The following is a 139,103-nucleotide window of genomic DNA, read 5'->3' as shown; positions in this document are numbered from 1 at the left end:
TGTGGAATAATTCATATTTTTTATTGTATTTTTTCATAATTTTATGATAAAGAAATAAAAAATCTATTTATTTTTTATTTTAAGTTTTCATTTGAAAGTCTGTTATTTAAGATTTGTTTGGTCCATCTCCCTGAAGAAAGTTTTATTCTGATCTCACTAGGTGCCAGTAAAACAGGGGAAACGATTTTTTTGTATCTTTTTTTTTTTTTTTTTTAAGTTATTGAATTTTATTTGAAAGGGAGACAATATGTACACTAGGGTCTCCCATTCTGAGAGTTCAAGGGATACCTGAATCTTGTCATGTGATATGTTTGTTTTTTTTTTTTTTTGAATGAATGTGTGTGTGTTCTGTATACTAGTATATACTTCAGCTTGTGGAAAAGATTCTTATGATGACCTTCATTATTCTTCAAGTGCCTTTCTGTTTTATCTCCTGCATTCTTATGGTGGCTGTCAGTATATGTTCAAATTAGAAAACACATTTTACTAGCAGTGTGCATTGTTGAACTTACTGATTTAAAGGGAAATTAAAATGAATTCATTTTTAAAATTAATGTAACATTTTTAATGTCTTTTTTCTTTTTTTTACAGAATTATTCTTTTAAAACAAGGGGATTTTTTTTACAGTGTACATATACAGTACATAATAAACTATATCATAATTGACAGTGATTAGAAACATGACAGAAAATCTTTGCTACTACTACAGTTTTCTATTGGATATGTAAATAGAAAATATGTATTTCTATTAAAATAATTTCTATATGAATATGTAGGCAGTTATTGTACATACAGTCCATATGACTTTACTTAGATTTCTGTGCTGTTGTTGTGTCTCTAGTTTCATAAAAATAAATTCTATACTCACTCATCTGTGATCTGATGTTGTCTTTTTGTTTTTTCATCCTCTTCATTCGTTCTTTTTTCTCTCTCTTCCTCTGCTCTTCTTCTCTCTTTCATCTTCTGTAAAATCTTTCTCGTGTCTATTTTCAAAATGACAGCCGTTGTTTTGTGCCACTGTCTCATCAATCTTCTCCAGCAGCTCCTTGATCTGAGTGTGGTCGCTCCTGTTCTGATGTTGAGAACATGATATCTGTTTCCACATTATCCACCAACCACTGTAGATTCTGCCCTTCACTCTCAATGTACTGCTCTATAGATGTGTTCTGACAGAGAGTCTCCACGAAGTGAACAGCACTATAGTGTTACTCCAGACTCTCTCACCGAGAAGATCCATATGCCCCTGCAGTAACTGCCGCTTCTCTCTCAGTCTCTTTAAATCTAGTGTCCACACGTATGATCAGTAGTACAGCGTGTGGTCCTGGAGGACACAGAGACACACTGAGCAAAATCTCCTGTTTCAGTAACTCAGGACTCTTCTCTACAGTGTAATTTATCATCCATCCTGGAGCTTCAATGACAGTGATGTGTCTGTCTGCTACTTCTCCATGTCTCCTCACACACTGAGCAGATGTCTTCAAGTCAAACTCCTCTCTGCCCAGGATGCTGTTTCCTGCTGAACTCTTACCAGCTCTTCTATACCCCATTAACACAATCCCTCAGCTCTGAGAGATGTTGAGCATCACCTGCAACAAATACGGAACAAACACATTTAATCAACATGATACTGTACTGAGTATCAGTAAATATCTGCTCTATATAGCTTTCACAAAAACCCTAAGCAATAAATGAAGTAAGTAATCATGTGCAGTCATTATCACAAACCTGGGTGATCTGGACCCTGATATGATGCTGAGCATTTAGGTTTTTATTATAAATGATGTACATGAAATAAGTGCAGATTTTAAGCATTAAGCATAAGTGTAGGAGGCTGCTGTTGGCTGCTGGAGTCTGTTAAACAGTGTGAACTGATGTACATGAAATAAGTGCAGATTTTAAGCATTAAGCATAAGTGTAGGAGGCTGCTCTGTTATTTAAGATTTGTTTGGTCCATCTCCCTGAAGAAAGTTTATTTCGATCTCACTAGGTGCCAGTAAACAGGGGAAACGATTATTATTATTATTTTTTGTATCTTTTTTTTAAGTTATTGAGATTTATTTGAAAGGATACATTATGTACACTAGGGGTCTCCATTCTGCGAGTTCAGGCATACCTGAATTTAATGAAAATACTCTGCCTAAAATATTGCAAAAATTCTACAGAGGGGAAAAAACTTAAGTTAACAGTAAGTTCCCTTTCTATATACACAAGGAAAAACTGTAAAAGATCTAACCAGACATTTCATGTAATTTTACAGTAAAATTCTGTCGATTGTACAGATTTTGGAAAGTAAAAAACAGAACAAATGAACGTATAATTGACAGCCAAAAACTGTAAACTGACATTCCCAGAATTCCCTTCATTACATTTCACAATTTTAGATATTTTGTTTAAATAATCATGTTTTTAATAGTTTTTGTTATCAGTTCTGCACATTTGGGTTTTATGTTCTTCTGTTGTTTAAAGTTTATTGCATTATTAAATTGTCATGTGAGCTACTATGATGCTGTTTTGTTTTGCATGAATGACTCTGTGTACAGTCTGTATACTAGTATATACTTCAGCTTGTGGAAAAGATTCTTATGATGACCTTCATTATGCTTCATGTGCCTTTCTGTTTTATCTCCTGCATTATTATGGTGGCTGTCAGTATATGTTCAAATAAGAAAACATACATATTTTACTAGCAGTGTGCATTGTTGAATTTACTGATTTAAAGGGAAATTAATTTTAATGTATTTATAATTTTTTAACAAAATTATTCTTTTAAAACAAGGGGATTTTTTTACAGTGTACATATACAGTACATAATAAACTATATCATAATTGACAGTGATTAGAAACATGACAGAAAATATTTGCTACTACTACAGTTTTCTGTTGGATATGTAGACAAGAAATGTGTATTTCTATTAAAATAATTTCTATATAATTATGTAGGCAGTTATTGTACATACAGTCCATATGACTTTACTTATACGTCTGTGCTGTTGCTGTGTCTCTAGTTTCATAAAAATAAATTTTATACTCACTCATCTGTGATCTGATGTTGTCTTTTTGTTTTTTCATCCTCTTCATTCGTTCTTTTGCTCTCTCTTCCTCTGCTCTTCTTCTTTCTTTCATCTTCTGTAAAATCTTTCTGTCTATTTCAAAATGGCAGCGGTTGTTTTGTGCCACTGTCTCCTCAATCTTCTCCAGCAGCTGCTTGATCTGAGTGTGGTCGCTCCTGTTCTGATTGTTGAGAACATGATATCTGTTCCCACATTTGTCCAGCAGCCGCTGTAGATTCTGTCCTTCACTCTCAATGTACTGCTCTATAGATGTGTCTGACAGAGAGTCTCCACGAGTGAACAGCACTATAGTGTGACTCCAGACTCTCTCACCGAGAAGATCCAGATGCTCCTGCACTGCTTTTCTCTCAGTCTCTTGAAATCTAGTGTCCACACGTATGATCAGTAGTACAGCGTGTGGTCCTGGAGGACACAGAGACACACTGAGCACAATCTCCTGTTTCAGTAACTCAGAGCTCTCCTCTACAGGTTCATTCCTCCACCATCCTGGAGCTTCAATGACAGTGATGTGTCTGTCTGCTACTTCTCCATGTCTCCTCACACACTGAGCAGATGTCTTCAACTCAAACTCCTCTCTGCCCAGGATGCTGTTTCCTACTGAACTCTTACCACCAAGTTTATACCCCATTAACACAATCCTCAGCTCTGAGAGATGTCGAGCATCACCTGCAACAAATAAGGAACAAACACATTTAATCAACATGATATTGTACTGAGTATCAGTAAATATCTGCTCTATATAGCTTTCACAAAATCCCTAAGTAATAAATGAAGTAAGTAATCATGTACAGTCATTATCACAAACCCGTCAGGGTGATCTGGACCCTGATATGATGCTGAGAATTTAGGTTTTAATTATAAATGATGTACATAAAATAAGTGTAGATTTAAAGGGTTAGTTCACCCAAATATTAAAATTATGTCATTAATTACTCATCCTCATGACGTTCCAAACCCGTAAGACCTCCGTTCATCTTCGGAACACAGTTTAAGATATTTTAGATTTAGTCCGAGAGCTTTCTGTCCCTCCATTGAAAATGTATGTACGGTATACTGTCCACGTCCAGAAAGGTAATAAAAACATCTTCAAAGTAGTCCATGTGACATCAGAAGGTCCGTTAGAATTTGTTGAAGCATCAAAAATACATTTTGGTCCAAAAATAACAAAAATTACAACTTTATTCAGCATTTTCTTCTCTTCCGGGTCTGTTGTGAGTGCGTTCACAACACTGCAGTGACGCTGCTGACGTACGACGCTGCTGACATGTTTTCTTTGTTATTGGGCGCACCAGAAAACACGTCAGCAGCGTCGTACGTCAACAGTCACAGGAGTCGCGTTCACAACAGACCCGGAAGAGAAGACAATCCTGAATAAAGTCGTAATTTTTGTTATTTTTGGACCAAAATGTATTTTCGATGCTTCAACAAATTCTAACTGACCCTCTGATGTCACATGGACTACTTTGAAGATGTTTTTATTACCTTTCTGGACGTGGACAGTATACCGTACATACATTGTCAATGGAGGGACAGAAAGCTCTCGGACTGAATCTAAAATATCTTAAACTGTGTTCCGAAGATGAACGGAGGTCTTACGGGTTTGGAACGTCATGAGGGTGAGTCATTAATGACATAATTTTAATATTTGGGTGAACTAACCCTTTAAGCATTAAGCATAAGTGTAGGAGGCTGCTGTTTTTTTTTATTTATTTTTTTTTTGGAGTTTGTTAAACAGTGTGGTGGGGGTTCAAAAAAATGCTTTGATGTGTTTAGTTTTTTGTAATGTTTTGTATTTTTATGTGTTTTTTTTGGCATACCTGAATTTAAAACAGTGCCCTAACTCACATACACTGGAGTAAATTGATAAAAAATTGTCTAATTTTACAGAAAATACCCTAAGTTTTAACACACGTGTGGAATAATTCATATTTTTTATTGTATTTTTTCATAATTTTATGATAAAGAAATAAAAAATCTATTTATTTTTTATTTTAAGTTTTCATTTGAAAGTCTGTTATTTAAGATTTGTTTGGTCCATCTCCCTGAAGAAAGTTTATTTCGATCTCACTAGGTGCCAGTAAACAGGGGAAACGATTTTTTTATTTTTTGTATCATTTTTTTAAGTTATTGAGATTTATTTGAAAGGAGACAATATGTACACTAGGGGTCTCCATTCTGCGAGTTCAGGCATACCTGAATTTAATGTAAATACTCTGCCTGAAATGAGTGTAATTTTAACTGTAAAATATTGCAAAAATTCTACAGAGGGGGAAAAAAACTTAAGTTAACAGTAAGTTCCCTTTCTATATACAAGGAAAAACTGTAAAAGATCTAACCACACATTTCATGTAATTTTACAGTAAAATGCTGTCGATTGTACAGATTTTGGAAGTAAAAACAGAACAAATGAACGTATAATTGACAGCCAAAAACTGTAAACTGACATTCCCAGAATTCCCTTCATTACATTTCAAATTTTAGATATTTTGTTTAAATAATCATGTTTTAATAGTTTTTGTTATCAGTTCTGCACATTTGGGTTTTATGTTCTTCTGTTGTTTAATGTTTATTGCATTATTTAATTGTCATGTGAGCTACTGTGATGCTGTTTTGTTTTGCATGAATGACTCTGTGCACAGTCTGTATACTAGTATATACTTCAGCTTGTGGAAAAGCTTCTTATGATGACCTTCATTATTCTTCATGTGCCTTTCTGTTTTATCTCCTGCATTATTATGGTGGCTGTCAGTATATGTTCAAATAAGAAAACATATTTTACTAGCAGTGTGCATTGTTGAATTTACTGATTTAAAGGGAAATTATAAGAAAACATATTTTACTAGCAGTGTCTTTTTTTTTTTTTTTACAAATTATTCTTTTAAAACAAGGGGATTTTTTTTACAGTGTACATATACAGTACATAATAAACTATATCATAATTGACAGTGATTAGAAACATGACAGAAAATCTTTGCTACTACTACAGTTTTCTATTGGATATGTAGACAGGAAATATGTATTTCTATTAAAATAATTTCTATATAAATATGTAGGCAGTTATTGTACATACAGTCCATATGACCTTACTTAGATTTCTGTGCTGTTGTTGTGTCTCTAGTTTCATAAAAATACATTTTATACTCACTCATCTGTGATCTGATGTTGTCTTTTTGTTTTTTCATCCTCTTCATTGGTTCTCTTGCTCTCTCTTCCTCAGCTCTTCTTCTTTCTTTCATCTCTAGTAAAATCTTTCTGTCTATTTCAAAATGGCAGTCGTTGTTTTGTGCCACTGTCTCCTCAATCTTCTCCAGCAGCTCCTTGATTTGAGTGTGGTCACTCCTGTTCTGATTGTTGAGAACATGATATCTGTTCCCACATTTCTCCACCAACCACTGTAGATTCTGTCCTTCACTCTCAATGTGCTGCTCTATAGATGTGTCTGACAGAGAGTCTCCACAAGTGAACAGCACTATAGTGTGACTCCAGACTCTCTCACCGAGAAGATCCAGATGCCCCTGCAGTACTTCTCTCTCAGTCTCTTTAAATCTAGTGTCCACACGTTATGATCAGTAGTACAGCGTGTGGTCCTGGAGGACACAGAGACACACTGAGCACAATCTCCTGTTTCAGTAACTCAGGACTGTCCTCTACAGTGTAATTCCTCCACCATCCTGGAGCTTCAATGACAGTGATGTGTCTGTCTGCTACTTCTCCATGTCTCCTCACACACTGAGCAGATGTCTTCAAGTCAAACTCCTCTCTGCCCAGGATGCTGTTTCCTGCTGAACTCTTACCAGCATCTCTATAACCCATTAACACAATCCTCAGCTCTGAGAGATGTTGAGCATCACCTGCAACAAATAAGGAACAAACACATTTAATCAACATGATATTATATTGAATATCTGTAAATATCTGCTCTATATACATTTGAAGGCTTCATATTTCAATTTTTCCTTTCTCTTTTGAGTGTTACAAGCTCTTGGTGAATAAAGAAGATCTGTAACGTTGCAAAGACTAAAGTCTCAAATCAAAAGAGATATTCTTTATCAAAGTTAAGACTCTGCCACACCCCCTAAAACGGCTCATTCAAACACGCCCCCACATATCTATGTCACTATGTGGAAATATTTGCGTAATGCCGCTCAAATGTTCACTCAAAGAAAGAAGGCATGGTTTCAGTAACCGCAGTTAGTGTTAAAGCAGTCATGCTGTGTATCTAGGAGAAAGCACAGCACTTTATTTGGCCTTTTGATTCACTCAAAGAAAGAAGGCATGGTTTCAGTAACCGCAGTTAGTGTTAAAGCAGTTATGGATGACTATTTTGTGAACCTATGAGAGGAGGTCATTCTGACTTTGCTAAGACAATCTGGTGCTTCTGAATCAGCTACTGTAAGTATGTTCTGTTATTAGTTCAAGTATTTGCTATTGAATGTTCAAAAGTGGAGTTTTGCGCAAACTGTGTGTGTGTGTGCGTGTGTGTGTGAGATAGAGAGAGAGAGAGAGAGAGATGGTGTCAAAGTGGTGTAGTCTGTTGTTTTCTGTGTGTGTGTTTTGTGATGTGAAAACATATAAGAGCTCCATTCACTGTGTCTGTCACACGACTCTGTTCCTCTTGAACTGATGGTAAAACTAAGGATATTATTAACTGTTTTTACATATATTTTGAAAGATGATGCTCGCGATTTTGGAAAGGGGCGTTACATTTCCAATGAGTGCTTGCGGTGATCAGCCAATCACAATGCACTGGGTCAATTGGCCAATCAGAGCAGACTGCGCTTGTCGAAGGAGGGACTTTGTAAGAAACTACAAGTTTGAGAGAAGTGGGGCATAGAGGACCTACAATAATGTACAGCACTTGAAAAAATAATGTGTTTTTTGAACATTAAAGCATGTCAACATATTCTGTTACATCAAATACACAAAATAATGATCTTTAAAAAAGCATCAATGACCCCTTTAATAAGTAATATGAAGTAAGTAATCATGTGCAGTCATTATCACAAATCCGTCAGGGTGATCTGGACCCTGATATGATGCTAAGCATTTAGCTTTTCATTTTAAATGATGTACATGAAATGAGTTTGGGGGGGGGGGGGGTGGGTTACTGAAGTGTTTAAATGGGTGTAATGTTTAGAAAAGAAATGTCTTTTCATGAGAATGCTTTCTTTTATATGTTACAATGATAACAAGAAGGCTTATGAACTATATGATTTCCTTTATATTCTTTATAAGACAAACCTATCCTTAGAGATCTCTGAGTTGCAGCTATAACCAACTCCAGCAGAGAGACGAGTGACACGCAGCAACAAGTCACTGGCAGTGAGAATGTGGTTTAACAGGTATTTAATAGACATATTACGGAAATTGGTTGTGGTGTCCCAACGTTGATTGGATGACTCACACATCGACTGTGCAGCTCGTATTGCTACTATGCTGAAAATCATGGCTTCCTTCCTTAACCTTCAAGGACATCTTTGCTGATCAGCAGGTTCAATGTGGTTAAAGTTAAGGGTGGACTTTAGGAATAGGGACACAAAAGATCCCAATGAGACAGCATTCATTTATGATTTGAATAAATAAACTTTTAGATTGTAATACAAACTGTACTTTGAGGTGCAAATTCTATCTGCCACTTTTTCCCTAAGTATAAATAATATCAAACTACTATTTATTCAATGCAAAGAAAAAAAAAATTATATATATAGGTATATATATATTATATATATATCGATATATATATATATATATATATATAATATATATATAATATATATTATATATATAGACCCCTACCCAACAACCCCCCCCACCCCACCCCTAAGGCCACCCGTAACGCACACAAGTAGATTAAATTATATATAAAAAAAAAAAAAATAATAATAATAATAATAAAAATAAAAAAATAAACAGTAATAAAACAGTAAACAAAAGAAGAAAAAGAAAAGTCTCCCCCCTCCCCACAGAAGACTAATCAGGAGGTCTTGAACATCCCGATAAGGCCTTCAATAGTAGTCAGTACAGGCTCCAGGTTTTTATGAAATAATCTCAGCGAACCTTTAAGAGAATGTCCTAATTTTTTCAAGGTGGATGCATTTCTAATACCTCTCTTATCCAGTCGTCATGTGATGGAGGAGAAGCATTCTTCCATTTAAGGAGGATGGCACGCCTGGCCAGCAAAGTAGTAAAGGCAATGACGCAGTGCGCTGTAGCGGTGTATACATGAGATTGGGGAAGGCCCCGAACAGGACAGTCAAGGAATTAGGGACAATAGTGTAATTGAGGGCCTGTGAGAGAGTTCTGAAAATGTCAGACCAATAATCTGATAGCACCGGGCATGACCAGAACATGTGAAGATGATCGGCTGGGGACAGTCTGCAACTTTTACAGGCGTCACTTCTGTTAGGGTCTGCATTTAGCCAGTCTGGCATTAGTGAAATGAACTCTGTGAAGCACTTTACTTTGTGTTAGGGCATGTCTAGCACAAATAGATGAGGAGTGAACTAAACTGAGAATGTTGTTCCACTGGGGGGGGTCATGTGGAAATGTCAATGCCCAAAATCAGCTTCCAGGTTAGCTTAAGAGACTCAATCGGGAGAAGGTTTTAAGGAGATTATTTTTTACCGTAAATGGTCGAAATCATCATCCTTGACCAGAGTTTGGAAGGTGAGAATTGAATCAATTTCTGATTCGAGGGACGATTGGGAAAATGGGGAAATAGCTTTTGAATAAAGTGCCTCACTTGAAAAAAACGAAAAAGATGACTATTAGGAATGTTAAATTTAGCTGATAAGGAAGAGAAAGAGGAGAAGACTCGTCGGACTTCGTTTTCATACAGGTCGTTTAGAGTAGAGAGACCCTTAGCTGCCCAAATATCATCTGAAAGAGATGGGGAAAATAAGTGATTATTTGAAAATTGGCTTATGAATCGATGCTCTATGTAGACCAAATTATTTTCTGAATTGATGCCAAATCTTAATGGTATTAATAAACTATTGTGATTACTCGAGTTTTTATGTACACAGGGGGAAAGCTGGGAAGGCGATATTTAGAAGTAAATAAACAGAAAAATATATCTCTAACAGGCACCCAGGTGCAGATTCGGGCCGATAGCAGTAACTTTAAAGGCCAACCCAATATGTATTTAGGATGTTACATCCCAATAGTAGTATCGAAAATTTGGCAGTGCTCAACCCCCTCAGATGTTGGAAGCTGAAGAACGGACGTCATGATGCGAGCTGGTTTGGTTATTCCAAAGGAATCCATTCAATGCTGATCCTAATAAGAGAAAAGGATTTATTAATTGTTAGACTGGTAAGATGCTGGAAAAGATACAAAACTTTGGCAGAATACCATGTTAATAAGGTTTGCATGACCTAGCAGTGAGAAAGGGAAAGGGAACTCCACCTAGCACTATCTGCGTTCATTGTTTCCAAAAGTGGTGTGAAGTTTCTTAAAAAACAAGTTCCTTTAAATGAACCGGTGATAAATATCCCCAGATATTTAAACCCATCCAAGGCTAATTTAAATGAGTGTAATTTTAACTGTAAAATATTGTAAAAATGCTATGGAAAAAAACTCTCTACCCAGAATAGTGTTTTTTGATAAACTCTTCCAAATGTTTCTGTTACCCATTAACACAATCCTCAGCTCTGAGAGATGTTGAGTTTCACCTGCAACAAATATAGAATAAAGCACACTAATCATCGTGTTCCTGTGCACTTAATAATAACAAGAATGCTATGATAAATCTATGCTATTTATAGGTGCCATAGAAAGCCAAAAATCACTTTTATAAGGTTTTTCTGAACACAGTTGCTGTGGGCCGCAGTGTGTTGAAAACCACCAGCCTAGTAATTGAACAATCCACTCACTGAGCATTGTTTTAATATCCCAAAGACTCAATCATAACCCCAGGAGGTCTCTCCACAACGTAAGAGCAGTTCCCCAGGTTTCTCAGTACTATACCTACATATGCGGTCGTGAAGTCCCACACATTTGGTTACGTTTTGGTACTATTATGTGATATTTGGTGATATTCACAGCTATTTGTGTGACACATCTATGCGCTATTTGCATCTACACAGCTCTGAGTGTGACACAGCGATCCGCCATTACTGTTTACTTGCTGTAGCTGCTGGTGCACCAATGAAAACATTATGAGTAAGGGAACTCCATAAACAACCATGAGGCAACTATCGGTGGTCAAACTTCTTCATTTTGCTTGCTGGGTAGATGTGTATCTCAATCTGCCCATGGGCTGTAACATTTCTGTACTGAATCGCTGGGTGAGGAATCGGCCAATCACAACCCACTTCAGACGCACACTGTTTCGTTATCAGAGGTTTGTGCACACAGTGAAACTGGTGCTTTGTGTGTGAGACCAGAGCAGATGCATCTACATGGAATCAGTCTTAAAATATCATCACTGTCAGTGGCTTGTGAACTCCAATAATGGACATACAAGCTCCATTCCACGCCTGTCAAGCCTTATAAGATCAGGCCAGGTATTTGACGCCACTGCCCAGATGGGGCCATAACCATCAGCTCTGAGCGACATCTGAAAATAACGTCCACACCAAAACTATTTACATTGCTGTCACTGCTGGAGAACAATTTGTGGGCCATTCGTGCATCAGCAAGATCTGGTCTCCCATAGTGGGAATCAGTGACCACACTGTAATTTTTTTTCACTTAATGCTTGCATAGAACCATGTGTAAATAATTCATAGACAGTACAAGAAAAATGTGACACATCAACTGCCGTTGTGAGTTCACGGTAGTTAGTGAAGTGTATTACAACACCCACTTCCACGAGCTGTTCTCTAGTACGTGTGGGTTTTTTTTACCCAGAGCTACCAGCTTCATGACACTGTTTAATAGAGAAAGTAGCAACCTTTGTTTGGCCTTTCCAACAAAATTTGTCCACGTTTTATATCATTTTTATAATGGTGCCCAGATATAATTTATGGAGAATTCCAGAGATCTACACCAAAGCTTGTCAAGAGAGGGACACAGTTGAATCACAAGAGTCTAAATATGCGATTCGGCCAATCCTAACACTGGATACTGGTCCTATAGCTTCTTGACGGCGCTTGTTTTTCAATATGATGCCACCGTATGAAAATCATCCGGAACCGCCCCACTTCTACAGAAGCCAGAAGAATGACTATAACTCTCTCAATTTGTGTTAAGCCGCTTGCAATTAGTGACTAAAAGTTCCTGCATCCCATATCTGACGTCCCCATGCGCTGAACTGCAAAAGGGTTAGTCCAAGCAGAACAAACCCACCCATTTCAAAGCCTGGAAAAAAAAAAAAAATTATTTTAGTCTAGATAGCTAATTTTGCCCTTCATGACAACTTTGTAGGGGGGTGAATTTTTTAGAACTCAAATAATAAATTATACAAGCCTTAAAGTTCTGCCATAATAAAGGCGTGGCCACTTGAGTGACAGGTGGATTGCCGCTGCTGAAACAATGGAGATGCTATAGGTGGTGCGTGGCTTAGAGAAACCATGTCCTGGCCTTTTTGCCCATTTTTTACGATTATCCTGGAAGAGTCGCACATGGCTTAGGTGCTTCAAAGATGGTTTGACGGCACACTCTGCCCCCCTGTGAGCGTCAAAACCAGCTCTTCACCGGACCCTATGGGTGGCCTCACGGATACCCTCTCATGTTTTTTACTAGTACAGTCTAATACAGAAGTTGTACAAAGACCTGATTCTCACAAGGCTGGCAACATAATCTACTGCTTGAGGAAAATAATGGTGTTTCAAGGGAAACAGTACTGCATAACACACCAATGATACAGCCTAATAAACCAAAATAATGATCTTTGTAGTGCATAATATGACCAACTTTGTGCACGCTTAACAACCAGTACTGCTGTATAAGTATGTGAATTTATAGCTCATCACTGATTAAATAATACGGAGCCGCCCCGTCAATACATGCTAAAGTCACTGTATAACAGGAATGACGGCGTACAATCCTACTTGATCGTGACAGGTCAATTGAGTAAAACGTGTAACGTTAACCATTCGCGTTCGATCTAGGTGGCGTGCTAAAGTTAACCAGTTTCGAGCAGTTTTCATTGAACCCATTAGTCGATGGTGCTCACGCAATTGCACGGGTCGAGTGAAGGGTCTGGTGCACCGGCATCGAGGGAACGCAATAGACGGCGATGGCGGTGCTCTGGGTGCACACTTGAGGGAAACCACTCTTCGTAAATCTATGGGTCAACATTTAGGACTAGTCACTCCATGATCATGTGAAATACAGCAGTAAACAATCGGAAGCTAGAGCCGCAGCTCATTTTTACTGTGAAGGCTGGGCAAATTGCACTACCCTTTTATGGAGTTTAAACATAATGTGTTTTGATTACCTTAAAGAATAAACAGTGGGTAAATAATAACACAAGCCACAAAAAATGGGTTCATTGTACAGCATCATAATACCCCTTTGAAGGTAAGGTGATTCTGCTAAGAAACTCGATTCGATTTTAGCCTGTTCTTCAATACTCTTCTAAGTGACCAATCTTCTGATTTAGCCCTATAAACATTATCTGTGGTGTATTTTGAGATAAAAACTTCACACACACCACTGCCTGGGACATCAAGCACCATTTAAAATATTGATTCAATGCAGTTTCTGGCACCTTTAATTAACATTGTTTATAATATTCGTTCATGGAATGGATTTAGCTGTCAATCAAAAAAATGGGCTGTACAGGTTAATATTTAATTGTTTGTACTTATTATTTTAGAGTTATTTGAATGGTACACACAAAAGATAAGATTACAGAAACAACTAAGTGAAGCTGAACTGCACACAGTTTTTATTATTATATGTCTTAAATATTGGAAATTTAACTACATGCATTCACTAAAACTTGAACAGGTTCCATAAAAAAAATCAGATGATAAGTTTGCTGAAAGCGGTAAGGGACAGCGGAATAAACAAAAATATAATTATTATTTACTACAAAAATCTTGACCTCTCCTTTGAACTGTTATATACATTCCTATGTCCACTAATGCCTGCCAGTGACACATATCCTAAAATTCATATATTCTTTTAAATCCCAGATGCACCCCAGCCGACCAAAAACAAGGAGGGTATGGTTTCTGCCAAGTGTTGCTTAAATCATATTCCCCCATCCTTATGTCAGTTTTGCATGGTCAGAGACACATGGAAAACTCATGCTGGTGCTATATCAGGGAGGAAATCTTGGCCTAATGGTTAGAGATTTATTGCACGTATTATTGAACTGCGTATAGTAGTAGGCTAAATAAACCTGCACAATAGGAATAAATGTACTTATATTTAAATAAATTAAAGAAATCTAAAATTTTAAACTATTTTTTAAATAAAAATTTAATTTAAAACTAATAAATAAGATATTTTTACATATACTTTAATCTAAGCTTATTCCACCAACAAGCAGTGCACTTTAACAAATATACTTATATTGCCTAAACTGTCGATTCCTGCCGTGAACTACGGCTTTACGAAAAACTATTTATAACCTATTATTTCATTTATCTCTGTAAAAACGAAACGAAAAAACAAAACAGCCGCCACACCCACACTTACCGAATGACGTCACGCGTGTGCACGTGCTCCTGGAGTGCCGCTGTCCTGCAGAGTTTAGCTCTAACCCTAATCAAACACATCTGACCAAGCTAATCAAGGTCTTCAGGATTACTAAGGCTACAGAGAAGTGAGTTTTTTTTTTTTTTTTTTAGGGGTGGAGCTAAACTCTGCAGGACATCGGCACTCCATGACCGACGTTGTCTACCCCTGCACTACGGTCTCATTGACCTTAACGGACACGCGCACGCGGCGGTCATTGGAAGTCCGCAAAACCGAAAGTGCACATGAAGTGTTCCATTTTAGAAACGAATAATGGAGGCCTAGCCTATTAACAAACTCATCTGTAACTCAACTATGTAAATACTAACACACACATCTTTTGTGTGGTGTGTGTGTGTGTTGTGTGTGTGTGTGTGTGTGGGTTAGTATTTACAAAGATCTACAACTGATTTAATAATGTGTATTTTGCCCTACACAATTAACGCCCCTGAGAAAAAAAAAAATATTTTGTTTTTATTTTAAAAAAGTCGATTCATTTTTTTACTAAAGAATAAATGCTTACCGAAGTCGATCTTTGTTGCCATAATCTCAGTCGCAGTTTGAGAAAAAGTAGTTCTGCCAGCTTTTTAACTTTCGTTTTTTTGTTGTGGTGTTGTTGTGATAAGGGTTGTTGGAATTATTGGGGATAATGTTTTATTAATATTTTTTTGATTCGTCGTGGTGTTTTTTAAGTCTATTTTTGTCCGGTTGTGATAAGACCGGTTTCTTGTGGCAACCCTAAACTTCCATCTTAATACTCATAATAAAGAGCCATCATATACAATTATTGTGGAATTCCTTATTTTTACTCATAAGAAGTATTTCCTGCAGAATTTCAGTCTTTCCTTGATGTTTATTTTGGAGAGAAAGTGGCTTCTTTGCTGCCCTTCTTGACACCAGGCTGTTGTCCAAAAGTCTTGTCCTCACTGTGCGTGCAGATGCTCTCACACCAACCTGCTGCAATTTCCTGAACAAGCTGAGGGAGGTGGTGGTGCTGAGGGTGCTGCAGCATCCCCTGTTTTGTTCTGTGGGCAAATGTTTAACTGTTGGGAAAAAAATCAGAATGTCTGTTTACAGTAAGTGCAAATAGGTCACCTTGTTGGCAGAGACACTAGCTTTCACCCACCAACGTGTGCTTGGCCTAATCAATATTTCAAAAGAGGATCATATTTTCTAGATTCAGAGGCGTAGATGGGTGTCATATTACTTTTGATGCGGTTCGAATCTGCCTATGGCGAACTTTTTTTTTCTCCCTTTTCAAATTTCATATCACATCAGAAAATAATTTATTTGTTTAATAAAAATTAGGGAAATAATCAAAAAGTTGAAAAAATAAAGTATCGAGTAGGTCTAAGGCTTTTGTCCCAATAAGGTGGCATCCATTAATAATTTAAATTAAATCAATATATTTATTTGAATCAATCAATTTTTATAGTATATTTAATGTATTATTTATTTAATTAATAAAATTAATAAAATAATAAATTAATAGGCAATCACGATTGAATCTTTAATTTGTCTGGTTCAGGCCTCATACGCTACACAATAAATGAGAATTTTCACAATTTGTTGAGTAAATTTCATAAATAGACTCTACTGGCCAACATTGCTGAAAACAGTCTCTTGTAATCACACATGATCTCTGTCACACAACTCAATAAGAAATAAGAATAGGAAATATTCGTTTGGAATTGATTCTTGGATTCCAAAATTTCTGGAAGTAAGGAGAGGATGTGGTGGTTGATTTTATTTGCAAAAAGTTATTTGAAAAAAAAAAGAAATTGCTGAAAACTGTTATTTAAATTGCTGTTAAATTATTATTTTAGTTCGGTTAATTTTTTAAGGTAGTTAGGTTGATTGTAGAAAAAATTGCTGCCAACACTCGTCAGCAGGCCAGCTATGAGCTCGTCTAAGTATTGCATTAGCGAGTTCAGCTAGCTAAATATATTTTCATTTTATTTGTTCCCATCTCTGCATACCAATATGATGTCTTTTAAGTAATCTAGTTATTCATAAATATATATTTATATATATTATAATATATATAACATTTAAACAGGCTAAAAAAAAAAATCCCTGGAAATGGAAACAGTTGCAATACACATCACTGCACTGCACTGAAAATTCAAAGAATACATTGAATGCATTACTACAATCTAAAATCTGAAATCCATCTGATCAAATTTCAGTCAATAAAATACCTTCAGATACAACTGACCTAGAACTCAAAATTTACTTACTGAACTTGATAAAATAGGCTCAAATAAACTCTTTATACACTTTGGACCAAAGACTGTAGGGTCTCATTTAGAAATAAGAAGCCTATTATACAGTACGTGCATATTATATGTAAATATCATTTTAACGAAAAATGTTTATAAGAACATATCTATTTATAGACAGCTCTTTAACAACTGGAAGTGGACAGATGTTATTTTCATTATTTAATCTACAAAGTACCTATACTGTTACAAAAAACAAGTTTAAGATGCAAAGGTCATAGTACAACATGGTCACTTCCTGAAAATTATAGTTTCTTACATTTAGTGTTTTGCAATTTTCAGATACAATGTTTTTTAAATTACAGGATTTTTAGATTAAAAACTATTAAATCTGAAGAAAGAAATACATATTAAAAAAAATCGATATTAATAAATAATATATTTACAGATATGTAGTGTGTTAAAAATGGAAAAGATTGGATGACCAATAATTTTCTCCTATTAAATTCAGATAAGACAGAGATATTACTCATCGGACCAAAAAAACAGTACACAGAATCTAGTAGACTACAGTTTGCAACTAGACAGATGTACTGTTACTTCCTCTACAGTCAAAAATCTGGGTGTTATATTAGACAGTGACTTGTCTTTTGAAAATCATATTTCCCATGTTACAAAAACAGCATTCTTCCATCTTAGAAACATTGCCAAGCCTACGAAACATGTTACCTGTTCCTGATGCAGAAAAGCTAGTTCATGCATTCATGACCTCTAGACTGGACTATTGTAATGCACTGCTAGGTGGCTTTCCTGCATCTTCAATACACAAGCTACAGGTAGTCCAAAATGCAGCGGCTAGAGTCCTTACCAGGTCAAGAAAATATGATCATATTACCCCAATACTACAGTCTCTGCACTGGCTACCTATTAAGTTCCGTATCAGTTACAAATTATTATTACTTAAGTATGGGGCACTACATGGATTAACTCCTGCGTACCTAACTAGTCTTCTACCACGCTACAATCCATCACGCTCTCTAAGGTCACTAAATGCTGGAATTTTGATAGTACCTAGGATAGCAAAGTCCACTAAAGGAGGTAGAGCTTTTTCTCATTTGGCTCCCAAACTCTGGAATAGCCTTCCTGATAATGTTCGGGGTTCAGACACACTTCCTCTGTTTAAATCTAGATTAAAAACACACCTCTTTGGCCAAGCATTCAAATAATGCATCTCATAATTTGTGACTGCAGTTGTATCTGATCAAATGTGCATTATTATTCTTTAGCTTGGGTTAAACTAATTAATTTTACTTTGTTGGAACAGCAGCTACGCTAATTATGTCTCTATTTGTTTCTCTGTTTGGCACGGGATGTGTGTTTACACAAGCTAGATTCTGTATGGATAAAGAATGAGTGGGGATGGATGATGCCAACCCCTCAGAGGACCTCAGATGATGCTAACCCAGAGACAACATACAGAACTAACAAATATTGCTACAAGTGTGATTGCATCATATAATAATTGTTGTTAATAGTGTTCATCGTCTGGTTGACTATGTCTTGTATTCATTTTTCTGAACATTTCTGCCGTATGCACATAAACTGACAGTCACCACTGATAAGCTACTACTAAATATTGTAGAAACTTAATTTTCTGTAAAGTTGCTTTGCAATGATTTGTATTGTAAAAAGCGCTATAGAAATAAACTTGAACTTAATTCTAAATGTCACAGTTTTTTGATACATTTCAGTTTAAACAAAAAAAGTTTAAATGTATTAAATGCATTGCTATATTTACAGAAATATTATCAGTTTAATTGTTATTTATAAGTCACTCAGATTTATGTCGTCTGCTGTTGTTCAGGATGTTCAGAGCTCTTCTGAATGATTGAGATCCCGTCCATATCCAGCTCCACTGAATGAACACTGAAGAAACCAATGCCCTGCAAAACATCAGCAAGACCAACAATATTCATAACATACCTTTTACTTTCACCATTTGTTTTTTTCTGTTTTTGATGTTTAATTTAAAAGTTAAAAGCTAAAAAGTATAAGTCATTACAATCCGTAATTATGTCCCCACTGGATGCAACAAATGGCTCGTTTCTAATTGGTTTTATTGTTTTTGTGTTGTAGCGCCGGTGTGTTCTGACCCGGGACACGCATCACAATATGTTAAGGGGCGTAACATTTCCGTCACAAGCTTGAGATATTCGGCCAATCACAACGCACTGGATAGATGGCCAATCAGCGTAGACCGATGAGCTTTTTCAGAAAGGCGGGTCATAGAGGAGAAACAATAATTTACAGTATGTGGAAAATAATGTGTCTTCTAACTTTAAACCACATGAACACATTGCATTACACCAAATGATTTTCTTTTTAGCAGCATCATATGATCTCTTTAATCTCCATCACGTGTTTTCAGATACACAGAGGCGTAGATCACTGACAAGCTATGCAATATCACGTTCATAATTGCAGATGAGTCGCATGTAATATTGCGTCAGTCTAAGTGTTTTTATTAATGCCATTAATGGTTTTGTTAATACAGCACATCGCACTAGTCAACTAAATGAATGTAACATGGCAAAGATGAATGCTCTTCTGGAATTTGAATGTAAGGGAAATGTCATTTAGGAATTTCTGTGGTCTAATGAGATATTGTTTTTCATGATTACATTTTATTTTATTACTGTAATTTATAGCATTGACAAGATGACCCGTTGAATTCATGTTGGGAGCGCTGACTGATGAATGTATTTTTAGTCCAGTGCCTGTATATAAGATTATTGAGTTCAGAGGGAGTTAACCATGCTGTGTGTTTTCAACAGTTTCAATATGAAAAATAACTTTTATATTGATTTAATGTTTTTTTTGCATTTTGGGGAAAAAAAGAATAATACAATTTTATAATAAATCTTTGAAAATCAAAATCTGGATTTGAATGTTTAATGTTATTATTACCTAAAGATGCTGTGTGAAAGTTTGAAACATAAAATAGTGGTTTTCACCTTGCCACTTTCTTGGGAAAAATGGATTTATAGAATTTTGGAACCAAGCTCTTTATATATATCATGCTATCAGTTTAGAAAGGGTTTTAAACACACTTCTTAACATCACATTTTCTCATGCTGTAGTGGCTGAACTAGTTTCTGACTCACCTGTATGTTTGTGAGAATCTCCCTCACTGCTTCCTTCTGCTGCGGCTCACGGGTGAGTAAGAACAGGAATCCTCCTCCTCCTGCTCCTGCCAGACTCTGTCCTAAACTCAGCGGCTGAAGTGCGTTCATCATGGATCTCACTGCTGCCGGCTCACAGCCTGGAGCCATCAGCTTCTTCTGCTGCCAGTATGTGTTCATACACTCCCCCAATCTGACCAGAGATAATGAGAGAAACAAAACCAAATAAAATCATGGATCTCACTGCTGCCGGCTCAATGTGTGTGTGTGTGTGTGTGTCTCACCCTCTCTGCAGGCTTCAGCACACTCCTCTGCATTGGTCACCAGCTGCTCTGTGTTCTGTACGATGGAGGGTAAACGTGCATACCAGCTCCTCACCACGTCCTGCACACACACAGTGATCCAGTGAAAACACAACACTGCATTCATGAAGCCTGACCGTCACCATCAGCCGCTCGTACCTGCAGCAGGTTCCGTGCTAAACGCGTCTTTCCAGTGTAAACCAGAAGAAGATGCTGCTGCAGAGCAGACAGGAAGTCTGGAGTCAGGAGCTCTTCTACTTCCACTCTCAGCGGTAACTGAGCTGCAGATCGAGCCAGTTTCACTCCTCCAAACAGCCCACCGACCTGGTCCTGCCATCCTCCACCTGAAACACAGCAACAACAATAGAAAATCCCTTCAAATTCAGTTTGTTATAAAACATGATAAGCTTGGTAGAGTTTCCAGCCCAGTAAAACTCTATATTTATGTAGAAAGGAAGCGATTCAACCCATTATGAGAATAAAATAATCTCTCGTACCGGTGGTGAGTATCTGCTCCAGGTACAGAACATCATGAATGAGAGAGATTGTGTCGAAGCTCCGTCCCGTGCATCTGTACACTGCTGCAAGAGCTGCACCTGCCAGAATACTGCTGGTGCCTGAAACACACACACATACACTTTAATTACATTTTATTTTAAAACTGAATGTAAAAATATATAATTTATTTGTGTGATTAACATGCTTAAACTTTTAATGAATTTATTCATCTGGCATAATCTATTAAAATGAAAAAATATATACAAAGTAAAATAAAGTAAAATGGATTATTATACATTTGTTATAAATAATTATTAGTCAAATAAAATATCAATATATATTACATTAAAATAATTATATTATATATATATATATATATATATATATAATATATATATATATATATATATATATATATATTATACTAATGAATACACATTTGCATAATAAAAAATAAATTATTTATGTTATGTAGATTAATATACGTTTATATCATGTTTAATAAATTTTATTATATATATTAATATTTTGATTTTATTTTATAATAATCATAAAATAATTTTAATATAATACTTTTTATTATTCTTATTAAACACAAATATTAATATAAAATAAAGTCAAATAGATTATTACACATTTGTTATACAAATAATTAACATATATTTCCATAATAACAATAACAATAATTATTAAAATCATATACATGTTACACTAATTATAATTAGTATAAATTTACATTAACTATTAATAGTAATTGTATGTAAATACATATTATTTGTATAACCATTGTAAACCATTTTATATCTTAATATGTTTTTTTTTTTTTTTTAATGATTATTAGTATTAGTATAATTACATGTAAATATATAATTAATAATAAATTATCTAGATGTCATTATACATTACTATTACTTAATTGTTTTAATTTTCTTACTATTTGCACAGGAGATATTTTATGTTAATCCAAACAACTATTACTTCACATTTACACAGTTCAATGATGAACTGCCTTTAACTGTCATTTTGTATTATTGACACACTGTTTTCCTAATTAATGTTGTTCAGTTGCTTTGACGCAATCTTTTTTGTTTAAAGCGCTATATAAATAAAGGTGACTTGACTTGACACAGAGCTGGTTTAATCATGTATCAGATTCAGTCATATTCAATCAAAAGTAATTTGCTTACCAAGACCAGAACCATGTGGCAAAGAAGACCAGCTGTGGATCTCCAGTCCGCCGCCCCAGTGCTTTAACAACTGCTCTTTCAGAGAGACAGGAGATGATACACACACCAGCTCACTGCACACACACACGGCTTTTAGCAAGGCACCTACAACACAAACACACAACTTCATACTTACACATAATTGTACATTTATGTTCTACATAGAAACATTAGCTAAAACAAACACTGAACGTCAGTTGTGTGCTTCACAGTATGCTCTCTCACCTGGAGCGTGAGGCTGGCAGTAGTCTTCCAGGTCAGTAAGATCCTCACAGAGTGTTTCTGTGGAGATGCTGCAGGCCGGTTCACCGCTGGTACTGACCAACAGCAGATGAGGCTCTGGAACACGTCGAACTCGAGCTCCAATCGGCCGTTTTCCATCCACTTTGATGGCCACATTGATTACCAGTCCACCATGTTCAAACGCTATAGGAGGAGTGTCACTCCAGCCTCCTGATGATGTATCCAAACATACACTTTCAGCACACATTGAGGAAGACCCAAGGAAATCTAAACAGTTTTGTGTTAAAGCTTTGGTTTTTTGCAATTGCAATTCTGAAAATGAACAATGTGTCAATTCTAGTTCATAAAAGATCATTTTAGAAGCTAAATACATCTGGGGTTTGGGGTCAGGAAGATTTTTAAAATGTTTCTGAAAGAAGTCTCTTATGTCACTGAGACTACATTTATTTGATCAAAAATAAAGTAAACAGTAATATTATAAAATATAATTACAATTTTAAATAACTTTTCTATTTGAATATATTTTAAAACAATTTATTCCTGTGATGCAAAGCTGAATTTTCAGCATCATTACTCCAGTTTTTAACGTGAAATCATTCTGATGTCAATTGATTGATGATCAAGAAACATTTATTGTTTATTAATGCTGAAAACAGTTGTGATGCTTAATGTTTTTGTAAAAACCGTGATACTTTTTCTTTTCAGAATTGTGATTAATTGAAAGCTTTAAAGAACAGCATTTATTTGAAATTGAAATTTTTTGTTATAAATGTCTTTACTGTCACTTTTGAGGAACTCTGAATTGCTGTCACTTTTAAATTGCAATTCTAAATTTTGTTTCAATTCAAGAACTGAAGAGGAATTTATTTCAGTTAAACTCTGAATGCCACACAGAACCGTCAAACATAAACACAGAACTCTGATCAGCTGAAATGAAGAATGCTGTTCTCACCCGACAGATCCAGTCGAGCAGGACACTCCACTTCCTGCCACTCACCCATGGGCGGCATCTCTCCTTGACCAATGAACACAAACTCACGTGCTGACATCACTGCCTTCCGCAGCAGTATCTGTCCCGCCCCCTCATAATGCCTGGCAGCTCTCACCAACAAATCTGGCCTTTATACAACAATGACAAATCAGAAATTCTCACTTTGCAGCTCTCAGATTTATGCAGTTTTTAAGTTCTGACCTGCAGAGCCAGTGCTTTCTTTGATTGGCCAGTTCTTGGACACCTGCAGGTAAGTTTCCATCCTCTAGGAGCTTAAAAGCAGGGGCCCATGATGGATTCGCCGCTGGTCCACTGCGCAAACCACCTTTACCCTCACCAGCTAGACAGCCAAGCACATCAGCGATGCAGGCGAGAGAACGTGCAGCTACTCCCAGATCCCCACTGCTTCCTGCAGCCACTGAGACAACAGCCAAACATCAGTATCCTCAAAAGTCAACATATGCCAACCATTCCTCATCTTTTGCTCCTCACCTGAGTCCAGCACCTGCAGTAGCTCCTCCTGCTGGCCGGCCAGCGCCGCTGCTCTGAAGAACGGCAGTAGACTGAGATCTGTGTGGCCTTGTAGAGCGTCCACGGCTCTTCTTCGGCCCACACTGAAGAACAGCTCTTCTCTCCAGCGCAGCTCCGTCTGCTGGTCCGTCAGGACGAGAATATCCCTGAGCGAGAGTCTCCAGGCTTCCCTCCAGCTGTCCAGCCCACCAGCGCCACCCAGGAGCCAACAAACACCCTCTAGTCCAACGGGTCCTGAACGTGGCATGAACACTGGGAACAATCGGGCGTCCAGCAGACAGCATGACTCAGTCCTCTCAGGTCCCCAAAGGTACTGAGGCCTTTAACACACACATATATATGTTAGACAAACTGCATGAAACCATGACAGTCTCAATCTGAGCAAAACATGCAAAAAATTAACCGTGAAGTCACTTAGGCAGCCTCTTTCTGTAAAAGCAGTTGGCTTTTGGATACAATAAATTTTTTTATTCAAAAGTCTGATTATGTGACGTATGAACGTAGAAGTGTCTTACTGTATTCCAGTCTGACTATAAAAAACGCTCCATTTTTGATTAAGGAATGATGCATTGACATCATCAGTGTAGGCCTGGGTGGAAAATAGCATATAAAAAAACAAATTTAGCATACATTTTCTTATTTATATTGTTCTTCATAAAAATATAAGGGAATTTACTCTTTCATAAGTTCCTTTAGATAAAAAGGTCTGCTAAATGAATAAATAAAAATGCAAATGTGAGGAACGGGCTCTAAACTCACCTCTAAATTGTCATGGGCTCCAAAAGCTGTGTACACTGTTAACTTTAACTCTCCCAGCATCACTCGATGACCCTGAATGATGATGTCACTAGACAGGGGTAGACGCTGGATGCAGGATGATGAGGTCAAATCAAGCCCTGACAGCAGGCACCCAGAATGCACCTGGACTGGACCCTGCAATTGACACAAATATATTACTATTGCAATAATACTACTGCACTGTAAAATAAAAACACTACTTAGATATTAATAATAATTTTATTTTACAATACAACAGTAAATGTGGTAAATACATTTCAGGTTGGAAAATATGAAAATCTGTATAAATACAAAAAGATTACATCCTTGATTATTACTTATAAGATTTATTTAAAGTGAACATGACTATTCACAACCAATTTCACTTCAGTAATGTGACATTTCATAGTGAAAAAAATTGCGGTGAAAAAGAAAATAGGGTCCGTTTTGATTTCATATTGTATCGTTATAGTTAAGTCTCCACACCTGTAGGTGGCAGTGCTGCACAACAGCTCCTGTTGATACATGAACTTCTCCTTCCAGCACGCTATTAATCACTCTACTGCCTTCTGCCACAGACTTCACATCCTTTAAAACAGAAATTATATTGCATAAGAAAAGTTAAAATAACAGACTTTAATTAAAAAAAAAAATCCCACCTGAATATGAATTTCCTACCTGAATACGAGAGAGAATCATTGTCTGTGTTCCGGTTTCTGTCAGACGAATGACATGTTCTCGCCCTGACTGAGTCAAATAATCATAGCGACCATCCTGAACATACGCTGGAAATAGACAAAGGTTATTTTCAGAATTACATACTACTCTATGCCTACTACTTCTGCAATATACAGTATGCATTCTTCAGGAAGTATACAGATTTTCAGTATGCATGGAAACCCAGGTAGCCTACACTTAACCAAATACTGCATATAGTATATAAAGAATACAAAAGTGCATGTAGTATTTAAAAAGTATAAAAGCGTACATTGCATTTAAACTGTATTCATAACTGTATGCATAGTTTCACAATTATTATTTTTTTAAATAGTATGCAATATCCAATATATACCATTCAGTATTCTGTAGACTAGTATTCCATTCCCAAACGGACTTATGGTGTGTGCACACAATTTATTTATTTAATTGAATTTAATTATTTGCACGAACAGATTACATACGAAATCAATGCATAAACGCGAATTCGCACTGGGCATCGTTTATAAAATAGAGGCAAATAATAGTGTAAGTGTACACATGGTGATGGAGGGTCCCCTGAGGGTCCTCCACAGTACAGCGCGGCCACTCCTCACTACTGCCCCCTGAGGTCCGGAGGGTGAAGTGCAGCCTGTTCTCTCTCCATTGATGAATTCCTGCTCTGTCAGGTCAGAGCAAAGGCACACCAGAATATCCAGAAAGAGAGATATCTGCAAGAGAGACAAAGAAAAATGAGAGGGAGAGACCAGTCAGAGAAATAAATCTATGTTGAGTGTGATTTTACCTCAATCGGTGGAGCTCCCGAATCCATGCCAAGATATGTACAGCCATCCAACGGTGAGGAAACATGAGTCTGTAGGAGTTTCTCTGCAACAGTCCTAGAGAAAAACACCGGGCCGGACACCTGAACACCACAGAGACACTTTTAGGAAGCATCCCAAAAACAATTCAACATTTAATCAAGACATCCAATGCATCTTTAAACAAAGTAAATATATACTTTGTTGGTATATACGTATATTTCAACAAACATTACCAAACAAATTCTTACCAGGGGTACTTTCCCATCAGGCAGTGCAGCACAGCTGATTTTCTCCTTTGAGCCCTTATAGATAATGTTACACACTCTGGACTGTTAAAGCAAGAATTAAAAATTCTAAGAAAGTGATATGCAAATGCATAATTGAAAAAAAATCCCCCTAATGTTAAATAACGCACCTCTGCATCAGTGAGATAGATGCCATGATTAACAGCAAAACTAGTGTCACCTGGCAACGCCACAACCAGAACCCCAGAGAACCCGTCCCATGAAATCGCTGTAAAGAAAAAATCAATAAGATAAAAAAAGTGTTTTTGAAGCGGCAAACTGCTGATTTGTCTGTACATAAAAAAACAATGTGATGATGTTTTGTTTGTGCATTAGATGTGTGAATGTATGAATATTAGCTCACGTTGTCTTGTTGGAATATTCAGGATCATATCAGTGCCACAAACCCAAACGCCAGGCGGAGAACCTGCACAAATCTGAAACAACGGGATGTTTCACTAAATGTGCATTTGGATAATAATGCTCTCACCTCATTGTATTACATATATATAAAGCGTAGTATGAATTCATGTACATTCATGTGTGCATAACTGTGTGTTCTGCTCACCTTTGCAGACAGACAGTCCAACAGCAGGTCTAAACAGCAAACAGCTCCTTCTACATCATCTGATCTCTGCACGGGCACCCAGCAGAAAGCCCTGCTGCAGGCGTCCCATGGGAAATCTCTGCCCTGAAAACACACATACACTACACTTATTAGCACATGTTTGAGAAACATTTTCATCTAAAATGCTTCTTTTTATTACAGACCGTGTGAAGGATGAGAATATGAGCTTCATCCAGAACATCTGCGTTCACCACCTAAACACAAACACACACATTTAAGCTCAAGTATGTTTTAGAGGAAGATCCTTATGTACTCAAGTAAAGAGAAAACTGTATTCTGGTCATTTATCATGAACACAGAAATATAACAGTGCTTAATAAGCGATATTCATTTTATATTTATTTCCTAGTATAAACTCCTAAAGGATGTACACAGTATTGCTAATTGAAAACGATAATCTGGAAACAATCTTCTTAACTATATTAAAGGGACAATACAAATTAAGATTTTTTAAATAAGTCTCTTATACTCACCAGGGCTGCATTAAATTATAGCAAAAACAGTAATATTGTAAAATTTTATTATAATTCAAAATAGCCGTTTTTTTATTTTAACATCTTTTGACAGTCATTTATTTCTTTGATGGCAAAGCTGAATTTTCAGTAGCCATTATTCCAGTATTTAGTGTCACATGATCCCTCAGAAATCATAAAAAAGTAATAATACTTTTATTCAGAAAGTATGACTATAAAGACATTTATAAGGTTACAAAAGTTTTCTTCTTTTTTTTTTTGTTCATTGAACTTACTACTCATCAAAGAACCCTTAAAAGAGTATCACCGTTTCCACAAATTACTAATATTAATAAATATAATAACATTAATAAAAACATTAAACAGTACAATATTTTAAACTGAGCAGCAAATCAGCATATTAGAATGATTTCTGAAGGATCATGTGACACTGAAGACTGAAGTAATGATGCAGAAAATTGAACTTTTTCATCACAGGAATAAATTACACTTTTAAAAATATTAACATAGAAAACATATATAATATTTCACAACATTAATGATTTATTTATTGTATTTTTGACCAAATAAATGCAGCCTTGGTGAGCATAAGATACTTCTTTCAAAAATATATATTTTTAAATTATTCCAAACTTTGGACCAGTAGTATACATTTTTAAGGAACCCATTTGGGTCTTTTACGCTCGAGAAATTCCTTTGGCAATCCTGAACACATCCTTTAGGATTCCTCTCCAAACCTTCAACCATCTGCACACACACGGAGCCCTCTATTGTCATGTGAAGCTCACGCTGTATCCGGCTCTGGCGCTCAGGTGCTCTGCAGCCACCAGCAGGGCGTTCAGTGTGGCCCCGCCGCTGCCCAGCCGGGCGTGAGGGTCAGGAACGGTCAACAGCAGGGCATCCGCCGGGAGAACACCACGCTTCTGACGCACCTCCAGCTCTGAAACACACACACACACACCTCCATGAGATTTACCTGCACCTGGTCTGGAGATCTGTTATTGTAAGGTAGACCCTTATACAATGAAGTACTGTGCTGGTTCCGTGGTATTTTGATGGCATCAGATGGAAACACCTTGGTTCTTTATGGCACTTAAATTCATGTACCCTTGACACTTAATACAGAAAGATACTTTCAACAGGGTAGAACCACGATACAATGTCGAAAACAACCCTGAGTAATTCCACAGTACTTTTATGTAATACTCTGTATATTTATTAAACATTATTTTCATGTTTCAAGCAAGGCAGCCCAAATGGATTCAATAAAAACTCAAAGAAAACAACATTTAAAGAACGATAACGTAGATAAACGCTCTAATAAATCAGCACAGACAGATGATGTGAATAAATCAATGACTCACCTCTCTGGAAGGCATAAACACTGTCTTTATGTTGACACGTGAGCACGATAACGGTCCACTTCTGCAATCCTTCATCTGCCATCCTGGCGTGCTTTATTTCTTATTATGAGACCATCAAACGTGCGCGCAAAGAGCAGAAGCGAACAGCGACCGGATCCGATTTATTCGCCATCTGGCAATGGATTAGAACTCAAGCTAAACGTTAAATACCCCTTTCGTCTTCTACAACCCCAAAACAGTGAATGCAACACTTCCGGACTACAAAGCAGCTTCTGTACTACGGTCTGACTGCAGGCACGGTGCGCCGGGAACTGTAGTTCGGCGCTACATAAAACGTTTTGACCAGTTTTAATATGTATACGAATATGGTTATAGACAGCAACGAATAAAAGCTGAACAAATGTATTTTTTTTAATAATATGGTGACTTAGGGTATCTAAAACTAAATTTAAAAAAAAAGAAAGAAAAAAACGATTTCAGAAAGAAACAGAACTAGAGATTTCTTACCTGAATCTTGCATTTTTCTTGCGAACTATGAAACAATCGAAAACTAAAATTATAATAATAATAATAATAAATGTAATTCTTAATGACTAAAGAATCAAAATAAATCAATTTGAACTTGAAATAAATAAAATTAATGTTAATTAAATTGATTATATATTATTTAATAAATCAAAATAAATCAGTTTGAAATTGTTTACAACAACGCTTTACTTTTAATATACTTCAGCTTACATACTGATTTTCTCAGAAACAGTGAGTATGAATGAAACATTTATGGAATAAAAAAATAAATACAAAAAGACCGTTAAAGAGGAAGAACTCCTTTTTATTTACTGAAAACATTATTATAAAATATGTACTCAGTTGTTCATTTCTACTTAACGTTTACATGAACCACTATAAGCAGAGGCAGACAGATCATCAAATGGTCCCACAAAGACTTCAGAAAGACATAATCCTGATCATTTGGATGAGAACATTTAGTGCGATTTTAACTTTCCCCTTACAGTTAAATCAAAACTAATCCCTAAACACCTTCAGTAACATAATACTAAGCAGTAACAGCTCAGGCATTGGCGCTTAAGTCGAACTAGTGCTAGATCTTAACATTCACAGTAAGATTATAATGGCGTTTGATACATCAGACCAGGCCTTATTTGGATGCACTACCACAACACAACAGCAAACAACCCACTCACTGTGACCAGATACACGAACAGACCAATACACTTACAGCATACACTTTGGATGATTTCCTGATTTTTTTTTTTATTATTATTATTATTATTATTATTATTATTTATCAAACCCAAAACACTAAGTTTCAGTATGTGATTTCCCTGCAGAAATAAAAACAGCATCAGCATGATGAATGATTTGGCCGTTATGCTCTCACGCACACATTCACGCATGCAAACGGAAAGTAAAGTTCTTCGATTTTGGTCCAGTCACGGCACTGACCTGCATTAAACAGGTCCGAAGAAATGTCCGTGTGTGAGGTGCTTGTGTAACAGGCACGTTTGTTTCATTTAGGATAATTTCATTTAGCATCATAAGATTATTTAATTATTTTATTATTGTTTTTTTTTTATTGTGTTGTTATAGTTCATGCAGGATGTTTGGGAACTATTTCCTGTGCTCCTACCTGCTAAATGTAACTTAAAAATAACGGTTTTATTCATAAATGGCTGTATGTGCACTTCCTCTGTTAGTTCACTGCATAGTGTTCTGCATCGAAATGTTTTTTCCTGCATAGCACCGATCACTAAATCCAAAACCAGAGGGAAAGTGGACCCCCAAAACCTAAACGCCTCACCTATGTAACAGCTACAAAGACACATTTTTCCTAAAATATACAACAACCCTCTCTGTGAGTAGAGAAAATGATGACATCACCTGTCTGGATGCTGCTAGACAGACACCATGAGCGTTGGCATGATCTGTACAAGATTATAAACACAAACGTGTGTCCAGCTGCGATGTGCAGCGCATGGCTATTTGTGTGTGGAAGGATGGATTCATGACTTCCTGTGTCGGACCGTGTCCATACTGCCGTTTAGTTTACTACGGCCTGATGTGGCCAAATTGCTGCCGTCGGCGTGTCCAGGGACTCTGTCCTGCTCCGAAGACCCTTCCTGTCTGCGCTGGTGTGTTTCTTTGTATCGGAGTGTGATGTCACTGTCAATGCAGAAGACTTGGTCAATTAACATGTTAGTCAGGACATCTGAGGTAGGTAGGTAGGTAGGTAGATAGATAGATAGACAGATAGATAGACAGATAGACAGATAGATAGATAGATAGACAGATAGACAGATAGATAGATAGACAGATAGACAGATAGACAGATAGATAGATAGACAGATAGACAGATAGATATGGGTGTGTGTGCACAGTGTAAATGCAATAAAATAAAATAAAATGTAATAAAATATTCATTATAAAAATGAATATTTAGGCTTACTGAAAAATTGGATACTGTGTGCAGTATAGATCCAGTATTATGTGCTCCAGATTATATATACTGTAGCTTGTATATAATGTATCTGTACTGTAGTCAGTTTTTTAACACTATATTGTCAAATCATTTTAAGAGAAAAAGTCAAAGACTGATAACTAGATGCCAATCATGCAAAGTGATGAGGTTGATTGACAAGAAGAATACTGGCCACTTTTACACACACTATTCTTAAAAATAGTAAAAGCGAAATAGTATATACTGGGCAAGTCTACAAGTGAATAGTATGCTAGTGTTCCTTTCTGAACAGAACCTTCATTTTGATGATCCATTTTTACTATTTATCTTCTGATAAAAGGTCAAATTATATTTTGTGTAACACATCCCTTTATTAACAATAATTTACCAAATCAGCAGTTTATATTGTTATCTGTAATTATGTTGACAGAGCTGATTTGCAGGTTACCGGATGAAGAACCGCCACAAGGTCCAAAAGAAGATGAGGACGATTCCGAGTGTCCAGCACTGTGTGACGAAGAAGGGAATTGGCAGCATAATGGTGTTCGGATCGTATTTGACCACGATCAGAAACTCCGTAACAGTAATGGTCGCCACAATCCATGCTTGCTGGCCCAGCTTTTTATAGAATTTCCTAAAATTCAAATGATTCATTAAATTTACTTACTACATACACAGAAAAGAAGGCAAGGCAGCACAGGGGAAAAAACCCTGTTGCAAGTGAGTTGCTTAGCTAGGTCATATTTTAGGCATCATAAGCATATCCCAGCATGTTTGTACTCTCATTCTGACGGTACCCATTCACTGCAAAGGATCCACTGGTTAGTAAAGCCTGATTTGGACTGTAATTGTTTCTCTTGGGGATGTAAACTATATTCAACATTTACAGGGGTTAGTCGTTAATGCAGAATGTCTTAGTTTTTCTCCTACCATGTGCATAAAAATCCCTGGTTGCTTTACCTACTGTTTTTGACAAACACCAAGGTCGTGGGGTAATTTAACTGCTGTCTGAATTCACATGTGAGTTTACAAGAAATCAATTCAAAATTCATTGTTTAAATTGTTTTTCTCCACTGCCGAACACCGTACGGTAACTCGGTAACTGTTGCACTACGCTGTAATTTGCATGCATATACTCAGATGATGGAAAGTATACAAGAACAATATTTCATAACTGCTTCACCACAGAACAAAAAGAAGAAAGAGAAGAAAAGCACGTAAACATTTGAAATGGGTCATTATTATGGGAGCATCAGGTCTGCAATACAATTTTAAAATATGTATTATACTGTATACGGTTATATACATAAAAATATAAACCAAGCAGCTTTGTGTTTACCTTATGTAAATAAGAGGTTGCATTAACTTATTCCTGCTAATCTCCACATTAATGACATCCATAAATTTTGAGAGATAAAACACAAGAGCAAAAACAATTTTAACTGTGGTGTGTATATTTTCTAATTTTAAAACAGATTTAAATAATAGAATATTATTAAATATTAATTCATTCTCATTATTCCAAGCATATGACATTTTATTTACAGCAGACAACCATGTGACTGACTCGCTTCTCCACTGTGAATAAACTGCAATCTGAATCCATGAGTTTTATTGCTAAAGTGACATGTAAATGTATTTTTTTTACAGACATCCACATGAGAAACAGTAACCGTCTGAATAGAGCTTAAGTGATGTAACGCTAAGATTTCTCCAAATCTGTTCAGATGTAGCAACATACTCATCTACATCTTGGATCACCTGACAGTGAATACATTTTCATTTTTTGGATGAACTATTCCTTTAAGCTAGGACGCTGCCTTCGAACAGTGGTTCTCAACCTGTCCACCCCTCCATCCATTATCCAGGTCCCTTTGTGCAGAGTCGCCAATAGCTAACACAAGTAATACATGGATGCCCCGTTTTATTTCTGTTCCGCCGCACTGAGAAATGCTGCCTTAGAAGGTAGCAGCCTACACATACAACAGTTGAGACAGCTCATTAGGATTTGGCAAAGCACTAGTAGATTGTACTTACGGATCATCCATGAAGTCGTAGATCTCTCGCATTGCCACTCCACCCACGTTCACAAAGAAGATGAGCCGCACAAGCACCAGATAATGTTCAGGAGGCATCCACAACACAAACTTCAGATAAAATGTATTCAGCTCTGCCAACAAGAACTGCAAAAAAGCGAGAGAAAAAGACATAATTTTTCATTCCAAATTCATTATGCAGTCATTACATAAGCTGGTCATGTGACTCACCATGAAAATAATACCAAGCACCGCCAGCCATCTTCGCAGATTAGATGCGGGACGCCATTCAAACTTCACCCAGCTGTACGGGGTAAACTGGAAGGCAATACGCTTAATTTTCCCCCTGAAACACAAAATTACATGAACGTCATGACAGTTTAGTGAGTCTGACCTGCAGACACATCATTTCAGAGGTTTACTGTGCTTTTACTTGTATGTTGGGATGTTCCACAATCCCTGCCACTGATAGGGTTTCATGGAAAGCCAACCGAGAGTCTTCATGCCACAGTAAATGCCCAAACTGTTACACATCAACACATCCATGATCCACTACAGCAGGAGAGAGTCATTTCATGAGGACACGTTCTATCTGATCTCTTTAAAGCAGGATGATGCATGCTTCACAGGGAGTATTTGGTGTGTTTTACTCACATGGTCCCACCAGCACTCGGAGAAGTTGGGCAGCTGGTGTTCAAGACTGTACTCCAGGAACTCAAACATCACGCTGATGATCATACACATCCACCAGTCCCTGATCATCAGTGTCTGACACACACAGACACAAACACATGACTAATAGTTTCTAATTCATTTTTTGATGCTGTCTGCTGCTTTTAGACGTGTGGAAGTGCATTCATTTTCCAAACCCAATCATGCGCTTGGGCAGAACAAATCAAACGCTTGCTGATAGATTCAGTTACATCAGATGTTGACTAACCTTAATGTACCAGCCAAGAAAATGGGCAGGAACAAATCCATCCATTTTGTCCTGTTGGGAAAATAATCAAATAATAATAATAATAAAAACTATTATTTCCTGCTGCAAAATCAAACTCAGGTATTTAAAAACTGCATCAAATTCAAAAGTATCCTATTTATTTCAATAAATTTCCCTGGTCTTATCAATTAATCAGTGCATGTCATTTTAAATAAGAACAGTTTTCTTAATAAAAAAATTAAATATTCTGTTTGTTTTGGAAATGCACCAGATTAAAGAAGGTAAATGCTATTTCATGTTGTTCTTACACAGCTGTTTTATGTCTCATATCACACCACACCCTTTTCTCACATTATAATATTTCAATTTAAATCATTATTTCATGTCTATTTATTCATTTATCAAGTAACCACATAAGAGCAGGATGATTTATAGTCAGATGGACATTATCATTACAGAATTTATTCAGGGAAATACAAATGACTGCACATTATCTTTAACATACAGTTATTTGCATAATAGATATTTGACTAGCAACCTTCTATAACACATACATCGGTATTAGTGTCAATAGTGTTTATTAATATTGATTTTAATGCATACCCAGATATTGTGGAAGGGGTCAGCAGGGTGACCAGGGTCATAAATGAGACAGTTTCCACCATAATCTCTTTCAGGAAGAGGGACACCCAGTTTAGGGTCAATGTACTTCATAAACTGCCTGCCGTCATGCACTGTCTGAAAGAAAAGTCAAAATTTTTAATATGACACAATATGGACAAAACATATGTGAAGTTGTGTCGTTGTGGCTGATAACAAACCTGAAACAGGATGAAGATGAGGAAGAGTTCATACACAACAGAAACGCACAGCCAGAAACGCCAGTACGCTGCAAAGACAAACACATATCCATAAACATGATCTGTCATACAAAAACACAAAAGCACTAAAAATACTAATGCACTAATATACAAATAACTCAAATTATAAATCTTATACAGGAGGATTTTTGGGGTTTATGTTGGATGATTGAAATGTTTGTTGTCTGTATCACACCTGAACATTTACAATTCATCTGCATTTGGGTTATTGGGGTGTAGTGAATGAAGTATTTATTGAAGCTTATATGATTATTTTGCCATATTATCAGAAATATTATTTTCCTGGCAAACTCAAAATAGTACAAATAATAAATAAATCTAATAAATAAATACAATTATAGACAATGTATTTTAGAACTATTTTAAAATTACAGAAAATATTTTTCTTTTAACAACATAAAAAATATAGCAATTATTAGGGCCTAATGGTTAGAAAGTTTGACTCCTAACCCTAAGGTTGTGGGTTCGAGTCTCGGGCCGGCAATACCATGACTGAGGTGCCCTTGAGCAAGGCACTGAACCCCCAACTGCTCCCCGGGTGCCGCAGCATAAATGGCTGCCCACTGCTCCGGGTGTGTGTTCACGGGGTGTGTGTGTGTGTGTGTGCACTTTGGATGGGTTAAATGCAGAGCACAAATTCTGAGTATGGGTCACCATACTTGGCTGTATGTCACGTCACTTCAAGCTATTTTAGTGTTTCTGAAAACCATCAGATTGTGACGCCCTTTTGACTATGACTGCAACCATTTGTTTGCATCTACTTCTTTCTTTGATGGAGTCCACAGGCGCTCTTTTCTTTGGGGAAGTTGTGGCCTAGTGGTTAGAGAGTTTGACTCCTAACCCTAAGGTTGTGGGTCGAGTCTCGGGTCGGCAATACCACGACTGAGGTGCCCTTGAGCAAGGCACCGAACCCCCATCTGCTCCCCGGGCGCCGCAGCATAAACACACCGTGTGTGTTCACGGTGTGTGTGTGTTCACTGTGTGTGTGTGCACTTTGGATGGGTTAAATGCAGAGCACGAATTCTGAGTATGGGTCACCATACTTGGCTGTATGTCACATCACTTCACTCACTAAAACAACCTTGCATACTTAACTGGGATTGAAATTTAACACCATTCACTGTGACAGGTAGCCCAATTTATAATCTGTGCCTACATTCGTAGGTTATCGCGTGCCTTTGAGAGGCCTGAATGACCGGAGGAGGAGTCCTTCAATCATCTTTCAGGTTTCAGTGAGTGATGTGTTGAAAGGCCCTGAACAGCTCATCCAGCAAAGCAAGTCGGCCCTCATAACAGCGAGCACAACAGAGAGTGTTTGAAGGAGATGTGAGTCACTGCTGCTATAACAGTATACTGACTGTTACTCAGTGCTGAAACTGTTTTAAACTGTCTCTCAGAAAGCTACTTCAATCAACTCATAATCACCTTTGAATAGTTAGTTTCATTACAAATTTATAAGTAGCAGCTAACTACAAAAGCTATATTTCTCAGGCACACAAGCAATTAAGATTTGCAGTGAAAGCATCAAACTTGAACACAAATTTACAGTAGGGCTGCAAAATGCACATGACCATTCTTCCCAATAAAAACTGTGACTGCAATATTAAATATGACAGCACAACTTGCCCAAAAAGTGTCAATATTTTGATTTGATTATTTATTTTTATTGCCATGTCAGCATCTAAAGCTATCTTCATGGTAAAAACAGAGTTGGAATAAAACACGAGTTACAAAAACAAAAATAAAAACCAAGCAAACAAAAATACAACAGTTAAAATTATAAAAGATTTTTTAAATTAACATGATAAAAAAAAAATCTTTAATATTTTCTGGTAAAATCTTACTAAACATGCCCCTGTGTAAATAAAATAAAAATAAAATAATTGTATTAAACAGAAAGGCTGTAAAATGACAGTAATAATATTTAAGATTTATTTATTGTTTTAATTTCTTTATGTTCAATAAAATGTGCAGCCATAAATATAACTTTTAAAAACTCCTAATCTACATAATCAATTCTAAAATAGGGATAAAATGCAGTTTAATTATAGAACTTTATACTGAAACACAAAAAGAAAACATAAAATGCCATGTACAGACTTCTGGGAACACTAGTGAGTGACTCAAATGACTTGGCGAATCATTTTTATGAACTGATTCATTGAGATAAAGACAAATGAATCAGTCTTCTCAACATGACTTGCAAGGTCCTTGCTGTGTGATGATTGCATCAGCTCACTCAATTGTAATGCAATGTAAAGAACAATAATGTATTTGTTTAGTTACATTACACTGCTAGTTGTTGCAAAGCATGTTACTGGAAAAGCTACGCTATTCTTAGAACAGCTGAGTGACTGTCACACTAAAACCTTGAAACCTGTGGTTAGTCACTACTTTTGACCTCACAATTATAGCATCTCAAAGTCGACATGAAGATGATGTGAAACCTGAGTTAAGCTCAAATCATCTCTGAATAAAGGCTACTGTTCTGACTTCAGTTAGGGTGAGATCATGTAAAGGTTACTGACCTGGGTGAGGACGTGTGAAGGGACCATCTTTAGCTTGCGTTACTCCGAAACAAAGGAACACCAGAATACTGGCCACAATTCCTCTGAAAAAGACAATTTACATAAATTAAAAACAAACACTGGAGAAAATGTGAATGGTTCTTTATGTGCAAAATTCACTGTCAAGATGCCAAGGTGTTTCTAGGACGTTGCTCAGCCTCAAGTTCTTCCACAAGGGAAAAAATATCTATATTATTGAGGTCAATGGCTACCGGCAACTTGGTTACCCACATTCTTTAAAATATCTTCTTTTGTCCTCAAAAGAACAAAAAAATCTTGTACAGGTTTGAAACAACTTGAGGATGAGTAAACGACAGCATTTTAATTTTTGGGTAAACTTTCCCTTTAATAATATACTGTATATATAGAGAGAGAGGAGAGAGAGAGAGACAATACAATTAACACTAATTGCAAAATATGCATATTACACACAAAAAAAAAAGTGTAATTTAAATACTTTTTTTTAATTTAAGTAGAATGAGAGTGTAGGAAAACAACACTATGTCATTTGCAGTGTTTCAAGGGAGTGGGTGAGTGATATCATTATGAGGAGTCATTATGAGGCTATTTGTTTGCTACAGTTCTCTGATTGGTTGGGAGTCACTGCTGAATCATGGGTAATGTAGTTTTTCCACCTCTTCTCTGAGTTCTTGTTTTATAGGTTGCTATTTAGTTGCTGTAAGTGGTTGTCTAGTTTAAATACTTAGGGGTTGGTTCAAAACTTGCAGGCACTACTAATAAAACTACACATTGCATTCATACTGAAATACTTGCTGCTCTTCCTTCTGATAAAGTTCATATGCTTTTGAGCACAGTGGGTTAGTCTGTGACCTGGACTTTGTGATCAGCAGCAGATGTCACACATAATCCTGTTAGTCAATATAAAGCATGACACTTGGGCCAAGGCCCTCCCAGCTATAGCCATGTGTCATTTCTGTCCACATCAGACCACTTTAGCTTCTGCTCAGGAGGTAACAATGGGCCTTATTCTCTGGCACTGTGAACTGTATTCTGGTCTCAATGCTAAAGCTAAAGCACAGGACACACTGACTGCTTGCAGGCTTACCTTTTAGTGTTGTACGCAGTGTCATGTGGTGTTTCCTCCAATAGTGTCACATAAACTAGAGCACATGTCAGGATGAACAGCACTGTCAGAGTATGTGCCCTCCTGCAGAGAGAAAGATGAAACAAGAGTACAAAGCTTGCATTCAAACGTTACTGGCAGAAGGTTTTTTTTCACATTCAAAAGCTGCTGAGCTGGTATACAGGTTGATCATAAACACAATCACACCTCAACACACACACACACACACACACACACACACGGGGAGGGAGGAGACATCAGTGCTGTTTACTACAACAAATCCAGTTCTTGGAACTGATTTTCAAGGGGCATTTTGACCATTAAGAGGTCAAGTATTAAATCTCAAATATTATGTCGGTTACCTATTTAAAAAAAAAAAAAAAGAAGAAGAAGATAGTTTTAAATAATTACAGATATATTTTTAAAGCCTTTTAATTGAGAAAAGCATAGCATTCAAAGGTATATTTCACCCAAAAATTTAAGTCAAGACAAAATATATATATTATATATATATATACAATTTATTTGCTTTTTGTGTGATCTATCCCTATAGGCTTTACACTTAGACAGCCTAAACCAAAGAAAAACAATTTAAGCAAACAATTCACAATAGGTATTATTGGATTATTACAATTATTATTCATATTAATATAATTAATTTATTTATATTTGTACTCTGATTTAGTTATTGCATTAAAAATCAGAAATAAAACAAAATTGTTCCTGAATATTGGTTATAACATCCCAAAACAAAGTAAAAAAAAAAATCAATTTTTGCGTCAAAAAACAGAAAATTGGTTCTAAATGTGCTATAATAGAAAAATGTTGCATTAGTACTATTGGATTTCTATTATTATCATTATCAACGACAATAATAATTTGTTTTATAATTGTAATCTGATTCTAATTACTGCATTAAAATAAAAAATAATAAAAAAATAAGTTCGGAATATTGGCTGAAACAGTCCAAAACAAGACATTTCATGCAAACAATTAGTATAAATGTTACTAGATTATTATTAGTAATAATATTATAATAGAGATGAACAAAAACATTATTATTATTATTATTATTATTATTATTATTATTATTATTATTAAAGTAATTTGGGATTCTTTTGTATATTAGAAATCTATCAAACGTCATACTTTGGCCAGTTTTTGACTCTATACAGTTTGTGCATATTATAACTAACCTAGAGAGAAGAGTCCAGATTTAAACTAATGTGATAATTAACATATAAAAACTATACACTGATCTGTCATGGTTTTCTTCCCTATAGCTCTGTGTATAAAAGCCTAGGAGTGAAAGAGTCTCATCCACAGCACCATCTTAAAGCCTTTAATTGATCGAGTATCATTCTGCTGAGGTCGCAGAAGAGAGAAAAGCCGAGCAAAGCTGTAATACTACAGAACAGTCCCTAGACATCACACAGCAGTTCAAACGTTTGGGATCAGTAAGATTTGTAATGATTTTTAAAGACATCTCTTCTGCTCATTATGGCTGCATTTATTTGATCAGAAATACAGAATTAGAAAAAAACAAGAATATTGTGAAATATTTTAGCAAATTAAAATGGTTTTCTATTTAAACATACTTTAAAATATCATTTATTTCTGTGATTTTTCAGCATCATTACTCCAGTCTTAAGTGTCACATGATCCTTCAGAAATCATTCTAATATGCTAATTTATTATCAGTATTGGAAACGGTTTTGCTGCTTAATTTTTTTTAATTCTTTGATTAATAAAAATGTAAAAAGAACAGCATTTATTCCAAATAGAAATCTATTTGTAACAATATACACTACTGTTTAAAAGTTTGGGGTCAGTGATTTTTTTTTCATCTTTTTGAAGAAAATAATGCTTTTATTCAGCAAGGATGTTAAATTGATAAAAATTGCTAAAGAAAGACAATTAAATCCAAAGGCACAGTCAGCTGATAAACATAATAATCCATTAACGTAACATAAGAGATGTGAGCTCACCAGAAGAATGTATTGGTTCCATCATCGAACACTTCACACTCGGACCGGTCGGTTAACGGGAGATCATCAGCACCCGACCTCTTCCACTCGCCTTTAGCCATCACGGCAGAGCTTAACTAAACCTGACCTAAACCTGTGATTTCACTGACAACTATCTAAACACAACACACGCGAACCAAACTTGCCTTAAAACAACACATATATGACTTCCAACCTAAATTTGACCAAACACCTGTGATATCAAACTGAACTAAACCTAGCTGACAGATGAACTATCTGTAACTCAACACACCTGTCAAATCAAACTGAACCAAACCCAACAGACCTGTGCTGAACTGGCTCAACCCGACCCCTAACCCAACATACCCATACCAAACTAAACCTGACCAACATTAAAACTCAATCCTCACTAACCCAAACCCAACTCACGTGCGCTGAGATTTAAACCTGAACTAACTAATCCTGAATAACTCACTAACCTAACCCAGCATAAACTCACCTGAACTAATTAAAACAGCGCATCTGCGCGGAGACTTAAACCGTGAATAAAACATAAAAGAACTCAAATCACGGTGAGCCACAGGAGCTCGTGCGCGTCCCGCCGGTAACGGAGCGCGAGCGCAGAAACCGGGTCAGCAGTCGCTCATGGACGCGAGGTTTTAAAAACCGGCAGGGAAACGACCTCTACGAGCTTCATGTATGAACGCAACGCGACAGCACCATCCTCTGAGGACCAATAAAACGATTTTACAGACTGCGGCGGATGCGCGCACCCACCTCTAGTGCACTTCAGAACAATATAATCATCCTAAGGTCGCGCGGCATGGCGTCATTTCCGCTCATCCCACAGGCGGCGTCACAAATTTGTGTTTGTGGTCATCAAACCATGTGCACTGTATGCCTCTCTGTTCTGCATCCACAATCAGTTACACATAATTATATGTATTTATTATTTATTCTTTATGTATATGCATTTGATTATGTAACGTGATACGATATAGTTGTAGGTGTAGAAAAGCTTTGCTAATATCAGCTCATGCACAGTGTTGGAGAATAACTAATTACATGTAACTAAATTTATTACGTAATTTAATTACAAAATAAAATTTAAATGTAATCTGTTACAGTTGCTGAGAAGAAAAAGGTGTAATTAAATTACAGTTATGAAAATGTTAATGATTACAAAGGGGTTTACATCTGAATATTTTCACACACATACAAATTTGATTGATTTCTTTCCCAAATTGTATTGATTGCTCTAAAATATGAGACACCAGTGTTTCAAGAGTCGAGGACACAGAATATGACACATGCTTATTTGATAACTGTTTATTTCCTCTTTTGGTTTATGTATGCTTTATTTATTTTTTTAAGATTAACTGTTTTTTTCCCAAAGCATTATTAGATGGCAGTGTTTTTTGTCATAGCTATGCAAAGATTTGATTTCAAAAACAGTATCATAGTACTATTAAACTATATCTTATGCTTTTAAATCTTTATTTAACCTCAAAAAGATCTCAAAGTAGAAAGAGGTGCTAAAGTCGTATTCTGTTGTGGCTGTGTTTTCAGATTAAATTATTATAATCTTAATTCAAGCGATGAAGGATTCTGAAAGTCTAACAGTAAGTTGTTGAGAACTACTGCAATGTTAACCCTGCCTGCTATAAATGTTTGATAATGATTAACAGTTGAAAAATGTAGATAAGTAATCAAATGTAATCGGTTACATTAGTTTAATAAAGTAATTGAAATAGTTACACTACTTATTACATTTTAATAACTTGTAATCTGTTACTGTACCTATTACATTTCCAAAGAAACCTTCCCAACACTGCTCACACTAATTATACTAGCCTATTCTACTTTTATATATAGGCTACAATATATGTTATACACATAAGTTGAGTGCACAAACAGTCTTTTAAATAAAGACTAACAAACGTTTCTTTACAGGTTTGCATATAGGATGACGGATTATGCGGTGTGATGTAAATGTTTATAAAATCATAAGAAATTTCCATCACATGATCACAGGAAACATTCTGAGACACCAGTGCCTTCCACAGTATGAGGAAAGTACATTAAACCAGGAACTAATAGACAAGACTATCATTATTATCCATACATTATGTAAGCAGTCTGTTTATGCAAAACACATTATCTCCTGCTAAGTGTATTAATGGTGTTTACAACTCTAAAAGCCTTCACAGAAAGCAGTCAGCACTAATACAGCACTTAGTATTTGTTTAAACTTAGTATTTGTGCTTAGCACACAGTGTAAACATGTCAGTGGTTCTCAGTAGGGCACAGTTCCCTTATTTATAATTGTAAGTGTTAAGATGTACTACTAAGCCTTAACTCTCTCTCTCTCTCGCTAATAACTTCCTGAGAACCAGAGGGGGAAAAAAAGTTTTGTGAAGTGTTTCATTGGTTGGAGCATAAGAAACAACTGGAGAAGAAAAAGTTTTGAAAAATGATATTTTATTCTATGTCCTTTGTAGTAGAAGTTATAAAAAAACAGACTTGAAAAAGCATGTATAGGCAAAAATACATTTCATTCACCAGTCAGTTTTTAAGTTTCAGCCAAACTTTGTACAAGGATGATTCTCAATGTTATGATATAACAGAATGATTTGATATACTACTGTACTTTATGGAATATGTGTGTAAAATGTCCATAAAAAATGCTATTTCCACTCTATACAATGTATCTACACATTGCATTTGTATATTGTTCTTGGGGCAAACCATAATGAAAAAGAAGTGTTTTCATTTTCATATGAATATCTCATATTTCATAGGAATATTGATCTATAATTTCTTTCCCTGTTGACTTATTGCGTTTCCCCAAAATTATCATATTTCCAGAAGAGGGCTAATTTTGATCATTCTGTCAATATCAGTCATTTTTAAAGACCAAGGAGAGGAAGTGTTTATGATGAAGCTTCCAAACTTTATATATCTCTAAAAAGCCCTGAATGTGCTCTGTACAGAACATCCAGACTCAAATATAATGTCCTCTACAGTGTACAGAGGACAGAAGTCCTGGGTCCCAGGAGGATGTTTGCTTGTTGAAGAGTAAGATTGCACCGAAAAATTCAAGGTATTTGTATGTATTTGTTAGACTCCAATTAAGACTCATTTGTCCACTAGACACACAGGTTACAGATTATAAATATGATGACTGAAGCCAACTATTAACAAGGTCGTTAACTTCCTATCTGATCTCATTTAGATTTGCCTCAAAGTTTGTTTAAAGTACTACTAAACTGTGGTCAAAAGGGGGAGCTGTTGCACTATTCACAAACACAAAGTGTAACTACTGAACGGTTTGTTTTTTTAAACTACGGACTCAAGATTCATGAGTTAATTTTTATACAAGATTTTCAGCCCTTGTATGGGGAAACTGGTTTACATTTTTATAATTTTAAGTTTCTGATTTCATAATAATATAAATTAATAAAGGTCACATTAACACTGAACTGGAAGGTTTATACCGGAAAGTTATTTTATAAATTATTAGTTTCTAATTTCATACTAAAAGTTTAGTTTTACCTTATTGTTTTTTTTCCCTTGTCCAATATTTTAATATTAAAATATAAATGATTATGTCTTTAAAAACGTGAAATAAACACGTTGTTTCAAAATGTAAATAATTTATACGAATATCATCATAAAATAATTTATAGTGAAGTTACTTGTTGAACAAAGACAAAACAGTGTCAGTGAAGAACGTGTTAGAAATAAATATGAGACAATTTTATGAAAACGTTTTAAAAATCGAATTAAAAGCTACTTGAATATATTTTTTATTGTTTTATTCCAATCAGACTGTCAAATTAATTTTGTAGCCTATATGACTTTGTATATGACAGACAAACTACAAATATTCTTTAGAAATAGCATCTAATTTAACACTTTTTGTTAACTATTTGATGTATTGGATTATAAATATTGTTTAATTAGATTGTTGTAGTTATTTTTAATGTAGGCCTATTTCACTTCAAGTGGTGCAATGTGAGCGGCGGGAGAAAAGGCGCTGAAATTATACATTTAAACGAAGCGTGTGGCAACGAGGCACAACCAATCACAGCTGACTACACGCGCGTCTAGCCAATCATAGGCGAGTAGAGGCGGGTCTAGCAACAAGACCAAAAGAGTTGGAGATGTTGACCAATAGGAGCGGAGCATGCGGTTGTACACCGCAGAAGCGCAGGACTTTAAATCTGACGAGATTAAATCACGGCCAGACCTGGAGCTTTACGGTTTATAACGACGTGTGTTGTAATTCACACTGACCTTTTTTTGCCTATAGGAATTTTCACACTAAATTTGGGCACTATCGACGATGTCTGCCGTCCTGCTTTCCACCATCGCCGGGGAAAGACTGACCCGAAGGAAAGCCGCTCCTCAGAGAAGCGCGGACATTCTCCCGCTGCTGAAGCACACACAAACGTGCCGAAATCTGTTCGGACCGGTGGATCACGACGAGCTGAAGCGAGAATTGTCTTCCAAACTTCGCGAAATATCTGAACGAGATCAGCTGAGGTGGAACTTCAATTTCGGCGAAGGGCAGCCGCTGGATGGGGATTTAAAATGGGAGGAAAGTCGAGCGGAGGACTGTCCGGAGTTTTACAGAGAAAGCTCTGCCCTGTCAAAGAGGCCTTTGATGGACTTTCCCACGACAGAAAATATCACACGAGTTCTCCCAAAATCTGGGGGTCCTTCACTGATAGTTTTGAACCAAAAGAACCAGCCAAACAAGTGTAAACGGAGAAAATTATCTCGCAAAACAGTCGCTCGCGCCCAGACGAAGAGACTCGCGGACACGCGCATTACAGGTAAACATTTATTCTACGTTAGTCATTTAACAGAACAATTTCAATATACAGTGTTCATGTTTTTAATGTTGTGAATCTTTTCTTCTAGATTTTTATGGAAAGAGAAAGAAAAGGGACCGCGTCCGTAAGGAAAGCAGAAACATGGAGTAAAACACGTCTTCTGAAGAAGAAGCAGTCACAGAGTGGTGGCGGGAAAACGCCGGAAGTAATGACGTCTCACAGTCTGACTCACGTTCTTAAGTGATAATGTGATTCTGTAATAGTGTTTATTCACTGCTGTTTGTGTGATTTAACCGTATAGGAGCAGCTCTGGTTGCTCTTTACAGTGTACAACTGATAAGTAACTTTAAATTAAAGTCAGGACAAGTAAACCTATTTATTGTTGTCTAATATATATATATATCAGCATGTGTATATTTTGTAATGACCAATGTTATTTATTCATTGTTTTTTCACTTTTACATGTCAAGTGTACTTTGTGGTCGAAAATGTAGCTTCTTTTTTTTTTTTCTTCTTCAGCAAAATCACAATCCCGAGCCATATTTGTCATTGTTGTAAAGAAGTTCCTTTAATAAATGTGTACATATAAACTTATGTTGTGTCTCATCCAATTTGTTTTTCCAGCCTGGTAACGATATAATAGTTAAAATAACAGGTTATTGTTCTCAAAACCTTTATAAACATGCATACACTATGTAGACTGGGGTTTTGTGAAACTGAAAACCACAACTATTACCAAGCATCTTGTAGCTTTACAGTAAGAGCACACATCCAGCATAACAGTATTATTTGGGCCATTCTTAAGTAATAATATTTGAGCTTTGTAATTAAAAATGAATATTTTCTGGTTAACCTCAGGAACAGAAACTTTAACTTGATAACACAATAGTATGCAAATTATGTAAAAGCACACTGAAAAAAAAATAGGTGTAGAAATAGATTTTACATAGAAATTGCTAGGAAATTTCACAATTATAAAGAAATGGCAAGTAATACATTGAATTTGACTTGTATTATCTTGTAAAACACATTCCAAAAAATTAAAAATATACAGTGCAAAAGTTGGTCATTGCTTAAGGGTCTCAACTAATTTTACATAATAGGAATAAATGAGACAAATATATTTATTATAATTATTATATTCTATTATAACTGTTAATTTAGTATTGAGGTATAATTATAGTTTTTATTAATATTTTGGATTATAATTATATTTTGTTTTTATTTGAAGTTTAGTAATTTTAATGTGTTTTGTCATTTTTAGTAGTTCTTTTTATGTCTCTATAGTTTTTATCAAGTTTTATTTCTGTTTTATTTTTACTTAATTTTGTACCTCATGTTAAACTAAATTAAAATGAGAAATGTTGTCTTGGCAACTAGATTCTTTTCTTTTTTTTCAGTTAACGTTTATTTTTATTTCAATATTTTTTTCTTTTTTTGTTGTTATTTTGATTGAATATGTGATGCACATATTTTTATGAGTTTTTCCCACCGAAATGATGTCACTTCTCCAAGGACAGTGCCACTGAGGAACTGGATTTGTGTGTGTGTGTGTGTGTATGTGTGTGTGTGTGTTTAAAGACTAAAAGAATGGAAAGAGAAATTGAGCAAACCGATAATCAATTAAAACAATTTTTACAAAAAAAAAATTGCAAAAGTTTCAATTATAAAAAAAAAAAAGAAAGAATAATAATTCTTAATATATTGACTATTTTTCACGTTTGAACTTAATGGCAACATTTTACACTTTAAACCAAGTTAATTAACCAAGGCAACAGCACAAAGCACACGATTTAAGGTATCATTACCGTCTGTCAGCAGCCAAACCTCTTCAGCATCAGCCTAATGCCAGGATTAGAGGTTTGTTCAAGCACAGCTAAAAGAAAGAAAATGCAGTCGGGGAGGGGAAGGGGACTGAATGTTTTCAAGACCACATAGACAGAACAAAAGCAACTGGAAAACGAGCGGGAGAGATGAAAAGAAAGGATGAGAGCGTGCCATCTCGCTTTGACCTGCAAATGAGGCTGAATTTAAGCTCTGTGACCCGCGCGCTCCTCCCACACCTCCGCTAATTCCACTCAGCGCGCGCGGCCCCCCGCGAAACACCTGCTGGAGCGCGTGCTGCATACAAACACAGAGACCCGCCGGTGATCAGCTGAATATTCATGCGTGTTTAACATCTGTATGACAGAGAGCCCATCTGCACTCTCATCAGACAGCAAACAGCTGCGTTCAAGATGCGCCCACTGTGGATTTACACTGGTATTATTTGTACAAATATCGTTTTTTTCTCAGAGTTCCTACCAGTTTCTTCAAACTCAAGATTTCAAAGCTCGCCTAAAATTGACAAAGTACTGAAACTACAAAAGACTTACCTGTACAAACAAGATAAAAGAAACACCAGATAAAAGAACCAGTGTAGTTGAATGCAACAGGAAGGACTCCAATTATAACTGATGTGGTTTTCTAGGCACTTACAGGGATATAAGTCACGATTTGGGGACCATCAATCATGCACCATTGAAAATGTGAGAGAAACGCACATCAAATGGCATTGTATTTTAACAAATTAAATACATTTTATAAGATAAAATTAAATAAAAGTGCCCTGAATGAATGACAAGATTGCAAGTTTGCAAATTTAACCTATATTAAGCTACTTTGGGGCACAATATGGGTTTGTAGTTGTTAATAATTGCCATAAATTTAAGAAATTTATTTGTTTTCTTTTCTTGTGGCAAAGCATCATTGATGTTTATTATCTCACGAATGAGCTTGTCCAATGAGGTCAGTACTACAATATTTGTAAAACTGAGAAAATGAAATGAAATTATTTACTTATTTTCACACTATGCTGTACCGATAATATTATCTCCAGGGTATAACAATTTAAAGAATTACATCACAATAATCCACAAGAAATCCACACGACTCCAGTCCATGCTGTGAAGAGAAAAACTGCATTTTTGTAAGAAACAAATCCATTATGTTATTTTAACTGTAAACCGTCCCTTCTGGCCAAAATATGAGTCCATAATAATGCTTCTTCCAGTGAAAAAGTCTATCCCCTGTTGTCCCCATGCATTAAAATGCACCGACATATTTGTTTTGAACTGTTTTAGACTGTTTTCACTTGTAAATAGTGCTTGATCTGTGCATATTTCTCTCCTGATTCAGAAGAAAGCAATATTATGGATAGTAGACTCTATATTAGCCGAAAGCAATTAGAAATGAAAAATGTCTTGATTGATTCTTACAAACGCGCATCTTTTGGCTTCACAAGACATTAAGTGATGGACTATGTGGATTATTTGTGGATTATTGTGATGTTTTTATCTGATCACATTCTGACGGCACACATTCACTGCAGAGGATCCATTGGTGAGCAAGTGAGGGAATGCTACATTTCTCCAAATCTGATAAAGGAACAAACTCATGGACATCTCGGATGGCCTGAGGGTGAGTAAATATTGAGCAAATTTTTATCTTTGGGTGAACTATTCCTTTAGATTGTTAGATAATGCCGAGAAGGACTTCTGTTGTGGGACTGGCCAAAATTAACATTTTACAAAGGGATACAGGCACTTTTTTCTTGTTTAATCTAATCAGTCTCACAAACAAAAGCATGAAAATTCTGCATTAAAACATGAAACATCATATGACACCAAAATGTACTGTACTCATGAAAAGTGCTTGTGTATATGAACCATACCTAGATCTGAGGACAGAGTGAAATCACAGGGCAGATGTCGTCCCTCATGAGTGCTGGGGTCTCCAGTCTTTCTCAGCCACTCCACAGCTGCGTCTCCATGGACACCAGCTGGCCAACCACATCCAGGAGAGGAGGAGTCAGCCGGGGGTGTACATCACCAGCTGACACACTCACTCAAGCACATCAAATCCAGCCATCAGTGATGCCAGAATGTTGACACACGTGATCAAGCAGCAGTTATGAATTAGTAACTCACCAGCTGACCAAATGTCCCTTCCTTGGGAAAACTCTCGTCTGTGTTATTAATGATTTTTACTTTAGTATCACTGACATACCAATATAGTTTCTGGTTAAAATTATGAATTTGATTTTTATATTTTTTGTTCTCACTTCAATCTTAAAGTTTCAGTAATTTTGTTGTTTTTGTCATTTTATTAATCTTAGTTTTTTTTAAATGTCTATATAGGTTTTTTTTAAATAGATTTTTGTTTATTAGTTTTAGTTATTTTAGTACTTAAGTTTTAGTTAACATTTACTTTATTTCAAGTATCAAGTTTTAGTTAAATTTTATTTTATTTCAATGGTTCACCTGCATGATTAAATAAAATTGAACAGAAGAATTAAATGAAGTTGTACACACATTATGTACAGAAATGTTTTCTGTGTAGTAGCCCAGTTACGGTGTTCACAAACGGCAAAAAGTCTCTAATTTATTCAGGCTTAAATAGAGAATATCTATTATATTTAAGGTTTTAAGAAGGTCAATTGTTTTGACACACATTTCATTTCATAAAAAGTAAAAAAAAAAAAAATCACATTATTATTTATAGTATCTGAGGAGACCTGCTGGAAATGACCCTATAGCGCCATCTGCTGATGCTTACAACATACTATACATACTGCTGCATGGTGGTATTTATATTGTATTACAATTTAGAATACTACATGTCCATTCCCTGACACATGCCTAGGGGAAAAACATACTTTCTGATACCTTTTTTAATTTTTTAATAAGAGGACACTAAAGATCCATTTATTCGCACATTTAGTTGATATTATATTTATATTGTATTCACATATTAATTTGGGAAGTGTTTTCTTTTGGATGTAATATGCATATTTTGTGCATGAACATAAAATATTCCAGTACCATTAATATTACCTGATATGAACTTTTCTAATGAAGGATAACTTTACCTATCCAGTATAGGCTATAACTTCAAGTAGCAGAGAGCTGCTGTTTAGTGTGAATTAAGTCCTTGATCTGTACTAACTGATAACAAATATACCAAGTCCGATGTGTTACCTGTTATTAAAACTGGGTGGGAGCTGAAAGCCACCCAGAAACTACCGAGCATCATTATAGAGCCTCAAACCAGGCAGAAGGGCAAGATTATCCCTCAGTTCTCTCAGATCGGCTGCATATAGACGTCTGCTGCTGCTGCAGCGGGTAATTTCAGTTTGTGGGTGTTTATGTGTGTGATCCTCCCTAATGTGGTTGTGCTCAAACCACGGGAGCTAAAACCCTCCTGCTTCCTCCTGTAAGCAGAAGAATCCTACTGAAACTCTAATGAAGAAAAAGCAGACAGCAGCAGAAAACAGAAGCTGTAATCACTCAATACAATAAAATCTGTTTCTCGAGTTTCCCACAAGAGGTTATCACTGCTGTCCTCGAGTAAAATAACAAACCCCGGGCTGCTGCATGGGGCCTGTCCCTGTAATAAGTGCACTGTAAATAGCCTCAGATGAAAGTGTCTAAATGAATGCTTATGTACTGCGAAATGACTGCTCACAAGCAGCAAATCGTTCATTTTTGGATTTGGACATATTAGCATGCATGTTGCGTAACAAAACTGCTAGAAACACTGAAGTCGCGGAGGTTCAGATGCCAGAGAATTAGACTTTTGCTGGAGACAACAAAGCCGAGAACCTCGCAGAAGATCTGACTCTTAATTTATACTTTTGTGACTTATTGCACATGTTCTCCTCTTTTTCTCTCCCTGGAAAGACTGACAACTAGTCTAAGTTAAAACATATTTAACTTGAGTCACATTGTGATTATTCAGTGTATTTGCCTAGTTTTTTATCAAAAGAACATGTTGAAGGCCATGTGAACCAAAAGAGCAACTTAGTATCAATGCAGGTGCAAGTTCAGCGGATGTGAGAGACAGAGTAAATCACAGAGGCCTACAATCATGGTTTCATCCAGGGCAGGCAATTCTACAAACATATCTTAAAAGTCTGATAAAAATGCCTACTATACTATAATGCTAACGCGGTGCAAAATCAACAAACATGCTCACATCATATTGCATACTTTTCAAAATTAAAACATGAAAAAACATGATATTATGAATATTGTGAAAAAAAGTTTTGATTATATAAAATTTTTTACTTTGCATATAGTTTTCTTTTATGCACATATATATATTCATTATAAAATCTAATTTATTTTGCATATATAAACCTTTCTTTTGCCCATGAGTTTCTTAGAAGCATATAGTATTACATATACATGATATACAAATATTAGGCATATGTAATTTTTAGGAATATTGATAGCACTATAATAATATTATTAATATTACATTTTCCTCTAAACTCTCATTATCAAAAAAAAACGGCATCAATTAATCAGCATAAATTTAAATTAATTACAGCACTACTAATACTATCATGTGTAGATTCTCAAATATGAAATACTTTATTAATTTATTTATTTATTTTTACTTTACACCAGTGACAGTGACATTTTCTACATTATGGCAATGAGAATTGAGAGGACAAATTTGTTTAATTTTCATAAATTTAATATTTTGATTTTCTTTTAAATTTGGCATTAAATTACCCAGACATGTTCTTGACATGTTTCATGAGATTCACCCCAAAATGCCTGTTTATTAATTAAAAGAATTATAGCATGACAAAGCCATATCTTTACATTTGTAATATTAAATCTGCATGTGAACATCAAATACCTCTGAGATTTAATTGAATTGAATTGATAGGACAAATGAAGAATCAGCAAGAATCCACACACATGAGAAATAGTCTCCGACTCACAGGCAGAATGTCTATGTGTGTGTGTGTGTGTGTGTGTGTTAACTGCTCTTTAATCGAGTCCCTCCACATCTGTGTCCACTCTGTATACTGACTGAAATAGAAGGGCAGTGAAGGCTGGCAAACAGCTCTGTCATTTAAATGATAAAAATACCAGTAGAGCTGGGAGGGTCCACCGCTGTAAGCACAGGCGGCACAGCCAAACATTACAGAGACACATGAGAACTAAACCACAGCATCGCTTCAGTCTCTCTAAACAGGAGAAACAAGCTCTCAGAAAGCCTCACAGCACAGAAGTCATGTTAACCCACTCCTCATAACCAACTAACTTCCCTGCTAAAAAGAGAAGGAGAAAAAAAAATCCAGCTTAAACCAGGTTTACATGATTCAGGCTGGTCTGCTACCCAGGCCAAGGTGGTTTAAGATTTTGTTCCAGCTGAAAAGGGGCCAAAACTGGCAAAAAGATTAGCCTGACAAGACTGGGAGACCAGTAAAATGATTTCTCAGCTGAGAAAAGAAGGTTAAAGCCTTTTTCATGCGAGCTATCCTTCCCTATGGGTTACTATTAATAATGGACTTTTGTGCCTGTGAAATTCCACGGCAACATTGCTAACGTGACCGCTGTAATTATTTTATCCCACTGGTGACAAATCTGTTCAAAGAGACTCATGTGGAAAAATATTGAGGACATTAAATATTTTATTAAATACAGTTGAGCCAATTTACTTCACATAATAGAACTGGGTAGATATGAGTTGATATACAGTACATTGATATATTATGATAAGAAAAAACAAATCTAAATAATAATAAATTCATCACACAGTTGAAGAAATGGTGCTGGTAAAGTGAAGAGAGGGGGAACAGTCCAGAAGGTTTGCAGGATCTTTTGTTGGTGGGATTGTTCGAGTCGCTCTGTCTACCTGCTGAAGAGCTTCATGAAGCTCTGGAATCCGTCTTCACCGAAGAAATCAAACGTGCCCTCTGAGCTGCCCAGATGAACCACGAGCAGGACCAGCAGACCCAACACCAGCAGAGGAATCAAGAGATTCCAGCCCGATGCCAGAATGTTGTACCACTTGGCTTTGTCTGAGCATTCCTGTGCTGCACGCAGGTCACCCAAGGTCTTCTGATCCCGAGCCTGAAAACAGACAGACGAAAAATGGAAATGTCGTGTTTTTACAATCAAGGTTCTTCAATGGTTCCTTTCATTAGGTCCAGCAAAGATCCTTTTTGCCTTCTCTACTGAACTGCTCTTTTAAAAATTAAGGTTCTTTATTAACATCAATGGTTTTGTGAAGAACCTTTAACATTCATGGAACCATAAAAGTTTCTTTATAGTGGAAAAAGTTTCTTTAGATTACAAAAATGTTCTTCACACTATCAGAAATATGGTTCCTTTAAGAACTGCTCACTGAAAGATGCTTTGGTAAACCAAAGATGGTTTAAGGCTGTGCATCTCATCTCTGTAGGGTTCTTGAGCTGCTTTATGGCTCTTTGGAGATCAAAAAGTTCTTAATGTTGTATTGTTAGCTCTTTAGGTGGTGTTTTTGGTTTCTAGACTCTTTAAAGCATCAAATAGATAACTCCTTGATGTTCTATTGGACTGTAAAACCCGTTTTGGGACCTTGACGGTCCATCATGTGACATCCAGGAATATTTCTGAAGAGGTTTGAAAGCCACAAAAAGGCGAAAATATTCAAAAGAGAGAAAAACTACAAGACATTGGTGTTTGAGCTCACCTTGATGGAGTAGATCAGAGCCATGAATCCCAGGCAGCAGAAGTTGACGTAAAGAGTGTTACAGAGTGACCAGATCAGGTAGTCGTTTGGTGGCTTCTTGCCCGCTTGGCTCATGTTGACCACCGTGGAGCCGCCAGCCTTACGGCCGGACTTACAGTTAGTGAGCGGAGTGCAGTCATTCATGTAGCCGTATGTGGCGTTATCCATCCTTGGAGGTCAGGGGTCGAAACTCCTGGGAGAATCTGAAGAGGAATTACTGAGGAGAAAGATCAGGACACTACTTATACAACACTGCAGATAGGTGGAGTCAGAGACAGAGAGAGGTCATTCATTATGTGGTTGTTGCTAGAGATCAGGGCAGGGTGCTGCTTCTATACATGGACCCATTTCAACAAAATCTCTAGGTTTGTCAAAAAAAACCCCGCATAATTATAATTTTAACAGACTGCTATTAAAGAATTCTAAATAAATATAAATGCCTAAAAATTCATTAATAAAACTTTAAACTTCTTAGTGGGTTAAAAATGTTACATTACTAGATGTCTGACTATTTTTTTTTTTTTTTTTTAGGGGTAAGTAGGAGCTTTTCACCCTTTTCTTTAGAAGAGGATAGAAATGTGGATGGGTCGCAAGCTGTACTAGAACCCGCATCCTTATCGGAGCACCAGAGCTCAAATGTTTAGGAAGCATGTGCGCTACAGCTGAACATTAAATTTTTTTTTTATTTAAGTTACATACATTTTGTTACAAAATATTAGGCTCTGGGGTTCCTATGTTAGAAAATGGCGCCCCCTACTGTACTGCTCTTACAAAAAAAAAAAAAAAAAAAAAAAAATTACAGAAGTTCATAATTTTTTTTTTCAAAACATGTAATGTTTCTTTCTTTAAACAGATTGTTCCGAAATCCCAAATAAATAAATAAGAATATGAAACATGCAATATATTTAGTCTTCCGAAGCCATGCAGTTCGTCCCTCTTGTGGGAGGAACACACTAAAATTTAGAATATACTAATTTATATTAAAACCTTTGACCTCCATCGTAGCTTTCAAATCTCACACTTACAACAAGTCAAATTTAAAAGGGATGGCAATGTGAATTTAGTGAATTTCCTGAAAATTCAGACTTTTAAAAAGTGACCAAAACAAAGAGGACACATTTTTTTAAAGAAAAAGACAAAAATGAAAGAGGGAGCAAAAAGGATTTCTAAAATGAATCCACAACTCAGTCACTGAGATCAAATATTCAGATTTATTCATTACAAAATGTCAAAAGATGTTACATTCGCAATATCAGAACTCAATTATATTCAGTTAAGGCAAAAGGGACGGAAAAGGTTAATTACTCTTATTTAAAATTAAGTGGCATTAGTAGCCAAGATATAAAGGAAAAAAACAATCAAAAGGCTCACATATTATTAATGTTAAACACATATGTTGTTCATTCTCAAATGATTATTTGCTACATTTTGCACACAATCAAAATGCAGAAATATACTGAAACATGCTGATAGTTTAGAATTGGCTCAAACTTGCATATGCATCAAAGGCCTCGATTTGGTTTGACGGCATTAATCATGATTAAGGAATCAGTGCTGCATTTGCTTATACCACTTGTGTTGTGAATTGGCCATATTAGATATGATATCTGTATTTCTACAGTACACAAGGAATGAATTAAACAACATATGACTCTATATCACACTCTATAAGAGAATGAATGTGTTTGTGTGTGTGTGCGCAGAGGTGCGGCACTTTGAAATCACATCTTAGAAGCTGCAGCCACGGCGGACGGTCCACCACGAGAATAAACATGAATAGTGTTCTGGAGAGATAAAGAAGACAGAGAAATAATGATCAAATAAAGCTTATTTCCACCACAGAATAAAAGAAATTAATTCTGACTGTTTATCTTGCAATTCTGACTTTTTTTTCCTCAAAATTCTGCATGACTACAGGTCAGGTGTCTAAACCATGCAGGGGGGAAAAACAGAATTGCAAGATAAACTAAGAATTCAGAGAGAAAAAAAAAAGACATTAATAGCGTGAGAAAAAAAGTCAGAATTGTGAAGGGGGGAAAAAAACCCTTTTTCCCAAAATAAGCTTTCATATATTTTAGTACCATTGAAATACTATAATTTTTGTAATATTTTGAATTTGTATTTTATTCTTATATTATTCATTTACTTTTTCATTTTAGTTTAATTTTGTTGTGTGTGTTTTTGGAAATATATACAGTATTTTTTTTAAACATATATTATTATAATGTTTTATTTCATCTTTTTATTTTTCATTGAGTTAACTATTTCAAATAATTTTTTTAAATGGTTTTAATCATAGCTATAATAATTAAACTTACTAATTAACTATAACCATTTTGATACACACTAAAATAACAAGCTGTAAAAAATCTTCAAAAATGTAAATAATAGATTATTGAAAATTCTATTTTAGTCTTTGTCTATTTATTGTACTTGCCATTTTTTTGTAATTAATTGTACAATTTACAAGCAACTTCTAAGCAAAATTTTTCTACAATTTTTTCAGTGCACATGAATGTGTGTGACACTGACAGAATGTTTTCTACCTTTTTCCCTTCAGCGTTGTATTTATCCAGGAGACTTTGAACGCGATTGCCGTAATCGGGGTGAACAGCCATCAGGTTTTGCACCTGCAAAAATCACAAAAATCCATCTGAAACATTCAAAGTCACATGATTTTTTTTTTTCTAGGCATGTTCGTATATTCATGAAAAACTGCTAATGAGACGTTTGACTACTTTTCATGAGATTTACAAGAGCAAAACATCTCACAAGACCAAAACCAAAACATCATACCATGCGTTTCTGAATAAACAGTTGAGCTCCTTTCAGATGGCCGGCCATGTTCTGACACAGACGCTCTCGCTCGGCTTCGTTCAACACCTCCATGAAGAACGTGCGCACCTGCAGAATGCATCAGTGCATCAGAACTCACCATACTCGTGATTATTCATACACAGACGCACACACGTTCACCAACAAACCTGGGACACATTGTCATCGTCTGCGCTGTTATATCGGGCCACATCAGGAGACACTTTACACTTGGACTCGATGCAGTGCGGCTGGGTCTCCGGAGCACTGAAGCTGTTGGGGAAGTAGTTGGGAGCCCCCCCTGCAGGACAGGAGAGGAACTAGTGTTGTTTTGCCACAACAAGAGGTTTATAAAAAAAACATCAACGCCCGATGAAATGCAAGTTTGTGTCACATGTCCAGATCAGGCATTCCAGACAGATGTTGCATTGTTCATCTGACTCACTTTTAAGAGACTAATACCATCTCTAACTCAAAACCAAACACAGACATCCCATGTTTTGTTCTGCCGTGTTTGGAGTGTGTCACTCACCCTGGTTGTCGTACATGCACATGGGACCGTCTCTCTGGTAGTTTGCCACACGGGTGCGGTAGGGGCAGTTGACAGGCAGTTGGAGGTAATTCGCTCCGAGCCGATGCCTATGTGTGTCCGGATAAGAGAAAAGACGCCCCTGTGGCGACAAAATTGAGTAATTGCAGTATTTAGTCAGTCTAGTCATTCTTGCAATTAGTTATTAGTCACTGATGGTTTAATCCAAAGGATGCTTATTACAAGTACGCAGAGCTTAAGCGACTTGCTCAAGGACAGAAAAGTGAACAAGCATCCTTTTGTGCATTTTAAGCTTGTGCAACGAACCTATGAAATGTGTCTGGGTAGGTTGCTTAATAGGTTTTGTGACACATTAGTACAAACATACTTGCAGCATCTTGTCCGGGCTGGGCTCAATGCCGGGCGGCATGTTACTGGGATCAAACGCCAGCTGCTCGACCTCAGCGAAATAGTTGACAGGGTTTCGGTTCAACACAAGGCGTCCCACAGGAATCAGAGGGAAGTCTTTATGGGGCCACACCTGAAAGATACAGAGCCGGTTATTCAGATGGACACACCTACATCTCATTCTGTATTATGAAGAACGAGTTATTTCATCAAAACTATAAAAGAGCACAAATGGAAGTATAGGAATTGTGTAGTGACCAGGAGGCATCATTAAGACATAAACATTATTTAAATATTTTTTAATACTTATACGTTACATATAATTTATTTAAAATGAATGTTGTAGTAACCCTAAAATGCAAAAAAAAAAAATTAAATTGCCATTTTTTAGTTTGTTTGTTTTTTTTTATTAAATGAGAAATAGATTCGTATATTTGAGTTACTATTATATTTTTATATTTTTCATTTTATTATAGTTTTTTTTTTTTTAATAGGTTTTAATCATTTTGAGTGTTTTTGCCATTGTTTTAGTTGTTTTTGTGTGTATTAGAGGTAAATATAAGCCTAAATAGGAGGGCATTTAAATATTGTTTTGGACAAAGGGAGCCTTGAAGTCAAAGAGGTTGAGAACCACTAGTGTAGCGTCTTGAGGTGCATTCTGGGATGCGGATACCTTAGTCAAATCAAACGGATTCCACTTCCAGTTCTCCGCCTGCTCAAAGGTCATGACTTGGATGTAGAAAGTCCAGGATGGGAAGTTGCCGATGGAGATTGCATTGTAGAGATCTCTGATGGAGTAATCGGGGTCAGAGGAAGCCAGACGGTCGGCCTCTTCAACTGTCAGATTCTTAATGCCCTGATCAGTCTGAAAGACGAGAATGAGTGATAATACTATTAATTAAAACTTGACATTGACTATTATTATTACCACTATTTTTATTATTACTAAAGAATATAATACCTATCAACCCAGACACTTCACATCCATGCTTTAATTCATACAGTATAAAAGTTCTGTTGTGCATTGTTTTTTTTTGTTGTTGTAAATTAATTGCAATACTTTAAATTGATTACATTTTAAATTCTTGATTAAATTGTTTTATGAATTCATTTCAATAGATGATTTTTGATTAAACATTTGTATTAAATCATAAAACAGAATACCAATTTTTTTTTATAATAAATAAAAAAAACACAGAATTTGGGATAAACTGAAATGGATTTAATGGGGGCCTAAATTAATAAAAGGTAAAGTCTTGGAAACAAAAAGTTGTGTTTACATTGAGGTCTAACAAACATTTGGAATACATTTCTTTCTCCATTAATGATAGGACATGAATATCATGGTAATATTTTTTGCCCTAATTAAACATCAAATCTGTTCTGTTTGGCTGTGATTTTGTCACTTTGAGCTGTTGATTTTGTACACAAACAAGAGTAAGTACCTTGTAGTGGAACTTGCAGTACACCGACTGGCCCTGAGCGTCGACCAGTTTGAAGGTGTGCGATCCATATCCGTTCATATGACGGTGGCCGTCCGGAATTCCCCGATCGCTGAACAGAAAAGACACCTGCACATACACATACACCGACATGAGCGAGACATTCAACAGTAATGAGAAACGCAAAAGTGAGCAACTTCTGCAGCTGTACCTGGTGCAACGATTCAGGACGCAAACTCCAGAAATCCCAAACCATATCCGGATCCTTCAGGTGAGTCTGCGGATTCCGCTTCTGAGAGTGGATGAAGGACGGAAACTACAAACACAGTCCACACATATATATACTGTTAATACTGGGACTAGGCTCGTGATGACAAACCACGGACTGCGTACAGACTGTCTCTCTCACCAGAAGCGCATCCCTGATAAAAAAGATGGGGGTGTTGTTTCCTGTAAGGTCCCAGTTGCCCTCATCGGTGTAAAACTTCACTGCAAAACCTCGAGGATCCCGGACAGTATCTGCTGACCCAGCCTCACCAGCTATAAACAAACAAATACACATTTATGAAGGTGCAAAGGTGGTGCTTTATACTTTTTTCTAGGTATGTAAGCGAGAGCATGCAACAACAAAACAATCGATCCATACAGAGTACAGACTCCACTAGAAATGTTATAATATCTAAACAGAAACCTACCCACAGTTGAAAACCGAACAGCGATGGGTGTCGTCTTTCCCACGTGTTCGAACACTTTGGCTTTGCAATAGCGTGTGATGTCATGGGTCACTTCGAAGTAGCCAAAAGCTCCTGTGAAGAGACAGAGAAGAGATTTAGTTTGAAGTTCATGCCCTCCTTCCAATCAAATACAAGCTCTAAAGCGTCCCACTATTGTTTATCCAATCAGAACACAGCTCTCATGTGCACTAATACTGTCACTGACACGTTAGTCAAAATGACAGCAAAACATTTATGTTTACAAAATATTTCTATTTCATATAACGCTGTTCTTTTGTATTTTCTATTCATCAAAAAATCTTGAAAAAACATCAGTTTCCACAAAAATATGAAGCAGCACAACTGTTTTCAACATTGATTTAATAATAATAAACAGCATATCAGAATGATTTGTGAAGGTCATGTGACAGTGAAGACTGGAGTAATGATGCTGAAAATTCAGCTGCGCATCACAGGAATAAAATGCATGTTAAAATATATAACAACAGTAAACATCTATTTTAAATTAAAATAATATTTCACAATATTACTGCTTTTTTATCAAATAAATGCAGCTTTGGTGGACATAAGAGACTTTCAAAAACATTTTTAAAAACTCAAACCTGCTCCTTTTGCGTGCACGACTCTCTCTGGTATCCGTTCTCGGTCAAAGTGGGCCATTTCATCAGTAAAAACCACATCCTGGACCAGCAGTGGCCCACGTGGACCCGCCGTCATTGAGTTTAACTTGTCCCCTACCGGGACTCCAGCTCCAGTGGTCAGGACATCTGGCCGCTGGGAAAATAAAACAAAATGAGACAGAGTAGCAACACTAAATCTATTTAAAATAACAAATAAACAAACCAAATCATTTTATTCAATGAACTCACCATAATATGGATTTTAAATTATTATTCAACAGGAAACCCTTTGAAATCATGTCATAATATTAGTTATATTTTAATTAAAATATTTAATCTATTTTTTGTATTGCACGACTGCATTAAATTCAACATTATAATAAAAGAAATTGTATTGAACTTGAATTGATTTAAAACTAATTTGACATCTCTAAGGTGTGACACTGGAGTAAACTAATTTTATTAAACTATACTGGCAAAACAAATATTGTTCTTAAGGCATCTAGCCTAAAAAAATATGGATTAAATAACTATAATAGTTATTTCTCTATTTATCTTGTTAAAGTTTAACTGTAGCAGAAGTAATTGAGGTTATCTGTCGGGTCTTCGCTAAATAAACAAAGGGAGAGGGGCCTATGTGGCTTCTCACAACATATCAGGTATTGTAAAAATTGGATTCGAAATTTTGATTTGATGAGCGAGGTGTCAATCATGTTATTGACCAATCACGTTAAAGAGGAGTGGGACGGGGCGGGGGCTCGACCGTCTTCCGTGGTTTAAGCATGTCGTTGACCCATTTCAACTACGAATACATTTCACTTGGAATTATGTAATAAACCTTATCTGTTTTGTGCTTAATTGTGTACATTTCGACTCGCGAACCATTACAGATTCGAAACAACCAACCATGCATATAAATAAGACCGTAGAGGATTCAGTTTTCACTTCGCGATCCAGCATCTGATAAAGTGTTTTGTGCAATTATATATAAATATATTGGACGCTATATATTCCTTCGTAACAAGTATTAACTATCACAAATATATGATAAATGTTTACTTGCAGTGCGATTATGCAGTGTTTTTTGTCACTGCAGTCATAACAAATATCCCTTTCAGATCTGAATTTCAGGGGGGAAAAAGCCATTTTTTAAAGCGACACAACACTTCAGTGTAATTTAGAGACGTTTTGCACATTAAAACACGAAGATATCAGCAGATATTTTCGTGTTGGTGCGTTACAATCCTGCGACCTTTGGCACAATTTCTCAGTTAACCATTAAAATAAACGGTTAAAACTATTTAAAGCACACAAACTCATATTAAGAATATACGATATATGAATTCTGCAGCAGACCTGAGAGCCGCGACCGTCCTTCCACAGTTTCATCTGATCCGTCGCCTTATCTCTGTCTGCCATTATTCAGCTCTTCAATCACACCCTAAACACGATACAACACTGCTGCGGACCTAAACCACGGAGCTCGGGGTCTGCCTAAATGGGTGTTATTTGTTAAGTTTGGTAACAGTCTGCTCTTTGCACTTGAACCCTACGTGCTCACCACCCAACTGTTATTATCCACCAACCTGCTGACGTCAGGGTTGCCAGGTGTTCACAATAAAACCCGCCCAATTGCTACTCAAAATTAGCCCAAATCTAGTCCAAATGGGTTCCGTCCTCCGGGGGGTAAATTCACTTTTTGGGCAGTGTTCCCCTGGTAAAATTTGCATTCCAGTGTCTAAATACCACGCTAATGGGGTCGCTTCAACCTGCGGCAACAGTGTTAAAGTTTCAGAATTCCGCTGGAAAAACGCGGTCTTGGCAACACATTGAGATGTAAATGGGCGGGCTTGTGTGAACCAATTGTATCTTATTGGTCGGGCATGTTTGGCCCCTTGTCTCTTATTTTTTATGCAGTATGTGTTTTTATATTAGTTGTTTTTATTTTTTGTTCAATTGCTAAATGTTCTGTTAATATTCAAATGTAAAGTATTCTCTAGATCGCTGTTGTTCACGTGATGCATGTTACATTTCTCAGCGCTGTACTCGATAGGCCAGTCACAATTGTTGGGAATGTCATCGTTACCTCATTGACAGATTTGTTTGTTCTTTTAGGGGACTGTTGACTCGTAGACAGATGATTCCCTGCAGATCCATCAACCAGTATTGTATTAACATAAAGTGACTATATATATAATATAAATAGTGTGTCTTTCATTTCTTTCTGCATTTTTTTATTGCATAAATATAATTCAATACAAAAGAAACAAATAATACAGAACAAAAACATAGAACATATGGGGGAATACAGAGGAGAGAGGTAAAAAATTACAATTTACTTAAAAAATACTCTATAATACGAGATGTCTTCAGAGCTTTTTATTAGAGGATAATTTTTGAAGTGATTATAATAATAAATGTAGATAAGAATAATAACAGAAATAGAATAAATGTGAAATAGATTCTTTTTCCTCTTGGCCGAAAGATCAGAGTGGAGAAATATTATGGTTAAATGGACTTATATACTTATTACAAGGGTAATAATGCTGATTTTAAAATTCTTTTACTTTATTATTAAACAAAAAAATATGTGGCACAGTCCATACGGTAAAAAAGTAATGTTTGGTTATAGTACTGAACATTTTGCCTTAGCTTTAATAACAAAATTGTTGCTAGTAATGAGAAAGTTTCTCAAAAAATGATTAGTACATTTAGCATCCAAAATATTAACACCATTTATAAAAAGCTGAGGTATTTTTAAACTGAAATGAGTGTAATTTGTAAGATTTCACCAAAAACATTGCCTGAATGTTTTGTCAAATACTTTAATTGAGGTATTATATATATATATATATATATATATATATATATATATATATATATATAAATTGTGCTGGCCAATGTTATACTGATGATGGGAAACATCAAATTCTCCAAAACTGTTCACCAAGCTTACGATTAAATTTCATATTTGAAATCACTAATGTACTTTTCTCTCACATCTTACACACGAAAACAACAATTGACTTCATATGAAACCACATAAAGCATTTTTATTTAAACAATTTATTTGATTGCAATATGTCCTACATTACATGTGCATGCATTGTAAAGTTATGTTTTATCATTCTTTAAATCTTTTAAAGTTCACCAACATTAGATGTACACTGCAAATGGGAATATTGCTTCTATTAGGGTGAATTTGGCACAGAATGACGTTTAATGGTGACAAGCTTAAAATATTGTTAGTAGTAAAAACGAATCACGGCGTTTGCAGCACTTCATCAAATCAACTGACTGCAAAAAGCTCAAATCTGATATTCATTCTACAAAACATTTGAGGTGTTTAGGATGTGATTCATATATTTTGGTATTTAGTTTTTCCATTCTGTCATTAAAATATTTAATTATTGCGGCAGTTGAAACATTTTTAGATTTTCTTTCGTGCCGAAGAAAACTGTGAAAGGAAATATATATTAATTTATACATATTCCAGTTTGATATGAATGCATGTATTCTATGCAATGTTGGGATAATGCATAACAAAGTACAAAACTACAAAGTCCATCTTCCTGTGATTAAATAAAGTAAGGGATTACGCTTCATTTTTCAGAAATCCAGTAACAGTTACTGTTTTAAAGTTACTTTTATGATACATATATGATTTTAATGTACTAAGGCTAATTTAACAACTATATTTAAGATCCAGCAACAAATATACTATTGATCAAAAACCTCTTTCTTTCATTTTGACATGCTAACCAAGTGTGAAAATGGCAGAAAAGAGTGGTTCTCTTGTAAAATGAGAAATACATTGTACATATGCATGTTATAAATCCAAAGTAATTCAAATTTATGGCCTGGCTAAATAAATAACGTGCAGAACTGCAATCTAAACTTGAGAAATTGGCCACATGAAATGTATCTGTTAAAGTTTGGATTTTAAAAATGGATGATTGAATTAATTAATGCGAGATGTTATTACTGTTCAGAGTAACTAGCAATCACATTGCTATACAAAACAAAAGAGGTAATGTTTTTAGCAACTTCCCCATCACTGATTTTATAAAGTACTTGCACGCCCCCTAGTGGTAAAATGCATTAGCCAAAATAAATAAATAAATAAATGTGGTACTTTGATTAAATTTACACAAATTTCTTCAAATAACCTGGACAACTAAATAAAAAACAAACATGTGATGTGGCTCAAAGGCGCCACTATTAGGCTAATAAGTGTCCTTGCACTTGCCTGAGAAAAAGGACAGAAAGTCCCAAGGTTGTTGTTATGCCTTATATTTCTTATTTAAATATTTAAGCAGAGAAAAAATAAGAAAAAATATGATTATTAAAACTTCCAATAATAATAATAATAATAATAAATATTTATGACCAAAAAATAAATTTTTTTTTTTCATACTTTCCTTTTTAGTAAAACAGAATGTGGCTACAATTTCTGTCACATGTTATACTCCACCCGAGTGCTGCAGCACACAACCAGCCACCCTGTTGTCATATGTAGAAATGAAGTTAACCTGGATAAGAAAACCTGGATTTCAAAGACCTTACAGATGAGACATCCTGAGCCGCCTTTCTCTCATTACAGTTCCATCCATCCTCAGGGCAGCTGAGAAACAATGCTTTTCTCTTCATATTTAATGTCTTTACTGTTAGGACAGTCAGACAGTAGGCACCATGCAGACAGGAGTCAGAGGTCAGGGGTCAGGACTCAAGGACTTAGGTCCTCCGGAGCGGGTGCCACATTGAAACCGGTTTCCGCAGAGTCGCCAGCATCTGGTTCCAGTGAGTTATCCCCATTCCACTGGCCTCAGGTCCGATGATCACATGACCCACGTTTTCACCACGGCCGTCTTCTGTGCTCTCAGCAACCGTCACTCTCAGAGAGAGATCCTGAAAAAAACACCAATTAACCTTACAAACACTGAAGATAGATAGATAGATAGATAGATAGATAGATAGATAGACAGACAGACAGACAGACAGACAGACAGACAGATAGACAGATAGATAGATAGATAGATAGATAGATAGACAGAAAGATAGATGATAGATAGATAGATGATAGATAGACAGACAGACAGACAGACAGACAGACAGACAGATGATAGATAGATAGATAGATAGATAGATAGATAGATAGATAGATAGACAGACAGACAGACAGACAAGGACGGACGGACGGACGGACGGACAGAGAGATAGATGATAGATAGATAGATAGATAGACAGAAAGACAGACAGACATACATATAGATAGATAGATAGATAGACAGACAGACAGACAGACAGACAGACTGTATATATATATAGATAGATAGACAGACAGACAGACAGACAGACAGACTGTATATTCTGATTTATCTGCATTTAAATCATTGTTTGTTTATTGAGTGCGACAGACAGACAGACAGATGGAAAGACAGACAGACAGACAGGACAGACAGATAGATAGATAGATAGATAGACAGACAGACAGACAGACAGACAGACAGACAGACAGAGACAGAGATAGATAGATTGACAGACAGACAGACAGACAGACAGACAGACAGACAGATAGATAGATAGATAGACAGACAGACTGATAGACGGATAGACGGATAGATGGATAGATGGATGGATGAGTGTTGTCACCTGCAGGACGATGGCTGGCACTGAGAAGATCATAGCCTCATTGAAGATTGGATTAGTATCATCTCTTTTTACAGATGTCTTCTTTTTACTGATCTTCCTGCCGTCCTGGAGCAGGTACACCTTCACAAACGGATCTGTTCACATGGAAACAGACAAAATTCAGTATATGGTTTTCGCACATTATATTTTCCCAAGTAGGAGATGTTCCTGGATTCCATTTCTGGAACAACATTCCAATTCCACTTGTTTTATCCCTAATCCTAACTCTAACCGATAATCGGTGGATACAAATATTGTTTCAGGAGCATCTAGCTCAGCTTCACACCTGCTGTGGTCTTTCCGTTAGTCCAGGCCAGGTTCTTGGCTTTGGCAATGACCACGGTGAGACGTTCCGCAGTCGGCAAATAACTCAGAGACAACAGGATCTCGCCGACAGCATCCACAGCCTGAGGAGAAACATAAAACCAGCTTCATCAAGTGAATCCATTTTTTTAACAGCTTCTGGGAACTGAACAATATGATTCATCAAGAATTGGACGTCCTTTTGCTACATATAGAAAGAAAGATTCTGGCATTAAATATCTAACCATATATATACCACCCCGGGTACCCTAGCAACCACATAACAACACCTCAGCAATTACCCGAGTACCCTAGCAACCACAGAACAACACCTTAGCAACCACCCAGGTACCCTAGCAACCGCATAGCAACACCCTAGTAACCACCCCAGTTACCCTAGCAACGGCATAGCAACACCTTAGCAACCACCTTGGGTACCCTAACAACCGCATAGCAACATCCTAGCAACCACCCCAATTACCCTAGCAACTGCATAGCAACACCTTAGCAACCACCCCGGGTACCCTAACAACCGCATAGCAACATCCTAGCAACCACCCCAAGCATTAGAGAAGACAGATTTCACATAGTGAGGACACTGTAGAAGAGATCACACTTTTTTATTGACTTTTCAATTTTTTTCTCAGAATGGAGCGTTGAGGTTTGATGTACCTTGTTGATGTCCTGCAGGTAGAGCCAGGTGTTAAACGGCCGGAACGCCAGGTCCAGATCCGACAGTTTGAGTTCTGCCACTCCAGCACTGATGCTCCGTTCATCTGAATCCACACCGAAGGTGGAAAATCGCAGACTGTTCTCCTCCAGATTTACTGAATCCAATGGAATAGAGAAGCGCTCGTCAAACACCACGGTGAAGGCATTTCTCTGGACCTGCCGAAGAGAATGACAGACAGAGATGTTCATTATTACTGATGATATTAATCAACCTCAATGAGGCCAGGTCCATGGCCGTGAACCCCCAGGGATGGAAACATCTTGTAAATGAAATCCGGCAACCATTAGCACCCACAGCAGCGTACGGTCTGAGCAAACGATCCGAACCAAGCACCAGCTGGGGATCAAAGAAGAAAAGATGTGTTTATACGGCCATTTCATTTTGTTTTAATTTGTTACACCATTTTAAAGATCCTTAGAATTTTTGTAAATTAAAAAAATGATATATTTATATGAGCTCTGTTCTGATTGGCTGACCTCTATTCATATAAGACAGCATTGTTAACTAAAACTAAAACCATTAAAAATCATTTTTGTTAATTTAAATAAATTAGAAATAAAATAAAATATAAATATTAGATGAAAAACTTAAACTTAAAAAAAAAAAACTTACATTTAAATATGTTACATTAAAATTAGAAATGTTGCCTTGGTAACTAACTGAAAGAAAATAAGTTTAAGTTAAAGTACTAAAATTATTAAGCCTACATAAAAATAAAAATATACACAAATATCAAACAAAACAAAAACGAATCAAAACGACAAAAGTACATAAAAATACTAAAACTGAAACTAATTACGATTAAAACAGAAAATATAAAATAAAAGTAAATTCAAAATATGAATAAGTACTATAATAGTACTATAATAGGATAGGACTGATATTGTTGCTAAACACTGAATACACTTTGATATATTAATGTATTCATGGTTTTGACATCAATATTAAGATTAAAACTAAACATATGAAAATAAAATCTAATTCATAATATTAATAAATACTGTAAGCGTATATATATATTGAAAATAAAATCTAATTCATAATATTAATAAATATTGTAAGCTTGTTAAGTGTTGTTGATGAATAATAAGAATTTTTTTTATTATTGTGGTCAATATGTTAAATATGTTAAAACTATTAAACATCTATTAAACTTTATATATGGGGGGGGGAAAGAAATATATTTTTTTTTAATACATTAGTTCTATGGTTTAATACCTGTGTGGCCCCCAGGCTGATCTGCTGAGGGACCAGTGTGACGGTGATGTAGCAGCCCAGGAAGTTCTCCTCTTCCTTCTCCAGCAGGTCTTTACCCTGGTGCAGTGAGACGAGCAGAAGCGACGCTCGAGTGTCCAGCTCCAGCGTGACCTCCAGCTGTCCCACCGTGAAGTCGTGCCCGAAGGTTTGAGCCACAGAAGAGATGGAACACAGCGATTCAGAGGACATGGAGCGGTTCAGGGTGCCTCCGCTCGGATCCAGCTCTCGGCTCATCAACTCCAGCGTTCCCAGATCCCGAAGACCATCTGGGGTGTCCAACAGCTGGAGGCTCGGCTTTCGGCTCGCAGAGGAAGCCCTCCGCTGGTTGGAAGATGCAACCCTCTGCACGAAATCCAGTAAGCGTCATATAATAAACACAATAATTTGTTTCCAAAATTAAAAGATTAGCTTTTTTTTGTCATTGTATAAAAAAAATTTATTTAATACTTTATATTGTAAATTTATATTTTATTAAATAAATTTTTTAATATATTAAATAAGAATCTATTTTATTTATTTGTCATGTATATTTAAATAATATATGAGTGTATGCATATATATATATCGTTTATATATATATATATATATATATATATATATAGATATTTATTTTAACTAACTGTTAAAATTTTATGTGCCAAAACTTGCACCAGTTCGAAAACCCCAGCTCAACTTTACAAAAAGTGGTTTAATTAACATTAATATGATTTTAATAATAATAAATTAATATATATAATGTCTATATATTATTACTATCTATTATATATATGCAGTTATATATTATATGTTTATAGTTAATATAATTCATATAATTAAGATTTATATATATATATATATTCCACAAAACTCTATCCATATATTTTATTTTTATTTTATTATTTAAAATATTTTTAAAGTAAATTAATTATTTTAAATTTATAATTATGTATTTTTTTATGTTTTTATGTTTTTCTGTTTTTCTGTTGTAGATTTATGTTTGCCAGTTTGAAAACCCCTGCCTAACTTAATTACAGAACTGTGGTTTGTTTGATTTCTGTGTGGGAGGAGCCATATTTCTCCTGAAGGTAGCGGTAGTGGAAGTTTGGGTACGGAGATGGAGTCGGGAAGGAGCCAGATTTACATAGTTTCCACAGATTCACTATAACCACAGCAAACAGGACCAGGAACCCTAACACAAACAAACACACCTCCCAGCCAGGTGGGTTCAACACCACTGACACACACACACACACACACACAGTCAGAAACTCTCTTAGAGGGATGCATATGAAATCAAAAGGTATATGAATGATGACTGCTCACCGCTCAGATGATATTCAGAAATATCCTGGCCCTGCACAGACATAATGCCACCTGAAACACACAGCACAACACACTCTTAAACACTTCCTCAGAAATCTACCACACTAACCATTGTTACAACCGTTACTGTTAATACAAACCACGATAAATGTATATGACCTACTTCAAACAGCCCCTTATAAATAATATACTGTGGTTGCACCACGGTAAAGTAATGGGCTTTAATGATGAGACCATGATACTATGGTACTTCTGAATTATAAACATATTCATGGTACGCTATTCTTCAAGGTTTTTAAAAGAATACCATGGTATTACCATTGCACAAATCATAAAATACCACAGTTAAAACATGGTAGAGTCATAGTACATGCAAAAAAAGACCAGAAAACATGGTGCTTTCATGGCATAATGTCCAAATAACAAAAAAATACAATAGTATTACCATAGAGATTTATAGTAATTTGTCTGATTATTGTTATAGTATTACTTTGGTACTTTTATGCAAGTGGCATAATAAGCTTTCATAATCTTTATCATTTCTTTTTTGATGACAGTGGTGACTGACTACAAGTCACCATATTTTTATTATAGGAAGTGAACTGCAGTTGGTATTTTTGGCAGAATCTATGGTCACTATAGTAAACTGTTATAAGTTATAAACAATCCGATTTTTCAAATCTGAGAAAGATACTTGAGACAGGAAAAAAAAAAGTGTAGTTAGGTCTAAAGAGAGAGAAAGTGAGAGGCGTGTATGCTGTGAGTCACACTGAGACGTGTGTAATCAGATGAAGGAAGCAGCGGGAGCAGAGAGAAGATTATGACAACAGGCCAATTAAAGCTTCTGAGATGCACTCACAGATGCACCCGCAGGGTTACGAGCGCTGGTTCAGGGCATTATGGGTTTCACATGTCTGCTGTGAAATGAATATGTGTTGAAAGCGCTGTCAGGAATATCAGCAGCAGCTCTGTGTAACGACCCACGCTGGTGTAAAGACTACAGGAGCACAGATGGACACACACACACTTGGATCAGTGATACTGTCTGGACGCTGAAGCCAGTATCCCAAAATAATTTCCCAAATGGCCCAATGACTTGTGAGCTGTAAACCATCTTCTTGATAAACAATGAATCACGGAGCAGAAATCCCAAGCTTGCTTTCTTCAGGTCATTTTGTTTTTTTTCCTTTAAGGTTATGTAGAAAAGCAATGATGGATTCTCTTGCCGTTTATGATGCCATTAGTGAAATAAGATTGAAGTGGTTGCTTAGAAGTTAAAGTCTTTATCTGGCAGACATTAAGGTCTAGTTTTAAAGGGATTGTTCAGCCAAAAATGAAAGTTCCGTCATTATTTTTCTCACCCTCATGCAGTTATTTTAGTATTTTTTTTATATATATTGTTAGTTTTATTGATTAGCTTTATTTATTATTTTTATATTTTCAGTTTTCATTTTAATTTTAGATTTAGTTATTTTGTTAAGTGCCATTTTTAAGTGTCATTTTTGTTATTTTTTTAATTAATTTTTATTTAGCCTATTTTCATTTTTAGATTTAGTAGTTTTTATCCTTCAACTAAATCTAATTTCAATTAGTTGCCAAGATGCATATATATATATATATATATATATATATATATATATATATATATATATATATATATATATATATATATATATATATATATATATAAATATGTGTGTGTGTGTGTCTGAAGATTTTTTTAAAAACTTCAAAATATGTTTTAAAGGGGTGGTTCAGCCAAAAATATCAAGGTCTGTCATTATTTACTCACACTCATGCAGTTATTTTAATGTTTATACTATTATAGCATTTATTTATTTATTTATTTTTTTGATTTTCACTCTTCATTGTCATTCATTTTTCAGCCTTCAATTATTTAAAAACACACCAATATATTTATATATTATTACTTAATAATACTATTATTAAATATGACTAAGTGTTATTTATATTATTCATACTATATTTATATTATTATTTAATGCTATTTATTATATAATAATATATGTGTGTGCATGTATAGCCTGATTTTTAGCCTAATTAAAGAAAATAATTTTTTTCAATAAGTATATAATAAACAGAATTAATAGGTAAATAATAATTACTAGTGACAACCAAAGACCAATTGAAAATAAGCATTCAGTTTTTTATAGAAAAAAAGAGGACATTTTGCATAAAATCTCATTTTGTGTACTATGGAAGAAAAGAAATTCACAGAAAATAATGGTAATTTTATTTTTGGTGAAATATCCCTTTGAAGATCTGTATCTTCTATGAAACCCTAAACTCAAAGTTAATACACTGGAAAAAGCATCTAAGCTGATTCTAAAAACCAAATCGATTTTCTTCTAAAAGCCTCTCCGCCAACAAGCGCCGGAATCCCACGAGTCCCAAACCTTGCGTCCGCGGCCGCGTGACAGCGAAACTAAATCACGAGAGCTAATCAAGACGCTTTAAAGCGGTCCTGCGGCGCTGATCACTCAGACAGGATTGTTTTCCAGCGGACAGCGCTGCATTCAGAGCGGATGAAATAGTGACCGTGATCAGAAGCGGATGGAGGGGCTCAGGTCTGCACTGTCAGCTGCTCTCACGCAGCACTGAAGGAGCGAGCGCTAATAAATCAAGCGCGCTTTTAATCTCCAGAATTACTCGATAACACTTTCACTGAAACACAAGCGAAGACAGATGCTGCCTGCAGGAGGGAACCTCTCTGGAGAAAGACCCACCGCACACACACACACACACGGGAGGGTTTTTGGGTTACAACCATACCGACCAAAACACACAGAACCCATCAGACACACAAAACCGACTCGCAACATGCATAACACACGAAAAAAAGTGCACACAAACTCCCAAAATACACATAAAACTAACCCAACCCCCCAGCTGTTGTACGGGGAGGCATAGTGTTTTATGTGACCTTTGGGTTTTAAATGAATGCCCCCCATCAGAAGAGGGTCCATCACAATCACCATGACAACTACCCGAGCCGCGGGCGCGCGCACTGCATCAGCACGTGAACGGGCCTGAACTTCCAGTTCCACATCGAACCAAAACCAACAGGCAGAAAACGCATGACAATAATTCTGCAGCGCATGTGTCTGAAATATATAAAATACTAATACATTACTGTATGGGATCATCAGAGTATATAGTAATGTGTATACACAGGATAGACTCGCGACACTTGCAGCACATGCACTTGAAATATGAGGGCTCATAAACACGAGATTATGAGTGCTCGCGTATGCTCTTACCTTCTTCAGCAGTTCTGTTTCTCCCTCTCCTGCTCGCGCACACTTGCATCCATCAATTAACGCGCATTACAGCGTCAGATGCACGTGCATCGCTTCTGACGCGCGCGCGTGTTTAGTTTAGATGGGAGTCTGGGTTTTCCTCTGCGTATGATGAAGATCTAAATGCAGGAGTCCCACCCCTGCAATGCAACTTAAGCACCAACACTCACTCACACACACACACACACACACACGAATAAGGGAGTAGAGGCTAGTTGTCACACTAAATATTTCTCATGGCTGATTTAGACACACGAAGTCGTGGCTACAACATGCTATTGAACATTTCCACGGTTATTACCCATTAAAAAAATAATAATAATACAATTTATTGAAACAACAGTTTAATAAAAGCTTTGTTCTTTTGTGACAACCAGTTTGCAACATCAAGCACTATAAAAGACAGTTTTGGCACTGGAAGTCTCGCACATTCACGTTAAAAATAAAGTGGTAGCGTTTTATAAGTTACAATAATAATAATTATGTTCATTTTATATAGCTCCTTACAAACTCAGCTCATTTGTGTTAGATTTGTAGTGTTAGAGTTGTCAAAAACCTTTTTTTTATTTTTTGTAGTTTATTTCCAACTCCTATTTTAATTTTTGCCGTGTATCTTCAGCTCAGCTGTTTAAATGTATTGTTTAGGTACACATTTTGAATAATAATATATATAAAAAGAAATACATTTAGTATTCATCCAGTGTTCATTCTCATCCATCCTAATAAATAAATCACTTCCAAAGTACAAAATGTCCCCATGAAAACAAACATTTATTTACAGGATGTCAACCACAACAGTAGCAGCAATTTCAGAGGAGTGATGCTAAATAAACTTAGTGTGCTGTGAAACTAGAGAAAAAGTCTGAATACATCTAAATGCCATCGTGATTTTAGAGTTTAAAGATAAAATACATCTGAGGCCTAAGATTAGTGTAAAACGGAGTTTTCATAAAAACTGCAGGTGAAGTCCAGCTCAAAGACAGAGAATCACTTGTTTAAAACTCGTAAAAGGAAAAATTAAATAAGAAAAAAAAAGTCAAGAAAAAAAAAGAAAAGAAAAAAAAAAGCAGTGCTAAAATATTTACAATTCTTCAACAAAGTCAAAATGATTTACATTCATTATCTCCATAAAAGCTTTTTTTGTCTTCATTGGATGCCCATCAGTCCATCTCTGATCCACGGAGCTCAGTGTGTGACGGTAGAGTTCAGAACTCCAGCCTTGACGTTGGATTTAGAAGCATTTGAGAGCTCCCGCTGTAGGCAAAACACACAAATATGAAGTCATATTACCATTAGACAGCCACAAACCCTTCATGTTTACGCATCTTTTACCTGTCTTAAAGGGACAGTTCACCCAAAAATGAACAATATAGATATTTACAGATACTTTGAAGAACCAAAAAAAATGAACAATATAGATATTTATGTATGCTTTGAAGAAAAAAACTGTTCAGTTTGGAACACCTTTTCATTTTTGCGTGAAATAAACCCCTCTGCGAGGTTCATCTTTTCTCAAAGCTTAAATGGTCGAAGGAACATCAATAACACTTTGTTTACTGTAGATAAATAATTCAAATCTGTGGATCCAGGAGACCAATACTGACAGAAAAACTCATTTCATATCATTAAAGCCCCAGTTAAATAATGTGACAACCGCCATATCACCACTTTTTAATGTCACACACCTCCGATTATGATTTCATAGGGTCCTTAAAAACAGCAGATTGTATTTTAGTTGTTGTGTTTCTGTCCAAATGCTCATTTCACTGTTAGAAGGTGAAAGCACACACAAACACAGACCCTCCTCCGTTAGTCGGGTTAGATGAGAAGAGTGTGTGTTAGCGTGAGGGACAGTGAACGTTTTTAGATATACAGACCTGGACGCTGCAGTGGAATCAGAGTCCTTCTATAACAGAAGGCAGAATTATCACACGGGGGTCACTTGATTACATCCGCTGCCTGTGTGTCTAGACTGCTAACTGCAGGATAATGAACGTACCGCGAACTCGGAGTAGGAGGAGGCCACAGATGTAATGGAGTAATTTCTCTGAGGGCTGGCGGCCATCGTGCGCAAAGCTCCGCTCAGATGGGAGATGTTCTCCTTGTTCCTCTCCAGACCACGAGGGGTTCGGCCACGGGCAGGTGTCCGTGCACCCAACTAGCGGAGAAGCCGTTTACAGTTTTAATGATTAGAATAGAAATTAAAATATAATAGCAGGTTTAAACAGCATAACTCACCTTGTTGGAAGAAAGGGGCGGTCTAAAAGAAGGGGAGGAGCATATGGAACGGAGAGTTGTGTTTGGGGTGGAGCTATACAAGCTAGAAGTGGAAGTCAGCTAAAAAAAATAATAAATACAATTTTTTAATATATATAATAATATTTGTTTAATATATATGTTTTTGTGTTTTTAATATATATAATTTTGTTTAATATATGTTTGTGTAATATTTTGGAAAAGTATTAATTTTATATGTAATTGTTGTTATTTTTTCTTTTGTATAATATATCTTTTTTGAGTTATTGGGTTTCGTGATTTTCCGGGTGTCGGCGTTCCGGCGGCGAGTCTTCTCTTGGTTGGGGTTCTGATGATGGTGCCGTACAGCAGATCTTCCTCCGTCTGCTTCATTTTCTTCATTTGCTGCACAGTACAAACCTCATGTCAAAAACTAATATTTGAAATAAAACGTAGTAATAAAAAAAAAAAAAAAAAAAAAAATCGGGTGTTCATACCCGTTCCTGTTTTTCTCTCTCTTTCTCCATATGGTGTCGATTCCACTGGTCTTCCACGTACTGCAGGAACGGCTGCCCGTTCACACGAAACTCTTTACAGTGCGTCGCTTCCCACTGGTCAATCTGAGCCTTCAGACTCTTCTCCAGCTGGCCAATCAGACAAAACAAACATGAGCGTACAAGCCATCCCAGTCAAACAAACTTCAGCGTTCGCTTAAAGAGCGGCTCAAACCTTCGGCAAACTCTTCTGCAGGTCGACTCTCTGTTTCTCCTCCTTCAGCAGGTTTCCTCCTCTGTTGTTAAAGCGAGAGGGGTCTGTGGCTTTTTTCTGGAGAAAGACGACCAACCATAATTAGACTGAATTTGATAAACATCTTTACAGTTTTTTAAAAATGCTTACACGCAGGTTTTGAAACCATGGCTCCATTTCACAAAACATGCAAAACATCACAAATCTCTTCCAAACGCAAACACTTAATTCAAAACTATTTGAACTTTTCTAAAAATGGTATTTTAGAATAGAAACTCTACACACAAACAAAATAATAAGACATACAGATAGCCACATGACTGTAAAATGTAAAACGCTACTCTCGTCTCTTTTGCTTGATCAGAGAGCAGTGGAGCGCTCAGGAGTTTGTCAATAGCAAATTGAGTTTAAAGCAAGTAATGTGCTTGTAGTTTTGCAGACTTGGACTAAAGATTAGGTTTATGAGTGATGGTTTCACTGACTGAGTGGGCCTCAAGTACCACTTTTAGTGTCTAAGCAATAAAAAAAAAAAAAAAAAAAAAAAAAAATTTGTTATGAATCTTTTCAGCTGATCTCTTATGATTCATCACCTCCAGTTCCTGATAGAGAGTCCAGTTGCTGCTCCAGGTGATAACGGCGTCATACAGCTCGCTGTGCTCGGCATAATCCTGCTTCAGTCGCTCCAACTCCAGCTCATGTTCACGCAACACCTCCTCATCCAGATCATCTGACAGCACAAAATAACAAAACCAAATGTCAGCAAATCTTTGTGTCCCCAACACATTTTAAATACTATTGCTCAATTCCAAGTTGCAAAAAATTTGTACTAATTTAATCAAAATGCTAGATTAAGATTAGCTCTCATTGTCTAGGTGCATAAACTGCATTCTATTTCTGGATTTTTGAAGTACGCATCCATGTTTCTCGGGCTGATATTATCCACAAACCATAAATACAATGCAGTATCAATTTTAAAGGAATAGTTTATCTAATATGAAAAATTGCTTAAAATGTATTCACACATAGGCCATTCAAGATTTGTTTTTTTGTCAGATTCGGAGGAATGTAGCATTATATCACTTGCTCACCAGTGGATCCTCTGCAGTGAATGGGTGCCGTCAGAATGAGAGTCCAAACAGCTAATAAAAACATTACAATAATCCACACCACTCCAGTCCATCAGTTAACATCTTGTGAAGCGAAAACAAATCCATCAAGACATTTTACCTTCAAACTGTTGCTTCTGGCTAAAATACAAGTCCTCTATTTATAATATTGCTTTCTCCAGTGAAAAAGCCATCTCGTCTAAATCAGAGGAGAAATACGCAAAGATCATGCTAAGTATTCATGTGAAAGGGTCCAAAACAGCTCTAAAAGGTTTTTGATGTGAGAGGACCACAGCTATAAGCTGTCTGGACTCTCATTCTGACGGCACCCATTCACTGCAAAGGATCCATTGGTGAGCAAGTGATGTAATGTTAAATTTCTGCCAGCTACCAACTACCAGCACAGTTGGTACTTTTTGTACTCTGAAGTATGCAAATTGGGATTTAGCCAAGAAACTAGCTTTTATCATACCACTGTGGTAGGGAGTGAAGGCTTGTCTCTGCTCTGGGCTGTAATAACATTTCTCCCAAAACTTGACAATCTCCGATCGGATTGTGTGAATAACACGCTCAATGTTTTTCTTTTTCAGCTCCTCCAATCGCTGAAGCTCCGCCTGCAGCTGTGACACAGTGAGAGAGACGGCATGAGGTATGGTTTATAATTCCAGCAGGATCTGGAGACGAAACAGCATGACCTACTTTAGTGACAGGTGAGTGTACTTACTGCGTTCAATCTGCTCTTTGTGCTAGCGTAGGTGTTCTGCATGAGACTCTCTCCCTCTCTTTCCTCCTCAGGAACCTGCAACATCTCGCACAGCTCCGCAATACGACCACGGATGGACACACACAGCGCTTCACTTTCAGCTTTACGGCTCTCCAGCTGAAATACAACACACACACCATTAGTCAGTGACATTTAAGAAACATTTCTTATTATCATCAATTTTTAAAACAACTGCGCACTTATTATTTTTGGAAATCATGATACATTATTTCAGGATTGAACAGAATTTGAAAAAGCTGCATTTATTTTAATTAGAGTTTTTTTTTTTTTGGAACAATATAAATGGCTTTGCTACTTTTAATTAATTTAATGCATCCTTGCTTAATAAATATGTAAGTAAATAAATCATACTGTGAGAGGGTTCATCATTTCAATTTAATGGTTTAAGTTGGACAAGATTCTCCAGCTTCATTTCTCATTTATGCTGACAGCATTCGGGTCACAACCAACAGCTAAAAAGAACTGTGTGAAGTGTGTGTACCTGGTGCAGTAACACTTTCAGTGAGCTGAGGTTTTCCACAGAAAGGCAGAAAGCGTCTTCATCTTCACACACGGCGTCTTTCTCAAAGGAGGTGTCAGGATGCTGTTCCAAATCCTCCATCAATACTGTGATCTGACGCTTCATTTCCACAAACTCAGCATGACGACGCTCCTGTGAACACACACAAGCACACTTCCTGTAACCAATCTGGATTTACTTTCATATGAAGGGAAGCAAACTACCACTCTATTCATTTAAGAATGCAGGTTATACCAGCTGTCAATTTATTAATGTTTTTGGAAAAAAAAAAAGTCTCATGCTCAGCAAGGCTGCATTTATTTGATCAAAAATACAACAGAACAGTAATACTGTGAAAATTGTTAATTTAAAATAAGTTTTTTTTAAGTATATATTTTAAAAAGTAATTCATTCCTGTGATGCAATGCTGAATTTTACGCATCATTACTCCAGTTTTCAGCGTCACATGACCCTTCAGAAATCATTCTAATATGCTGCTCAATTTTTGGTGCTTGGTTATTATTTTTAGTTTTTATTGTAAACTGATATTTTTTTCATTATTCTTTGATGAATAGAAAGCTTAATAAACAGCATTTATTTGAAACCTTTGTAACATCATAAAGGTCTTTACTGTCACTTTTGATCAATTTAATGCACCCTTGCTGAATAAAAGTATTTCTTCTTTTTTTGTTTTTTAAATCTTAATTTACCCAAACATTTGAATTGTGGTGTATCATGGTTACAACAAAAATATTAGGCAGCACATCTGTTTTCAACATCGGGAATAAGAAAAAATGTTTCTTGAGCAGCAAATCAGCATGTTAGAATGATTTCTGAAGGATCGTGTGACACTGAAGACTGGAGCAATGACATAATTACAACAGAAAACTGTAAGAGACCTCTTTCAAAAACATTTAAAAAAATATATATATCCCAGACTTTTGACTGGTAATGTATATATAAACTGACTTTTATATGAATTGATTATTGAATTATTGGAAATGTAAAAACCACATACATTTCCAATATATTCAACTTCGTATACTAAAAGACAAAAAGCCAGACAGCTGTGAAAGTGTGTTAGTGTGTGTTTTACCTTCTCCTGGTTGCGTGCGTTGATGTGTTGTCTGTAGTTCTGCAGCTGCTGTTGTGACGGCACTCGTTCGGGATGGATGGGGAAGAGGTCATCACACAGGATGTCACACAGATCTTGATCCTGCTGAATCAGAGATTTCAGCTCGCTCTGACGAGCACTTTTCTCTTTTAGCATCATCTTGGCCTGTGTACGGAGATCCTTCTCCAACTGCAGCATCGTCAGACCGTCTTCCTCCTGCCAAGCACACAAAATCTCCAATCTGATTGGCCGGCTTTACAAAACATCCAGAAGTTAGAGGGCACTGGCTGTTACTATGCCGTTATCAAAAAACCTTGGATCAGAGCGACTCACCTGACACTCCTGCACCTGAAGTTCATTACACAGGCTGGTCACCTCTTTTCTGCAGGTTTCGATGCTGTTCTGCAAGCGCTTCTTCAAGCCCTCCTCCTCGGCGATCATCATGTCCAGCAGGTTCTGCAAACGTAAAGACTTCTCATTGAATCGGTGTCTCCATTCTCCAGTCGATGAGAAACGCAGATGACCTGAACTGACCTTGATGTGCATGTGTACGGCGTCGGTGCGCTGCAGCCTCTGGTCCTCCGGGATCCCGATCTCCTCCCAGATGTCCTTCAGCTCGTTGAGAGCCTTGTTCAGACACGAGACAGACTCTGCAGCGTGGATCTCACTGAAATTACACACATTCATATTTAATGAATACGTGCTCATGTTCTGGTATCTTAGATGTCATTTAAAGATTCAGATGTCAGACAGTGTTGTATATTAAACAGTATAGTAAAATGAGCTAGCCTTTTTTAGTATGTCTTATGAATTAATAATCAAATCAACAGCATTATTGACAATCATATTTCTAAATGCATCCATAACAAATAAGTCATAAGTTTATTACTAAATGATCAATAAATGTGCAGCATTACTGATTGCTGTCTGTATTGTTGAATAACAATAACACTATAGTTTTCATTAATATTAGAATTATTGATTATCATTATAATGGCTTGTTGAAAACGGCGATGTTTATTAAATAGCAGTATTTTTATAACTTACGTGCTAATGCTAAATCCATCTTAAAAAATAAACAAATTACGAAAACATAGACCATTTTTAACCTAAAAACTATTTTATACTAAAACATCAGTATCGAAAAAGTGAAGCTAACACTAGCACAATACATGCACTAATCTATACATAAACAAATCTTTACACTTCTAAACTCGCTCTCACCTCTTCCTCATCCTGTCCTTCCGCCGCAGATCTCCGATGAGATTTACACAATCGTTAAGTGCTACTTCTGAACTTTATTTTTCGCTTTATTTCACGATCGCTACACGCTGGCTTTAAAACTTCTGGCTAAAAATTCAAACGCCGCACTAAAACGCCTCTGGTCTCTGATTGGCCGAAACCAAGCTAGGCATCCACATCCTGCTCGCTGATAGGCTGACGGACATAAAAGGCACAATTCAAGCGCACTGATTGGCTGACAACTCAAGCCAGCTGATTGACCAGTTTAACCGGCTGTGCTGATGAATGGAATGAGCCATGACGTTTAGTTCGGGAACATTAATCAGCAGAAAAGAATGTAATCACATCGTGATTGATTTGTTTACATATATATATATATATATATATATATAATATATATATATATATATATATATATATATATAATGTAAATTTATCAAGGCTCAAGGCAAATAGTTCCTTTTAAACATAGTATTCTGTATGATGAAGGCACTTTTCACTAGCATGTGATGAGTTTCTTTTTGGTTTAAGAATTTGAGATTATTTTTTTATAAAAAAAAAAAAGATAAAAATGTATTGTAGATAAAAATAAAAAAAATAAAGAAATATAGCAATCAGATCAGAGGTTTATTAATTGTTCTGTTATTGTGAGTTTAATAATTGGTGAGAGGCTACTGTTTGACAATGTTTATGCAAAATCAACACCTCTTATTATATTCCAAACATTAGGAAAACAGTCCTGAAACTAAACAACTGATGCATAACAAATATCACAACAGTGTTTAATTAAAGTCATTAAAACGGTCTGCAGCTCTTTTCAATTAATCTTTTTTTTTTTACTAGATGATTAATCATCGTCATGATGAATTCTACAGTTCTGTCATCAACTATTAATGTTTGTCATAAAGAAGTCAGAGCTACAGTTAATCACCTGACAATGAAATGAATCAACAAACAAGACCTCTTCTCCGTGAGAGACTGAAGTATTAAAAGCTCCAAAGGATTCATTCATTCTGAAAGATTTTTTTATTCTTTTATGGAGCTGAAGATAGAGATTCATTAATGCATTAATAGAGATGAAGACTGATTCATATGCTCATATAGCTGATTCATTTATTCATGAAGTTGAGGATCATTTCACTCATGGAGGTTGGGATTCATTTGTTCACATAGCTGAGGATCTTTCTGTGTGTTCTTAGTCGCTGCGGGTCATGAGCTCCTCCAGGGCTTTCTCTTTATGGTTCTCATGAACCAGTAAAACTTCTTTAATGGTGCTCTGCGGGAAACCCATCTCACAGAACTGAACCAGCAGAAACTCTGAAGCCTGAGAGAAACACAAAAACATCAATACAGTTACAATAGATCAGGTTAGTGTATTTGATGTGCTAAATGTTGACTGAATGCGTGTTTTTAGTGTTCAATTCTAAATGGATGGTTTGTTTTGTACAGAGACGTGTGTTTGGTGAGGGATGTTTAGTGCTAAATGCTTATTTGGGGGGCGTGTTTTTAGTGTTCAATTCTAAATGGATGGTTTGTTTTGTACAGAGACGTGTGTTTGGTGAGGGATGTTTAGTGCTAAATGCTTATTTGGGGGAGTTTTTTGCACTGAATGCTGTTTGTTTTGTTGTCTTAAATGCCAACTGGTTGCTGATTTGAAAGGTGTTTTTTTTGCACTGGATGCTGATTGGTTGAGTGTTTCATGTGCTAAAAGCTGATTTGAGGGGGGTTTAATGCACTGGATACCGATTGGTTGAGGCTGATGGGCGAGGGGTGGAGCCTCGCTGGGTGTGATGTGCAGAAATCCATGGGCACTGTGGACCAGAACTCTTCGGTCTTTCTTTTCTACGAACAGCATCATCCTCAGACGAGCTCTCGTTGTCTTCGCTGTAGCCGCCCTCGTAGTCCATGTCGGCGATGAGGAACTGGACCGCCCGTAGTAGGCGGAGCTTATGTGAGTCAGCAGCACTGAGGCTTAAACTGCGGGGGCGTGGGCCCAGTTCCCATAATTCTGCACTTCTGAGGTGCATTTGAGGGGGGTTTAATGCACTGGATACCGATTGGTTGAGTGCTTGGAGCACTAAATGCTCATTTGGTGGGTGTTTTGTGCACTGAATGCTGATTGGTTGAGTGTTTGCAGCGTTTGGGTGAATGGTTGTGGCCTAATGGTTAGAGAATTGGACTTGTAACCAGAAGGTCGCAGGTTCGAGTCTCGGTGCTGGCAGGAGTTGTAGGTGGGAGGGAGTGAATGTACAGCGCTCTCTTCCACCCTCATCACCCATGGCTGATGTGCCCTTGAGCAAGGCACTGAACCCCCAGTTGCTCCCCGGGCGCTGGATATAGCTGCCCACTGCTCCGGGTGTGTGTTCACGGTGTGTTCACTTCTCACTGCTGTGTGTGTGCACTTGGATGGGTTAAATGCAGAGCACCAATTTCGAGTATGGGTTACCATACTTGACAAATGTTACGACTTTCACTTTTCACTTAAATGCTAATCTGAATGCTGATTGGTTGAGTGTTTGCAGCATTAAATGCTGATTTTGGTAGGGTGTCTCACCTTGGCCTCACAGTTTTGGAACATCTCCAAAGCTTCTTCCACCTGAGTCTTCTCATAACCCAGCCGACACAGACGGTCACATGACATAAGGTTACTCAAAACCTGGAGAAGATCCAGGAGGAATGAGAGAGAATGTGTATATTTATATGTGTGTTTGCATGTAGCGTGTGTGTGTTACCTGATCTGGACTCTTGGGTCCTGTCCTCTGCAGTGCTAGTATGGCAGTGTGCAGTGTGTATCCATGTAGTGTAACAGCTTCGAGAAGATCCCTTTCTTCCTGACTCAAAGCGCACAGAAGGTCTGCTGAAGCATCCTGTAGTCCTGCGGACGTCCGCGGACGTACACCCTGAAACACAAGATCAGCTTATCAATAATCCTAAATAAGACCTATAAATAAGATCTATGGATCTACGGTGTGTGTGTTACATTTGAAGAGTGTTTCTGAGTCCTGGCGGAGGGCAGCGGTCCTGCGGATGAGGGTCTCGGCTGTAGGAGGGTGTGTGAGTTCCGTCGCCCGCTGGTTCTTGTTATGCTGGGCTTCTTGCGGGGGGCTCTGGAGCCGTGAGGGCTGCCCTGCGGTGTCTGGCTGAGGGCAGGGGGGACAGGCTTATGTATGTCTTTAACAGAGGAGGCGGAGCTTGGTCGGGCCTTGTGGAGAGTGCCGGAAGGGACTGGGCGAGGGGTGGAGCCTCGCTGGGTGTGATGTGCAGAAATCCATGGGCACTGTGGACCAGAACTCTTCGGTCTTTCTTTTCTACAAACAGCATCATCCTCAGACGAGCTCTCGTTGTCTTCGCTGTAGCCGCCCTCGTAGTCCATGTCGGCGATGAGGAACTGGACCGCCCGTAGTGGGCGGAGCTTATGTGAGTCAGCAGCACTGAGGCTTAAACTGCGGGGGCGTGGGCCCAGTTCCCATAATTCTGCACTTCTGAGGTGCACCCTGCGGCTCTGCTGTGGGTTACTGAACATCAGCCAATATGGCGGGCAGGTGGGACACACACTCCGTGGTGTCTTTTTGGCTTTCCTGTTCTTCCACTGCTGTTCTTCCCATGCAGCCATGATCTTTTTCTCCAGAGTGAATGAATACTGCAGCACAGGACAACATGTGAACATTGTTATATATACAGGTACATATACATACAATTTCAAATGTATATGATAAATATAAGCAAACACATAATAATATATATTAGATGAGTTTAATGTTATATTCTGACCTTTGTATCACGCAGTATTTGAACACAGTCTGGGATCTTAAGTTCAGGAGCTGTGACCGGCTCTTTCTGACCCAACAGAGAGATATTAAATGGAACCTCATCCAGGCTACACATTCTGCTGACATGCACAAACAATTTAAGTCAGTCAATACTGTTTCTGTAAATCAGTATCCGAGTAGCTCTGTAGTTCCGCACTTTGCGGTATTGAATGGAAAATTTAAGTCAGTCAATACTGTTTCTGTAAATCAGTATCCGACAGTGTCACATGACAAGTTTTTAAAGCATAAAACGTTATTTTAGTACATAAATGAGTTTTTCTATAATTTGAATGAGCTTTGTTATGGTTTAAGTTTTTCGTTTTAATCCGTAAATTTTTTTTTATTAATTTAGTTTTGTGCCTTTGTAATTTTTTTTTTTGTAATCTTAGTTTTCTGCTTAAACTAATTCGTTTGGATTAAGTTTTCATCTGATATTTATAATTTATTTAATTTGAGTATTATTTCAATTAACAAACATGCACAAACAATTTAAGTCAGTCAATACTGTTTCTGTAAATCAGTATCCGAGTAGCTCTGTAGTTTTAATAGTTTTGCTTATAGTATGGAATCAAAATTGACCAAGCATGAAAAGATGTTAGCTTTGAACATAGTAAACGAATGCATCTCAAAGGCCTTGACTTTCTTGAATGTACAATTTAAATGGAATGAAAATTGACCAAGCATGAAAAGATGTTAGCTTTGAAGAAATATATATATATATATATATATATGAATGTACAATTTAAATCATATATATATATATATATCTGTATATATAATCATGTAATATGTAATTTAATCACATTTCCAATAACATTTAAATATTTTGCTGTGCATGAGCATATTGCATGCATTTAAGTATAACGTTAAATGTATTTTTCTATAGATTAGTATAGATTACAGGTCATTAAGGTTTCTTACCTGTAGTTTCTGGTAGTGTCTCTGCGCTGATCTGAACTATATACGTATTGTTCCTCGGTTGCACAGTGACAGTGTGTACTAATCAGCTTCACGTGTGCATAATAACAAGTCCCCATGTGAATCAACACAGGCTTACACACACACACACACAAACAAGCGCTATCAGGCTTATACACTGACTCACACAATAATCCTTTCATATCCTGTTGAAACAAACACACAATCATTTCCTTTCCATTTTTCACATGAGAGTAAAGGGCTGAAGATACTAAGAGGTTTTAAACTCCTATAGATACCATGAACAGCGATGCTGCCTGTGTAATAATATGTTATCAGATGCATGAACATTCTCACTGCGTTATTGCTATTAGTTTGAAGGCGTGGTGTCTGTTTACTCGCTGTGAATCTGAAAAAGGCTGAGACATCAGGAAATGGCACAGCAGGCACTATCAGACATAACACAGTTAGGCCATATTGCATAAGCAGTGAAGATGTGTGTGGTTTATGGCGCCCTCTAGAGGCCCTAAACTAAAACAGCAGGATTTTTGGTTGTCTCCAGTGCTTTAAAACACACAACAAACAAGTCTTGTTTAAAAACATATTCATAATTTTATTATGAGCAGTTTACTCAGTAATGTAGAGCTTAACACCTTGGGATATGCAGTTGTAGGTAAAAGCAGTTTTGTGAAATCATCACTGGCAATAAACATTTAGCAAATAACAGTAAATACATGATTTCAGTGAAATGATGTGAAAGAAACTGATCAGTTGATGGTGGATGAGCAAAAACACACACAATCTCCAGATTACAGACATCTGCTGACACTTTCAATCTCTCAAGTTCTTTCTGTGACACAGAATCGTTCCCGTAATGCTTAAATGAATTTAAACCTCACTCAAATTATTATATACAAATACAATTCAATACAACATATTGCTACGGTGTGATCCGCAAACATTCAGCGTGACACGCACCGCAATTTTTCCTCTCACACACACAATATTCCTGTTTCTCTCTAATAGAACTGATGAAACTGTAACTGCTGTTTTGGAAATGGAAGATGTGAGCAAACCAGTGGTCCCGCCCTAGTTTGTGATTGACAGAGACTCTATGACCTCACACGAACCCTTTCTCAGCACTAACAATCATTTAATCCTTTTCTTTTACCTGAATATGTAAGTGAAGTAAAAATAGAAACAGGGAAGGATGACAATATCTGCATCCCAATTTGCATACTATCCATACTATACAGTATGCAAATCATAGTATGTCAAAAAATATTATATCTAAATGTGGATGGTATGTTCTTTCTGTGGATGCCTTTTGAGCCAATATTACCCACAATCCCCTTGCGCTACAGAAGAGGCGGAGCTTGTAACAGTTCATCTTTTTTTGTCGTAATAGTGAATAAATTTATCTACAAGTCAACGTTTACATACAATGTGTAATTTTATTACATTATGTACTGTAATACTAGCATACTCAAAATTATGCAATTTTCCCCATCACCACTGATGTAAATAGCTGTAGTATGCATGAGTAAGCAAACTGGGATGCAGCTTGTATCCATCTCTATATTACCTTTGCCTGAAACACACACACACACACACTTGTATTCATATATATATTAACTTTTACAGAAACACACACAAAAAGACTCGTATAAGAAGAATACTACAAGGAGGAAATGATGATTAATGTTGTGTCGTTGGTCCAAACTAATGCTTCACATACACAATCAAATATCTGGGAGTCTGATCTCAAAGCTTGCATTCTCATCAGTTATGTGCCGAACAGGAACGGGAAGATAAAGAATAATCGCATGCTTAGAATATCAAGTGCATTAAATATATTTAAAATACTGTAACAAATGTTTTTTAATGATTGCACTTATATCCACGTAGTGATATCCGGGTAAGGTCAGGGTTATATTCATCCTGATATGTCTCAAAAGCAGTTCAGAGCCTTTACTGCAAGTGTAAACGCTACGATCAGAATCTGGAGTGACTCTAGTTTGATTAGACCGCGTTTGGTGCCAATCCCTCTGATTGGAAATGCTCCTGTGTACTTTGAAGAGCCAAAGTACTGCTGAAGAACCAAACTGCATTTGTTTTAGGTACATAAGGACACTTTCTCTAAGAGGGAGAGTATTAATATCTTCTCTTCGACTATGCAAAATGTAAAAATATGTTTTGTTCTTTGTGGTTCAGAGTGTTTAGTCTTTGGTAAAACTTTACAGTGCTCTTGTTGTGGTAGAAAAATATCCAATCTGTACTCTCGAACTAATCTGAACGATATATCAGGATCTGATAAAAACATTTGAGTGAAATGACTGATGAAAGATGATGTTTTTGCCTCTTTCCATAAATCTCTCTCTCTCTCTCTGTATATATACACATACAGACACTTATAAAGTAAGGCATGTTAGAAGTTTCAGTGACTTAACGTAACCAATGGAGAACCCTTAATTTTATGCCTCTTACACAAACTCTAATATGTGATGATTATATAATAGTTATCCCATTGTTTCATGAGTTACTGGAATCATAAATGATGATGCAGCTGATGTTGGATCAGTGGTTTCCTGCTGATATACATGAGTCCCTACAGCAGAATAAAAAGCGTAACTAAACACACCGGCAGAAAACCTACAACACACTCACACATACACATACACACACGTCATGCAGTTTCACTTGTTTATAAAAGCAGCTCTATAAATGTGCCATCATCTCTGGAGTTAAATATGACTTCACTTTGTCACTTTTCATCCTGTAAACGGTTTGTTCGGACTCACTGCATGGTATTAAAAGTAAACCAAAAAAAAAAATAATCACACGTCTGTACAGCGCATATGTCTAGACGTCCCAGCTTCATTGCCGTGATTGGCTGGCATCAGATAAGCACTCCCTGTGGCTGCTGCAAGATCTTGATCACTCTGCTGAGAGATTCGGTGGTGGCAAAGGCCAGATACTGACAGCACAACCAGTCCTCCAGACTCACGCCGCAGGCAGTGTCCAAAGAACGCTCTGCGAACTTGATCATCATAAGCGTTCGCTTCAGGTCCAGCCAGTTCTGCAGGATGGTGTGGCGTTGGACTGTCCCGGAGTGGGGGTTCAGCGAATTGAACAGATCCTCTCGGGGGCCCCACAGCAAACACTGCAAACACGCCCGGGCATCCGCCATCTGGATGCGCTCGGAAGGGTTGGGATTGAGTAGCAACGTGGCAAGCTGTTGAAGGCCGTTGGAGTACAGGGATCGCAGGGGTAGCTGGGGCAAGTCAGAGCTGCAGTATTCCCTCTCCTTTAGCTCTGGACTTTCCTCGAATGGGTTCGGTCGATGCAGCATCTCATAGATCAGTATGCCGGTCTGGAATTCGTCACACTTGCGGTATTGAGTGGCAGTGAGGAGCTCAGGTGCCAGACGGGACTGGTCTCGAAGCGAAGAGGGTTCCAGCACCACATTCTTGAGTTTGGCCTGAGAGAAGTTGCTGATGATGAGGCGGGCAGGGCAAGCGGAAGCTGTGGCGGAGGTAGGTCCGGATGCAGCATTGTTGTTCGGTTCCAGCAGCTCCAGGTTCCAAGGGTTCCCGGAGTGACAGTGCACCAGGAGGAGGTTCTCGAGCCGCAGGTCACAGTGCGTGACGTGGTAGGGTTTCATGTGCTCTAGTCCCGCACACAGCTGCAGCAGCAGCAGACACACCTGGCGTTCGTACAGCTCAGGGTTTCGCACGTGCCTCTCCACACCCTCCCGTACGAAATCCGCCACCGTCTGGAACGGCACCTCTCGAGTGATCACTACTACACGGCTGCAGAGTTTCCCGCCCGGACCAGCCGCATCTCTCTCATCCTCCTTTCCTTTTCCCTCTTCTCCTCCTTCCGTACCGCCTTGCTTGTCTTCTCCATCCTCCTCTCGCTCCCAGGGCAGCAGGCGGGCCGGAACATCTGCCAGGAAGTGCCCACAGTCCTGCTGGATGTTGAAGTGAACAGCGATACTCTGCCGAACTGCTAGGCTGTGAAAAAACTGCTGCTGAGTCTCCTTCACCACCCCCCGACAGATCTGAGATCAGACAGAAAGAGTATGTTATTCTCTGCAAATACGTGCAAGTCTGAGCTGACTACCTAGGCAACATTCTGAAGTATCATAGGAACGCTGCCAACAAAAAGGGTTGGAAAATATGAGTAATGCTTGCCCTTCTTAGTCAGAGGGTTACTTTAAAGTTGATAAGGGGTTAAATCCTAATTGATATGAGCAACGATAATAGGAATTATCGATAAAAGCCTTGAAGGCAGCATAATTAGTAGAGCTTGGAAAGATAGATAACTAAGTATGGGCAAGAAAGCACAGAATGTAGCCTTTGGGGATAATTTCATAATGCACTAAGACAATCTCTGTCTGTACTAAGTCAAGGCATTAGCTTAGCAAAATGCTGCTATCACACTCTATTGGAAACTGTTAGTCCAACTACTCTTGCTGTTCTTGCAAGAATCAATGATTGTGAGTTCCACTACTTGACTTACGTAGACAGCTAATCAGCTTGTCAATATACATGCATCAATAAATATGTGTAAGACTGAACTTTCACCTTAACGGCGTAGTTCGTCAGAGGTTCTTTAGCGAAAGACGCTGTGTAGTACACAGCATCTCCTGCCTCACAGCAGGGTTTTCCTGCAGTCAGCCGGAAATGAGACCAGCTGTCTGTACCAAAGCGTAGATGATCTTTTTGTCCGGCCATAAATCGATCTTCACATCTGGCTGCCAACTTGCGAAGGGTATCCGTGTGCAGGCCTCGGATCCTCCCGACCACTTCCTCCCAGCTCTCCATGCCTCTGTAAGGCACTTGTTTCTGGGCTTTAGCGGGTCTCCCAGCCCCTCGCGTCCGGGCTGTCAGACTCTCTGTACTTCGGTAGCCTCGGCGGTCGCATGCCTGCATGGAGCTGCTATTGGTTAGACAAGACAGGCTCTGCCCACCCACGGGACGCTCCAGGGAGTCTCCAGATTCATCATGATGTCGTGCCTCTGAGCTGAGTGAGGAGCTCTGACTGGCCGTGTCCCATGTGGATTCGAGATCGTAGAGTGGATTGGCGACACTCAGACTGGTCCCGCCTGGTCTGACCTCTCCTTTGGGTTGAGGGACAGAGAGTTCTCTACCTAGAGCGGCTGGCTCTGTTTGGGCACGTGGGACTGACTTTTTAGGCAGGGGTGGAGGGGTGGATTTAGTCGTGGGTTCGATGGCCTCTGGATCAGAGGTTAAAGTGTCATCAGATGCTTTAGGATGTCTGGGATGTTTTACAGGGATCATGTTGGCCCTGGACCAACCTGTAGAGTGAGAGATGAGGAATTTCAGTGAGGATTAAGGCTCTGAAACAGATCAAGGGAGCACATGAAATTTTGACCAGAATATTACTGATAACATAACTGGTGCATTATTGGATTTCCATTACATGTTCCCCTTTACTTGATCTCTAATTGCAGGATGAACAGTATTAGAGCAAATCACTCATGGTCCATCTGCAGGGACGTGGGATATAAAATCAAAGAAATATTTAACAGTGTGAAACCTCATCTAACATTCCTCACTAATCTGCTTTAATCTCCCAATAATCTCAGACTGGGGCTTCTTCTGAGCCCCTTTCACCAGGACAGGGATTTTTGTAGGTCACGTCTATAAAACGATCAAAGAGTCAGCGTGACAAAATTAGAGGCAGCACATTAACCCCTTGGAGACCCAAGCTGCAACGCAGTTCAGAGGTTCATCAGCCTTAGTCATCACCGTTGCAAAGCTATATGGTTAGATATCAGAGGCAGGGCTTGAAAACGAAAAAAAAAAAAATTCAATCGGTTCACTCCGAACAGAATCGATATTTTAACGTTTCTGTTCCTGCGTTCCTCTGATATTATTAACATTCTGAAACCGGTTCAGGTGGAAGAAATACCGGTTAATAACGTTATTTTTTAAAAACAAATTTCTTTGCCTAAAATTTGCCTAATAATAATAATAATAATAATAATAAAGTACAATGTTTTCTTTACTCAAAAAGAAAAGGAAAAAAGAGAGATCTGGTAATGTTAGCCAATAACCCGCTGCGCTTAGTCACAGCCAATGCAGCATCATCTTTTCTAGATTTTGGCCAAGTGTAGGCTACTTAAAAAATAAATAAATAAATAAATAAATAAAAATCTATCAACACTTTAAAGATGTCAAAGTATTTTTAAGATATTTAAAAATGTTTGCTGTATTGTAAAAAAAAAAAAAAAAATCACTTGTATAAGATTGCGTTTTGAGAGTGAAAAAAAAAAACTTAAGTCACGGCTCACGTCGCATTTTATTAGCCCTATTACTTTCCGAAAACACTATCCTCAGATAAACTCTAAGGGCGGTGCATTGCCATTGTGACTTACCTATGATGAGTTCACAGCTGAGCGGACATTTGACTCGTTGGCTTCAGCGTCACATTTGCATAGTACTACTGGAATTCGTGATTGGTTGACAGCAAATTTCAAATATTAAATGGAAACTTAAAATAACATAACGTTATTAACCGGTTAATGGCCATTTCTAATGTGGAACTATACAATTTGATTTGGTTTCTGTTTCTGGTTCTGTTCCTGTCAAAATTTCGTTCGTTTCCGGTTTTCGTTTTCGTTCCTTGAACCGGTTCAGAGCCGTAATCAGAGGTCAACTCTGCAACATAATAAGGAGGGAAGGATGTAGCCATCAGAACCACACTCTCTTGGTTCATTCTTTTTTCTCATATCCTGTGTGATGCCACACAGCTCAATATAGACGGACTAAGTCTGATAATCTGTCAGTCTCTCAGAACTGTGGCCATTAAAGTCCCCAACAAACTGAATCCCTGATTTCCACACAGCGACTACTGCCAGCAATTTTAATGCAATTTGTCATCTATTTCATTAAACCTCATATGTGGAAAAACATTACATAGTTTAGGAAACAACCACTGTTTGAAATCTTATTTGACGTTATTCGCAGGGTATTTGCCAATATTATTAGTTTTGAATCAACATTAGAAGGAGATTATTTGTGGATTTATCTTTTTCAGTTTACTATAACAGTATATTTTATCTTTATGCTTCAAGTTGCAAACATGAATATTTTATGTAGATTGTAATGTTTTAATGTCTGAAGCATTTTAAATTCTAGATCTTTTAGGAGCTTTACAGTGAACGCTTAAAAATACACACACAATATATAAAGATATATATCATATCAGTTATCAGCCATAACATAAATAATTTATGTTGACCTGAGAATTTTATCATGCCATCCAAAAGTGAGATCACATAAAAAATTTGAGATTTAAACTAATTCAAAATCATAAACAAACAAATGTTTTAGAATTTTTAATCATTTTAAAACAAATAAACATTTCTATGATATTAAAGGAATTAATGTAAATAAATTTATTTATAATAATTACAAATAATTAACTAATTTATATTAAGCTTAAACAAAAATAATAATTAGTGGTCACTAGTCATCTAAGATTTTTGGACCCCACTGTAAAATAAATATAATGTGTGGTGCTGCAATTTACATTTCCTGCTAGCTAATCTACTTAAACTACACTGTGCTACAATTCATGCAAATAAAACCAAAAACCTTAACAAAAAAAAGAGCAAAGCAAAACGAAGAAAGAGACATATCCATACCTCCTTTCACTGCATAAACTTCATAGAGACTCAATCAGCTAAATGGCTTCAAATTGAGAGATTGAGAGAAGTGATCTTATTTATTGGTCTAGAAATGCTCTTGCACACGCTGCTGCCATGACAACCTAAAGATATCATCATGAGCCTGACAAATCAGGTCAGAACCTCACACCACTGGCCCAAAGAAAATGGACCAAACAAAAGCACAAAGTGACCCATCAAACGTGTGTGTTTTACTTACCCAGGTTGGTGTACGTGGCCCTGCAGCTGCTGGATGTAGGAGATTGTGAGATGGTGTAAGTGATTCCCTCTTCCTCTCGCTCTGCCTGCCTGCTGCTGTTTGAGGTGGGCGATGCTGGGGGCGGACAGGAGGCAGGCGGCTCCCGCAGGGGCGACAGCTCCAGCTTAGCAGGAAGAGAGGTGGCTGAGGAGATCTCAGTATCCTGAACTGGAAGCTGACTGCATCAAAGAGAGACAAACAAGGGTTGAGAAGTATTTCCGCCCAAAGTTTTCTAACCTAAACTGCAAGGATTTAGAAACTGAGGATGCAGATTATTTTACAAAGCTACATTTAAGAGCTTAATTCTCTCTTTTTTAAAGGGACAGTTCACTGAAAAATTAAAATTCTGTCATCTTCTCACCCTCATTTTGTTCCAAACCCGTACGACTTACATTTTTTTTTTATGTGGAACACAACAGAAGTTTTTTTCAAATAGTGCTGGTCACTCTTTTACATGCAACCGCAATGAATGAGAACTTTCAAGCTTAAAAATGGATGCAAAAGTGCAATAAAAGTATCAAAAGAAATCCATATGACTCATGTGGTATATTACAATATTACAACAAGCCATATAATAACTTTATGTGATAAACAGGCCAAAACGATAACCTAGTTGTTATTCTGAATTAGAGATCTTTCTAACAAAATAATTGATCTAGCTCACAAAAACTCTTTTGCCTCCAAGATTAGTTTGCAGCAGTTCTTGAGTTAAGATAATCAGTAAATATCAGTCAAAAAAAAATTTGGGAGTTAGCTTTAAATTTAGCTTTGTAAAATAACCCATACCCTCAATTTTTTAATTCTTGCTTTTTGGGTTAGAAATAAGTGAATAATAATTTTCTCACCCAGAGCTATATTACTGTCCACTTCTATAATACTTTCATGATGCCTTTTTTGAAGCCTGAAAGCTTACATCACACTTCAAAATGTCCACTTCTGTGAGAATGCATGATGTCATATGAGTTTAGAAGGACATCAGGTTGAGTAAATAATGAGATGAATAATGATTAATAATGAATAACTGTGCGATAGTGCTTTAGTTCAATTTAAAATTTTAATTAGCATGCTGGGGTCCGACGATACTTGACTAATCAAACAGAAAATACTGTTCTTTGATTAGATTCCAAACCTTCCCTATATCCCAGCGCCAACTTTACTCTCCTAAATAACCCATCCAGGAACGCTAAATGGGAGGAATCTTCTGCAGGTAGAGCATGTCTGGACATATAAAAACATTCTGTTCCATTAAGTTATGACACACTCAAAAATCTATAACACGGAAGGTGTTTTTAAAAATAAAGATAAGATTCCTAATGCTTCCAGTGAAATACCAGTGCAAAATTGTTTTGTAAACACACATGGTAAGATATCACCACAAAAAGGTGTTTTTTTTCAAATGAAAGAGTATCTGGATATTTCAGTTTTTGAACTTGTTGAAAGAACCTGAAGCAACGTGTCTCAAGTATCTCTTTCTCTTATCTAGCAGATAACACTCTGCAAACACACTCGTGCACACACACACACACACACACACACACACGCACACCAGCTGGAACGAATATTTACCTGAGCGCTTAGGTAAAGTGTTGGTCTGTTTAAAGGAATTTGAGGAAGTAATGCTTACCCACCATACTGGCTCACACAGTCACCCATTCCATAAGGTCAAAGACAGTAAACGTTCAAATCAGAAATAGGAATTCCTTGCTTTCATAGATTTAATAGACAAATCTCTCTTGGATTCTGTCTTTTTCTTACTCCTCCTCTCTCTGTTGTAACATTTGGTATGAATGTTTCTTCCTCCACATGATTAACCCTTTATTAGACCTCTACCCATGGTTGTTCATCAGCTTTCAACTGAGACATATTAGGATCAAAGGTCCTTTTCATTGGCAAATCACACACACGTATGACTAACTAAATAGGAAGTGGTTTATTGTAGTTAGGAAATCACCTAGTTAAAAAATAACTAATACTGATTCTTCTTTTTATACTACTACTACCATTGCTACTAAAAATTATAATTAAATGACTTGTATGCAGCATAAATTATGAATTTAAACATAACTTGTTAATCAAGCAGTTTTACCATTACGCTATTCCAATTAAAATCAAATTCTATTAAACAAAACTAGTCAAGTTAAACTTTTTTCTTTCTGTTTTCAGTTAAGTTAGGGTTAGCAAGTGTTTGATATGTTAAACCCTAATCCGAATTTCATACTATTATAAAAACATTTAAATCCTATAATTATAATTATGATAAAAGATGTAAAACCCAAACAAACTATAAAAATATGCTGTTCTGTATTTTAAATTTTGACATACTATGAATGCATTAAAACACTATTAGTTACAACAGGATAATGTGAATGCTTTTTGATCAGGCATTACAAAAAGCTCTCCTTAGGGGTACAAATTTATCACTGGGGTTTCTCAAAAACTGTATTTCTTTTGGGATTAAAATAAAGGCCATGCATAAAAATACACACTAAGAAAGAGGAAGACCTTAGTGTTAAAAAGTTTTTATATTTTTTATATATAAAAAGGGTGAGTGAGAGAGTGAGAGGGGGGGTTGGGAGATTGAGAGAGATTGATTGATGACTTTGCTAATGAGGAGACTGGCTCTGCTCTTGGGTGGAGTTGACAGGCTGGAAGCTCCACCTTCTGCTGTGACACCTTCTTTGTGTTCTTCAACCCGAAGCTCTGCCTCCTCTCCACTTGTGACGCTCTCTGATTTGTAGGTGAATATGATCGTGGGTTTCTGGTGAGGGTCATCTGTCTTGGACTCTGAAAACCAGTGCTGTCTCTGTACAGGTGGAGGAGGCAGTACAGTGATGACAGTCCCATCCAATCCCAGCAGCTTCCCTTTTTCCTTCTCTCGTTCCATTTTCTCTTTCTGTTCATCCTCATCCTTCCGCCGGCGGAAGAAACTCTTGAAGGATATCCAGCGCTTGGGCTTGTTACCATCAGTCGAACGCCTGCCCTCTGCAACAGGACTGGTCTCTCCGTCACTAGGTTTGGCCCCTGCTGGTCTGGTCCAGTTGTTGAAATGCCTCTGGAGCAGGTTGCTTGAGTGGTAAGGAGAGGAGCTAGACCGGGCTGGGGGAAATGGGGCACTAGGTTCAGATTTGGGGCTTGTGGGCGGTACAGCAGCAGAGGCACTCTTAGATTTGGGAAGGACTTTAGGAGGTGTGTCTTTTTGAGGTTCTGCAGAACAGTGGAGTGATTTAGGTCTGTTAAGAGCATCTCTGGAAGCATCTGGTGGCAGCGAGTAAAGGTCCTCAGCACTGCATGTCTTAGTCTGGCCAGTGGGGGAGTCTGGAGGAGAAGGCGGTGGCTGAATGGAGGCCACAATTTGAGACAGAACAGCACTTGCTTTCTCTCTCTGACCTGAACTTCCATTCGATGTGACCTTGCAATCTTTGCTGCCCTCTGATGATTGATCACTGCTGGAGTTACGAATACGATCCAGACTGCTATGTTCCAAAACAGCAGGGCCAGGGCTCATGCTACCTGCAGGAAGGACGGAGACAATTGTCGTAGTCCTGGATTTGCTGTCGTTTACAGTCTGTCCGAATACTGTGGTGGTCCTCAGATCGCCAGGAGCAGTTACATCTGTTGTGTGCTTCATCTGAGGTGGTGTCAGCTCAGACGGCGAGGGCTGGGAACTTTCCGAAGATCCAATCTCCTCATATGTGTGGCTGGCCACTCGCTCTCCGGCAACAGGCTTGGAATGTGGCACCTCACCGTTGAGCCCCAGGAAACTCTTGTAGACAGCTAGGTTATCGTATGCACAGGGATTAATCACTATGGGAACTTTCACTGCTTTTTTGGAGCTGCGTGCATATGCAGGCTCATCGCGGATGATGATGGGAAACGGGGGCATGCCGGCATTGTTGTAGCTGTTAAATTTGATCTCAGACAAGTTAGGAGATTTAGTTGGGACTGTGCGGACTGAGCCAAAGCCTGCAGTTGGAGATGTGGGAGCTGATTTGTGATTGGTTAGTCTTGGAGCGGCACTGCCGCTTGTTAAATCAACTTTCGGGATCTTCTGTCGAGGGCTGGTGCAAGACGTCCACACTTCTTGGTAACGGATGCTGCCAGGTTTTGTGCGGAAACCGCTGGGTCTTCCAGAGGCAGAACTTGTAGGAGACTGAGGCATCAGCGGAGACAATGAAATGGATGGAGATGCCACATGTGAAACAGGAGATCTGGAGGACTGAGGCGTGGTGGGTGAGACAGGACAGGGATCAGCGGAAGAGCAAAGCACAACATTGGGCCCACTTGACTTTGGAGTGCTTTCACTCGAGTGAGTGTGCACATCTTTAGTGGCCATAGAGGCAGACACATCCACCACCGTATATGGCTTACAGATAGGAGTCTTCTCAAGATTCACTACTCGATAAGGCTTGGCCTGCTCCTCAGTTGGGCTGAAGCTGATTGTGATTGGCTGGCCCGGAAGAGCTTGTGGCAGAGCCCCACCCTCTCTCTGGCTGTCGTCTTGTTCTTCCAGTAGGATGGCTAGAACAGCTTTATGTGTTTCATTGGGTTTTGGCAAACTCAGTCCTTTGGCTGAAGGTTCTTTGCTAGGTGGGAATGGAAGACTATTTCTCTGATCACCAGTGCCCCTACTGCTGCCAGCGCAGGATTCTTCGGGCAGAGAAATCAAGGACTCGGGCGAGGCGGTAGACTCAGAAGTGGACAGAAAGCCACTACCCTGGTGGTCAGAGTTGTATGACAAAAGAGCAGGAGCTCCATTTGAGTCAACAGATGGGTATCCACTGAGAATCTCATCATAACTGTCATCGTAATCCACTGCACAAAACCGTTGCAGTGAACGGTTGCGTAGAGGCACTGTGTTCCACTTCTTCCCTACAGCGAAGGGAACCGGGGACAGTGTGGCTGCACGGAAATTGGCGAACCGAGGTTGACCCCGCATTCGTATCCCCATTGCTAGCAACTCCTCATCGCTTTCATCCCAACTGTCATGCTCTCCATCGTCATCATCCTCATCACCACTCTCCTCCTCCTCATCATCACCATCACTGGAGAATTCAGGATAACAGAAACATCCTCCCTCAGAGCTGATGACCTCTGCACTGTCACTGAGGGAAACACGTTTCATTGCTCCTCTACCACTACTCCCAGCATGGAGACAGCTTGATGCTGGAAGGCCCCTCTCTAATGAGCGCTGGTATGAACTGCAGATCCGGCCAAAGAAGTCATCTCTACTTGAGCTTGGAGAAGGTCCCAGGCCAGCAATCTCTTTCAGCACATCTGTCAATCCGTTGTTGCTGCTGCTAGTTGGCTGTGGGGAAATTGCACCATATGCCTCTGTTTGTCCAACCAAATCCTCCCCTTGATTGTTGTTTGTCTCTGTGGGTCTCAAGCTATTCAGGCTGTTGTGGTTCCACACAGTGAAAGGTGAGCTTTTAGTGACCTGTGCTCCCTCTGTAAGCCTTGGCACATTTCCCTCTGAGTCCAACCCTGTTGGGGAGCATGGCAGCATCATAGTAGGCTTTACAGCAATAGTAGGCTTCTTTGCAACAGGTGGGCGGACCTGGCCTGCACGGGATGAGGAAATGCTCCTCTGGCTGTTTGTGAGTTTGGCACTGATGTTTGTCTTGCTCTCACTGGCAGCATTGGCTTGCTCTTGAGGCCGGTGTAAGCTCTTGGGCTTAAAGCAGTTTTTGCACTCCCCTGGTTTCCACACATGTTCAGTGAAGGTGTTGCATGCAGACATGACTGCAGGGCAGTGCTGCAGGGTCAGTGGACAGGAAAGCCATGCATCGCACACAGACTAAAGGCTGAACGTCGCTCCCACACACAGTTTACAAACTGTGCCCTCAGTACCTGTAAAAAAGAATAACAGAATAAACCAGTGTTACTTTGAAACCAAATGTAATCAGTCACTGTTTTCATCTCATATAAACAGTCACTATAGGCTGCTGAATGAGGCACTCATTACTCTTTGCCAGCAGGGGTCAGAGTTTCACTCTTAACATGAATGTCTAGTTTCTCTCTTTTACACACAAACACAGGCTGCCAGACTCTATTTTTGGATCACAACGCAGCACTGAGCAGTTGCAGGTAAACATCATCCCTTGTGACATACTGACACCACATACACAGACACAGTCAAACATGTACACCTATACTTGTGGGGGCCCCACAGATTTATGTAGTTGGTAAATTATACTAACTACATCCAAACCTTTAATTGTAATCCAGAACAAATCCTTCCCTACCATTTATAGACATTTTTGCATGTTTAGATTTGAAGACATAATCTGGTCTATTTGTGAACCTTTTTTTTATTTTATTTTGTTTTTTTACAAGTGAGGGCCTTCCATACAAGTCAGTTTAAAGAGGTTTTACTCTTTTTATGAGGCCATTCTCAGATATCTGGCCCTCACAAGTAGTGAAACAATTACATCTGTTGTATCGTCTCCTATGTCTCCTAACATCTGAAACACCTCTAAATTTTCCCAAACTCCCATACACAAATATCCTGCTTTATCATAATCAGCTGGAAAAAAACTTGGAGAGAGTTAACTTTTGGGGACTAGATTGAAGGTACTGGCTCTGTTTTTCTTATACAGCAGAATGACCTAATCAGTCATACACTCACTTATATCTGATACAGGAACATGAATAAAAAATATGAGTGCTCCCAGGATTTTACACGCACTTAATTTGGGAACTGTTGCTCAACACTTGTTCAGTGCAAAGACTGTCAAATGAGGGTCACGGGGGTCAGATCGTCGGGGTCATCATGTTGCTATGTAGCACACCACACATCTAAAAACTGCAGAGGAACACAACACACACACACACAATATATAACAGAGGGTCTACTGTTCACTTGCTCAAGATCCTGATATAAATCAGGACCACTAGCTGCACAATACTGAATAGGACTTTCACAATTATGACCTTATAATGAATTTAAAAGGTTAAGAGTTTAATTAAACACAGTGCCAGTCAATTCCTTGACAGGTCTTTGTGTCTGTACCTGCCTTCTAGATGAAAAACAGAAAATCAGCATTGATAAATCACACTAAAACTAAGCTGACTACAGATTTACTGTGTAGAAATGTGGATCTGGACTAACTTGAAAATAAAATGCTACAAAATCTATAAAACCTTGTGAACTTTAAATCTATTTAAAGTGAGGGTTAACAGAGCTCCATCCCATTGTCATGCCTGTATGAGTGAGTGAGTGAGTGTGTGTCTAGGGGCAGATATATTTTTGTGCTCTCTTCTAAATCCATCTGTAGACTGAGAACAACATTCCATTGCACACCATCTGAGATTAATGAGAGAGAGACAGACAGACAGAAACAAAGAGAGACAGGAAGCAAGAGAGGGTGAGACAGAGTGTTCTCAGGAGGATGCAGCATCTCGTGCATTAATGAAGCTCTTTATGGCTTTCAGACAGATGGAGAAACATCTCTCCACCCTTCATTTCCCTCCTCAGAGTTCATGTCACTTCTCCTCTCTTCCTTCACCATTCTTTTTTTCAGAATTTGATGACTCAAGTCTGTACTTTCTTGCTGCACACTGAACACATTGGATCTTTGATTATTCTGATCAGTTTTCTGGTTATGATGCTCCTTAATTCTTTCAGTTTTTTTACATGTCAGCAGTACTTGAACCACCAAGTGTTACTGTACCCAGAAAGTTAGCAGAAAAGGTCTAAGCTAGAAAAGGCAGTCCTGTCCGAATAGGGCTTGACAATGTGTGCATAATTACACCAGATGTCCTCAGCACAAAATCAAACAGGCAGCGAACAGGCAGATGTGATTTTTTTTTAGAGATGTGTTTCAGGACAGTGCCAGGAAATGTGGCACAGCTGTCTAGCTGGGGAACATGCTGCCACATTCTCTAGAAAAATTACAAAATCAGTGTGGTTTATTCATATAATGCTCCCCTGACAGCGGCAGGAACCAGGCACAATTTTGAAAAGAACCTGAAGGCTCCTGCTTCTGTAGGCCAGGGCTTGAGACATCTTGAAAATTAGACAAGCAGTCTGTGCTGATAAAGATTTGAAAGGTGAAACATTGTCAGTTTAAATCAACCATTGAGTCCTCGAGCAAGGCACACAACACCAAAGTACTACAGGAGACTAGATGTGCGAGTCACTTTGAATAAAATATGACACATTTTGACAAATATATGACAAAACAGTAATGGGTCTTAGTTCATTCAGAAGTTTGTTGTTCTCTGGCTCCTTCACTGAGTTTCTCTCGTTCCACATACCTGAGTGATGACATCACTCCAACCACTCAGATTTAAACTCCACCCTCACACTCTTTGCCAGTGTGTTTGATGCTCAGTGACTGAGCAACCCTCTACACACACCTTGGCAATATAATCACCGTTGGCTATTTGGGATGTTTATTTATTAGTTTGAGTTTTTATTTTTTATATGGTCAGTAAAGCCGGTTCCGTGATTAGTAGTAAATCTCCATCACCTGCTTTCAGATGGAGCAGCATTTAATAGACAGAGCCGTAGATCACTGACAAGCTACGCAATATCACGTTCATTATCGCAGGCGATTCGATCTGCGATAAAAGTACGGCTCTGTGTAGTAAATGTGTAGTTTACTACTAATCATGGAACCGGTTTTACTGATGAAATGCGAATGACAGTCACATGCGATTAACTGCACAGCCCTGTTGGCAAGTACATTTTTTAAGTTTACTCGCCAGACTGATATACTATTTTACACAAACACACACTATTCCACCAAATCAGCTTATATGATGATATTATGATAATTAAGCACTATTTAATGATAGCACTTTAGTGATTAGAACTAAAACTTGGTAACCATGTATGCATGAATATTTGTCATTTTAAATTAACTTAGGACTGGTGGTGATGCTTAAGATATTGTTGGTCATAGATGTAATTCATTATTATTAAAATGTACTACTACTACTACCACCACCACTACTACTATTATCTGCTGGGTTCATGAATTTTAATAACATTATCAGCGTTCGCTCAAACTGATTTGCTGAAATCAAAACAGGGCCAGCCAATGAAATTGCCATTTGCACATTATTTCCGCCCAGTACCGGAGAAGCCGGCATATCTTCTGCTTGTTCTTAAAAGCTGAATAATTCTAAATGAACTCCATTATTTTGACAGGAAAATATAACAAAGCATTCTGTTTACATGTAGTGTGTCAATTCACTGTGGTGTGTAAGACTTTCTCTGTCTCTCTTTGCATGTGTGAGAAACACAGCGCTATCAGCAAACCAACGGCGAGTCGTGCACCTTCACACTGGAGTTTACGGTACGTCAAATACAGGTACGCTGAGCATCCATTGAGATGAACTGAAAAAGTCCAGATTAACACACTGGTGAGTAAAATCTAAGAATTTATTAGCCAATGGCTAATGTAATCATTTAGACGCCCAGAGTAAGATTAAGTCGCATATGCGAGTGATTTACTCGCAATGTAGAGGGTTGCTGAGATGTGCGGGGTGATCAGTGAGTAGGTATGGTGTCACAGCCAATATTTATCTAGACAAGATAGAACAGATAGAGTTATGGCAGAATAGGTATAGAGTTACAGATTTAGAGTAATAGCACATTGATTAGATACACAATTACAGCAGACAGGACAGATATAGAATTACAGCAGTAACTAGAAGAGGTTAAGGGCTACAGAAGACTGAGCAGTTAAACAGTAACAGAAGCTAGAGCTGATATAGAGTTACAGTAGCTAGACTAGATATACGTATTAGAGCTGACTGAGCAATTAGAAATTTACATCAGCCAGAGCAGTTAAAAAGTTACAGCAGTAACTAGAGCAAGTATAGAGTAACAAGCTAGAGCAACAGCAGAATGAGTATGTATAAAATTACAGTAGAGCTGATACAGAGTTGTAGTAGCTAGAGTAGATAGGTTACAGCAGATTGAGCAAGTACAGATTTACAGCAGCTAGAATATTTGTAGAGTTACAGCAGAGCAGGTAGAGGGTTACAGAGGATCGAGCAGGTACAGAGTAACAGAAGCTAAAGCAACTGCAACTGATACAGTGTTAACAGTAGCTAGAGTAGATATAGGTGTTACAGCAGATGGAGCATATACAGATTTACAGGAGCTAGAGCGGTTATAGAGCAAAAGAAGTTAGCAAAAATGAACAGTTACAGCAGACAGAGTCAGATAAAGAGTTATAGAAGATGGAGGTGGAAAGTTTTGGAGAGTATTATGGAGAGTATTTTGCACTAGCGTTTTTTTGTTGTTGTTGTTGTTTTTTACAAATACACAAGGAAGAAAACCTTGTGCCTTTGACAAAAAAGCATATTCATAGGCACTATACACAGCCAATTACATCAACAGATATAGAAAGAGAACCAAACAACCAATTATTTTTGATCCATAACCAATGCAGCAGTGTTGCTTGTGAACAACAGGATGCATGTTCACTGTGCTAGCAAAAGACTGATTGGAAACGACTCAACACCACTGGCAGGTCTTGCTGGGTTACCATGACAACCTAAAAGATCATGCACGCAGACCTGAAATGCAGGTTCCAAAATTACTCTTCTTCACAACTTGGAGCAGAAAATGTCTCAATGCTCTGAGAGATTACCACAGGATCGTTAAGATCATTAAAATCATTTGACCCTGATCCTGAGATCTTAAACTTATCCTTCCACATTTCAACAAATATTTGACCTAGAGACGGTCCGAACCCCAGATCCAGCCTGACCTGATGTATCAAGAGGATTTTTCAGCTTCCTGTACACAGCTACCACCTTTCTAGAATAATCAGCACCTGATAATACACGATTAATCTCCATCACTGCGCTCATGGGCTTTTAAACATCAAATCCATACACAAGCAACAAAGAAACAGTCAGGGAGAGAGTACTTACAACATGATCTCCTCCATGCTCCTAAACAAATTAGCTTGGGAAACCCAATTCGTGGGAAAGCTAAGAGGAAAAGACATTACGATAAGATCTATTATGACATTAGAAGCTTTTTACTTGACTTGGGAGTCTCTCTGCCTGCTTTTAAATGTTTAAATGAATCCTCTGGTCCAGGATGTTACTCAGTGACCAATGGGATCTTCAGAGTGATGTTCTTGGTCAGTAAAAACCATTATCTATCAGTGTCATGCAAAGTGCCATGCTGAGTCTTTACGTTCCTTCAGTCTGAACTGATGGTTGCTGGTGGTTGGCTCCCTGTTGTCTGATTGAATCCGTGCAGCGATGAGTGCATATATTGCCCCATTTGAGAGAAATGCATCATGGGATCTAAAGGTTTCATGCTGTGCATGTGCATTTTCAAATTTCTCCTGGGGGTTTCAAATTGAAGACAGTGAAACTCTCTGAAATATCCTGTGCTGGACATAAAAATGAGAGATTAACTACACAGGAAAAAAAAATAACAAAAATAAATCATGGATGGCACAAATATTTTATTTTGTTTCCTGAAGCAAAGTTATTTTAGTATCATTGAGATAGCAATTTAGTTTTCATATACCAATATAGTTTTCATATATATAAAATATTTTCCACTTTCATTTTAATTTTATGTTTTGTTTTTTAATGTCTATAATAGTTTTTCTTAATTATTTTTATTTATTTTTTTTTTTTTTATTTATTTTATTTATTATTTTTTTTTATTTATTTGTTGTTTTTTTTAATAAATTTAGTTTAATTGGTTGTGATTGTTGATAATAGGTTTAATTTTGTTTTTGTTTTTTTTTTCTCGGTTAATGTTTCTTTCAAGTAAGTAACCTTCAACAAACATTCCCTGTAGTTATTATGTCTCTTTTCTAGGAAAACGGTATTGATGACAGATCATGGACTAAACTGTCCAATCAAATTCTCTCTAAAATGAGTATGTCCCTTCTGTCAAAACCTCCTCCAACTTGCAAGTAAAAAAGAAAAAAAGTAAAAGTGGGGAGGGAGTTTTATACACAATATATGCACTTTTATACACATTATATATTTATGTACATTATAGAATGAACTCTTTTTTCAAGAGAGCAAGAAAAATCCTGTTTATATCTTATGTCTTCTTGAACGATTTATTGATCACCTTTGTCCTGTAAGCTTGTGTAATATAAGCAACTGCCAAGTCAATTTTTTTTCCGTAATCTGACCTAACAGTGCTTCAGTGCACACCTCACTATTTTTTCTGAAGGCAAATCAGGGGGCTGATCAGCTTGAATCCCAATGGAAACAAAAGCATGTTGCTCATGTTTAACAGAGTGGTGTTAGAGGAACATGCTCAGTCCGACTCATGCAGATTAACCATTGTGTGAGTGTGTGTGTGTGCGCGCATCAAAGGGATGACAGATTCCCTCAGTGAGCTGAATACAGGATCAAAGCTTTACTCTAATCGCACAGTGAATAATAATGAGAAACTGATCTGCAGCGCACACACATGCATACGCGCTGGCATCCTCCGGCGGTGTGCATGCAGCTTCCATATGGGAGCGTTACATAACCGACTCATCTTCACTACACAATAGTTTCATCTTATTCTTTTATTCCGGCCGTCACACCAGTCTCTCCCTCTCTCAGCAAGTGATCCATTCTGCATATGTTCGACAAACCCATGTTCTCTGTTGTACAATATTCTCTTTTTGTTCCTTTGGTCAGATAATCATGATTAATTCAAATAGGTAATGAGATTCATGAATACTTACAGCTGCTCCAAATCACTGAGAAGAGCAACATTACGGGTCTGTTCCAAAAACTAGTGAGTTGCCCTCTAATACAATTTCAAATTTCTGATTCGTTTTTTTCGCACAGAGGTAAAAATAAGCTGGCAATACCTGAGCAGTGGTATACTGTTAGCTAACATATCACTTTATACAACAAATGTTTTAAAGCCAGCAGCTTCTACTTTACAGTACAAAAAAAACATGCCATTGTTGCTTTCAATTAGAATTACAACTTCAATTTCTACTCAAAGCAGCTCTCCAGTGTTACGTGTTTTACGTGGGGTATGTGTTATGTCCGTCATTAGAACGCCCGCATCTGAGGCAGTAAGTGCATTGCATTACGTTTTCATCCACTTACAGGTTATAAGGTTTATTGTAGCTATTTGGGAGCTCAGATTTTCTTGTTGTTTAATATATTTGCCCAAAATCTCATGATATAAAAGATGAACCGCTATACTCAGGATATTTAAAACGTACAAAAGTATATTGGCTAGGGCTGTGTATCACCAGAAAAGTCACGATACGATACGTATCACGATACAGGACTGCACTGAATTTCACCTCAGAAGAATTAAGTAAAACAGCGGTTTATTAAAGGATTACTCTACCCCAAAATGAAAATTTTAATTATCGTTACGATTCGTGTTACGACATAATTTGTCTTCGGAACACAATTTAAGATATTTTGAATGAAAACCGGGAGGCTTGTGACTGTCCCATAGTCTGCCAAGTAAAATACACTGTCAAGGTCCAGAAAAGTATGAAAAGCATTGTTACCATACTTGGCAAATATCACAACTTTCACTTCACTTTACTGTACTATTTTTTTTTTTTTTTTAATGGCTGCCGTATTTGCAAGCATTTTCCAAGCAAATTAAGTGCACGTTTTTATCATGTGTAAAATTACTGATTAACATGGAGGATAAATGCAGCTCGTTTTTTTTACACTAACAATATACTATAGGCGTACTACTTACATAACTAAGGTGATTTTTCAAACTTGATGTGCTGTTGTGGTAGGCCAGTTTCAAATCGCATATCTGGCACACTGCCTTTGTCTTGTCTTCACTCAATTTAAAGTGCTCCCACACAGCTGAGGTCTTCTGGATTTTTGTCTTCTCTTCCAGATGAACTGAATCATGACATTCACTCATAGGCGATTCATAAGCAGCTTTTCCACTATCGGGCCGAACAGTTGTCTTTGCTTAACCATTCCATTCCGTGCCGATCCGGAGCCAGTCAGCACAGATACGGTTTCATTTTCTACTGTGGCGCTTATAATGAAGATCTTTGGAATGCAATACAAATGCGTCAGTCCTTGCCTTGGTAACGCAAGTGTAATATAAACAGCGATATGGACGATGATCAGATATTTCTGTTTTTGGGACTAATTTTTTTTTATCTGATATTTACTTTGTTCAATAACAGAAAGAAAGACAACTCTCTACATGAAAAATAAAATAAACAGAAGGTGACGACGGGTATAATATCAATCACTAACTATTCAGTTTTACTCAGATATGAGTCACATTATTGTTGTTGAGTTTGAGTTTATTAATGAAATATTAAGAATGATATGAAAGTTATTTTCCAGTAGGAAAGGGACAGAGTGATATCACCATAACTTCTAGCATCCTCTTGCACAGCTGCAATAACAGGCCACCCTGAGCTGGGCAGGACGGAGCAGGACTGGGTGAAGTTGGATGACACAAAAAGCCTCCAGGATTACACCGGGCCCCTGGGGGCCACCACGGCCTGTGATCTTCCTGCATGCATTAAGCCGGTCAAAGCAGCTGTCCTAAGGAAATACTGTGAAAATTCAAACATACACACAGAGGCTTTGATCTCAGCCTGTATATTTCATCAAGTAATCAATACTCAAACCATGACAGACCCTAAACTCTAGTCTCATATAGTCAGGTCTTTTAATGTCGGCACTGATCCAGCTTATTCCAGTCAAGATACGCCCTATTAGACAGGTGGTTGTCCAATGGACTTTTAGCCAAATGGCCTGTTTAAACCAAGATATCTGCAACTATAATGGCGTCAAGGCCAATGGACAATAACATTCTGTTTATTAAATGACCGCTGCAGATTTGTCATCTGTCACTTTAAATGGTCTAAGTCTTTAAAGTCAGTTGGATTTTGATTGGCTGCCAATATTTCTGTCATCCATCAGCTAAAAAAAAAAAAAAAAAAAATCTTTATAAAAGTAGTTCCAAAGATATCCTTTCTCTTTCAGGATTATGAAAACTATAGTTATTGTCCTTGATGTAAACAAGAACCTTCAGCTATTTAGGGATACAGTGGTATTAAAATTCAGGCCAATACAACAAGTATGATTAAGTATTAAGTGATAACCAATAAGCAGGTGATTTAATTATAACATAATTTAAAATTTGTCTAAATAAATAAAAAATAATAATAAAATCAAAGTTTTAAAAAGTGAATAAAAATATTTAGAAATTAAAAATAAAATAAAAAAATTATAAAAAGTGAGTTTAAGCATCACAAAAAATGGATATTGATTTTGAGATTTGCTGAAGACTGCATTTAACAATTTTATTAAATTATCAGTGTCTTTGAGTGTTAGCCTAGATGATGATAAATGTGAAAATAATAAATGATCATAAATATCAAATACCCTTTTATACATCGCATTTTCGACGGTGATAGAATTACAATTTGTCTACATAAAAAAACACCAAAAACTGTTTCAAAATGTGATTTTTGTGAATTAGTGAAAATGTGAATTACATTAAAAAAAATACAATTTAACGTAAATTAAAAATTGTTTTTATTAAAATTAGTAAATTTTAACGTTTATATTTTTTGTATAATGTTTATTATTTTTGATAATTGGTAAAGGATTTGTTTATTAATTTTGTTAAATTATTAGTATTTTATAGATTAGCTTTGAGTGTTAGATGACAATAAATGTGCAAATAAGATAAATTACCATAAATATGCACTGTTTAAAGGTTTATATGATGCAGTTTCAATTTTTCCTTTCTCTTTGGAGTGTTACAAGCTCTTGCTGCATAAAGAAGATCTGTCTCAGTCTCAAATCCAAACTACGATGTGCAAATGCCATAATGGTGCAGCAATATCCCATTTAATGTTGTAGGCCTAGCTGTCTGCATATCTTCATGGTTTCTTTGGACAACCATATGTCAAGCCCCTCAAAGTGAGACAGACTGCTCTAATCCGAACCGTAAACTCCCCTCCTCCTTCTATCAAAGTCAGACAATCAGAGATGCACACAGGAGCAACAGAACTATAAAACAAAAGACACTCCCTCACAAATATACAGAAAAGATGTGTGACATGCTGTTCTGTTTAAAGAACAACTGAAACGTGATTCACACGCGCACACACAGATGTTTCGGTGTGTTTCGCTAGCTTCTGTGTGAGTGTTGATAGCATGTTCTCATGCCATAGCACATTCCAACCGTGTCTAAGACTAAACAGCAGCTACAGCGATAGAAACCAGAAGAATTCAGCGCTGTCACCCACTCCAGTGTGTGTGCGAGAGGGGTCTTTGCAAGGGCATCATTTTATTTGCCGTAATTGGTTTTTGAGTGCCATTTGGCTGATTCACTGAACGCTTTTAACCATTTCTCAACCGTTCGTTTGCAAGCCAATCTTGAACTGATACAGATATTAGCTGTTTCTTGGGTTCAGTGTGTGTTTGTGCGCTCACAGGATGTGGCTTTGGGAAAACAGATCTCATTCCTGCATTCCTCGGTCACCATAATGACCTCACTATCGGCCAATCAGCATCCAGAACCAATTATGGCATTATGACCTCAAAATCTCCCTGGAGATAAACAAAAAAAGCAAGACAAAGACAAGCAAGTCCATATTTTCACATGTAGGGAAGTACCTCTGCTAGACACCTAGACAACACAGGCACAATTCTATATAAGGTGTCTTCCTTTGGGCTGTGAGTCAGCGCTGGTGCTTTATATGGGAGCAGGACTAATATTTACAGTACAGCGAGGTCAGAGAATGTGTGTGTTTGTGCTACAACTGTTTATATGAGCCCTCACACACCCGCACACACACACACCCATTAGAATAATCACTTCCTATGGGTTTAATAATTAGATAGGGTGGGGGTTCTGACAACACTTCCTCTTGGGGTGAGCAACAGGAAGTCCCAGAGGTTTAAATGAGCCTGTATAATTAACAATCTTCAGAATATTAGCTGCTTAGAGCAGAGCTTTTTTAAAATACATTAGTATGCCATGTTATTTTTAAAAGTAGCTCAATGTTTAATTTAACATGTTGTCTCAAATTATCATCCTTCTTTTAATTTTGTGTGAAAGTGTCCTATGTACTATGCTTATATCTCAGGATTCTGTATCTCATGTAGTGTGCTCTGTTGTATACTTTACATCATCCAGATAAATTATGCATACAGAAAATGTGTATACATAGTACACATATGCAAAAAAGAAATGGTAATATGGTAGTTTGCTATTCCCAACAAAAAAAAAATACCAAAAATACAAAAAAAAAAAAACAGATCGTAAAACATACAACCATGTATGTATCCATCATACTTGCAAACACCCATCAGACTGCAACAAAATACTTAAAGGGGAAGTACACCCAAAAATTTAAATTCCAGTGTTTCCCAAACATTGATTTATTTGTGACGGCTAGCCATCAATATCAAAAAAAATAAATAAAAAAAATATAAAAAATTCCCCCGCTTATGAATGTGTATTATGATTGACATATGAACAGCGAACGAGTCAGAACAGCGATCGCAGAAGGGAAAACACAGGCAGACAGTGCTGGAAGCAGGTACTGCTCATCAATCACGTAAATCAGTGGAAATGAATAGAAATGAAAGTTATGCATTTTAAAATGAAAACGCACTAGTGTAAACGTAACCTAAAAGACGTGGAAACTGAAAACTATTTGAACTTTATTAAAACTTAATAAATAGCACTATAACACACACAGTTTCTGCCAATCTCATGTTAATCTCGAGTACCTATATGGATCATTTCCACCAAACTATACGGAACGGTTCAGTACAGTACAGTACAGTACATAATTACTTCCATTTCCATTGTCAGAAGTTGTGAATGGTGCCAAAATAGCAAACCGTACCATACCACTTTTTTGGGACCATACACCTACCGTTGGGATACCTAGCACAGTAGACCAGTACCTAAAGGGTGGAGCTAGACTCACTGCAGAACGCTGACTGGTTGATAGAGAATCGTAACTTGCTAGTTCACTGTTTTCGAGTATGTATGTTGGGGTTGTTAACATCAGAGTGCACAAACACAACGGGTGGAGCTAGACTCACTGCAGTATTTTCCACAAACTCATTCGCACGTATTTTATAATTTCATATTTTCACAAACGTTAATTTATGGTGTAGAACGTATCTTTTTTGCAGGGGAAACAAGCCGGATCAGGGTTTACCATCCCGAATCATTCTGTACTGAACCGTACTGCTCAGTAGAAAGGAATTTAGTCGGATCGGGTTTTGCTATCACGAATCATTCTGTATTTAATATTTTTGATAAGTAGGATTGTGTTGATAGAGGATAGTTTTTTTGTCTAATTTTGATGTTGTATAAAATTATTATTAGTATTATTAATATTATCAGGCAGCCTATTATAATTCGGCTTTTATAAAATTGCCCCGCTATGTGTTTCTCATGTTTAGCCGGAGAAACCAACTCTTTAACAGTGTAAATAATTCAGAATGCATGAAAACAACTGACCTCCCCTTTATAAAATGGATTTCATAAAATAGGTATTGAAAAAAGTATTGTTCAGGTACCGGTATCAAAGTCAAGGTATCAGGCAACTGTTTGGTTTCCAACATTCTTCAAAATATCTTAAGAGAAGAAACAAAAAAATACAGGTTTGGAACAATGTGAATTTTTTGGTGAACTACGACTTTAACATGCCTTATTGTGGAAATGTAGTTGTAATAAACCTCAGTAAAAACTATATATATATATATATATATATTTGATTCTTTTTAAATTATTCTGACAGAAAAAAAAAAAACTGCCTATAGAAGACAAACATTTGTGAATGCTCACTATACACACACTGATTTACGGCACTAAACTTTCAATAACTCTACATCACATCCAACATAAAGTACCAAAAATGCAACTGACATTTCAAAACACACATGAAAAGCCATTGACAGAGGCATGACAACACTGAATGCTCAAACCAATGTCAGTAAACTTAATCTGAACAAATCCTACAAACTAGAAAACAGCACTTTCCAATACTTACCTGAAGAGTAAATCAGTTGTCCCCACCCGTTTAGTAACAACTTTGTATTAAACTAACAGTCTAGGTCAAATGGGGAACAGAAAAATACCAAAAATACAATGCAAATATAGAAAAATTAGAATGAAAGGAAAAAAGCTGGCCCTGAGAGTGTTTCAGCCTGAAAACCCTTTGGTCGGTTATGTATGAGTGTGTGAGTGTTAATGGGCAGGCAATTATGAAACCTTGATGGGAAACTTTAGAGTGAACGAGTGGCAGCACTACTGTTCTAAAATATCAGCATTAACACATTTTCAGCCTACACGGCTCTCAATGCCAACTTCCAACCACCTCCATGCTTTCTTTTTCACTGTCTGTCTGTCTCTCTTTCCTTTGGTGTCTCCCATTCCCTCTGTTATTCTGAACGCCCGTGGGCTGTATCTCTCTCTCTCTCACTCTCACTCATGCTTGTTTGATAACATCTTATCTTACTTTTATCCTAAGGTGGTTTTGCAAAGATCTAAAGATATTTTTTCCAGTAGATAGTTTGCTTGAAATCCAGTTAATTCAACTTCACTTCCTGACCCTCATGCCAAGCCAAATGCAGTTCAGGGTGGCCAGAGTCTGGAAACTTATAAAAGTCTCTGAGTGCAGCCTGAGATGGCAGACAAGATTTTGGGAGCTGATATAGAACAGAGCAGGGGTGGGGCTAAAGCGCAATGGGTGGGGCCTAGAATGTGGGCAAAGCAGCCAAGACCTCAGCATGGGAAGAACCCACGTGAGAATCGAGCCAATTCCAGCAAATTCCTAGTCAATGACAACAAGAACGAACCATCTCTGTGACAATTAGGGCAAATTAGGGCAGACCGGCTGGAGAAAACATGTTTTTGATATCAGGATTTCCAATGGGACCATTTAAAGAAGCATGCTGTGATCACGATGGCAAAGACGTCTTGGCGATGACAACATGTATGATATCACCCTCTATTATTAAGCCTAATATTCTCACTGTGGATTATCAGATCATAAAACACGCCAGTAAATCACATTTAGGTCCTGATGTGCTACGACAGGCAGATGGTGCACGTTATCCACTGAAAGACAAACACACACACATGTAAACAGATCCTGGATCAGTGCATAAAAAACACCCGCTCGACTCACCAAGTTTCAAGTCAACATCAAATGAAAATGCATCATAAGAGTTCAGAAAGGTTTTTTGGAGATGGTTTTCATAGACCCTGCCAGGATTAGCTGCACTTCACTCAGTGTAGCCTGGCACCCTGTTGCTATGGGAACTGCTGATGCTGTTGTCATGATGTCATTTTGACTGTATCTCAAAGTTCCATAACATATATCTTATCAAAACTATGGAACTGATCATATACCTGAATCCCAATTCACATACTTTGACATACTATGGATGGGAATGAGTAACTATTAAAACACCATTCGAACTGCAAAAATGGATTTTCCTCGGCACCTCTGCCAGTTGCAGTCAACAATGAAATGTACTTTCCTACTGAATCCCTCCCTAGATCTTGCTCTTCCTACTGAATATATTGAATGGTACCCAATTGTCATACTGAGGAAATGCAATGTTCTTCCAGGTGGCAGTATTTCGATTTTCACTGGTACATTTTTTTTTTTTTTTTTTTTTTTTTTATTGGAGTCCTGCATCCACAGGATGAAATTAATACCTGTTACAAGCCCAATGCGTGTACTTTTTTTAACAGTCATGGGTATTTTTGCTCATCTACCCATCTTGGATTGACATTTAACAAGAAATGCCACTGCTTAGATGTGCACCTAAAGAACTACATCAAAATCAAAGATGTCAATGTACATGATTGGCTGTTTGTTCGAGAAGGACTCTGTTGACCAGGGGTCGGCAACCTATGACACGCGTGCCAACAGTGGCACGCAAAGGGATAATCGCTGGCACGCGAAAAAATAGGGAAAACTGCATACTGACGTACATTTTGAGGTAATAACTTATAGTCACACAGTCTGTTAGGAGCTATAAATACTATTAAAGTGTGAAAATGAACTGGCGCTAGTCTACGGATGCGCGCGTGACCGTTGCACATACTCGGTGCTTCAGATCAAAGCTTCAGCAGTGCTCGTCAATGTCAAAATGACTGCAATGGGCAATCAAATCAAAGTAGGCGGGTTTACTGTTGGCACAGTGGATAACCAGAAAAATTAAAAATGCCACGTCATGCCGAAAAGGTTGCTGACCCTTGCTGTAGACCTTAGTCAGGGTAGAGCCATATTTAGCCTAATTTTTGACAGGAATGAAAACAAGGTTGTGAAGGATAGAAGTGCAGTGCATTTAATGGATTTTACTGTTAACAACCTACTGATTGTTCAGTCTGCAAAAAATCTTTCCAAAAAATTTTTAAGCAGACAAAAACTCCATAAAACAAATTTTGATATTTGCGAGTTGTGAAAATTAAGTGATTTAGGACTTTTATACAGTGTGTGCCAATGGGACTAATATCGTGCCGATATTTATCGTGCATCCCTAGATATTAAGTGCAGTAAGTTGCAGAAAACAACTCTTTGCCATCTCGTCTTGCTGTCTGACTCACACCTGAAGCGCATGCACAAGACGCGTCTCAGACAGCACGTGATCTATTCAGTTTACTAGGCGCATAGCTGCCGCACACACACAGAAATGTGTGTAGCCCAGAAATGCGTTTCAGACCCTGCACCGAGTCGATCTGTCTTTCACATCTCCTTGTGTTTGAACAGACACATACCCACAGAATTGTCAAAATACCCATCTCTCGACAATCATTCTTATAAACACAGTCAGTTATGTTTTAAATGAATGTAAACAGCTGAGAAAGAACACTATATGACAAAGCAGGGAAAACTCTACCATTTAAATGCTGTAATTTTGCATAATTTACAATGCTTAATAATGCATAATATGAGTATGTAATTAAATGTAATAGTAACCTATGCAATTAAAATGAATTTCAATAAATAAAAATACTGTAAAAATATAAATCACACATTATTTGTCACATGTAGCAGACCATTTTTGTGCCATAGGTAAAAGGAGGATTTTCCACCTGGCTACCACCGTAAGTATGTTTCAAACCTGTGGGAAGCACTGTATGTTATATACACACATACATTTTTTTGAAAGCAAGAACACACTTTATTTAAACACCGTCTAAAAATTGAGCCGATCAAAGTCGTGTAAACCCAAAAACAGCATAATCACTCTGGTCTTGAAAAAATGAAAAATGAAAATTCTGTCATCATTTACTCACCCTCATGCTACTCCAAACATTGAAGGCCATTTTCGAAAAACAAATTAAGAGATTTTTTTTAATGAAACCTGGGAGATTTGAATATCAAATGACTTCATTTGTGTTCTGAAGATGAATGGGAGTCTTATGGGTTTGTAAATAAAGAGAGACTTTTCATTTTTGAGTGAACTATCTTTTTAATACTGACTTGTTGACTAGATGTTCAGGCATTCCAGTAACTTTTTATTCTGAAAATACACAGTCTTGCTCATCGCCTATTATCCTCTGATTTATGATATTTTTAAGGCACTAAATATTATTACTAACAGCATCACGTCAGCGAACAGCTACTGACTTCTGGAAAGCAAAAGAGCTGTGTACAAATGAAATCCTGCTCTGCACAATAAAGCGTCATTAAACTGGAACTTGCGAGAGTGTCAACCCGCTTTGGGAGTGTTTGGGCACAGGGCTAGTAGAGGTGTATATTTAAACCTGTCTGGCTGAAACTAGAGATTATGTGTGTCTCATACCAAACACCTGAGGCAAAAAACTCCCACAGTTCTCTGTCTATCTGTCCGACTCACGACAGCTGCCGACTCATCACACAACAAACACTTTTTTTGTCATCAAGTGTGTCACACACACCACCTCTTATTTTACAAATGCACTAATGCCATTTTCACACACAACTGCAACAGGTATTTGTGTGTTCGCATTTTGTTTGTGTACCGGAATGCATGTGTTTGAATTATATGACAGCACTGATATGCTTGCTTTGCATGTCTGTAATGACTCTCACACATCAAACTTTAATCCAGACAGGGATTAAACTATCAAGTTACTTTGCTGTTGGTTTCTAGTAGGGGTTTCTTCTTGACCATCAAATCCACTTCCATTTGACGTCAGCGCATTGTCATTGTCAATGTGAATGCCACTAACGGGTTGGGTTAAATTAGCCAGAGTTGAGTGATGACTGTGTCTTGTTAATTCAATCTGATCTTTGCTCAACACCCTGTTCTCAGTCAGGTCCTGATCGGATTCAGTGTCCTCACTCTGTGAACATAATCACATACACACACGCTCCTCCCCAGGGTGCCCATCACACCTGTTAGCTCAAATGCTTCCCTAACCGAATCACAACCCTCTGACAACTAGGCTATTCACCAAAACTCTACTTAAAGCCTGTGAATCGACTCCAGAAAATCTCACGAAAAGAAAACAAGCTTCTTAATTTGATGTTTCTATAATCTCTGCCACCGCCTCACAAAAATCCACCATGGTAACCAGTTTCCATTAAACCACTAAAGAGATTTTTAAAGGAGAAGGCTAGTTCACCAAAAAATGAAAGTTTGCTTAAAATGTGTTCACCTGGCTTCAGGCCATTCGAGATGTACATGAGTTTGTTACTCCATCAGATTTGGAGAAATGTAGCATTACATCAATTGCTCATCAGTGGATCCTCTGCAGTGAATGGGTGCCGTCAGAATGAGAGTCCAAACAGCTGATAAACATCACAATATTGCAAGTAATCCAAAAGCTACATATTTGTAATAAACAAATCCATCAAGAAAAATACGAGTTCTCTATGCACAATATTGCTTTCTGCAATGAAAAAGTTCTCGTTTGAATCAAAAGAGAAATATGCACAGATCAATCGCTGTTTACAAGTGAAAACAGTCTAAAATGGTTCTAAACAAATAGGGCTGTGGACAGAGGATGGATTTATTCACTGAAGGAAGTGTTATTATGGATTATGGACTGTTTTTTTTTTTTTTTTTTAAGCCAGAAGCAAAAGTTTAAATGCTTTGATGGGTTTTGTTTCTTACAAATGCGCAGCTTTTCACTTCACAATGCATTAATTGATGGACTGAAGTCTTGTGGATTACTTGTGGATTACTGTGATGTTTTTATCAGCTGTTTGGACTCTCATTCTGGCGGCACCCATTCACTGCAGAGGATCCATTGGTGAGTAAGTGATGTAATGCTACATCTCTCCTAATCTGTTCAGATGAAGAAACTAAATCATTTAAATTTTTGGGTGAAGAATTCCTTTAAAACTTTGGCAACTAGCTATAAGCAAAAATATCTGATAACCAAGGAGGCCAACAATCAATAATATGTTATAATATATAATATCTGATAACCAAGGATGCCAATAATCAATAATATGTTATAATATATACATACAATATTAAATTATTACAAAAAAATGATCAAATCAAAGTAATATTTTACACAACATTTATTCAAAATTTACTCACAAAAAAACCGAAACTGGAAAATATGCACATAACATTGACTCAATAATGACACCCCTATGATTCAAGCCTATCAAGGCTTGCCTTTTCACTGCCAGTGCCCTCCGGATACCAATACTGCAATTCCTGTTTATCATATGTCATAAGCACTGAAAAATTACATTATGCAATATGCGTGTATGGTTATTACGAACAACATATAAATTATACAGGCATGACGTGTGAGCTCAAATTGATATTCTTCTCTATAAACTATTTGGCAGGGAATATAAAAATGACAAGTCATCCTATCCACATTAAAGACAACTGAGAAGACATATATAAATGAAATATATTTTCTTTACGATTTCCGAAATGAAAGCTGATATGAAAACTGATCTCACACACACACACAACAGCATCCTGACAGAAACACGGAGGAATTCTCCAGAACCGGCGTCAGGTCTACTCAGGTTTTCCTTCACGGACTTTCCAGAGAAAATAACACTTTATCTCCTCGCTGAATGATTTGGCGTAAATGACACTTTATCCTTTCCACGCAGTACGTTAATTACTCCTGAAGCTGTTACGCACCACAATCAGAAACACACCGCGTACTGACGCTCCGAGCGCGTTCTGATTCAGTTTAACCACCACAGGACAGACGTTTTATGGCCTTTCTCAAATGTTTAACTCCTTAAACTGACAATAAACTGGTTTAAAACCCACAGCTGAGCGTCACCGTCACGCGTCTCTCGAGTCTCTCCGGTTTATAAGCGCCATTCGCACGCGCTGATGCGTCTCGCGGAGCGCCGCGTGGATCTTTCTGTGAAACTCCGTACGAACTTTCTGCTCTTACCTTCAGCGCACGACAACGCTCTCCTCACGAACCCGTGCGCGCCATCGTAATCCAGATATCGCGGAACTGTCGTTAAACTGAACGCGGACTCTGTTGGATATTTTGATCGGGAGAAATGTGTGATCACACGTCCGCGATCCGCCGCTCCGTTAACGGCTCGAGCCCTACTGCACGGGGACGCGCAGAGGGTAGGGCGCTGTGGACGCGCACTTCATGTTGGAATGTCGGAAACGCGCTTTGCTCCCTGCCAGGTTTGCTGTGTTTTTCTCGTTTGAGATTTGAAGGACATTGCTAATCAAGATTAAAAGTAAAACCGTGTTATATTTTGAGGCGAACTTTAGTTTGAAATGGGAAATGCATCTCATTATTAAGGAGAAATTTACAGTATTTCATTCAGAATAATTTTTATAACATTTAATACAAGGTACGTGCTACTGAAAGTAAAGCATTTAATGTGTTAATACAGGTCCAGTTTTGCATAAACTGTGGTTCATATCTGTTTTGTCAAAAGTAAAGTTTGTCGTGATGAGACGTCACGACCTTAACCCCGCCCACAAGTTATATTTTCATATCTCTCCACTCAATCTCAGGGGCCACAAAGCACGACCAGCCTCTTAATTTGTACAGTATATAGGCCTACATAATACATTTTCCATTTAAATTATTTTATATTTAAATTTTGATTATTGCATGTTTTTATCATTACAGTTGACAAATCAACTGTATATAACTGTACATTCTTTACAAATGAACACAATTGTAATGAATTTTGAAGCCAAAAGTAAAACGATACTAAACATAGGCTATAAATGAACTGCACAACATTAATTTTAGTGTCACCACCATAAAGCTTCCATGACTCTTTCTGTCTTGATTTAAAAACATTTTCTCTAAAACTTTGAGTTATCAAACTTCAAAAGAGCATAATTATTAACACAAGGAGGCTGTAAATGCAGACTGTAGATGAGTTTACCTGTTCGGTGTGATGCCGATTAACAAACCCGGCAACCTCTGTATTTATCCAGAAAGTAAAAGCTTTTTTTTTAAAAAAAGGGGTTACTACATTTATGTTGGAGTATAAAACATTAGAAAATCTTGAGCTTGTGTTCAACACAGACCTTATTTCTGGCAAAACCCCGTTAATAAAACCCAGTGACTTTAGGATGATGGATCTTGAAATGCTAAAATGCTAACTTGTTTAAATTTCAGCCTGCAAAAGTTAATCATCTCCGAAGCCCTCAAGGTAAAGCACAATAAGTAAATGAAGACAGAGAACAGTACAACGTGACTGTAAAACCACATATACAAATACTATGTGCATGATTATGAAGTGAATGACAGTGTATGAGAATGTCCACATGAGGCCTCAAATCCCCTTACAGACTCATTAAGAGTCGACGAAATCTAAACAGTTAGAAAACAGATCTTTCTGAGAGGTCCTTAATGGGTTGTTTGCAACCTAATGTCTATAGATAACATCAGAAAACACATTTACAGTAATGGGAAACTTCTGATGAAAGCATGCAACATCTCTTAATTTTTTAGAAATCTCAGTGTAATCTTGTTGCATTTCCGTAGAGATCTGTTGAAATAATGCTGCTATATATTTAAAACCATTCCATGCCTCTGGCTGCTATATGCTTTTCATTGTTGTAAAAAAGAGGAGCGTGAACATTAAATCCTTCTTTTATGTCCCACAAAGGAAAGAAAGGCATAAATTATTCCTGAAAGCCAATAGATTTTTTTCTTTTGCGTCAGCTGAAACTCATGCATAAACCATCACTACAATATTAATCCAATACACATCTGACCGTAGCTCTTCATGATAGATCGCAATGCAATTTGTGAAATACTTTTTTCCAGAAACCACATTTATAGCAGAATATTGAAGAATGACAATGACAGAAGTAGACCGTCATCAGTGTGGAAACGCAGGAAAATCCTATTCCCCCATGACAGGACAAAGCTGATTCAGAGAAAGTGTTGCTGAGCTCATTGTGTGTGGGTTATTGGTTTGTGTGACTCCATTGTCTGCGGGTCCAGGGTGGATGTTCAGTATAAGAGACAGGAAATGAGCTCTACATCTCATGACTCACACACGCCACATCCTAACCCTGACGGATCCCCTCTCCTCTCCTCCTTTCCTCTCCTCTCCTCGTTGTTTCTCTCATTTGAGGAATTAAAAAACATCTTGAGAGCAAAGGGAGTCTCATTTTATGATTTGATTATGAGTTCTTGCAGTCAGTTGGATCCCTGAACTCAAACAGAAGGCATCAGATCAGCCGTCGCTTTTCACTTTGGGCAAAGAGAGAGACAGAGTAACAATTCCATGGTTTATAAACATGAGAGTCACTCAATGTCATGCTGTTACCATCCCAGATTAATTCTGGGTTTTTCTTTGGAAGACAAAAATTCAATGAATGGGCAGCAAAGCATTCAGCTTAAAAAAAAAAGATGCAAAAACATTATAAAAAGTTGTCTACATAACTATATTCAAAGTGTTCTGAAAAGATACAATAGCACTGGTGAAAATATACTTTTTTTTTCAGTGGTAATCACTGAGTCAGTAAGTTTAGAACTTAAGAACCAGAGTCTAATTCACAAATGAATCATTTGAACTGGTTTTGTGATAAATTGACTCACTGACCAGATCCAATTCAAAATAATGAGCTGTTCACAAATCAGACATAGAAAAAAGTCCTCAAAATGTAACTTTTGTTCCAGGTAAGAATTCTGAACAACATGAAGTTTTTGGATGTACTATCCCTTTAATTTTTTTTAAAATTGAATTATTTATTTATTATTACTTTTATTTAGCTTTATTTTAGACCGTGAAGGACACAAGGTTTAAAAGAAAGTTAGGTCATCTGAACTTCCTGTGCAATGGATGACATACACCTTCTTCCTGACAGATGACAGGAAGTCCTGCTGTCAGACAGGAAATGGACATGGCAACAGAGAGGAAACTACCCGTCCCAGAATTGCCAGTGCAGCTGTAGCCAATCTCAAAATTGCGAATTCTTCATAGAATAGTGAGATGTTAACACACAATTGGGAAATATAGATGCATGATTCTGAGAAGAAAAGTTGGAATTGTGATTTTAGTTGCAATTACTTTTATTTTGAATTCTGTGGCAGAGACAACACACACACACAAAACAGAATTACGAGATGTAAACTCTGAGGAAAAAAAAGTCAACATTTTGAGATACAAACTCAGAACTGAGATGTAATTGCAAAGAAGTCAACTGTGAGTTTGTATCTAGCAATTATGACATTTTCCCTCAGAACTGCTACAGGAAATAGTTGGAATTTTTAAATAAGATTTGCAATTCCCTTTTTTAAAATGTTTTTTTTTTTAATCCCGTGGCAGAAACAAGCTTCTGTTTTAAACTGAATCATGGCACTACACAGACTTTTTGCAGTTGTTTTAACAGCAGATTTTTTCAAATTGTTTCATATTTAAAGTTTACATCATCATTATTTTCCTGTTCATTACTTTGAATCTGCTTTGAAGCAGTCTGTACTGCATTAAGGTATCTTGACTATTTTATACAGCACTCTTGCATTAAATAAAAACACCAGAGTCACCGTATCTCACCCCAGACATCCGTTTTATTCCCATAAAAAAAAAGCCTTAATTAATTCACACCTGCTTTAGCCCAACTGGGTTACAGCTGTTCAGTACCGGCCTTGCAGAGTGTGTGCAGTTCAGCAGACTGTCTGTGCTGAGAACTATAACACTGCTGTCCCGGAAGGAACAAAACCTAATTAATTAATAGCAACCATCCAGCAAACGAGTTGAGATGAAGAGGGGGGATAATAAGATAATCATTGTTTTCTTAATTCTGCTTTATTGAATTCTTCAAATGTAAAGAACATACAGGTAATTCAGAACTTCGGCACAAAGACACAAGCTACAGTTGAACCTGCCTCTCATCACACAAATACAACATTTCATTTTCTTACGTAACATGAAAGAAATGACAAGTATAAAATTGAGCTTAAAATCAAAATAAAATGTACCCATCCCATGCAGATGGAACCACACCATTGCTAAAATAATGTTGTTACTTTTTTTTTTTTTAATGCATTGCAAACGTGAACTGCTAAAAAAAAATATTAAAATAAGCAGATAAAAACAGCATTGTAAAAAAATAAATAATAGGAAACAACTGAATAATTGCTTGACACAAAATGTGGTCATAGCAGGATAGGAGGAGCTACTGCATAAGGGGCGGGGCCTCTTAATTACCTGTGGGTGAATCAGAGCAGTGCATTATCACACTCTGGTTACATATTCAGATAGAAAGCAGGAATAGTGTGGTGTGCAGCTACCTGTCGAGGCGGGTGACCACATCCCTGACAGTGCTGATCAGGTGCTGGTGCTCCTGTGGGTTGGACAGAATGATACCATGAAGCTTCTTCATGTAGGAGCCGATGGAATCGAGAGTGGGCGTCTCGCCGCTGCCTGCAGGCACATGGGAAGGACAGTCAGGAAAAGTACAGCACATTTGCACTTTTATTGTCATTGTGTAGCACTTTCTATTTGAATTCCTATTTCTGAATTTTCCTATTTCAGACTGTTTAAATGAACCCAGCTGGCTCGAGGTTTTTGCAGTGAACCCTGGGAGTGTGTGGTGTGTCTCACCGGGCAGGGGGACGGCAGAGAAGCTGTGTGTGAGGGCCGAGCGCAGGGTGTCCAGATGCTGCTGCAGGAGGCCGTTTCGCGTGCGTTCCTGCTGCACGTCTCCTTCCAGGCGCTCCACAGCAGAATGCATGCTCTCCACATGCTTCTGCAGCGCTGCGTTACGCTCTTCATACTCCATATTCGTCTTTCTCAGCTGCCGCAGTTCAGCCTCACGTGCTAGAACACACACAATCAATGAACGTGTATCACACCATCCCAGACAGACTCACATTCAACAGCACTCTGCTCTCACCTTTACTGTGATTCAAAAACTCTTCAGTGAAGATTGGGATATCAAACACAGAGCGATCCTTTATCTCCAGATCCTTCTGAGAGACAGACAGAAAGTTGTTCAGCCTGAAATCACTGCTCAAACTGCCATAGATTGTCATAGATAGACCTGCTCTGCACCCACACAATTACAATGGCCCTCAAAATGTTCTACACGTCCTCTGCTGCTTGCAAGTTTGTTTATTAAATATTTTGGCTAAACTGATCATATTTCAGCTATCAATAACATTGCAGTAACCTCAACATCATTTAACACAAATTTGACACTTTTCTATTTTCCAGTTGTTTGTGATTACTGGATCATTTTATGAGTGTAGCCTATTAAATATTTTATACAATTTTCAAAAGACAAAAAAGAAATACAAAAATGTACATTAAAATACAAATTAAATAAAATATAAGGAAATTAATAAAATAAAAGTCAAAGAGTTTTCCATGACTGTGTAATTTTTTTAAATTAATGGTGTTATTAATTCACATGTCTTTCCTAGTCGTTTGTGGTTAACAGATAATTTCATTAAAAAGTTGTATAAAATTGTAGCTAATTAAATATTTAAAATATTTAAAAATATTTTTTTTAGAATTTTCCATGACTAAATTTTGTTTAAATTTTTAGGTAGTTTGATATTTATGGTATTTAAAAATATTTTTTTTAGAATTTTCCATGACTAAATTTCCATGACTTTTCCAGTAGTTTGAAATTACTGGATAATTAAAAAAAAAAACTAATTAAATATTTCTGAAAATACAAAAGTAGTTATATTCCAATTTTTTATGACTTTATAAAAATTTTATTTGTAGTCATTTTCCAGTAGTTTATGATTACTTGATTTTTTTTTCATTAAATTTCTTTATAAAAAATTGTAGCCAATTAAATATTTTATCCTTATTTTAATATGTTATTATATTTTATTATGCAGTATTATATTTATTCAAATAAATAAAACTACAAAAATGGACAAGATATTGTGACTGTTTAAGATTTTATTTTCCATCACTTTTCCAGTCTTTTGTGATTATTAGATAACTTCATAAAAATCATTGCACACAAATGGCAAATTAAATATTTTGGAATAATATAAAAACATACAAAGTATAAACAGATGTTGACTAAAGGGTTTAGGATTTTATCATTTTTCTCCATAACATTTCCAGACTTGAAAAACTAAGTTATCTGTTAATTCCAGATTTTCTATGCTGAAAAAAGATGCAGATTCTGTGTGTGCCTCGGCGTCTATATTTTACCTCATGAAGTGATTCACCAGGCGCCTGCCTTCCAGCATCTGATAGAGAGAGCGAGAGAGGAATTTCAGATTAGACGAGTGATTTGTGATGCTCTTCATTTCTATTTTTGAGTTACTGTGTGGCACCACCCTCTGTGAAACCTCACTGGTCCAAAATCCTGCTCCGCACTGCTTTATAGTAAACATCACATGTGCTCTGATAGCCTGAGACTGTCTCTCTGTTCTGCAGCTTTGTCTAAATTCACCTGCCAATAGTTATTTTAGACTGTGGCTTAGATCGTCTGTGTTCGCACCTCCTCTGTGCCTCTTTCCTTTTTGTTTCTCTTGCACCTTCCTGCTGAAGTGTTTATAGGCTTCAGTCTTCTGATACTGCTCCAGTTCTCTCATGTAGCGCTCCTTATCTCTGTCAGCTTCATCCAGATACCGCTGAGAAAGAATGAGACCGAGAGAGATGTTAGTCTCTTTATTTTTAAACCTTATACACTGGTGGTCAAAAAGTGTGGAATTATTAAAATATTTTAATGTTTCTGAAAGAACTCTCTTATGCTCACCAAAGCAAGAATACAGAAAAAAATCGGTAATATTCTGAAATATTATTACAATTTAAAAGAACTGCTTTCTATTTGAATATATTTTAAAATGTAATTTATTCCTGTGACACAAAGCTGTATTTTTGACTATTTTTACTATAGTTTTTAGTGTCTTATGTACTATTATTTTCTGAATAAATAAATAAATAAAAATAAAAAATCATGGTTGCCACAAAAACATTAAGCAGCACAACTGTTTTCAACATCGATAATAATAAATATTTCTTGAGCAGCAAATCAACATATCAGAAGTATTTCTGAAGGATCATGTGACACTGAAGACTGGAGTAATGATGCTGAAAATTCAGCTCTGTGTCACAGATATACTATAGAAAACAGTTATTTTAAATTGTATTAATAGTGTATATTTATAGTGTATGTGTATCCTGACCTGTTTCTCTTCCGGAGGCAGTTTGCTCCACTCATTCCCGAGCATCCTGGTGATCTCTGGGAAAGGGACGTCTGGTCGTTCCGCCCTCAGCTGCTCGCGGCGCTCGTTCATGAAGCGTACGTATCCTGTTAAGGGGGCTTTGGGGGCGTTACTGTCCTTCAGTGGCTTCTTCCTCCTCCTGCCTTTGGTCCAGCTGCTCCTGCGAGGTTTCTGCCAGAAACACCATTCACATGACTCACTAACGCCGCTCCACCTGTGCAAACACCATCACATGATCTGCTCACCTCCTCTCCGTTGCGCTGGCTGCTGTTGTCTGTGTTGGCCCCCGGTGACCCACTCTGCTCCTCCATGACCTCTGACCTTCAGTTTCACATACAGCAGTGATGTAAAAAGAGAAGATGACTGGATTCAGCATGTAAAAAAAAAAAATCAGAGCTACTGTAATAAAACAGTAAATTTACATGTGCAACATCTGATTGATTATCATATTTGATTACATTTCAATTATGTTTATTAACTATAAGAATATGAATATATATAATATAATACTATATATTTTTTTATTTTATGCTTACAGAATGCTTAAATATACACATATTAAATATCATATATATATTAACTATAAGAATATGAATATATATCTATTATATATACATACATTATCATATATATATCCATAATACATGAATAAAAATAAAATGTATTAATATAAATAAAACCTCTATACATAAATATATAAAGCAACAAAACGTATATTTATATCATGTATAATATGCATTATATAATTATAATTATATAATATTATATATTAAATAGTTTTCAAAGGTGTACTCACTAGTACATATAAAAATGAACAAATATAAAATACAAAACAAATATATAAAAGAACACACACACCACACACACACACACACCACACACATATATATATAACATAAAGAATACAAAATACACATTTAAAATATACATTTAAAAAAAGACAATAATAAAAGGTTTAATATATACACACACACACAAACACACACACACACACACAACATATATATATATTCTTACTTCTCATTTTGGAGTGTAATGTACTTTACTAAAATTATTGGTATTACCATGGTTTTATGGAAACAGTACTATTAATAGCATATTTTTTGGACATGTACCATGTTCTTCTTATTACTGGTTATTACTATGTTAACGGTAATAATTATTTGAAGTACTACTGTAAATCCATATAATAATGATTTGGTACCGTGGTGTTACCACTCAATCATTCTCCTGTAACACAGCCTCGGTTCTTTCTTTGGTGAAGAAGATTGTAAAGACTCATCATCTAACGATGCATTACAATCATTCTAACCCTGCCAGACATCAGTCATCTCACCTGTAGTTTGATCTGAGGCCGTAATCGGGTGTAAAATCGCGTCTTTACTGTGCTTTTCGCGCGTTTTTCCAGGAATTTTAGAGAGGAAAAATATTCCGAGCCAAAACAATACAGGGAGCCGGCTGACGTCATCATGATCAGGGGGAGGAAGGTAGCTCATTCGTTGGGTGGGTTGTTTATCCCTGATCCTTATTATTATTAATATCTTTATTCATCCTAACCCTCATCATCATCATCATCCTCTCGGCCTCAGTGAAAGAGCTTTATTGCGTGGATGCTCTCTGAAACGACGGAGCGCTGCTGGAGTTTAAACGGGTTTGGATCAGTCTGTGGTTTGGATGGATTAGTGGAGTGTTGCTGCCCCCCGCTGGCCACCAGCTGCAAGCGCAACCGACATAACCACTACATTTTCTTAAGAGAAAATCCCATTATAAAAAATTTAAATGAGTACTAATACACAAGATGAGAAAAAAATCTAAATATTTTTTGAATGTATAATTTGTTCACATATTGTCTATACAGTCTGTGCACGCTGCCAATTTTAATGTTTTCCAAAACACTTTCTCTTCAATAATTTACATTAATAAAATAAAATATATATATTTCGTCTATCTTGATATATTGTAATTTTGTCAAAAAGTAATTTAGTAACATCTTTTTGCTGATCGTTTACCTTTACCATGTGACCATGAACAGCTGACCAATCCAAAACGACTTTCCAGCCATTACGTCCCGCCCACTTTGTAACTTTTAAATTTTGTTGTTGCTGCTCTACCGATTTAATTTCTTTGTCGCACTGCCATCTACTGGCCATATGCTGCATATGTTCATTGATTATTATATACAATTTGTCACTGTTCTATATATTTTTCATATGTGTATGTATTTAGTTATTTATTAATTCAATGTTCCATTTAGAAATAAATATATTAGATATAAATATATCTATTTGCTAGAGGCAGCCCTTCTTTTTTCCCACTTTTTATTTAACTGACATGTTCACCAAAGCTGTTATTTGAACACTGTCAGATCTCTCTCTTCTCAGCAGCTCTAAAGTAACCTGAAGTGTTGAAGGAAGGTGTGAATTACAGCTGGCTGTGTATGTGCTGAGGGTGAAGACAATTCATGTTTCCATAAACACTTTCCATTATGTCTGAAAGAATTACAGACAGTCTGAAAATGTGCTGAAGGCTGTAATTAATCCATGTGGACTGAGGGATCAGTTTCATGTCCATATAAATGATATCACAGTGACATACAGTCTTTCTGCTGCTGCTGCTCAGGCCTCAGGGCTTGGGAAATGTGAACATCATTTCATGAAGTTAATGAGGTGACCCTTTGCCTGGATGGAGGCATGTTTTTGTTGTTTATTATTGTTCTGGAAGAATAAGGTAGCTGCGTTTACAGCCAAGATTCTGGAATAGTTTGGCGTCAGGATGAAGATTTTACATAAAAAAGTAGTGTGGTGGTTAATCAGAGGAGCAAAAATGTTGTTAATAATTTTTTTAATAAATAAATAAATAAACTGAATAATAATAATAATAATAATAATTTAAACGTATCCTTAAATAAAAAATAAAAAGTAAAATAAAATAAAACAAATACTTAAATGATTAAATTCTAACAACAATAAAAACACGTTAATATCTAAATTAAATTAAAAATAACAAAATAATTAAAATAATGCAATAATAAATGTAATAATAAATAATAAATGTAATATTAACTGAAATTAAAATTAAATCAAATGAAAATATTAAATTATAATAGCAACAATAATACACAAGTGTAAAAAAATGAAAAAATATTCAAATATTATTATTCAAATATGTAATAATAATTTAAAGATAAATAATAATTACAATTTATCATTAAATTCATAATAGAATAATACACATAAACACTTAAAATAATAAATTGTATAAAAACAATTATTAATATTAATATTTAAGATTTTTAATAATACATTACATATCATTACATTGATATAAAAAATAAAAATAAAAACAGACAATAATAATAATACTTAAATAAAATGTAAATTAACTAAGAATAATATATATATATATATCTATATATAATATATATAATATTTATTATATATATATATATATATATATATATATATATATATATATATAACTATATATATAATTCTTAGTTAATTTACATTATATATCTATATATATATATATATATATATATATATATATATTATATATATATATATATATATATATATATCTATATATATAATATAAAACAATAATAATAATGAAAAATAAAAATGGCACAATTCATTTTTTGGGGGGGGTCATGACCCCCTAGTGCAGAACCATAATGATCTGTAGGGGACAGTAGTGAGCTGCTTGACAAATAATCACGTTTTTTTTTCACTATGTGAAAAAGTAAATCAGTTTATTGATCAGTTACAGCAATTTCAGAGTTATCAGCTTGCAATATCATTAATCTGAACTCTGAAGATGAGAACTTGTTAAAGTGTCACAGAGGTTTCACACAATATAAATTTTATATGAATTGATTATTGTTATTTTCCCATTTAGCGACTTACAGTGGATCAGTGCCAGAGATTGTGAGTGTCCCTGGAGTCGCCCTGCACCAGACAGACGCCTGATGGATTGTAAAAACTGCTGATAATCAACCCTCCAGCCTTTCATGTTGTTAAACTCCAGAAAAACAGATTCACCCAAAAATGCTACATAGTTCATGTCATTCTAAACCATTGTGACTTTATCTGGGTGAACTATTCCTTTAGACTCTTAAGACATCTAGTTGTGCAGGTACTGAACGTGTGCCTGTCTGTTAGTCAGATGAGGTTTGGGTAAGCAGATCTGGGGCAGAACCTCTCTGCATGTCTCTTCGTGATGTGTGTATCTCTCTTTACCCGTGTTCCTGACAGCTCTTTGACAGCAGTTTGAGTCTGTTGGCTCACGCTGAGCTAAAAGCCTCTGTCTGCCTCTGTTTAATGTCTGTTCACTATTTCACCTTATAAAAGAAGTGCAGTAAATACATTAACCTTGAGCTCAGGAAACAGAAAAAGATCCCTGTAAGATTGTGGTCTGTAGAAAAACTGTAATTGATTTTGAACAAATCAGTTTTTCTTGTAAAAAAAACAAACAAAACAAACACAAATCTGGTGTTTAAATATTAAATTGTAATCAGACTCAGGTATTTCAACCAAATTGTGGCATTAAATTAATTTCCCTAGCTAATCTTATAAGGTTTAACAAATAAAGAAGATAATTTTTCATATCTTGACCATATATGTTGTTTATTACCCTACTGTAGAAAATAGAAAATATTATACTGGTTCAGTGCAACCTTTCAAAATGTACTCACCCTTAGGTCATCAAAGATGTAGATGAGTTTGTTTCTTCATCAGATGTGTAGAAATGTAGCATTTCATCACTTGCTCACCAATGAACCCTCTGCAGTGAATGGGTGCCGTCAGAATGAGAGTCCAAACAGCTGATAAAAACGTCACAATAATCCACAAGAAATCAACACCACTCTTGTGAAGTCAAAAGCGGGGTTTTTTTTTTTTTTTTTTTTTTTTTGTGGCCACTTATATGTGTACAATAAATCCACCTGAAGCAGCTTCACACATCTTCAGAATTATAAACCCCAAATCAAAGTCATTATTGACATCATGACCAGGTCTCATGGTTTATTCATCAATATCAACTTAATGAAGCTGATATTTCAAAGTGTCAGAGGTCAGTGTTGCTGAAAGGACACAGATGTCTGTCCAGATGTCTTCTTCATATGAACATGAGAGGTAATGTACAGTCAGCAGATCAGACGCTGCTGCAGTCTGGTCTGATCCTCTTAACAAACACTCCAATGTAAAAAACATCACATACCATCTTTTTAATTGCATATCTGTACACGTTTTACAGGAAAGTGAGTGTGATGATGTGTAAGAGGGAGTTTATTTACCATGACACATTACTGAAATTAACCCAGGACAAAGAAGACAAGGTACTAATTAAATCTGAATATTTAAACACTCTCTGAAACAAGGGAAACACATTTAAATGTCTCCGGTAATGCTCAAACAGATTAATGCTGTTGGGGTTTATGACAAACGCAGAAGACCAGGGCAGAATACATCAGCGAGAAGAGCGACTGCAGGACGAACACAGATGCTTTTGTGCATCATATGAATGTATGTACTGGGATCCGAAGTGATGTAGTCTTAAAAAAGTCATTTGAATCGAAGCATTTAAAGATTCTTTGAAAACAAGCATTTTTTAAAAGGCTCTTTTGGGAGAACAAGGTTTCAGTACAGCCCTTATTTTGGTTGTAAGACAAAAAGAAGCAACATTTTTTATTTTAAAAACATTAAAGTGTAAAATTTAGTAACGTTAATTTTGATAAATATGTTTAAAATGATGTTTAAAACATTTACATAAGACTCCAATCTTATATGGAATCTGTTTCTGCCATGGAATAAAAATAAATAAATAAAAAAGGTCGACTTTTTTCTCTTGCAATTCCGAGTTCATATCTCAAACAATTAAATTAGATTAAATTATTTTATATTATATTAAATTAAATTTATTTAAATTGAATTAAATTAAATAAATATTTATATAAAAAGTAGGCATTAAATTAAATTAAATTAAATTAAATTAAATTAAATTAAATTAAATTAAATTAACAAATTAAATTAAATTAAATTGTGTTTTTTTATATTAAATTAACTAAAAAAAAAAAAGAAAAGTTTTATTAAGTGTTTTATTCATTAAGTTTGTATTAAATTAATTTTTTTATGTTGTTACAAAATTTGTTTGGTTACCAATAAGTGCTGTTCTATTGAAATCTAAAGAATCCTGAAAAGAAAATGTATTCCACGTTTCCACAAACATAGGAATCTGCACAACTGTTCTCAACATCGATAATAATTAGAAATGTTTCTTAAGTACCAAATCAGCATATTAGAATGATTTCTGAAGGATCATGTGACACTGAAGACTGTAGTAAATGATGTAATGATACTGAAAATATATTCACAACACATTTTAAATCATAATAATATTTCACAATATTACTGTATTTTTGATCAAGTAAATACAGCATCCGTGAGCATAAGAGACTTCCTTTCAAAAACATTTTCAAAAATCCTACTAAACCCAAACTTCTAAAAAGTAATTTATGCTTTTTTGAATTATTATATTAGTGTGCTAAGATGCTCACATTGCTAAGCAGTTTCTAGAGTGGTTGCTTGCATGTAAATATAGGTAATATTAATTGTCTTAACAAGCCCCACTCATTAGTAAGTGCACCTGTAAGTTTGCATTTCAAAGCGCAGTGGTGAGAAGATACGATGAGACTCTGCCCTTTAGCATTTAACGCATTCATGCTAACCTGAAGAATGAGACACAGTGACACAAAAGAATATAAATATATTGCGCAAGAGCATGACAAGTTACTGCAAAGTGTGTCATCTGCTTTTCACACCACCAGGAAGTCCCAGCTGTCTACCAGATGGCAGAATTTGCCTGGAAAATATTTACCCTTCCGCTCATCATACTAGAACATTCGCCAAATGTGCTAGTGTGATCTGCTTCAGTGTGATATTGATCTGTAGCTCTGACACTTCAGTGTGAAGAATGACCCTTGGAGGGCATCCTGAAAGAGTGTGTGAGTTAAAGTTGTGTTTGTTGAAGCGCCATGATCCCTTTTATGGACTGGAAACAGCTTTCAGAATCAGTCCTGATTTTTACAGATGTACTCGGGTCACCTATACTCGTACATATTTACAGAATTTATTGTTTACATTGTTTTTTTTATTTTGGAAATAAATATAATCTTGACTAAGGGCCCATTCACACCAAGAACAATAACATATAATGATATGAATATAATGGTAGAGTTATAAAATTCCTTCTAAGTCCTCACAACCTTGCGTGTAATGCATTAATGTAATCAGACCACATGATGCTTGTTCTGGACTAAATGTGCATTTCCTCATCACATTTGCACAAAAACAGCTCAAGCTCTTTAAAGCAGGATGGATTCTGATTGACTGTCGTTTTTTTTAAAATTGTTTTGAAAGTGATTCCATCAGAATTGTTCCTCTTTTCCATTATGTTTATTATTGTGGTGTGGATTCCGCTTTTAAATGTTAAATTTAGAACCATTTTTAAAACTTCATCTTTATCGTTATAGTTCACGTGTGTTGATCAAGACATTCTTCACAAGTGAATACAATTTTCATTTTGAAACCTAAATTGGTATTAGTAAAAAGCTGGGGTTAGGCTATAAAGAAACTACATCACAGTTGCATGATGTCACCATCACTACATATTTCAGGAATTTAACATTGATTTTAGAATGGAACCGAAGCTCAAAAATGCAATAATGGAAATATATAAGATCTTACTCAGCAGGATTCATCTCAAACTACTGCTCGGCCATAGTTGACCTGAAAGAGAAAACTGACCGTAGAAGCAGACTGTTTATGTTAATGTCCACTAATGCATCCCTCGCAGCTATGCAACACATACTAGCATTGTTTAATGTATTGCGCTTCGCCAGATTTCAGAATGCAAAGTTGTTAAATCGAGCCTGCATAGAAGCATCTGTGTCTTTGCATACAGTATGTGTCGGGCCTAAAAGGTGCCGGTTTAAGGCCTTGGTTAGCTAATCTAGAGCTAGCTTGGTAGGAGACACCAAACAACTGAACAGTAACTAAATAAAACATTGCATTTTTGAGATCTGCCTTGTAACCCAAGGTTCTGCTAGACACTCTAGCAAGTCTTACATTAAAAGCTTCTTAGCTTGAGGTCAGTTGGTTTTCTTTATAATTTCCCCAGGTAGCCAGTATAACTGTGCATGATTCATCAGTGCATGTTATTCTAAAGGAAAAAACTGTGTTGTTTTTATACTCGTCCATCAAAATGAAGTAACTTTCTCTGCCTCTGAGATGTTTTTTTCTTCTCTACTGACAATTCTGCATGACTCCTAGAAAGACATTGCTTTTATTCAACAGTTCAATAATCAAGAAGTTATACTGAGTACTGTACACTTAGAAACAAATTTGAGTAAATGATTTGAGTAAAGACACTCATAAAGAGAGTTACTTGTGATCCTAAATGAACGTGAAACCATAAACACTATATAATAAATGAAAGTGTGTCTGAACAAATGGGATGAGTGAACAGTTTAATGATTCACTCATAACTTATTTTGTTCATGAACGAATCAGTATTATTGAATGAACCAGTTCAGTAAATGATTCAAAGGACTCATAAAGACTGTCACCTACTGACATAATAATGTTACTTGCAGAAAGAGTCAGTAAAAATCCCCACCAGTAATCAGGGTTATTAACCAAAACTAATACCATAAAAATATTTTCTTTACTTGAAATAAATTAAACATTAAATGAACTCACAAAACAAAACAAAACAAAACAAAACAAAACAAAACACCTAAAATTAAAACCATTAAAAATATTTTTTGTTACTTAAAATAAACATGAACTAAAATAAAATAAAATATAAAAAACTTATTTCAAGTTGCTAAGGCAACATTTCTCATTTTAATTTAGTTTAACTAGCATACTAAAATTACTAAACACTAAAACATAAAATAAAAATGATAAAACTATATAGACATAAAAAACAAAAACTACAAAAATGATAAAAAACACAACAGAATTGCTAAAAAAATTAACTACAATGAAAATAGAAAATATGAAAATAAAAACTGATTTAAAATATTAATAAAAACAGCATCTGAAATAACACTGATAAACACTGACATAACATTTTATTTCAGATAATTGCCATTGCAATATTTCCCATTTTCATTTAGTATAACTTGATGTTCGAAAATAACTACAACTGAAGTTAAAACCTATAGACATATGTTAAAAAATGACAAACACAACAAAATTACTAAAACTTTACCTAAAATTAAAATTATATTGGAATATTTGTTATATATATCAATAAAACTCTAATTTTAATAAAAATCTCAATTATAATACAAAAATAGCACTGCCACTAATGCACAGACAAACAAAACAAACAACACACGTCACTCAACCAATCACATTTGAGGACTAGCATTACTTATTCTATAATACACGATGGTCTGCTTGATCCAATCAAATCCTGATGGACAAAATCAAGTCCTGCCCTTCTGAATATACAGCTTCACTCAGCATATGCCACTTAGCAGAAATAAAAAAACATTGCAGATGACATTTCACAATGCTTTTAAACCTCTCAGGCTGTGATGAGGCATGACTCTCAAGAAGTCCCTTGCTGAGGAACCAGCTCCTCTCGAAAGCACCACATTCGCTTAAGAACAACATCAAGAGCAACTCAGAGGACACTGGGTGCAGAACATCTGCCAGTTCTTTTATCTAGGGCTCAGTAAGCCCTGTTAGTGCTGAGCTGTGTGTTCGTTCCTCCAGGGTCGTGCGAGTGTTTGTGTTGACCCCTGCGAGAGAAATTTCTCCCCTAATTAATCTGTTTTAATTGTCGGATCCTCATTGTCTGCGTCAATGTTAATCCTTGAGTCTAATCCGCGGACACACACGCTCATTTCCTGTCTCTCCGTGGCTCGGGAACTTTTGGGGGAACGTGATAAGTGTTAGTTTCATCTCTAATGAAACCAGAAACACTCTCCGCTGTTAGCTTTACTGAGAGCCATTAAAACAAACACCGCAGAGAGGAATGAAGTGGTCAGGACAACCCCCCCCTCCCTTGAGAAATGTGCTGCTGTATAATCACATTTCCAGGCTGTTAATTGAAAAACAGAGTGTTAATCTTCCTTTTCTGAAGCTCTCATAATTACCGCAGCTCAGTGGCGTCTCCAAGATTAAAGTCATCTGAAAATCACCCTCACCTTCATGAAAGGGCAGAACCTGATTCTCACTTTCTCATAGCCTGTGTGTGGTAGTCTCGCAAACCAGACTGCTTATTCTGGCCAAGAACACCCACTTAGACAGAAAGCAGCCAACTGACGGACACGTAAAGTGGCCAAACATAGTTTACTTTAAAAAGCATTCCATTTATTATTATACAGTTTAGAGTGAGCCTTCAGAAGCTCACATCAATGATACCCTACAGTCTATGCAACAAATAAACTATCATCTTGACCTGGATGTAAGTTCAAAAATCTAAATTTTTTTTTTCATTTTTTTTTGATTAAGAGTATTTACTGAATACTTCATTAAGCAAGTTCCTTAAATGTAATCTTTTGTTTATCATTATTTCAAAGAGGATTTTAGATTTGTTGTGGGTTTCTAAAATATTTAGAAAGGAGAGAATAGTTCCCAGTACACCGCAGTCACTTGCCAGATACCTTATATTTATTTAAACAGCAACATTCAGTCTTTAGAAAAATAAAAAAAGGCTGAAGAAATCCTGCTGTGTATATGCATTATACATATACATGTTTATACATGTGTATCTACATTTTTTAAGCTATGGGTAATCATCCAAGTATGCTGTATTTATTTGGTCTCTAATCACTATGACCTTTATGTATAAAAAATATAAAAAAAAGTTAAATCTCACAATTCTGAGAAAAAAGTCAAAATTGTGAAATTGAAATTTGCAATTGCGATAAAGTCAGAATTGTGTTCAGAAATTAACTTTATTCTGTATTCCAAAAAAAAAAAAAAAAAAAAAAAAAAAAAAGAGAACTGTGAGATATACACTGAGAATCACAAGTTGTAGGCCTAAAAAAAAAAAAAAAAAGAAAATTGCAAGATATAAACTCAAAATTCCAAAAAGCAAAACAAAACAAAAAAAGAACTGTGAGATAAAATGTTGCCATTGCATTTTTTATATTTTACTCCATGGTGGAAACATAAAACAAAACAAAACCAAACAAAACCCCAAAACAAACAAACAAAAACCATGAACTGCGAGATGCAAACGCAAAGTTAATAGAAAAAAAGTAAGGTTTGCAAGATGTAAACTGGGAATTCCGAAGAAAAAATAACTCAGAAATGTCAGATAAAATGTCATTAACATTTATTTTTAATTTTACATTTTATTTATTTTAATTTTTTGGTGGAAATGGGCTTCCATAAATTATAAATGTGGCACTCGGAATTATGTAATATATCCATGTAATAGTTTTATGTTCGTTTAAATCGTCAATAACAATGTTCACTTGTGATAATTTAATGACTTATAAAAAATGAGATATAAATGATACATTAATGATATATAAAGTAAATACAGCTTTTAAAATATATAAATGCAAATACAGCTTTTTAAAAATATTCTAGTAAATGCTGAAATTAAGATGAATTATATTAATAAACAGGCCTGCTGTAGTACTGTTCATTGGTCGTTCATGTTATCTAAAGCATACCTAATGAAAAGTGTTTCTAATATTTGTAAAAGAAGAAATTTCTTCATATAACATTTATTTTATTTCAGCTTTGTATCTTTATACATATATACAGTGTTTTTACTGTAAGAAATAAGATGCTAATTTAAGCATGCTGAAGCAACTTGGCGGTGAATCATTGTAGAATCATGTAAACAGTAGCGTCTCCTGCCGCGCTGAGCTGCTGTCAGTCACACAGCACCGAGCTGCCGGGTCAATATATCGCCCCGACAGCACTCCAGGGAGTTTACTGACAGAAATTATGCCTGAAACTCAACTCAAAAGTAGTGCCAAGACTCTCTGCATCTCAAGAACTCGACAGGGTTCGACAGTTCTTTTTGAAGAATTAAAATAAACTTTTCTTAAGAAAATAAGAGCGTCAAAAATGAGTAGTAGTGTCATGATTGTCTGGGTGTTTGTTTGAGGTTGTTTTGGTGTTTTTTTACTAAGTGCTATGTGGTTGCTTACAAGTCAAAAGAGCCTACCACCAAGTCTACTTTTTTAATATTAAAGGGTTAGTTCACCCAAAAATGAAAATTAGCCCAAATTACTTACCCTCAAGTCATCCTAGGTGTATATGACATTTCTAATTCTGCTATTTCCATTTTTAGTTGTATTAAAAAATTGTCTTTGATCTTTCAAGCTGTTTCATGGCACTTAGCGGGTGTTGCATGCATCAGTCCAAAAGAAGTGAAATAAAAAGCACCCATCCATAAAAAAAAAGTGTGTGTCTCACACGGCTCCGGGGGGTGAAAAATGGAATTTTGTAGATAATTTATTTGCCCTTTTTTTTTTATGGGTGTTTTTGTTTTTCAGTGCGTAATAATCACTTTAATCTAGCTTGCACTCACTGTTGTACACGGAAGCAGTTCCGGGCGGATGAATCAGTAATAGAGGTCGGCTTTACGCACCTTTAAAAATAATATTTCATA

The 139,103-nt window shown here is 36.7% G+C and overlaps 11 protein-coding genes across 22 annotated transcripts in view; 1 reads left to right on the top strand and 10 right to left on the bottom strand.

Moving 5' to 3' along the window:
• The window catches only part of LOC109099724, a 125,725-nt gene extending 110,475 nt beyond the window's left edge, over positions 1-15,250 (bottom strand). The window contains 4 exon segments of the mRNA XM_042715899.1: positions 3,033-3,737; positions 6,217-6,631; positions 6,633-6,922; positions 15,229-15,250. Coding sequence (XP_042571833.1) covers positions 3,033-3,737; positions 6,217-6,631; positions 6,633-6,922; positions 15,229-15,250 — 1,432 coding nt within the window.
• A 3,391-nt stretch (positions 15,251-18,641) lies between these two features.
• Positions 18,642-29,228, bottom strand: LOC109050614 (L-fucose kinase-like). Of its 2 annotated transcripts, XM_042715097.1 has the most exons (23): positions 28,947-29,228; positions 28,371-28,522; positions 27,253-27,303; positions 27,050-27,172; positions 26,846-26,918; positions 26,613-26,710; positions 26,446-26,526; positions 26,179-26,298; positions 25,933-26,104; positions 25,356-25,462; positions 25,164-25,265; positions 24,660-24,833; positions 24,416-24,489; positions 23,862-24,220; positions 23,571-23,787; positions 23,331-23,497; positions 22,361-22,588; positions 22,097-22,240; positions 20,909-21,028; positions 20,571-20,755; positions 20,393-20,493; positions 20,092-20,314; positions 18,642-18,870 (listed from the first exon to the last, which is right to left on the bottom strand). In XM_042715097.1, exons 1-23 carry the CDS (start codon positions 29,026-29,028, stop codon positions 18,769-18,771), a joined length of 3,255 nt encoding a protein of 1,084 aa, XP_042571031.1. In that variant the 5' UTR covers positions 29,029-29,228; the 3' UTR covers positions 18,642-18,768. The 2 variants fall into 2 exon arrangements, with proteins under 2 accessions (XP_042571031.1, XP_042571032.1); XM_042715098.1 differs by lacking the exon at positions 28,947-29,228 and having other exon boundaries at positions 28,320-28,507.
• Positions 29,229-30,542: 1,314 nt separating this feature from the next.
• LOC109050607 (phosphatidylserine synthase 2-like) lies at positions 30,543-41,761 on the bottom strand. 2 transcript variants are annotated; one of them, XM_042715096.1, is made up of 12 exons: positions 40,922-41,761; positions 38,916-39,017; positions 37,811-37,893; positions 35,229-35,290; positions 35,005-35,145; positions 34,402-34,452; positions 34,116-34,229; positions 33,895-34,013; positions 33,693-33,807; positions 33,463-33,608; positions 31,874-32,059; positions 30,543-31,130 (listed from the first exon to the last, which is right to left on the bottom strand). In XM_042715096.1, the coding sequence occupies exons 1-12, from the start codon at positions 41,020-41,022 to the stop codon at positions 30,971-30,973; spliced, it is 1,380 nt and encodes a 459-aa protein (XP_042571030.1). In that variant the 5' UTR covers positions 41,023-41,761; the 3' UTR covers positions 30,543-30,970. The 2 variants fall into 2 exon arrangements, with proteins under 2 accessions (XP_042571030.1, XP_042571029.1); XM_042715095.1 differs by having other exon boundaries at positions 35,005-35,139; positions 35,223-35,290; positions 40,922-41,760.
• A 3,355-nt stretch (positions 41,762-45,116) lies between these two features.
• cdkn1cb (cyclin-dependent kinase inhibitor 1Cb) lies at positions 45,117-46,356 on the top strand. The gene is made up of 2 exons (XM_019068178.2): positions 45,117-45,762; positions 45,851-46,356. Exons 1-2 carry the CDS (start codon positions 45,270-45,272, stop codon positions 45,910-45,912), a joined length of 555 nt encoding a protein of 184 aa, XP_018923723.1. The 5' UTR covers positions 45,117-45,269; the 3' UTR covers positions 45,913-46,356.
• Positions 46,357-53,215: 6,859 nt separating this feature from the next.
• Positions 53,216-54,571, bottom strand: LOC109050612 (interferon-induced transmembrane protein 5-like). Its single transcript, XM_019068180.2, has 2 exons — positions 54,277-54,571; positions 53,216-53,675 (listed from the first exon to the last, which is right to left on the bottom strand). Exons 1-2 carry the CDS (start codon positions 54,481-54,483, stop codon positions 53,454-53,456), a joined length of 429 nt encoding a protein of 142 aa, XP_018923725.1. The 5' UTR covers positions 54,484-54,571; the 3' UTR covers positions 53,216-53,453.
• Positions 54,572-55,507: 936 nt separating this feature from the next.
• Positions 55,508-62,448, bottom strand: LOC109050889 (catalase-like). The gene is made up of 13 exons (XM_042715094.1): positions 62,219-62,448; positions 60,845-61,016; positions 60,204-60,314; positions 59,918-60,048; positions 59,720-59,824; positions 59,512-59,637; positions 58,740-58,931; positions 58,047-58,199; positions 57,662-57,800; positions 57,300-57,430; positions 57,112-57,219; positions 56,862-56,945; positions 55,508-56,099 (listed from the first exon to the last, which is right to left on the bottom strand). The coding sequence occupies exons 1-13, from the start codon at positions 62,279-62,281 to the stop codon at positions 56,037-56,039; spliced, it is 1,578 nt and encodes a 525-aa protein (XP_042571028.1). The 5' UTR covers positions 62,282-62,448; the 3' UTR covers positions 55,508-56,036.
• A 1,445-nt stretch (positions 62,449-63,893) lies between these two features.
• On the bottom strand, positions 63,894-73,651 carry LOC109050888 (synaptotagmin-12-like). The gene is made up of 8 exons (XM_042715093.1): positions 73,430-73,651; positions 70,149-70,199; positions 69,863-70,059; positions 68,808-69,188; positions 67,529-67,744; positions 66,840-66,960; positions 66,515-66,648; positions 63,894-65,770 (listed from the first exon to the last, which is right to left on the bottom strand). The coding sequence occupies exons 1-8, from the start codon at positions 73,476-73,478 to the stop codon at positions 65,597-65,599; spliced, it is 1,323 nt and encodes a 440-aa protein (XP_042571027.1). The 5' UTR covers positions 73,479-73,651; the 3' UTR covers positions 63,894-65,596.
• A 569-nt stretch (positions 73,652-74,220) lies between these two features.
• LOC109050605 (protein regulator of cytokinesis 1-like) lies at positions 74,221-81,355 on the bottom strand. 3 transcript variants are annotated; one of them, XM_042715090.1, is made up of 15 exons: positions 81,178-81,355; positions 80,488-80,620; positions 80,287-80,409; positions 79,936-80,169; positions 78,822-78,992; positions 78,281-78,436; positions 78,029-78,176; positions 77,041-77,177; positions 76,433-76,528; positions 76,201-76,347; positions 75,997-76,108; positions 75,707-75,807; positions 75,468-75,626; positions 75,346-75,374; positions 74,221-74,722 (listed from the first exon to the last, which is right to left on the bottom strand). In XM_042715090.1, the coding sequence occupies exons 1-15, from the start codon at positions 81,186-81,188 to the stop codon at positions 74,674-74,676; spliced, it is 1,806 nt and encodes a 601-aa protein (XP_042571024.1). In that variant the 5' UTR covers positions 81,189-81,355; the 3' UTR covers positions 74,221-74,673. The 3 variants fall into 3 exon arrangements, with proteins under 3 accessions (XP_042571024.1, XP_042571025.1, XP_042571026.1); XM_042715091.1 differs by having other exon boundaries at positions 75,346-75,371; XM_042715092.1 differs by lacking the exon at positions 75,346-75,374 and having other exon boundaries at positions 81,178-81,354.
• Positions 81,356-82,291: 936 nt separating this feature from the next.
• On the bottom strand, positions 82,292-87,531 carry LOC109050604 (ubiquitin-associated protein 1-like). 4 transcript variants are annotated; one of them, XM_042715085.1, is made up of 6 exons: positions 85,926-87,531; positions 84,967-85,081; positions 84,176-84,835; positions 83,928-84,095; positions 83,750-83,851; positions 82,292-82,519 (listed from the first exon to the last, which is right to left on the bottom strand). In XM_042715085.1, exons 1-6 carry the CDS (start codon positions 86,150-86,152, stop codon positions 82,391-82,393), a joined length of 1,401 nt encoding a protein of 466 aa, XP_042571019.1. In that variant the 5' UTR covers positions 86,153-87,531; the 3' UTR covers positions 82,292-82,390. The 4 variants fall into 4 exon arrangements, with proteins under 4 accessions (XP_042571019.1, XP_042571020.1, XP_042571022.1 ...); XM_042715086.1 differs by having other exon boundaries at positions 83,750-83,797; XM_042715088.1 differs by having other exon boundaries at positions 84,967-85,084; positions 85,926-86,026.
• Positions 87,532-87,617: 86 nt separating this feature from the next.
• On the bottom strand, positions 87,618-119,436 carry LOC109059827 (inactive tyrosine-protein kinase PEAK1-like). Of its 2 annotated transcripts, XM_042715084.1 has the most exons (6): positions 119,205-119,436; positions 100,569-100,685; positions 96,472-99,730; positions 93,842-94,059; positions 90,512-91,245; positions 87,618-89,985 (listed from the first exon to the last, which is right to left on the bottom strand). In XM_042715084.1, the coding sequence occupies exons 3-6, from the start codon at positions 99,618-99,620 to the stop codon at positions 88,822-88,824; spliced, it is 5,265 nt and encodes a 1,754-aa protein (XP_042571018.1). In that variant the 5' UTR covers positions 99,621-99,730; positions 100,569-100,685; positions 119,205-119,436; the 3' UTR covers positions 87,618-88,821. The 2 variants fall into 2 exon arrangements, with proteins under 2 accessions (XP_042571018.1, XP_042571017.1); XM_042715083.1 differs by lacking the exon at positions 100,569-100,685.
• Positions 119,437-123,049: 3,613 nt separating this feature from the next.
• LOC109059826 (high mobility group protein 20A-like) lies at positions 123,050-127,930 on the bottom strand. Of its 4 annotated transcripts, none has more exons than XM_019077011.2 (9): positions 127,786-127,930; positions 126,695-126,812; positions 126,411-126,620; positions 125,723-125,855; positions 125,431-125,468; positions 124,148-124,220; positions 123,856-124,071; positions 123,543-123,675; positions 123,050-123,459 (listed from the first exon to the last, which is right to left on the bottom strand). In XM_019077011.2, exons 2-9 carry the CDS (start codon positions 126,758-126,760, stop codon positions 123,456-123,458), a joined length of 873 nt encoding a protein of 290 aa, XP_018932556.1. In that variant the 5' UTR covers positions 126,761-126,812; positions 127,786-127,930; the 3' UTR covers positions 123,050-123,455. The 4 variants fall into 4 exon arrangements, with proteins under 4 accessions (XP_018932556.1, XP_018932555.1, XP_042571016.1 ...); XM_019077010.2 differs by having other exon boundaries at positions 124,148-124,223; positions 126,695-126,770; XM_042715082.1 differs by having other exon boundaries at positions 124,148-124,223; positions 126,695-126,806; positions 127,786-127,922.
• Between the last annotated feature and the right edge of the window lie 11,173 nt (positions 127,931-139,103).

Source organism: Cyprinus carpio, chromosome A25, assembly GCF_018340385.1.
Source record: "Cyprinus carpio isolate SPL01 chromosome A25, ASM1834038v1, whole genome shotgun sequence".
Lineage (NCBI taxonomy): Eukaryota > Metazoa > Chordata > Actinopteri > Cypriniformes > Cyprinidae > Cyprinus > Cyprinus carpio.
The sequence above is the reverse complement of the archived record's forward strand: the minus strand, read 5'-3'. Positions and strand labels throughout refer to the sequence as shown.

Bases quoted from the DNA above. Each gene is read 5' to 3' on its own strand.
- LOC109050614 (XM_042715097.1), bottom strand. From the start codon at position 29,028: ATGGCAGATGAAGGATTGCAGAAGTGGACCGTTATCGTGCTCACGTGT. The intron at 20,494-20,570 runs GTACGAGCGGCT...GTGTGTGTGCAG, and splicing joins TAGCACGGAACCTGCTGCAG to GACGTGGTGAGGAGCTGGTA. The intron at 20,315-20,392 runs TGAGACACACAC...GTTTCTCTCATT, and splicing joins GCTGAAGCCTGCAGAGAGGG to ATCTCTGGTCAGATTGGGGG.
- LOC109050607 (XM_042715096.1), bottom strand. From the start codon at position 41,022: ATGGCTAAAGGCGAGTGGAAGAGGTCGGGTGCTGATGATCTCCCGTTA. The intron at 33,808-33,894 runs GTAAAAGCACAG...TTTGTGTTTCAG, and splicing joins TGGAACATCCCAACATACAA to GGGGAAAATTAAGCGTATTG. The intron at 33,609-33,692 runs GTGAGTCACATG...GCTTTTTTGCAG, and splicing joins TGCTTGGTATTATTTTCATG to TTCTTGTTGGCAGAGCTGAA.
- cdkn1cb (XM_019068178.2), top strand. From the start codon at position 45,270: ATGTCTGCCGTCCTGCTTTCCACCATCGCCGGGGAAAGACTGACCCGA. The intron at 45,763-45,850 runs GTAAACATTTAT...CTTTTCTTCTAG, and splicing joins CGCGGACACGCGCATTACAG to ATTTTTATGGAAAGAGAAAG.
- LOC109050612 (XM_019068180.2), bottom strand. From the start codon at position 54,483: ATGGATAACGCCACATACGGCTACATGAATGACTGCACTCCGCTCACT. The intron at 53,676-54,276 runs GTGAGCTCAAAC...GTCTGTTTTCAG, and splicing joins CTCTGATCTACTCCATCAAG to GCTCGGGATCAGAAGACCTT.
- LOC109050889 (XM_042715094.1), bottom strand. From the start codon at position 62,281: ATGGCAGACAGAGATAAGGCGACGGATCAGATGAAACTGTGGAAGGAC. The intron at 60,315-60,844 runs GTTTGAGTTTTT...GTCTCTTCACAG, and splicing joins CGTGCACGCAAAAGGAGCAG to GAGCTTTTGGCTACTTCGAA. The intron at 57,220-57,299 runs GTTTGTTGGTGA...TGCATTCTGCAG, and splicing joins ACGATGACAATGTGTCCCAG to GTGCGCACGTTCTTCATGGA.
- LOC109050888 (XM_042715093.1), bottom strand. From the start codon at position 73,478: ATGCAAGTGTGCGCGAGCAGGAGAGGGAGAAACAGAACTGCTGAAGAA. The intron at 67,745-68,807 runs GTATTAAACCAT...TCTCTTCGGCAG, and splicing joins TCAGCCTGGGGGCCACACAG to GTCCAGAGAAATGCCTTCAC. The intron at 66,649-66,839 runs GTGTGAAGCTGA...CCATGTGAACAG, and splicing joins TAACGGAAAGACCACAGCAG to ATCCGTTTGTGAAGGTGTAC.
- LOC109050605 (XM_042715090.1), bottom strand. The intron at 78,993-79,935 runs GTAAAACACACA...GTGTGTTCACAG, and splicing joins ACGCACGCAACCAGGAGAAG to GAGCGTCGTCATGCTGAGTT. The intron at 77,178-78,028 runs GTATGATAAAAG...TTGTGCTGTCAG, and splicing joins CTTCACTCCCTACCACAGTG to ATGATCTGGATGAGGAGGTG.
- LOC109050604 (XM_042715085.1), bottom strand. From the start codon at position 86,152: ATGATTGTGTGTTTGTTTCAACAGGATATGAAAGGATTATTGTGTGAG. The intron at 84,096-84,175 runs GTAACACACACA...CTTGTGTTTCAG, and splicing joins CTCAGAAACACTCTTCAAAT to GGTGTACGTCCGCGGACGTC. The intron at 83,852-83,927 runs GTAACACACACA...GATCTTCTCCAG, and splicing joins GACCCAAGAGTCCAGATCAG to GTTTTGAGTAACCTTATGTC.
- LOC109059827 (XM_042715084.1), bottom strand. From the start codon at position 99,620: ATGTCTGCATGCAACACCTTCACTGAACATGTGTGGAAACCAGGGGAG. The intron at 91,246-93,841 runs GTAAGTAAAACA...CTCACTCTACAG, and splicing joins GGCCACGTACACCAACCTGG to GTTGGTCCAGGGCCAACATG. The intron at 89,986-90,511 runs GTGAAAGTTCAG...GTCTGATCTCAG, and splicing joins TGACGAACTACGCCGTTAAG to ATCTGTCGGGGGGTGGTGAA.
- LOC109059826 (XM_019077009.2), bottom strand. From the start codon at position 126,760: ATGGAGGAGCAGAGTGGGTCACCGGGGGCCAACACAGACAACAGCAGC. The intron at 125,856-126,410 runs GTCAGGATACAC...ATTCTTTCTCAG, and splicing joins TGCCTCCGGAAGAGAAACAG to CGGTATCTGGATGAAGCTGA. The intron at 123,676-123,855 runs GTGAGACACACC...ATGTGCCTGCAG, and splicing joins CTCTGCCGTCCCCCTGCCCG to GCAGCGGCGAGACGCCCACT.